This window comes from Armigeres subalbatus, chromosome 1 (assembly GCF_024139115.2).
Source record: "Armigeres subalbatus isolate Guangzhou_Male chromosome 1, GZ_Asu_2, whole genome shotgun sequence".
NCBI classification, from domain to species: domain Eukaryota; kingdom Metazoa; phylum Arthropoda; class Insecta; order Diptera; family Culicidae; genus Armigeres; species Armigeres subalbatus.
The window spans coordinates 126,687,470-126,809,365 of record NC_085139.1 but is presented as its reverse complement, the minus strand read 5'-3'; the positions used below and the strand labels follow the sequence as shown (position 1 = coordinate 126,809,365).

General features: G+C 39.2%; 3 protein-coding genes and 1 long non-coding RNA gene across 7 annotated transcripts; 1 reads left to right on the top strand and 3 right to left on the bottom strand.

Moving 5' to 3' along the window:
- The first annotated feature begins 4,800 nt into the window (after positions 1-4,800).
- LOC134206530 (uncharacterized) lies at positions 4,801-5,577 on the top strand. The gene has a single exon (XM_062682256.1). The coding sequence runs from the start codon at positions 4,801-4,803 to the stop codon at positions 5,575-5,577; it is 777 nt and encodes a 258-aa protein (XP_062538240.1).
- Positions 5,578-15,911: 10,334 nt separating this feature from the next.
- Positions 15,912-69,823, bottom strand: LOC134205099 (protein distal antenna). 4 transcript variants are annotated; one of them, XM_062680023.1, is made up of 3 exons: positions 19,530-20,029; positions 18,530-19,462; positions 15,912-18,466 (listed from the first exon to the last, which is right to left on the bottom strand). In XM_062680023.1, the coding sequence occupies exons 1-3, from the start codon at positions 19,639-19,641 to the stop codon at positions 17,340-17,342; spliced, it is 2,172 nt and encodes a 723-aa protein (XP_062536007.1). In that variant the 5' UTR covers positions 19,642-20,029; the 3' UTR covers positions 15,912-17,339. The 4 variants fall into 4 exon arrangements, with proteins under 4 accessions (XP_062536007.1, XP_062536009.1, XP_062536006.1 ...); XM_062680025.1 differs by lacking the exon at positions 19,530-20,029 and adding an exon at positions 67,759-69,823 and having other exon boundaries at positions 15,912-19,462; XM_062680022.1 differs by having other exon boundaries at positions 15,912-19,462; positions 19,530-20,043.
- On the bottom strand, positions 25,342-29,745 carry LOC134206129 (uncharacterized). The gene is made up of 3 exons (XR_009978246.1): positions 29,687-29,745; positions 26,012-26,132; positions 25,342-25,952 (listed from the first exon to the last, which is right to left on the bottom strand). It is a non-coding gene; the product is annotated as an uncharacterized LOC134206129 (long non-coding RNA).
- A 638-nt stretch (positions 69,824-70,461) lies between the features above and the next one.
- Positions 70,462-71,210, bottom strand: LOC134205101 (uncharacterized). The gene is made up of 2 exons (XM_062680026.1): positions 71,149-71,210; positions 70,462-71,064 (listed from the first exon to the last, which is right to left on the bottom strand). The coding sequence occupies exons 1-2, from the start codon at positions 71,172-71,174 to the stop codon at positions 70,698-70,700; spliced, it is 393 nt and encodes a 130-aa protein (XP_062536010.1). The 5' UTR covers positions 71,175-71,210; the 3' UTR covers positions 70,462-70,697.
- Positions 71,211-121,896: the final 50,686 nt, after the last annotated feature.

The window sequence follows — 121,896 nt, the reverse complement described above, 5'->3', positions numbered from 1 at the left end:
AAAATAATATGTGCATGTGTGTACAGTGTAATTGTTTCTTTTTACCTTTTTCATTACCATCATAATTTATACCCTAAAGTTAGTTGCGGTTGCTTTTTGCTTTACAACAACTTTCTTCTCTTTAGCATACTTCAGCTCAATTACAGTTTCGTTTCTAGTGAAATTTCACATGTGATTTGAGTACTTCTAAAATCTACAAAATAGGAATTTTTTAAATTAATTATTGCTTAAAGCAACGGTAGCATTGAAGTCTCCACTGGCACTAGTGCGAGCTTTCGACTGCACTCCGCTTGAGTAAGAACGAGACAACCAGCTGCTGTTGCTTGCCTATGGGCGTGAAGCGCCATACTGGCACTCACCGTCCGAGCCAGCGCACGCAGCAGTCAGCACTTGATTGCAGCAGAAGAGAACACTACCGTTTTGCTTCGAATTGCCGGACGCTTCGAAAGCCGGACACTTCAATTGTTATTTGACTTTATTTGCCATCTTAACAAGTATTTCTTGGGTTATCAATGCAGGGAACGATTCTTGGACTTGAAACCATTTAACAAATGTAAGTAATCCGTGATCTGTGATAAAAACTTGAAAATTAGAGGTAAATGTAGAAAGCATGTCATAATCAACGGTGAATTTCGTTTTTCTTAGAATACAGCTTAAGACTCAACATTAGAAAAACTAAGCTCATATTTTCTATATTCTATCATTTGCAAGCGGTATTAGTAATTTATTAACATAGTATGATAGCACTCTTTGTCATGAACTAGAGAAATTGCTTGGGAATTCATAGCTTTATAATTTTTATCACATTTTCTTTATGTCCGGATTTCGAGGCAAGTTTTTACAATTGCTTCGATTTCCGGACATGCTGAGATGATGTTAAATAACTGTTTATCAGTTAAGTTAATTGAAATCAAATGATTCGTAATGAGCAATCATAGTAACAATGTCATTAGATTTGAGTTGCTACACTCCAAAAGGAACATTGCTTGCTCTCAGCTTATCGATATATACTTATACATATATTGTAAATGGTATCACTTTATTAATTGTACACAAGTAGCAAAACTTGCCTTCAGTTTCTAGTGAAAGGTTGTCTTCGAATATATTTTTTTAACCATTCACATTTTTGTAAAAAAAAAACAAGTTCGTAAAACTAGCTTTTTCAACAGAATTGTATAAAAAGACACGTTATGAACGACTCCCGTCAAATAAAAAAAACTCAACATTTCTCGGACACGCCCGGATTTATCAATCCGCATGAATTCATTATTTCAATCGCTCCTTTCAATCCTTGATTTCTAAAAGCAAACTGAAACGGTTTAAACGGTCAAAAGACACATGAATACCACTAATTGCAGCTTACCCACGTTGACTTTGAGAGGTAGTATTGAAGAAAATATTTCATTACCCACAGACACGTAAAATGTCAAAATTTCTACCTTGAAAAGAGAGAGGGGGGAGATTGTATGAAATTATTAGATTCCGAATGTTGTATATTGCAGTTAAATCCTCCTGCTTGGTTTCAAATGCTGTTTTTTGGTAGTCCTGGTCAATCTCGGAGCAGAAACGTCGGATGGTACACACAACTGGGGGATGCCAGATTTCCATACAAATGTGTATAGAAACCTTACCTTACAGATTTATATTAATCGAGAAATACGAATGCTATATCCTAGTTGTCTTTGTACAGATTAAATTGGCAATTTGAGAATCAATATAGCCAAACTCGAAGTGTCCGGAAATTCGAAGCAAAATTGTCCGGTATTTGAAGCATCCCTTATACTGTGTCCGGATTTCGAAGCAAGCGATGCTCAATGTTTTCGATTATATTAGCTATTTCGTGCATACAAAATGTCATTTTCAGTACACTACAGCAAATTTGATAATTTAATCTTGACAGGGTGTGTTATCACTTAGTGTCAAGTACTTAATTCCGTTTGAAATATTGAACTGAAAATTCAGCAGTGCTTAGGTGTCCGGACTTCGAGTCAAAACGGTACACGCGCCATACTTTTTTGTTTTCAATCATGAAGGACCATGCGCTCCCATGACTGTGTGGTTCCAATGTTAGCTTAGCGCTTGTTATTAGTTTTTGTTTTGTTTCTTTTTGTTTCTTAATTTCGAATATCTTTTGTCGAAAATTGGATGCAAAATAGATGACAATTTCCCGAAAACCAATTCTCCGAATGTAATTTTCCCAAATAACAGTCCCCCGGGATGTTTTTCTTCGATGCATGTCTCTCCAGTACGTGCAAGCAGATACCCTAATATCGTTTGGATTTTTCGCTGGTTATGATCTTTTACTAACTTATTGCAAGATCAATGATGAGAAACTGCAAACAAGCAAACAATTAGTTTGAAAACTCAGCTGGGCATATGATTAACAGTTAATTAATAAGGATACAGCAGTTTCAACAAGACCTTTCACTTGGTCACCGTCTTGTCAACATGTTGCTTGAAAATAAGCTTCCTGTCGAGGGTCAAGCCAAAGTAGTCGGCCTCATTCGCCCATTACACAGTCGTGCCATTGAGGATGATTTTACAGTCCCCAGGCGGAACATGTTTAGGGGATTTAGCGTTGGGAAAACTGATGACCTGGCATTGATACAGATCTTCCAGCTGGTGAGGTACTCTGTCAGGGCAGCCAGGGCTCGTTGGAGTTTTGACACTAGCGCTCTGATCACTCTACCATTGTAGACTATGGAGATTGGAGGTGTCATCTGCTAACAGACAGTATGCCACCTTCTGGAGGTTCTGGCATGTTGGAGGTGAACAGATTGAATAGCAGGGGTCCGAAGATACTGCCCTGGGGAACGCCTGCGACGATGTTGTGCACATTGGAGCTCGCTCCGCTGATTGAGACCCGGAATGTTCTTGCTGACAGGTAATTGTTGATGATTTTCACCAGGTAGCTGGGAAGATTGTAGCGTTGTAGTTTATCCACCAGGCCATCAATCCATACATAGTCGAATGCCTTCTCGACATCGAGTAAGACCATGGCGGATGTTTTAGAGACAGACTTGTTCCGTCTGAGGACGTTGGTAACTCGGGTCAGTTGGTGTACGGTCAGGGATTGAATCCTAAAGAGAAAGAACAAGTCTCTCACTTATCATCTCTGTATACATATACGATATGTAGCATACCGCGAGAGACTTTTTTCGCAAGCTGTCATGATAGAGAACTGATTCGGAAGGCTATACCCCATGATAAATTTCTTTTAGAAAGCTCCAAATGCGGGGAGCACTGGCTCTGATGATGCATTTCAACTTGTTCTACACAGCTGTGCAGTAACCAAAACGAAAGGAGCAAAAACAAAGCGAGAATCACCATTTTTCTGTGGGGGCTACCTATCCGATTTTGTTTATTCGCACTTGTATACAAGTTTGATAAATTTGTTATGGCTTGTTATGATTGTTGGAACAGTTTTTGCCTCTCTTTTATCGTTGTTCACTAAATATCTATTGAGAGTGATTTCTGCAAACCCTGTGTACGGTTGATCGACCGCATAGAAAACCAAACTGTTCCTCGAGCAAGATGTTGAGATTATCGGCAGACTCAAGTAACCGGTGATGCATAGCTTTTTAAAATAGCTTGGATAACCCTGAGAGAAGGCTGATGAGACGGTAACTTTTGGAGGAGGAATAAGGATCCTTCCCAGGCTTCCGGATGGGGATGACTTTCGCTGACTTCCAGGACGATGGAAAATAGCTGAGCCGGAGACAATGATTAAAGATCAGCGAAAGGTGCTCGAAGAACGGAGCACTCATATGTTTGAGTTCGAGATTCAGGGCCTTAATGTTTTTTGATGATTTGATATAGACCGTCAATTTGGCAGCTGAGATCTTCAACTCCTTCGAGAAGTCGTTGGGAATAATAGAACTATATGTAGATGCATCACCCTCTGGATTAGGGGCAGTCCTCATACAATGGAATGCCGCCGGCAAACCCCGCGTGATTGCCTGTGCGTCCAAATCATTGACTCTAGCTGAACTTTGGGTATCCCCAAACCCAAAAGGAGACACTGGCAGTGGTTGAGGGTGCAGAACGGTTCTCTTTTTATTTGTTGGGACGGACATTTATTATTAGAACGGATTCAGAAGCGAACGAATTAATTTTTAACATTCAACATCGACTAGGGAAACGAGCAGTATCTCGCGCAGAAGCTTGGGCTCTGCGTCTTCAGCCCTTCGACTTTTCGATTCAACGAGTTCCTGGTGAGCAAAATGTAGCTGATGCTTGGTTCCGGCTGATAGACGAAACACAACTAGCTGTTCCATTTTAAGAAGAGAATTCTGGAAATCTTCTTCTTCTTCTTCGTTGGCATTACATGCCCCACTGGGACATTGCCGCCTCGCAGCTTAGTGTTCATTAAGCACTTCTACAGTTATTAACCGCGAGGTTTCTAAGCCAAGTTACCATTTCTGCATTCGTATATCATGAGGCTAGCACGATGATACTTTTATGCCCAGGGAAGTCGAGACAATTTCCAAGCCGAAAATTATCTAGACCGGCACCGGGAATCGAACCCAGCCACCCTCAGCATGGTCTTGCTTTGTAGCCGCTAAGGAGGGCCCCTGGAAATCTATTGTACTCATTGGAGGCGGGCGTGTTAGAGATAACGAAAGATGCCGAGAGGAGTATGTGAGGCCGTGGCAACAGGGATTTGGCCACGATGCTAGAAAAGTTTTGAAGCACAGAAGAAGATTTTTCAAGAACGACCGAGTAATTCTACCAGGTGGTGGATATATTGGCGAAGTGAGTATGAAGAGGATTATGAGGGAGTTCTTTTGGTGGCCGGGAATGGCGAAAGAAGTAGAGAAGTACGTAAAGTCATGTGAAATATGCATTCTGATGTCTCGAAAAGGTCCACCACAACCTCTATCATCTAGAGAACTGCCAGAGAATCTATGGGAAATCTTCCAGATTGATTTCCTCTCTAACCCGGGGTTTGCAACGGGGGAGTTTCTGGTGATTGTTGACATCTACTCACGTTATTTGTCGGTAGTAGAGATGAAGCGACTGGATGCAGACCACACAAATGCGGCCTTATGTGATGTATTCCAGAGATGGGGATTGCCACGTGTGCTTCAAAGCGATAATGGCTTTTCAAAGGCCTTTCAGAGCGCCGTTTTTATTTCCTTCTGGGAAGAGAAGGGAGTAAAGGTTCGAAAGGCAATTCCTATGAGTCCACAAATAAACGGCGCAGTGGAAAGACAGAATCCCGGAATAACCAAAGCTTTAACGGCAGCCAAATTAGAGGGCAAGAATTGGAGGTGGGCACTTAACCAATATGTTCATAACCACAACACCCTTGTGCCCCACTCACGGTTAAAAGTTACGCCGTTTGAATTGCTTGTTGGGTGGAAATTCCGCGGTACGTTCCCCAGCCTATGGCAGCACAAGGAACAAGCGTTGGACCAAATTGACATCCGAGAACGGGATGCGGATACTAAGCTGAATAGCAAGAAACATGCGGATACGAAACGTGGTGCCAAACCATCGGAAGTAAAATTGGGAGATTTGGTACTCATCACACAGCAGAAGAAAACAAAAACTGATCCTAACTTTTCATCGTAGCCATTTACGGTTATTGCAAAAGATGGCGCAAAACTGATAGTTTTGAGCAAAGGCGATGTACAATACACAAGACATATTCAGGACGTCAAAATAGTTCCGACACAGTATGACAAAATGAACAGAGGATCATGACGAGAGACGTACCGACAGATAATGAATCCATGGAAGCTGAAGAACAAGATGGACTATTGCTTCTGCCGTCTGCAAATGGGGTTACGTCAAACGAACGAATTGCTGACCATAAAGTTTTGAGTGTTCGAACAACTTCACACACGTTCAAACAAAGCAGCAACCGAAGCATTTTCTTGGGGGCGGAGTCAATGTTCGTCAAACTGCTTGACTGGTGTGTACGTTGCATAAGACCAGCTAATAATAAATAAATTGAAGAACAAAAAAAATAGTAGTCGTTGGAGAACAGTTGCCGAGTAAACACGTATTTTGAACGTGGTGCGTTTCGAGTGCAAGTAAGTGATTTGAATTGTGGTTTGTTATCAAGATTGGGATTATCATGATCCGCAAAGAGCACGACAATCTGCAGCACGGTTCTCAAGTTCTTCTATACGAAACTTTTTCAACGCGGCATCATCTAGTCGGCGTGTAATGATCTGTCGTTCGACTCTCTCCTTATGACTACGAATCCGCGCAATGAGCACGGGTATTTTGCTGATGACTACCCAATAAACGATTTAAGCCGAATAAGCTAGTTTCATATCTGAAAAAGGCTATTTTTGGCTGTATAAGCGCTTCACCCGTATTTCAATGTTTGTTGGGGAGGTGATATCAGACGCAATATTGTCACAATGTTTTATCTAAACATTCAGATCCAGAAGGTTATGTTTCCATATTCGGCTGATGCAGTTGTAGCCACCACCAGCAAAACCACAATGCATGTAGGCGTAAAGCAATGGAAATGGGGATAGAATAACATGTGGTGAATTTAAAATACAATACTGAATTAATTGTGTTAGGGAGCATCCACAAATTACGTAACGCTTAGAGGGGGAGGGGGGGTAACCGAAGTGTGACAATCCATACAAAAAATTTCAATGATTCATACAAAAAATGTGACATAGGGAGGGGGGGGGTTAAGAATGGTCAATTTTTGCGTTACGTAATTAATGGATCTTCCCACCGAACGCTAACTTTTTAGTAGGAATTGGTGTGGGGTCGTAGGGTTAAATTTCGCCAACCAAGCCACTCGACGCCGTCCCTTGATAGACCAGTCGGCTGCTAACGAGCCACCATCCAAGCCATTTCTTGCCTTCGCCATCCTTGGGCCAACTATCGGCCGCCATTCAGCCGCTTTCTAGCCGTTGCAGACCATCACGCCACCGCCGCATTGCACTACGGCAGTTTTTCCTCACCTAAACCGTCCGTCAACCGTGGGACGTTCATCGACCCCGTCGTTAGGCATCAAGCAAGACCCGGATCACTCACTGTTTGCTTCCCTGAAGCCATTCCATGCCACCAGAAATTTTATAAATAAATCTGACAGTAACTGCTTCCGACGCTGATCTGTTTTCGACGCTGATCGTATCTAAGCAACAATTTTCACATTGTTTATTTATTTCTATAAGGATAGCCACATCTGGAAAATAAGGAAAATTTCATTTTTCGGAAGACACTTTTATGATTTAAAGACAAATATCACAAATTAATAACTAATTTTTATATTTTAGGTTGCAGTGTTGAAGTACAAGTTTTATTCTTTCATCGGTACCATCTTGTCACATCCAGCAATGGGTCCTTCTACCTACTTATAACGCAGCAAACAAAATATGTCTGTGTTTAAATTTCGGCGGAAGGATTTGAGCTTTTCCGATTTCGATGCATGGGCACTTGGGACGCTTATTTTGAGAAGATTTCCACAGGAAATTCATTTGCCATGCCCCATTACTAGGTCGACGAGTGTATAAAAACGCATACTTGCTAGAATCTACAGACATTCCTCTTGTTGGTCCGAAATAAGAGCCCTCGTAAGGGTGGTCCAAAATACATCATTTACTCTAATACAATCTGAAAACCTCGGAAGCTCTTGGATATGAACCTGGTGGCAAAAACTGGCATGTGCTGTTTTGTTGATTGCTAAATGTTCTTCAAAGTATTAATTATAATTAATTGTACCACGCTAATAATTATTATTTGGATCTTGTTTGTCTCTCGATGACACACATTTCGGTATCACTTAGTTTGATTCGGTATGATAATATAACTGCAAAAATACCTCCTGGGACCTTGACAATGGTAACAGTAATGCTTAATGAAGGCAAATAAGAATTTTCGTTATGAGTGATTTTAAATATTCATAATTTTATAATTTTATTCATAATATATGTTGCAAATATTGCTACGAAAAAAATTGCGTGGATCTTAAAACGATTTATTGTAGCACAATCAACTAAAGTGACAATGGCGACAGTACCGTTAGATAATTTCTGACATATGGCATAATTTGTAATTGATGAAAAAAAAATGTAAAGAAATTCTAATTTGCCTTCCTTACTGTTACTGTTACCATTGTCAAGGTTATATTTGTGTAAATTTTGTGTAAATTCAATCCCTTGTCTGAGGTGAGGCGTTTCGGTATAGCGCTAGAGGTTTACTCGTCGACCTGGATCTCCTGAAAATCTTCTTGAAATAAATCTCAACATAATCAAACGTCTATGTATCGGAATCGAAACACCCCGGAAATACTCGAATCCAAGTGCTAAAACTAAAGCACTGACATATTTCGTTTGCTGCATTATAAGAAATAGAGGATCCATGGCGGGTGGTGACAAGATGGTACCGATGCAGGAATAAAACTTGTACTTCAACCTAAAACATAAAAATTAGTTATATCTTGACGTATTCGTCTTTAAATCTTAAAGTTTATTCCGAAAATTGAAATTTTTCATGTTTTCTAGGCGTAACTTTCGTTAGAGAAATAAATAAACAAAGTGAAAATTGTTGCTTAGATACGATCAACGTCGAAAACAGATTAGCGTCGGAAGCAGTTTCTGTCAATTATATTTATGGCAGCCGCCATTATGGCGAGCGTGGAAAGCTGGATATATGGAAAAACAAGCATTTATTATTATTTTTTAACTTTATTAATAAGTTTTTTTTAGCAGAATATGACAAGCAGATAAGTGAACGCACCAAAAAACGAATTTTCAACTCTAACGTGAAATCTATGATGTTATACGCTAGCGATACATGGTGTGTATCAGTGGAGAACACTCAACGGCTGCAGGTGTTCATCAACAGATGCCTGCGGTATGTAATTCGGGCCTGGTGGCCTCACAAATGGATCTCAAACAACGAGCTCCATCGTCGTTGTCGCCAGAGGTCGATATCAACAGAAATTCGGGATCGGAAGTGGGGCTGGGTCGGCCACACTTTACGTAGCGGCGGAAACGAAATCTGTAAACAAGCATTAGACTGGACACCAGCGGGACGTCGCAGAAGAGGCAAACCCAGAGACTCATGGAGGCGAAGCCTCAATAAAGAAATAAAAGAAGTCGACCGAAATCTAGCTTGGCAACAGGTTAAAGCGATATTTCAAGCCGGAGGTGTACAGGACCCATGAGTAAGTAACTTCACAGAAACCAAATAAGGACGCTAACCATTGTAATAGGCGAATCAGGATTTGAAGCTCGCTCGGTATTTGTTTTTTTATGTTTCAATAGTTTCGCCTTAACTGTGCATTTAATTTGTGCAAGTATGGTTAATTACTTTTACGCAGTTAAGCTCCTGTCCATTTGAATATAGCAATGGTTGATTTTTTTGTTTATTGCCGACTGAATGATGAAGATTGCATAGTAGTGCTCGCTCACCATTTAGTTGTGTACATAGTAATTACCTACTTATTTATTTCATTGAGAATATTGTGAAATCGAACATCTCCTTTATGCAAGGCTATCTGATTGATTATAATCCTTTTCCCCCACTCGCATATCAGTCCCATTTGAAAAATCACGATATCGAGAAAATTGCGATTAAACATTGTTACATTAAATTAGGAAAGGAAACAGTAAATTTTAAAGTGGTCGCTCAAAACGCTTGTATTGTAACATAAATATTTCGTTGTAATTGAAAATATACTGAAAACACTTGTTTTTTTATGAGGGACACGTTATGTAAGTCCTCCCTCCATCAAACGAAAAAACACCCGCATACCAGTCCCATCACTCACTCATTTGTTTTGCGCTTCGACAGTTCGAACTTCGCGAGCACGTGTTGTACTTAGAAAATTGCTATTAATTGGTGGTAAAAATGTCTCTCGAGATGATTAAACTGTACGGCAGTGATAGTGAAAGCGTTGAAAGTGTTGACATGGAGGAAGATTTTTGTGGATACGAATCGATTAACACGGATCCGAGAAGTTTCCGGAAGGTATGCGCCGCTCATGGGCAATGTTTTTAAATCGACAACATGTATTAGATAATGTTGCCTCTGGCCAGTTTGATGACGGCAAAGCCGCAAATGCTGATAATCTTCCGGTGGGTCCGGAAGTTTCCCGTCCATCAACATTGTGTTTGAATCGATCGAGTGTGGAAAATGAAGATTTCGTTGATCAGCTCGATGACGGTAAAGTTGATGGTGATTCTCCTGCAGATGATACTGTAAGTATCGCTAGTGATTATAGCATTGATTCGGAAGGAAGCTATTTTGCCTGGCAACGTAGAAAACATAAACAAACCAAAAAGGAACCACGCAAAGCTGTTGTGGCCAAGAAACGTCGTATTTCCCATCCTCCGAAGCTCGTTGTTTGTAACTGCCGTAAAAATTGTTCGAACAACGTATCAATGGAAGATCGCAAAATTATTCATGCCACATTCTGGAAGCTCAATATCTCAGGCCAAGCGGATTTTTTCCGCGAAAGGGTGGACCGGATATCCATAAAAAGAAGAAGCAAAAACCGTCATGACCTCATGGAACCTCGTAGGGTAAGACGGTATAATGCGCCCCACCTGGCCAAAACGCCCCCCTTTGATTTCTAGAAAACTATAACTAACTAAGGGTCAAATTCAGTTGGTACCTATAAATATTTGTAAAACCATCATCTTATGTGAATATGGGAATATTTTTGTATTACCTAATGAAAATATTTGCAAAATACAAAAAGTCACAGTTTTGATGTAACTTTTAATGTTTGTTTGCTGAACATTCTGGAGCGACTCTGGCATACTGTCCGCAAAACTTGCACTGGAACACTCAGTTGGGCAACAAAATTACTTTTCTCAGTGGTTAATATGATATAAAATTGCTTCCATCTTCAAAAATGTAACGATTTTCGAAAACATGTTTCACTGGCCAAAACGCCCCAGTGTAGGCAGGACGATATGCCCTTACCAACTGGACACAAGCGCAGCGAGCCTGCAGCAGTTGCTTCCAAATTGTATGGAAAATATTGAAATGTAATTCATACCTGCTTGGATGGACCTATGTTGGTTTTTTAATGTCAAGCGCATAAGGATTTGTAGCCTTTTTATTATGGGATTGATAAAATACTAATGAAGGGCTATTAAATGATTTTGGTTGAGGTGGGGCGTATTGCCCAGGCACTTTTAAAATTTCATTTTTCCACGACTTTTCAAAAAAGCTTTATTACGTGTTATCTGTAATATTTTTATATGACTACTCACGGGCAATGCATTTGCGACTTCCTGGACTACCAAATAACACAAAGTTTGCATAAATTGCGTTGAAAAGTAAAAAGTTATCAAGGAGTTGCCTTAGGGGGGGCATATTATACCGTCTTACCCTAAATTACATTCTTATCATTTTTCGCTTGTGATGGCTGACAAAGAAGTTGTGCAAGTTTGCCGAAAATTCTTTCTCAACACCTTAGGCTATGGTGAAAAAAAATATATTATATATTATAAAATATATTATAAAAAAAAATCTAATATTTTTTGTTTGTAGAAATATGGTTTACCGGTGCTTTGAATCTGACGCAGACAACGTATCACGCAAACCTAACATGCGTGGAAAATATAAACGAAGCGCTGAGCGTAAGGATGCTGTAAAAGCTCACATCCTGCTATACAACCGAATTTCCCACTATCGCCGCGAACATGCCCCCAACAGGCTTTATTTGCCCACAGATATAACCAGGAAACGCATGTTCGACGAGTACCAAGCGAAGCACCCTAATTTGAAAGTAAGCGGAACTTTCTTCGGCAGAGTAGTTGAGTAGCTGAATATTTCTATTATCAAACTCGGCCATGAGCAATGTGAAACATGCGAGGCGGCCAAACTACACCAAGAACTTTTGGGACATGAGAATGAAGATACAAACCAAGGATGCTCGTGATAGATAAAAAAAAAGCACAAGCGTACTGCAGATATAGCTCGCGTTGCATATCAACTAGATGGTGGGAAAGTTGAATCGGAAGAAATCTCGCTTAACTTTTCAAAAGGACCTAAGTAACATTTTTTTTCATGAATTAATTTGAATAGCGCAATCAACAGAAAAACATGAACGCTTTTGATTGCAGTACTCAAATTAATTCAAGAAAAAATGTTACTTAGGTCCTTTTGAAAAGTTAAGCGAGAAATCGTGTTTTCTGTTGATTTACAGAAGCTATGACTTGATGTTCAAGAAAACATAAGCAGTAAAATAATTTTATTTTTTAATTTTATTTTATTTTATTTTATTGATGTATAAGGGGGCCGGGGGCCAAGTCACCGATGTGAATATGAAATTCACATCGTCCATGATACACCAGGGACTAAAGGATAAGGCTTCACAACATCTTTACCCATGGGGGTTTTAAGTTTTGCGGGATATACTGCTAGTATATCACTGCCTAAGGAGTATGGGCAGGTTGGGGATATTTTTATGGTGAATATTAAAGCTGTGGAGAGATGTTGGTTATAATATTTGATTATATGTATTAATTTTGATTCCAATTATAAATCACAAAGAGCTTCCCTTATATTTAGCCGGTTAAACAAATGTGTTTGTTAATATGTCGTGTTGATATCTGAATTCTTCCAGTTAGAGTTATGACTGATGTTACAAATTTTAGTTGTCCAGCAAGGAAACCCTTACAAATCCTTAGTCCTAAATGATCAGTCTATTCGTTATTACAGTCTGCTGTTAAGGCCTGATCCAAATAGTTCTTATAAAAAGTCTCTTTCAATATTGTTCGGAGTATTCAGTGTGAGTGGTATTGTTTCGAAGTAGTTTTCCCATCAGTAACGTTTAAGTAATGTCCCCATCAAACAAAAGAAACTCAAAAAGTTTGTTCAAAATCTTAATTTTCAATCGCGAGTCAGTGTTAATACAATTATGTTGATGTGTATATAGTATAGGAATTGCGATACATCTAGATAAATTTGATTGCTGACTATACTGCCGTCATACGCATATTTGTTCCATGTTTGCTGGGATTCCCTATATACATGGGACAGTTATGCGTATAACGGCAGTACATTTCAAGTAAACACCTTTAATGAAAACGTATTTTGAAACTAAAATATCGTATTACAATTTGATGAGTGTCAATAATCGTCCAAAGTTTTGAAAATTATCTAGTGAAAGCAGTCAAAACTGAATCGAAAAGCCAAAATGGGCCACAGTTCAGAACCGTTCACCAAACAATCTTAAAAAAATTGAGCCTGCAATTTTAACAACTACATATTTTGAACCTTGTTCCAAGAAAACGCCTAATACTATCTTTGTGGACTTACGACGGCCTTGCATAGCATCATCATCATCTCGGAACTAGATTCAGTAGGTAATGTTTTCAAACCATTTCGTGAGCTTCCATTTGACGATGGGCTTAAAAAGACATTAGTTGATCCTCCTCACGACCTTAGGTGGTCAAACTATTAGTCATGTAGAGAAAAGGATAGTGGATGAAAGCATCATATGGTCTATTCTCATGTACATAGGTGGCTATGGTCTCAGTTAAACGTGACTCTATCTCTTGTTTTACTATCTAGCGCTGATCATGAATTCATTCCCTATCGGTCATTTAATGTGTTATAAGGTTATCTGTCTTTCAGAATACACTTAGTCACGTCTTCTATGTCCTTCAATCTTTCTCTACATTAGAGTATGTCTTATTTTTTCCTAACCCGAAATAAATTAAAAGAGAAACAGGTTTGTTTATATGTTGATCCATGCAATAAAAGTCAGAGTAAGAAAAAAGATTACATAAAAGAAATAACAAATACATTCACCGTATATAATGCAAAATAAGTAAATCTACAGTATCTACTTTTACTACTTACTGTATACAGAACTATGAACTACAATTGGTGCAATGGATGATCGTTTGCTTCCCAGTCTTTTGTGTTAGTATTTTGTTAGTTAAGACTGGTACTAGACCCTGCCGGAACCTCCGCAGCATATACTCAAGCAGATGTTGTTAGATCATGCGACACCTTCTCTAAGTATTTGCATGGAGGTATGATATATCAAGTGTTTAATTATTTTCTATATATTGGCAAAATATTCGACGCGTTTCTGTTAAATTGAAATGTTACCGGGTTTAAAGTACTTACTTCAGTACTGCTTAATAGTGTAACCATACTCGGATGCAATTAAATTCATCTCGTTATCGTCTAACGGTAATGTGTTGGGTACTAATAATACTTCTATACTAACAATGCGTACTATAATAGAACAAATTATTTCACAATTTTAACAATATGCAGACACTTGACTTATCAACGTTGACCCCATCATCCGTGGACAGGGGAAAACATAAGCAGTAAAATAATTCTAGTAAAATAATTTATTCAGGTAATCCAACTGCCTCGTCTAGATGGCTTCAAAACTATCGTCTTTTCACAAAGGCTTTTGGCATTTAATGTTTGTTAAACAAGAATAAATGTATGACACTCTTGTTGATTTTTTATTAAATACATTTGAATTACCAACAATTGTTTTGTTTGCTCACATACGATAGCACAACTGGTTAAAATCACAATACAAAACCGCAAAAGCGAAAATATCCGATGATTTTCATCAATTTTATGTAAAATAGCTAATGGGACTGATATGCGGGTGCTTTTCATATGGGACGCAGATGATTTTGTATTTTTTCACACATTGACATAAAAAAACACAATATTCAGTGTGATTTATGGAAGTACAATAAATAATAATACTATTCATAAGATTAACTCAAAATTGACTAAAAGTCATATGTGACTGTTATGCGAGTGGGGGCAGTTAGTTATTAATTTTTTTAAGAACTCTATTTTGAGCTTTTTAGTGGAATGTCTTCACTTGTCATAAGACGAGTTTGTACCTCCCATTTAATTCCACCACTTGATTGTACCTTGACAGATAAGTGTTTCGACCTTAACAGTAAGGTCGTCTTCAGTGCCTCGTACTTGACTCGAGTCGTCTTATGACAAGTGAACTTTTTTATGAAGTTTGACCATACGATGGAGATTTACGATTATAATTCCTATCACTAGGGACGTTTTTTACGCGTTCGTTTTAGGCCAATTTCTGGGTTTATCAAAACAATGAGTTAATATGTTTTCTATCTACTCTTATTATGATGTCAGAATTCGCTCGGGCAGACTGTCAATCAGGGCTGACAATCGTCATCGTCATAGCACGAAATGCCACAGTAGCGACGAGTTGCATTGTCTTCATTGCTACTCTACACATCTTCAATGACGCGCACGACGTTAGCTTTCGTCGTGTAACCAAATCGTCCTGACGACACCGAAGAACGAAGACTTCATACCGTTATTCTTCAAGCGGCAGCTGCCATGCGAAGATTTTTACTAATTATTTGTAATAATGAATTTGAGGCAACGTATGAAGGCGTTATGAATGTTATCGATACATTTATGTTACCAAATTTCCTACTATTTGTTTATTTGAGACGCAATTATGTTTTTAACCAGTCCGTCTATAATGACGTGCAATCAATTGTGTGAAGAAGTGACGACGAAAATCGTCATAACTTTTGGCTGCGCGACTATCGTCGTGGTACGCATGCGGCGCGAAGAAAACGAATAGGTGTTGCGTCGTGCAATGTTATGACGAAGACTAATCTTTTTTCGTTTTCTTCATACGACGAGAATGACTATTGTCAGCCCTGCTGTCAATGTACTGCGTATGACAGACTTAAAATGCCAGGATCACCGTCTTCGACCAAAGGTCGCACAGACTGAATACTTAACAGTTAAGTTAGGAACCATTAGACAACGGAGCGGAAATCGAACTCACTCGCCACGGAAAGCAAAATATGCTTAAACGACTGACGCCACCAACCGGACGGCCACGAAATTCACAACCCTTTGACCAGATAACATACAGTTGGGCATTATGCATTTCTTTCCTGTTCTACCGAAAAGCGAAATTCAGTTGGTTTTATTTTTTTGATATTGAGAAATCATTTGATAATTTATTTTTCCATTTTAATCTCTAGTTTTTTTTTGTCATCTGTGTGATTCAATAATTTTTCATTATAGTTACCAATAATTAGTATCCATTCGTTTCGTTTATTTTTCTGCTCCTTTCCATTTTATTATATTCAACATTTTATTCACTTTCAATTTTCTTTTAATTTATTCAATAATTCATACATACTTTGACGTTTGCAACATGTGAGCTCAGCGCACGCCGGTCTATACGTTTTATGGGAAATGTTTGACACCGTTTTCCATTTTAATTGGTTTTCTTATATTTCGCATAGCGTTTTCGCGCCACATTAGGAATACAGTTTTATTTAATCACATTTAATTTGTCCCTTCGGTATTCGAATTTATCTCTTTGTTCCAGCCAAAATTGAATTGTTTTTGTCTGATTCTGTCCAAGACTTCCTGACTGATTACGTGGCCCTGGCTGCCAGTAGTAATGCTTCGAGCGTAACTTTTCGAAAGTTGCAATCTCACATTGATTTTAACGGGGGTGAATGCTTTCTGGGTTCTCAAATGCTATCGAGAGGAATGTGTTTGTCTTTTTTTCGTTTACGTACTAAAAATAATCGAAACATTTGTGTGTTGCCTTGACCGAAAAGCTTCCTGCGTTTGGTTGTTCTCTCTTTGGACTGAGTTTTTGAGCAGAATATTGTGTTTTGTTTCTTTTCTGAAAGTAAATACGAGATCTTTGACACGAGACCACTCTCTCACGGTTTTCGTTAACATAGTCTTCTAATTCAGTTTATTTCAGCGATTTATTTTGTTTTTGGACAGTTTGCTTTCAAAGTTACCTTACATTTATAGTTTCATTTTTGTTTATGTAATAGCGATATACGGATTTTCAAAGAGTAATATCTCGATAACTTGTACATTTGGCATGTTGTTTTCTTACTTAGTCAAAGTGTCTTGCGATATCAACTTCTCTTTCTCTAGATAAACAATGAGTATTATTTACACAGTCATAATGATAAATACCGTTCCGAAGGGTCCAGAGAGACGCCTCCGGGTTCCGCAAACGACAACTGGAAAAAAGCGTTGTCTGATAATGACTTCTTTTCGATTTCTCGACCATTTCATATTCTTTGTATAAAATAATGATAGTAAACAAAAATATCGGATTTCATAAAAAATTGAGAAAAATTTAACTACTTATTTCGTTAGGGGTTTGCGCTACTGCTATGTTTTCTCCGATCAGCTTGGCTCTATACCTTCCCTTATTTTGGAATGAGTGGAAGATGAGATTCTATGTAGTGGGCGACCAAGCGAGAGTAGGACTAATGATATCGTGTTCTGTGCTTACTTGCATTCTCTCTTTTGATTTAGACTGGAGTTTTTGGGAAACTATTTACACGGAACTTGGAGGGGGATGAAGGAGTCTACTTCCGCCGTCGCACCCGGGTGCGTTCTTCACCACTAGTGGCAGCGTTCTGGTGTTGCCGCTCGGCACTCAACTTTATGCAGTTGAGCAAATATTTGAACTGCATCACCTGCACGGCTGTCACGTTCGGATCGCTGCACGCTTCCAGCCACTTGAGGAACTTTTCACCATGTTCGACGGCGTCCGCCGAGCTCTTGATGTCCGCTACCAGCATGTGATTCGAATCCTCGGAGATATCACTCTTGTGCTCGTCCTCCGTGATGCCGTTCGTGGTGACCGCCAAGTCGTTGGTTTCCAGTTCAGGGCTGTTGGCATGACGGTTGCTTACAGCGGGACTTACGGAACGGCGCCTCGGGGATGTGTTGGAGCGCATGGACAGGTTGGCTGGACTGTCCCGATCGTTGCTGTTCTGGTTCTGGAACAGGAAGTTGTCCAGCACGTCCTTCACTTTGCCGTTGCACTTCGATTCCGCTGGGGGTTCATCGTCTGCTGGGGCCGGTTGCTCTTCGTCGTCTTCGTGTTTGATCTCAGATTTGGCGGAGGTTGACGGACTGGGGTTGAATCGCTGGACATCCTCGGCGGGAGGCGGAACGGCGGCATTCGACGATGAGTGGTTGTGATTGGAGAGATCCTCGGGTTCAGACTTGAGGTTTTCCGGTGCGTTTGAGCTGTTGATGTTCAGGTTGATGGGTTGAGCATTGTTGTTGAGCGAGTCGGAATTTTGGCCTTTGGTAAGTTGGGAGTAGAGGATGTTCTCGTAAGCAGCTTGCTTGGAGTTGGCATTGGCGTTGATTGTGTTGTTGTTGGACTTATCCCCGGGCATTAAGGATGCGCCGAAGGTTTTGTACCACTGCCAGAACCACGAAGAGTTTTTGGTGTCTTCGGGAGTTAGTGAAGGGGCGGAGGATGGTGGCGTTGGTTGCGGGGTGGATACGATGGGCGGCGTGGGAGTCTGCGTCGATGGGTGATGCTGAACCTGTTGATGCTGCTGCGGTGGAGATGAACTCTGCTGAGGACTCGACGGGCGTGGCATCGATGAATAGAGATTGTTTAGTCCGAGCATAGCTTGTTGCGATTTCAGCCAATACCAGAGAGCTTCGTCGACCGGCGCATTTGTGTCTCGACCTGTGAGAGGAGCAGCAGATGGTTGTTTATATTTTTCCGATAAATTAATACCATGCATCATACCGTTACTGAGATCGCCGGAAGTTTTCTGTTGTAGCTTGGCCAAGTTACGAACTGTTAGCGATGGAGTTTTATCGCCGTTAACTTCCGATAGGCTCGATGTGCGTGGACTCTGACTAGTATTGGCTTTTGGCCGTGCGTTCCGCAGTGATTGGGCTGCAGTGAGCCCACCCAAGTTGGACATTGTGGCCAAGTTGTGATTGTGGTTGTTGTTGAGCTGAGCAAAGAGATTCAGATTTGTGGCTATCTCGTTGAAACTCAACGCCAGGGGACTCTGTGCTAGCCCGGACATTCCGGATAGGTGGCTCAGACTAGTTAGCGGACTGATGGCAGCCATCGAGAGATCGGCCTGCTTCGGATCTCCGTGTTTGCTAAGATCGGCACCATAGCCTTTGAGGTTCAACTCTTTGGATTTGTTCAAAGCGGAGATCTCTGCCGCTGTCTTAGCAAACGAACTGAAGTCCGCACCGTGCAGTCCGTTCATGATGATATCACCTCCGGAAACTCCCAATCCCTTATCGCCGCCACTGAGATCTAGTCCGTTCATCGGTCCTCGGGGGCTTTTGTAGAAGCTATCGTCGTACTTGAGCTTGCCATTACCGAACAGGCCCTGCTCAAGTTTTAATCGCTTCTCTGGAGGTCCGTTGAAGAGTTCTGCAGCAGCTACGGCCGTCAGTGCAGCTGCCGTTGCTTCGTTGGTGAGCTTTTCGGCATTCTCTGCAGACTGTCGGGACATATAGCGCAGTTTCTCCTCGTTTTTGCACCATCCTCGAAGAGTTGACTCCGGGACACCGATATCTCGGGCAACCGATGCCTTGGATTCGCCGTCGTGAATCCGCTGGATGGCATCGATCTTGTCCGTGGCCGTTAGATGCCGCAAGGGGCGTTTTCCTTTCGTTGCCATCATCATCTTGAAGTGCGTCGTCGTGCGTGAGTCTGTGCAAAATAAAGAAAAAGAAAACCTGTTAGCTAATGGGGTCGGGTTCGCATGCCGCGTGCGTACATTTAGAACTGAGTATTACTGCTATGTAAATTGGAAAAAGTGCGTCGGTCCCGGAATGCCCACATTTTATCCAGAGGCACCGTCGCGGTGAGAGGCTACCTCCATAAATCATATGCCCGCAGCCCGTATAGTGAATTGATCCCTCCTTCTTGGTTTTTCTACCTATAACGTGTGAGTTGACGCGTATTTGTTGGATCCAAACCCGGCAAAAATGTTACCCCAACGGGTGGAGAAGAGTGGGGACGAAGATGACCTGTGCAAAAGTGCAGCATGCACCTTTGGACGAGCATCTATGCAAGTGTATGCGTCTCGCCGGTGGCGGATGCGTTGGCGTTTTTCTATGCACATAAGTTTTTTTCCCTTGCAGTTTCAAGACAAAAGAAAAAGTCTCACGTTGGAATCTGTCGCGAGAACGAGAGCTGAGTTACCGCCCACCGCGCAGAAAGGAGCTTTCATCGGTATAGTCATCCCGTTCGTTCGCAGCGGAGCCTCACATCAGCCATCTCGCTCTTGCCAACGAAAATCTCATCTTTTTGGGGAAAAGCACAGCGATGCACTTTGTGCGCATACAAAAAGAAGCAGTGCGTAAAAGTGTGCACCCAGCAGCAAAACATGTGCTTTTTCGCAAACACGCTTTATTTCGATCGCGCGCTTCAGAAGAGAGAACGGAGAGCCGAATGCGCGCGTTCGCTCACGCTCTTTGGCTACCCGAACGTAAAATACGGAAACGAACTCGAGTCCTACCCGAGCGAATTCATTCATAAAAATGCTTGCTATGATCAGTGGCATAGATGTCGAACCCGAATGTGGTGGTGGGTGTTTTGATGTGGTGCTCGGCGGTTCGTGTCCAGCTCGATGCGTTGTTTACAATTTGCACATAAAATCTGAGCCATGTATGTATGGGTGCATCTCATATCGTACAGTGGACAAGACCACCGCTTGCTTTGGTTTTTCATCCCAGTTTTATGTTTCCACACAAAGTCCGAGAAAAGGACACTTTCTTATGTGCGTGTATTGGTGCGGGCAAAAATTTATTGCTTCTTCTCCGTGATTATTTTTCTCCGAAGGTTCAATAGACATAATGCAGCATATCGAGGCAAGATGACCTGCACATGCTGCCGCTGGTCTGATCCTGGTCAGCCGCGCGGCACGGTTTCACCTTCTCCCTTCGGTGCTCGCCCTCGCCCGGGACCGTCAACCGGATTGACATCTTTGATACCACCCTCGGAGTTCGGCGAGGGTTGATTGCCGCTGCATCCATTCTGGTTCTTCCTGTTCGTGCTCTTCCTCCTCCTAGCTTTGATTTTTGCGCTCATGGAGTTTCGGTTTCCCTCGAATATTGTCCCATGGCGTTCGCATCACTGCAAGGGACACATAAAATTCGCAGGGGTCAACTCCCAGATCGCGTCGATCTGTTTTAAGTTTCCAGCTGGTGGCTCACGATTTGGTGTGAATTATTGTTCGGTCTTTTATTCTACGAATTGATACTATGAAGCCCTTTTTTGTTTGTAAAACATAATGAAACGTATAGCTTTGTCTGGTACATTGTTATTATTGAAGTTATTTTTGTCTAATTGAATGAAATATAAAATAATTGAAATATAAAGTATTTAACAAGGAACTTTAGAGTCCAAACGCTCCAATTGTTAAACCAAAATAATACGCTGACATTTTTTAGACTTAGTATTAACTAAGTGCACAGTTAACAACGTTGTCGTCTTGCTACTTATGTATGTTTAGGCCATGAGATGGTACAAATACTATACGCCTCAAGAAGTAGAGAAAATTTCTTAGACCTGGATTCGAACCCAGCCACTTTCAGTATGATAAGCTACGCATCTTCCATCAAGCTACTACAGAACGTTTCAAAACTCCACTGTTTTCTTATTATAACATTTTTTGTATAGATACGCTGCATGGTATTTGATGAAGCCGAGTATCTACAGTACCTCGATACAAAGAGTTTCAAAGCCATTTTTTCTATTTTGTACTTTTTTTTGCAAAACAGGCTAAAAAAATCTGAATTTTCCTCTGGCAGGGAAAGTGAATCCAAGAACACCCAAATGCAGGGCCGATCACCCCACTTCTTCCATAAATTAATTTTTTCGCTTCATTTTTTTTCCTTTCCCAACTGCAGCGTATTTTCTCCTTGTATCTGTCCCCTCATTCCGCCCAAGGGTGACGTTTTGCTGCCTTTCCTTTCCATTCTCCGGGTGTTTTTTTTCCGCTGGTCTTCTATTTTTTGCAATCATCATCAGGCACCGCCGTAGTCGCAGTCGTTGTCGTCGTCCATCCGTTTGGTCATGTATTTTCTATATGTGAGCGGGTTGGTTTGGCGGCAGGATGAGGAGGAGACTCATAGGTATACATGTCTCTATACCGCTTTGCTTCACACACAGAAAAGATCGATTCTGGATGCTGTGCACGTCCCGACGGGACAGGACTCTTGGCCGTCTTGGCTTCCACATCCAGCGGCAACGGAGCGGGACGGATCTGAAGTCTGCTGCCGAACGAGGGAACGTAGACGGGGGCGGGCAGAGAGATGACGTAAGGACTGCTGGCGCTTGTTGGTTGCGAAAGGGGGAGCTTTTTTACTTTTCTCTCCCATATGACTTCGTTTTCTTCTTGTTCGAATGAATCGTATTTTTTTCCTGAAGCTTTATCACTATTCTTTATACCAGCAGTCGCATTAATTTCTAGAACTTTTACTTTCGCTTGTTGTAAATTATTGCCCTAGTTCTGTTCGCATGGTTTTTCTTCCACCTATAGATTTGCCAGTTTTGTGTGCGACCTTCATCATGGAACGGTGTGACGGTGACGGGTTGAGTGGGGTCCAATAAAGTTCGAACTGGACAGAAATGTAGTTGTCCCGTTATGGATGCGATGATGTTTCGATTTCTGGAGAAGGATATTGAACGAAACAATTGATATTGATCTCTCCAACGGAGCGTAGTTGGGCAACTTTCAAGGGTGACCAAAATCGAAGCACGAGGCGAGTTTTTCGGAAATTTCCGTTTGGATCAGAGAATGTTTTTTCATTGGGTTTTTTCCACATTCCCCGTACTTGTGTCAAGCAAGAAATTATGTACCAACTTTATCAAATGGCCGTTGTAGTAAACGGCAGTACTTTCATTCAAAGTTGCCATATTAAAGATAAAGGTATAAAGCTGGCAACAAGAGGTGTGTTAAAAATCACTCCAGTTTTCAAAAATGGAATGCAAATCGTATTGAGAAAATTGTTACCGTTACGTAACTATTGCTAATTTAAATAATAAAAATATAAAAAAAAGTGTTAATTTTGTTAGTTTGTTAATTGTAATATCTATTCTAAATGTTAGTAAAATTATTAGTTAAAATTGTTACGTTAATATTGTTGATATAATTAATTTAAAAATCACTCATAAGCTAAAAAAAAGAACAAAATTTGTTAAACACAATACATTTACACTGAACACAACTAGACGTTACATACAAAAATAATGAGCCAAAGGGAATAAAAGTATTGCCGCACTGGATACGACGACTACGGTATAAGAAAGGAAAAGGGAAAAGGAGGTATGAGCTACTGGGTTGCATTTAGCTAAAGTCTTTTCTGATCTAGAGCGCCAAGTGAGAAGGTAGAAAAGTTTTTGAAAGTTATCCGTTACCCACCAAGCACAGTCTAAAGCTTATAGCTCAAGTATAATCCCATATCGGGGATTTTACCTATTATTCGGAATCAGGTATGCTATAAATTGAGGCCGAAATTAGCAATCAAACCCCAGTAGCCAATTTCATACTTAACCCCTAACCCTACTACCAGGACCCGTTAACGTTCGCCTGAGAAGTACTGGTGAGACCGCTCCCCCCGGAAGGCCTTTTATAATCGTGGATCACCCGAAAGTCCAGGGAAAGAATCCGAGGACATTGTTGGGACCGCACCGTTGATTCCGTCCAGACAATCGACGTCAAAAGGGAACAATCGGGTAATTCACCCGTTTTCGCCGCCTGTAGGGCATTCTGAGCTGCCGTCGAATCATCCATCCGATCGGTGGCCCGTTCCCCTGATAAACCATTCCGGGATCCCGAAGAGCTCCAGCATCGGCCGGCCGCAACTACACGCCACACAGACACACACACACAACCGTAAGTCAAAAAGAATATATATCAAAAAGAACAAGAACGTGTTTTACTTGTGTCCTTGACCAGCCCTGTAAGCCGACCCTAAGAGTCCCATGCCCTGGGCCAGGTCCTTCCGACCCGCTCAGTAAGAATTGACGCCCAACTAAAATAGCTCTGGTCAAGGATTCAAGGAAAAACTCTATCGGAGTGATCAAGAAAACTAGGATATCAAATTAGTGAAATTAACACGTGCAAAAATTAGGTTATCCAATTCACCAAAAATTATATCAATAGTGTAGTTCTATCCGGTATCACCAATTTGTTCTCATCCGTAAAGTGATAAATTTCTAGATAGCATACTACTAGTGCGCGAACACTCTCAAAAGCTTACAGTGTTGCAGTGTTTGCACCAAATAGCGAAAATTAGGAAACGGTATTTTTCAGTATAGCAATTTTGTTAATGGGTCTTGATTCGACTAATTACCCTATACAGTAAATGATTCACGGAAAATAGTTTGCTTGTGTTCAATTAATTACAATCGCACACACAATAGCTTGCTTTCAATCCCGAAATAGCCACCGAGCAGTGGAACAATGATGGATCTACAAATAATGTACGCTTCGATGGATGTCTCCCATCTCTCGATCGATGAAGTTGAATACGAACTACTGATCAGGAACATTTTGTTTCACTTCGATGAACACGAAAGTATCAAGCGAAGAAAACTTAAAGATCGATTGAAAAGCGAGAAAGAGTCGAAAACGTTTGCGTTTTCCCAACCTTGGCGCGATGTCAATGAAGAATTAGTTACTATCAGTGCGAAAATAAAGGTAATAGGAGGCTTGCTCGAAAATCCGAAGACAGATGCTCGACAACGTCAGAAGTTAAAAACGCGATTAGTTCATTATCGAGTTCGAAACTATATCCTGTCCAAAGCTACAGGTGCGGATAGAATCAAGGAAGAAATCTTGAGAGTAGGGAGGTTGACTACCGAACTATTCGTGAAATTCTATCCGGAAGTTAACGAGACGGACAATCATTCAAAAGATACTGAACGACTTGAATCGGATTTGAACAATGTGCTAGAAGAGGTCAGAAGTGAAATAGAAACATTGAATGAAACAACTATGTCAGGTAGAGAGATAGAAGAGCAGTTAGAGCAGGAAGGAGCGACGAATCAAAATGATAGCTTCTAAAAGAAAGGAAATGAATGAGTACGTTAGAAGATCAGAAGAAATTTTGAGAGTGCTGTCTGAGTATGAGGAAGGAAAGAAGGAAAATCCAAAGGAACTCATTGCGGTTTTCAAAAAGTTTGTTCAACAAACCACAGAACAGCAAAAGCACATGCGAGAAATTCAGATTGCCGAAGCGGAAAGAATAATGAGAGAAGCAAAAAATAGTGTAGAACGGAAAAGAGATTGGAGAAAGTGTTGATTAGTTTGAACGATCGGTTGAAAAAGAGCCGGATACGTCTCTGAAGAATGAACCAGAGACGTTTATACAGAGAGGGGAATTTTTAAAGAGGAAGAAGAGGAAAAGAGTTGGATAGCAAGATAGGCTTTGATTTCAATTTGAATAGTTTAAAGCTAGACTCAAAGGGAGATAGCTCCGATAATAGTACTGACATAGGAAGATCGAAATTGAAATCTAAAAAGGATAAAGCTCCATCGAAAATAGGGAAAAAGTCGTCCAAAAGAGAGTCGAAAAAAAGACATCGCAGACAAAGCTTCTCATCTGCATCTGAGGTTACATCAGTAACCGAAAGCTCAGATCACTCTAGTTCGGATAGTAGCTTAGAGTCCAATGTAGGACATAAAAGGGAGAGAGGGAGGAGAGAAGGTAGAAGAAAGAGGGAATTGAAGAGAATTCCGGTAGCTGAATGGAGATTAAAGTATGATGGAAAAGATCAGGGAAGAAAGCTAACTGAGTTCCTAAAGGAAGTTAAAATGAGATGCATCTCTGAGGACATCACAGAGAAAGAGCTATACAGGAGTGCCATTCATCTTTTTGCGGGGCGCGCAAAAGACTGGTTCATTGAGGGAACCGAGAATAGGGATTTTCGGAATTGGCATGAGCTGAAAAAAGAATTAAAACGGGAATTTTTGCCACCCGATTTGGACTTTCAGCTGGAAGTACAAGCAACTGAGAGACGGCAGTCTAGGGGGGAAAAATTTACTGATTATCTTCACGATATGATGAAAATTTTCCATTCGATGACTCGTTCAATCTCGGACCGCAGGAAGTTCAATATCATCTGGCGTAATCTCCGGTTTGATTATAAGAACGCCATGACCGGTGCCGGAGTAAGATCTCTATCCAAACTGAAAAAGTATGGAAGAATTATTGACGAGAACAATTGGACAATGTTCCAAAATCTCACGACAGTGTGGCCCGTGGTAGAAATGCCCAGGTCAATGAAGTTGCTGCAACGGATTTAACGAAGTCCAAAAGCACGTTCCAAAATTCGAATACGGCATCACGCGTATTCACTCGAAGCAAACCTAAAAATGAGTTCACAGAGAAATTCAAACCGTTAAGAGAAACTCAAAAAAGCTTCAGGGACACGAATGAGAATAATAATGTGATGGATCCAGTCGAGGGCTCTGTTAAGAGCACGCTTTCAGCGATGGCTGAAAAATACAGACGACCTCCCTTGGGCGTATGCTACAATTGCAGATTAAGCGGACACCATTACGCAGATTGTACGAAACCGAAAGGCAAATTTTGTAGGATTTGCGGGTTTGGTGATGTCATAACACCAGCTTGTCCCGTGTGTCAAAAAAACGTGGCGGATTCAGCATGAGGAGGCAAGCTGAAATAGGTCGCCGAAATCCTCCAACTAATAAATATGTCACTGAGAAACTTTCAATGAGTGTGTTTGAACCGGTCTCTGATAACGATAATTCCCCCGTGTCCAGCGTGAACGAGCATTTTGTTCGCGTCGATAGAGACACCCGGCCGTTTGTAAAAGTGAGTGTAGAAAAAATCGGCATTTTAGACAGTGGAGCACATTGATCAGTTTTGGGGGACACCCCAAAAGCTCATAAGACTTTTGAAATTGAAAATATTTCCCTCAGACGTGCATGTTGAGACTGCATCAGGATCAACTGTCGAAGTTGAAGGTTTTGTGTATTTGCCCATCACCTTCAATAACGAAAACCGAATAATCAAGACTCTCGTGGCGCCCAAATTAAAAAGAAGATTAATTCTAGGTTTTAATGATTTTTGGAGAGCTTTCCAGATTCAGCCAGTGGTTTTGAGTCGAGAGTCTCGAAGAAGGGAGAAAGAGATGGAAGAAAACTTAAGAATAGAGGAATTAGAATGGGAAGTGAGCGAGGAAGAAGAGGGAAACTTGAGCGAGACACAAAAGCTCAATTAGATAAGGTCAAACTTAAATTTAAAGTTGCCATTGAGGGCAAATATTGGATGTAACATCTCTTGCAACTCATAAGATTGAGCTGAAGGATGAGTTCAAACTTTCGGCCCCATCCGAATAAACCCCTATCCGACATCACCTGAGATGCAAAAACGCATCAATAAGGAACTCGACAAAATGCTACAACAACAAGTCATTGAGCCCAGCAAAAGTGAATGGTCACAAAGCACCGTCCCAGTAATTAAACCAACTGGGGATGTACGCTTGTGTTTAGACGCCAGGCGTCTAAATGAAAGAACCAAACGCGACGCTTATCCTCTCCCACACCAAGACAGAATATTGAGCAGATTGGGTGCAAGCAAGTATTTAACTACGATCGATTTGACGAAAGCGTTCTTACAAATACCGCTGCATCCAGAATCTCGCAAATACACTGCTTTCTCGGTGTTGGGGAGAGGATTGTTCCAGTTCACCAGACTTCCCTTCGGCCTAGTAAACAGTCCAGCCACATTAGCTAGGCTAATGGATGATGTTCTGGGATATGGTGAACTGGAACCGAATGTGTTCGTGTACCTCGACGACATTGTCGTGGTAAACGACACATTCGAAGCCCACATCCAAACATTATCAGAAGTCGCTCGCCGGTTGAAGGCTGCAAATCTGTCAATTAATCTGGACAAGTCCCGCTTTTGTTTGAGAGAATTACCTTATCTAGGTTACATCCTCTCAACCGAAGGACTGAAGCCAAACCCGGACCGTATCGAGGCCATAGTTAATTTCGAGAGACCGTCATCTCTGAAAGCACTACGCCGGTTTCTCGGGATGACAAATTATTATAGACGGTTTATTCCAGGATTTAGTGAGATATCAGCGCCTCTCACTGATCTCCTTAAGAAAAAACCAAAAACTCTCGTCTGGAATCCGAGAGCAGAACAAGCGTTTATGAGCTTGAAGGAAAGCTTAATCGCATCGCCCGTATTAGCCAATCCCAATTTCGACCTTCCCTTTCAAATTCAATCGGACGCAAGCGATAGTGCCATCGCTGCTATCCTGACTCAGCTGCATGGAGAAGGTGAGAAAATAATCGCTTATTTTTCTCAAAAGCTTTCGCCAGCTCAAAAAGCCTACGCAGCTTCAGAAAAAGAAGGGTTGGCCGTTATATGTGCCATTGAGAAATTTCGGCCGTACATAGAAGGGGCTCATTTCACTGTGGTCACGGATGCGTCTGCTCTCACTCACATCATGAGAGGCAAGTGGCGCACATCGTCTAGATTGAATAGATGGAGCATCCAGTTACAGGGTTACGACTTAGAGATACGTCACAGGCGTGTCCTGTCCCTTTCTCTGGAAGTGGCAGAAATTCTTACTAATGGAGACGCATGGTACTCCAAAATGTTCAGACAGGTAGAAAATTCTCCTGAAGGACAGTTGGATTTCAAAATTGAGAATCAACAATTGCTCAAACTAGTCCCAAACAAAACCGAAGTGCTCGACTATCGCCATGAATGGAAGCTCTGTATTCCAGAAAGCAAGAGAGAGCAAATACTTCAACAGGAGCACGATGGGTCTTTACATATCGGATATGAGAAGCTACTCGATAGGCTCAAATCTCGCTATTTCTGGCCTAGAATGGCAGATTATGCTAGAAAATATGTAGCTAAATGCAGAATATGCAAGGAGTGCAAGCCCAGCTCCATCTCACAACACCCAGCCATGGGGAATCAAAGGTTGACAACGAAACCGTTTCAAATTCTTGCGGTGGATTTTATTCAATCTTTACCGCGATCAAAATCTGGAAATATGCACTTATTTGTCATGCTCGATTTATTTTCGAAATGGACCGTGTTGGTCCCGGTCAGAAAAATATCGTCACCACTGATTGTGAAGATTCTCGAGGAACAGTGGTTTAGGCGTTATTCAGTTCCCGAGATCATTATCACTGATAATGCTACCAGTTTCCTAAGCCACGATTTCAAAAATTTTCTGACAAAGTATGGAGGAAACATTGGGCGAATTCACGTCATCACTCACAGGCAAATCCTGTTGAGCGATTAAATCGGAGCATAAATGCGTGTATTCGCACTTATGTGAAATCCGATCAGCGTCAATGGGACACCAAAATATCCGCAATCGAGCACACTATAAACAATACGCTACATTCATCCACGAGTTTCACTCCATATCGGGTCATATTTGGCCATGAAATCGTCACCACTGGCGAAGAGCACAGAAGAGATCCCGATACGTCAGAACTATCTGAAAAAGAACGAGATAAGCAACGATTAAAGGTTGACAATGCAGTTTACGACCTTGTTCGTAAAAATTTGGAGAAGGCTCATGACCGCAGTGCAAGAGCGTACAATCTTCGTTCCCAGAAATCTGCCCCTGTTTACCAGGTAGGCCAGCACGTGTACAAAAGAAATTTTTCACAGTCGTCTGCTGGAGACAACTTTAATGCAAAGCTAGGGCCAGCGTATGTGCCATGCACTATTGTTTCGCGAAGAGGCACCAGCTCGTATGAGCTCTCCGACGAAAACGGCAAGAATCTAGGCATATTCTCTGCCGCAGATATTAAGCCTGGTATATCAGAATAATCAGCACTAATTTGTCCACTCTTTAGTCTTAGATTTTTGGGTTTTGTAGCACTACATTCACGGTTTATGGATAATTTATAGATACCGCATTCTCAGCTTGTCCGCGTCGGTTGATAGTGATAATAGGTAGTGTAGAAGGTCAAGATCAAATAGTATCGTCCATGGAGAGCAAATTAAGTTAGAGAGAGTGCGAAGTTGATGTGAACGAATGTAGATGTTTCTGTCGTCGGTCCGTCTCTTTCCGTAAAAAGTAGAATAACCAATACTCAATACTCGATCACATAAAGCAATAGTCTGTCGTTGTAAGGGATTGTAGCTTGTGAGCGAAGAACAAAACAGACCAGGGAAATATGCCTTTTAGTGACAAATTCTTCATCACAAATTTGCAGATAGTTTTTGGAACCGGTTTAATCTGCACTACAATTCTGATATCGACATCCGCCATACCAATTACCAATCACCCTCCAATGAAACATCGATCAGTTATGAAAAACGGGAAATAAGATCAGCATCAATTCGGTAAATTTGCATCATATTAGTTCGCAAGCAATGTTTTTGTTTTGGTCATCTTCCACGAAACATTACTGTTTTGGTTGACTAGAAGAAGGGAAGGCCATTTAACAGAATCGGAGATTTTGAAGCGGTACAGAAGGCATTCCGTGCATGAAAGGAATGAACTATCTGGTGGTTACTCGCGACAATGTCTGTTTTTGAGAAAGTCTAAAGCATGAAAGTTGCAACTCAAACCTGGTATGCTATTTATTTAGGTAAACTTTATAAAAATTAATTGATAATAAATTATGCAATTAATTTTGGGAGAGATAGAGGGTGGTGTTACCGTTACGTAACTATTGCTAATTTAAATAATAAAAATATAAAAAAGTGTTAATTTTGTTAGTTTGTTAATTGTAATATCTATTCTAAATGTTAGTAAAATTATTAGTTAAAATTGTTACGTTAATATTGTTGATATAATTAATTTAAAAATCACTCATAAGCTAAAAAAAAGAACAAAATTTGTTAAACACAATACATTTACACTGAACACAACTAGACGTTACATATGAAAATAATGAGCCAAAGGGAATAAAAAGTATTGCCGCACTGGATACGACGACTACGGTATAAGAAAGGAAAAGGGAAAGGAGGTATGAGCTACTGGGTTGCATTTAGCTAAAGTCTTTTCTGATCTAGAGCGCCAAGTGAGAAGGTAGAAAAGTTTTTGAAAGTTATCCGTTACCCACCAAGCACAGTCTAAAGCTTATAGCTCAAGTATAATCCCATATCGGGGATTTTACCTATTATTCGGAATCAGGTATGCTATAAATTGAGGCCGAAATTAGCAATCAAACCCCAGTAGCCAATTTCATACTTAACCCCTAACCCTACTACCAGGACCCGTTAACGTTCGCCTGAGAAGTACTGGTGAGACCGCTCCCCCCGGAAGGCCTTTTATAATCGTGGATCACGCGAAAGTCCAGGGAAAGAATCCGAGGACATTGTTGGGACCGCACCGTTGATTCCGTCCAGACAATCGACGTCAAAAGGGAACAATCGGGTAATTCACCCGTTTTCGCCGCCTGTAGGGCATTCTGAGCTGCCGTCGAATCATCCATCCGATCGGTGGCCCGTTCCCCTGATAAACCATTCCGGGATCCCGAAGAGCTCCAGCATCGGCCGGCCGCAACTACACGCCACACAGACACACACACACAACCGTAAGTCAAAAAGAATATATATCAAAAAGAACAAGAACGTGTTTTACTTGTGTCCTTGACCAGCCCTGTAAGCCGACCCTAAGAGTCCCATGCCCTGGGCCAGGTCCTTCCGACCCGCTCAGTAAGAAAATTTTAAAAGTTACATATGTCTATAAATTTGCAATTTATCTAGCAATTATCACAATAATAAAAATAATTCCTGCTACCGTCGGTATTAATCACGATATGACACATAATGAATACATACAAAATTTTCACAAATAACAATATCTTTTGATCTTTTTACTCGTACTAGATATCCGTTGTAGATAGCGCTTTTAAAGTTCACTCGAGCAGAAAAAACAATTTTCAGAAGAATTTACTCGACCAGGCTGGAGACATCTTTCAGATGCTAGTGCAGAATAAGCAGCCAACTCATTTCAATATATTGTTTACTATAGTTTATGGAAAGTCAATTAAGGGAGGTAATGTTTCCAAAATTTTGAAAATCGCTTGAGATGTTTAAATCGTCATTTCGACAAAGAATGTTCCATTGCTTTTAACCTCACTTCTTTATATTTCAGAATAAATCCTCGATGATACTAAGCAAAACTTCTAGAAGGATTCATGGGAAAACTGAACTCCATATTCCTCATAAAAAAGAATTTAGCTTTGAAAGAATTCGTGATGGCTTTGGAGGGAATCCATGATCAATTTTGAATTTCTTGGATATTATAAAGATGTCTCTCTACAAACTTCTGGAACAATTTCTGAGAAACTTACTATGGAATATTCATAACATTTTTTTGGAAAAAATCCTTGAAGGCAATCTTGGTAAAAAAGAACATTAAACCAATTCACGGTGGAACATCAGGATTTGTTCAGGTGTAATTTGTAAACAAAATTCTTGAGAAAACATCATCAAAATTTTTTAATGTTATCTAGACAAATCCACCCTAGAATAATGTTGACTCTGGAAATGGTTTCCTAAAAACTTTGTCAAATGTATTTTAGAAGAATGTGAACTTCTGTTTCCGTCATAAGAAACATTCCTCAACAGCATTTGAGTTTTATAGTTGGTTTTATAGAAGTCCTGAAGAGCAAATCAAGGTTTTAAAGACCGCTATAAAACTTGAATTGTTACTTGGGATGAGGATAATGATTTATAAATGGAAGCTCAGACTTGTAAAAAGTTTATTTTTTATTTAAAACTAAGGATGAATTCTCCAGGGCTGGACTGAAAATTCTTGCAGCACGTTTCTATGAAAAACTACTGAAACGATTCATGGGACAACTCTGGACGAACTCCCTTCCGACGGAATTTGTGTTGGAGTTCGCGATGAATCTTCATTACACCGATTTCGAAAAAAAGCACATTTGATCCATAATGTTCGATGAAAACTAAACAATAGTTTAGTCAATTGATTTCCCATTGAAACCCGTAACCTAAAATAGATTAGATAATGTTTGATAAAATCTGTGTAACCGAGATGTTTAGGAAAGAAGTCGCAATGAAAAAATCGTGGAGAAGAATCTTCCCGATAGGAACGTATGGAACACAAGAGAACTTGTAAGGTAATTTTCATTTGAAATGTTGGAGGGAACATTCGAAAGCACAATGATTTTTTATCTTTATTTGAGATATTTGCAGCCCGAGGTTGGTTTATCTCTGAAAATATCGTTTACTTTCGTTCTTTTAGTCATCAGGTCATCATGTTAATTGAAAATGAGGACAAATCGTGAGAATGAAACTATTTCAAAAGCATGGCTAGGGACATTGTTTTAATATTTCTTGATGAATTATGTACGTTTAAAAAAAAAAAACTATTGGATACATTCACGAAAGACCTTTGGAGGATGGAACTTCATTTAGACGGAATTTTTGCAGCGGTTCTTGGAAAATAAAAGCTTTGATCCGACTAAACAAAAAATACAAATAACAAAAAAACTGAGATATTTTTACTAACGCCCTGGCTCAGGAAGGAACAGCTGGGATTTTTTTTAAGAACCTGTAAGTTAATTTACTGGAGACCGTTTTGAAAAACAGTATAATGGAAACATTTTAAAAACATTCATTCAATGGAAAATTTATGCAGGTCTTAGAAAAAAATCATAAACAAAATCAGGGTTCATAACTATGAAAATGTTGTGCAAGATTAAGAAAAAGATTTTAGAAACTCATGATGGACTTATGCTACAAAATTATGGAAGAAACCCTTGCATTTGATATAGGTACCGGAGGAATTATTAGATGAAAAAAAAACTTCAGTATGTAATCAAAGTGTAAATTTTTGATGAATTTCTTGAGAAACTCATAATCAAATAGAGTAATAAGAATTCCTGAAATGGCTTCTTTGGATGTAACCGATGGAATGGACCAGACAGGTCGATAAAGTGGATGGGAACATTTAATGGAAGTATTATGAAGAACAGAATTGAAAGTTATCGCAAGCAAGTGCTAAGGTTCCTTGTTATAAAGTTGCGCAAATAGAATTTTCTTACACTGATTCTGAATTAGCTCTTGTTATTATGTTGGCAACTTTCATTTTTGTTCAACCCTTGAAGTGACTCCACGGGAGTGTTCACTTCTGAAGCTTTTTAATTCGATAACCAAGTCACCCACCGAGTTCAAACACGTGAGTTTCTTGCCTTGGGGATAGTCCTCGCTGTCCCCTAAAACCCACAATCTTTAACTTATAAATTTCATGGAATAAGTCTCTTTTGTTCGGTCATTTATTCTTTTGTGTAGTAAATTATTTTTGTTTCGGAATTGTGCGATTCTCCACTGGCAATTTCCAGTAAGAATGAAGAGACATCGAATAAGAAGAGCCTTAAACATCTTCACTAATCCTGTTCCTCTTCAGATTGATTCATTTAGAAACACCAAAATTATAAATATAAACAAAACACAGCAAATTTAGCATAGCTGTCTTCGATCACTAACCAGGAAAATATTCATTGGAGGCGCTTTGAATTTTCCAGGATTCAAAATTTTTCTTGCAATGCGTAATAATAATATTTGGGATTGCGTTAGTGAAACTATTCGATAAAAAAATCATTTTACTACGGACAAATATTGGTCACGTGGATAGCCTTCCAAAAACATGGACACTTAGCAATAGATGAACGAACAGTTTATGACCTACAGTACTCCACGAGTTGATATCGAAGAAAATCATCGACTCAAAGGAGGGAGATATGAAACAGAAGTTCTTTAGGAAGCAGCTCGAAGTGGATTCTATCACAAACGTTCGAATGACACTTGCTCGAATATTCCATTAGTCCGAGTGACAAATGCCCGGATTCCGTTCACCCGAATACCAAACTCCCGAAAAGACCATGCGCCGGAAAAGAACACTCGTATGGACCATTCGCACAAAACCATTGATAATTGTTTTGCCTTTCTCGTACAACTAAGTTGTACCGAAAGGCTATCATTTCACTCCAAATTCGAACTTTTGATAAAAGTCCCGGAGACCCATAGTGTTATATACCATTCGACTCAGCTCGAAGAACTGAACAAATGTCTGTCTGTCCGTGTGTGCGTGTGTGTGTGCACAAAATGCCATAAAAAACATTAGCCAAATTTTCACATAGAAACTCTTAACCGATTTTCTTGCAACAAGTTGCATCCGCCAGAGACTAAAACGCTGTTGATAACTATTGAATTTCATAATAATTGCAAATTGCAAAAAATAGATAATATTAAAATAGTGATGAGACATAGTCACATAGAACAATAACGCGTTATGAAAAATGCCTTGCATCTATGAATATTTTTAAAGTTCATCCATGGCTGCTCCCATTAAGAGTTTCATCGTACTATAAAGATGCTCGTGTTGCACGCATTTAGGCGTAAGTATGCTCTTCGTTCAGTTTCATAGTACTATGAAATTGTCCGAAAGTCAAAATTCGAATATAGGAAATTCGAGAAACTTTTGGCAGAGCCATCTGTCGTCTACTAGTGTAAATTTTCTATCATAACATTAGACGGTGTAACTGTTTTGCCTTTCTTGTACATCATCGAGGTGTAAGCGCAAAGGCTACATTTATTACCTGTTTGCGCTATCACCGCTAGGTGGATTATTCTGGGTTTTTTTTTGTTCATGAGCTGACGCCAGGTATTGCCAGCAAGTACAGCAAGGTTATAGTCTACTGAGTTGTGATGGCAACCTAGTTACTGTTGAAATATTGCAGATCCATTAAAAAAAAAATATTTTGCGGATTCCGTAAAGTTCTTCCGCAGCTGTCAAAGTTCTACCGCAAGCCTGAAAATCTTTAATACACTGAAACAAAAATCTGATATTTGGTAGAATGCCATGCCAAACAGCAGAGAGAAAGTATGAAGTGACAGCTGCGGTAGTTTAAAATTGAACCGTAAAGAGGAAAATTTTCTCTGGAACAGCAACATCTGTACGGATATTTTGTAGACACCCCATATTTGTCCGGGAACAAAATAAAATTTCCATGAAGAATTAGAAATATTCCATAAAAAATAGGAAATTGCCAATAAATGAATCAGGGTATGAGCAATAAATAAATAAACATTGTCAACGAATCCGGAGACAAACCAGCCTAGGGCTGAAAGTCTCCTTAATAAAGATACTAAAAAAGTTTACGAATAATGCAAAATTTCCATAAAGAATTGTGAATTTTACCTAAAACAAAAATAAATTAGCTTAGAAGCTTAGCTCACAATAAAGAGCATTAAAAAAATGAAAACATTTATGGACATTTTGTAGTTTTTCCGTGGAACATTTTTATTTATTTATTTATTTAATACAACATAATTACATAAATAACCGCCTAATGGTTTTCAGAGTATATGCTCTTATGTACACCTAACTACTATGCACTACTAATTCAAAACGCATCCAATTTTTCTCTTGAAGCAAATAAGATCTCGTTCGCTCCTGCAATTTCTGGGTAAATCGTTCCAAAGTTTTACAGCACGGTGGCGAAAGGATACTTTTAGATCATTTGAATTACATCTCGGAACGATAAGTGCTGATACTCGTGAGGATCGAACATATTCAAAGAAATTGTTGAGGTATGAAGGAGGGTTATTTATTATTAACGATTTCAGAAATGTTTCTAGGTTCTCCAGATATATATAATTGACAATCATCCGCATATAAATGAAATTTGCAGTGCGATAGAGATAATGGTAAATCATTGATATACAGTGAAAATAGAAGTGGGCCAAGGATGAATCCTTGAGGTACACCATTCAGGAAAGGGATCAGCTGAGATTGTTTGTTGTTGAAATCTACATATTGTTTTCGGTTTAACAAATAAGAGAGTATTAAATTTACTGATAAATGATCTAACATAAAATTATGTTTGAGCTTATTGCACAGTAATCGATGATCAATGGAATTAAATGCCTTACTAAAATCCAGAAGAGCCATAATTGTCATGTTCTTCCTGTCCAGAGCTTCTTTAATATCATTCTCAATTTTGATTAGTGCGGTAACCGTGCTGCATGTTTTCCTATAGCCCAACTGGAATGGGCATAGCAGTTCATTAACGGTGAGATACTCATTCAATTGTTTTGATAGAATCGCTTCAAATTTTTTTGATAGAGCGCAAAGTATAGAAATCGGACGATAATCCTTCTCATTTATAGGGTTTTCAATTTTACCGATAGGAATCACCTTAGCGACTTTCCAGTCGGCGGGAAACACAGTTGTGGAGATACAACTATTGAATATGTCTGTAATATACGGAAGAGTGATAGACAATGATTTTTTCAAAATATTCAATGATTCCTTTATGAAAAATTCTTCTTTTGTAATAGTAATTTTTGCTTATAAAAGTGCTAATCTATTTTTGTTTTGTGGAAAATTCTTAATTGTTATGGAAATTTTGCGTTTTAGGTGAAAATTTTATATTTATTTATATTTATACTCTGATTTCTTTATTGACATTTTTTTATGGAAAATTTCTAATTTTCTAGGGTAAGTTTTTATTTTAGTCATATTTGCCCGAAGCACGCATATACTTGGAAAATGTGAAAGGATTATGTTTCTCCCTTTATTAACTATTTTTTTACATGATTGTATTTCATCAAACAAACATTTATTTGGCAAAATGCTGATTTCTAAAACGGTAAATAGAGAAGGAATATTTCATACTACCCATTTTCTGGTCGAACTCGTGCTTTACAAGTATTCTTTACCACCACTTCACTTACTAATTATTGGAACGAGTAATTGAGATGCGGTTTTCACTGAGTGAAAGCTGTTGAGTATTCCTTTTAGCTATGTAGGTTTTCTTTTAACCTGCGCTTGATGGGGAAGCGTCATGACCAGTATAATGAAAAAATAAATTTCCCCATACTCATTTGCATGCAAACTTGAAACGGTTTGTGCTAAATCAGTTTTAATCCAAATGAGCTCAAATTTTCTGAGGGCACTCAGAACATGATAAAGAATCAGATGAGCACTATGGAGCAAAATCGATTTTTTGAACCACCCTAATATTTATACAGATTTTTAACACATTCGTTTTTTAGTATAACGCAACTAGTTATGATTCCTTCTTTAAACAAAGAGGTCTTTTTTTTTTATTTCTGTGAATTTTGATACAGTGATCAATTCTTTACTTGTCTAGTGGAGCCAAGGCCAGATGGGCACTTGGTGAAAAAGAGGGGCTTGAAACGGAGTCACGATCATATCCAACCTATTATTACCACACACTTAATATTTTTTACCGGGATCTCAGCGAAATGGTCAACTTTTACCGAGATTCGCACAGCCGTGCCCCAGCAAACATGTTTTTTGCCCAGATTTCTGTCAAAATTGCTGAAAATCAGCAAATAATTTGCCGAAAATCAGCTAACAAACATCATTTTTGCCGGAATATCGGTTTTTTGAATTGCTGGTGCACGGCTGTGCGGATTTTTGCCGAGCTGCAGAAATAAAAACTAAGTGTGCAGACTAAGGCCGGATTGGCCTGTGCTAAAACATAAAAGTCTTCTCCATTCATCTCGGTCCATGGCTGCACTTCGCCAACCACGCAGTCTGGGGAGGGTCCGCAAATCGTCCTCCACCTGATCGATCCACCTTGCCCGCTGTGCACCTCGCCTTCTTGTTCCCGTCGGACCGTTGTCGAGAACCATTTTCACCGGATTACTGTCCGACATTCTGGCTACGTGCCCGGCCCACCGCAGTCTTCCGATTTTCGCGGTGTGAACGATGGATGGTTCTCCCAACAGCTGATGCAACTCGTGGTTCATTCGCCTCCTCCACGTACCGTCCGCCATCTGCACCCCACCATATGGTACGTAGCACTTTCCTTTCGAAAACTCCCAGTGCGCGTTGGTCCTCCACGAGCATCGTCCAGGTATCGTGTCCGTAGAGAACTACCGGTCTTATAAGTGTTTTGTAGATAGTCAATTTGGTACGGCGGCGAACTCTATTCGATCGGAGCGTCTTGCGGAGTCCAAAGTACGTACGATTTCCAGCCACTATGCGTCTCCGAATTTCTCTGCTGGTATCGTTATCGGCGGCCACCAGAGAGCCCAAGAACACGAATTCTTCAACCACCTCGATTTCGTCACCACCGATAGAAACTCGTGGTGGGTGGCTTACATTGACCTCTCTTGAACCTCTTCCTATCATGTACTTCGTTTTCGACGTGCTGATGCCTAGTCCAATCCGTTTAGCTTCGCTTTTCAGTCTGATGTAGGCTTCCTTCATCCTCTCAAAGTTACGTGCCATGATATCAATGTCGTCGGCGAAACCAAATAACTGGACGGACTTCGTGAAAATCGTACCACTCGTGTCAATCCCTGCCCTTCGTATTACTCCTTCCAAAGCGATGTTGAATAGCGGACACGAAAGACCATCACCTTGCCGTAACCCTCTACGCGTTTCGAAGGGACTCGAGAATGCCCCTGAAACTCGAACTACGCACATCACCCGATCCATCGTCGCCTTGATCAACCGTATCAGTTTATCCGGAAATCCGTTTTCGTGCATTAGCTGCCATAGCTGGTCCCGATCGATTGTATCATATGCGGCTTTGAAGTCGATAAATAGATGAGGTGTGGGCACGTTGTATTCGCAGCATTTCTGCAGTACCTGACGTATGGCGAACACCTGGTCTGTGGTGGTCCCAACCCTGGGACCATGCAAAGGTGCAAAGTTTATTGTGATATGGAAGCTTTGTTGTGTAAGATTTATTGTAAAATGATACCAGATTCAAAGTAAATAGGACTGGATACTTAAATATCGCAGATCAGATAAAATATTGTTCGGTAATGAAAATGATCGAATGAACACAAGACGCTTCATCAAGTGTAATATGGTTACCATCTATCCGAAAATCATTCCTCATTTCCGAATAAAATCCAATCAGCCTTTTTGTTAAATATCTTGGCTGTGCATATGCACAGCACATGTTTCGAAATGGACAAATTGATATGAAATTTGCGAAAAAGAATCCACGTGTCTTGGAGGGACTCGAACCCTCAACCTCCTACTTTATAGATAGGCGTGATAACCCCTACACAACAAGACCACTTAAAGGTCACGTTTGCGGAAAAGCACATGGTTTTCGTACGACCGAGTTGCCGAATAATATGCAATTAATTACAATCAGCCTGCTAGCGGATGTGTAGCACAGGATCCATCGATAAACGTATGGTGAACGGCCCAAAGCCCTGATTGGTTGAGTTTCTATTCACGAAGTCGAAGCTGCTGTGCATACATACAAACAGGAGTGACATCACTGGAATTTAGCATGGTGAAGTGAAGGAAATTAAATTTAAAATACTTCCAAAAAAATTGTAAAACTTTTTAATTAAAAACTAATTAACTTTTGGTAGTATAAATTTGTTAATCTACTAAATAAGCACTTGTACATAAAAAAAAATCAAATTATTATGTTTATTGAAAACAAAGTCTAATCCAGTATACCAAAAAGTTTTTAACTAAATATTGTTTTGAATTAAAAAAAAAGGCATTTTAAATTTTATTTCATACTAGTCAACCCGGCAGACGTTGTCCTGCATAGTAGGCGAAAATGTGCGTTCTGAACTGCCCAAGCAAAAATCCTAAACAAATCTTAATTTAATCTTTACTTAAGTCGTGATTTTCGTAAGAAGAAATATCATATAAACCTGTCGGAAAGTATAATGAATGTTTCCGCTGAAGAAATGAAGAAAAACCATCCTGCCGTTTTCGAGTTATGCGGATACGAACACAGACCATTTCATTTTTATTATATAGAAGATATGTTCCGTCTTGAATTTTCATCATCGACACTCATACTCTAAACTTTTTGCAGATGTCTCCGGAGGTAAATAAATGTCAATTTAGGTGAGACATATCCTTACCCTATTTTGCTTAAAGCCGTTAGTTGACCATTCAAACATTCTGCACTATGATCCGCACAATAGGGCACATAGGAACAAAACTCGAGAGCATTTTAATGTTTCAAAGAAAAAAATATGTTAAATGCTTACACACTTCATTTTTCAACAGAAATAGCTATATTTATTCATTTTCATGCGATGGGTTCGTCAGTAATCAAGTTTTACAAAGTTTCAGCAAACTTAAATTTAGAAGAGATTTCATCAAAACTAATATTTCAGTTACTGAGCTTCGTACAATATTATGCTAAAAATCGACAGCAACCGACTTTTTTGCCTTTCTCGTATACTAAATATACGCAAAGGCTATATAATTGTTCCAAAAACAAACTTTTTATAGAAGGCTCGGAGACCCATAGTGTTATGTACCGATCGACTCAGTTCGATGAGGTGATGTATGTGTGTGTACGTGTGTGTGTATGCACAGTGTGCATTGCACGCCCACCCAACAAAATGAAGCAAAAGTGTCACTCTTTTTTCACGCACTTATCCTTAACCGATTCGCTTGCATTCAACGCAGAATCCTGTCCCATTGTTTCCTATTGAAAATTGGCCAGATCAGACTATGGGCTTCGAAGTAATGACCAAAATACTCATCTTATCTTCATCTTATTGGCATTACATCCCCCGCTGGGACAGAGCCGCCTCGCAGCTTAGTGTTCGTTAAGTATTTCCACAGTTATTAACTGCGAGGTTTCTAAGCCAAATAACCATTTTTGCATTTGTATATCATGAGGCTAACACGATGATACTTTTATGCCCAGGAAGTCGAGACAATTTCCAAACCGAAAATTGCTCAAAAGTTATGGTTTAAGTTTAAATTTTTATAACACACGAGAAAAGCACCATCACAGCTAGGTTTTTTTTTGCAGAAATTCCGTTTTGAAATTTAGCTATAAGACAGTGCCTAATTTTGCCGAGCACGAAAAAGAAAAAAAAAGTTTTAAGTTATAAAGGAATGCATTTTCGTGCCTATTTTCGAACAAATGCAAATTAAGACGAAGTTTTCATACTCTTTTTAAAATTTTATTCTGTTTGGGTGTTCGATCAATGAATTATTGGCAGTGGCTGATTTTCTACTCGCCGCAGCCACATCTAGACGCTATAGTGCACAAAATAGCCAGCAAGAGTTAACCGCCAGAAATTTGTATGGCGAAAGACATCTAACGCTGGTTTTCTCAAAATTAGGAACTTTTCATAAAAAACTATTTGGTACCGGTTATGAGGGATGGTGTCCGCTACTACGCATACCAAATATTTTTTCGAATAAAGTGCTTAATTTTGAGAAATCGAACCTTAGATGCCTTTCGCCATACTGATTTCAGAAAGTTAACTCCTTGTGTGCCACTGTAAGCACGCTCAAAGCAGTCGATTCATTTAGGCAAATTGAATTCGGACAACTGTTATTTTCTGGCGTCAGTAATTTTGGCGAGTGTCTTTCGGGTGTCGATAGAATTTCGAAGAGACCATCACAGTAACCGAGAAAGTATATTTCAGTATACTGCCGTGAATCGCATATCTGTCCCATCTTTGCTGGGTTTCCTATTCATATGAGACAAATATGCGATTCACGGCAGTATACGACACTGCACTGATAAGCTTTATCTGTTTTTTACTGCACAGAAATTAGAAAACAACAAGACCAGTAACTGTCAAATTTGACATTTACTAGCCTTGGTTTTTCTAATTTTCATGACGAATGAAAAAGAAGGTTTGTGAAGTTCCCTCAGATATAATGCAATATGGGTTTCTATGTTGGCATATTTCGAACGACTGAAATTTTCGAACGAATCGGTTTTACAAAAATAAAAAAATTGATTTTTTTCTAATTTTCAAAAATGTTTGATACGGTTTACCCAATTATTGTCGTATTTTGCATTTTTAGAAAAAAATAATTCGCAAAAGCCTTGAATAAACTCATAGAGAGCTGTATCATGGAAAAGTTCTCAAATAAATTCCTCAACAAAAATCTTTATTGTCCTGCAAACGGACGATGCGGATTATTTTCGGACTCCTTCCGTCAACAGTGGTAAACGCTGCTTGTGCCGAGATGGGCGTGTTCCTTTTTCAGCACAAGTCTGCCGCTAGTTTCTACAAAACCATCGTGATATAAAACCTGATATAAATGCAACCGATCTTCAAGATCAAGCTAAACAAAAATTGGTCGAAGCGAATGATGATTCTTTTTATCGTTTTTCAGCGACGGGTTTGTTTTCCTTTTTATAGCGATAAATTCAAATATCAAAGTCAAACTTAATCTTTATCTGGAGTTTGTTATCCGCCAGTTACACTAAAATGAGTAATATGGCAGTTACTTACAACATTTGTTGATCCAGGATAACCCCGGTTTGTATGAATTGAACACAAATTGTGTAAATCACTTGAGGCTAGTTCAGCATGCTAGACAAAGTTATTTTCTTCAGATATTTGCTGAAAAATCCTTGTTAGTATGGATTTGCAACAATCGGAAAAGAAAGTAAACAAAGAGAGCTTCTTTTTTGGAAATTCTATGTTTTCAAAAATCAGGTAAGACTTCTCGCGTGATTTTTGAAAACGTCGTAAGTCCAAATGAGAGACTCTCTTTCATTACGCTCTCTTTTGCTAATATCTAGGCTAGTCTAAAATTTGTTGCAATATTTTCACCTCAGCACACTAGACAAAGCTATTTTCTTCAGATCGATGCTGGAAAATCCAATGTAAATGTTAGTATGGCTTTGTAATAATCGAAAGAGAAAGTAAACAAAGAGAGCCTCTCTTTTGGACTTACGACGTTTTCAAAAATCAGGTAAGACTTGTCGATCCTTTGCTCAAATTCAATAGTTCTGGTTCATCTCGAAGAAGCAACTATGACTGCACGACTTGCATTCGGCAGGATATGAAGATTTTATATAAAAATTGATTTTAAGATCAATTAATTTCCTCAAAAATTGAAAATCAAGGATTAACTTCGTGGCTTTCAACTTTCTAATCCATTTGTAATTCTATATCACGTATCATCACGCTCAGAACCATATTTCGTTATTAAATTCCTTCATTAAATAGGATTCCACACAATTGAAAAGTTCATTAATTATAATCGAAGTTTGACCCTTCGATGCTCTAATTAAACTATCCCAGTGACACAATGCGGAATACGGTCACAAGTATCAGGGAATAGAACAACTGATCCATACTCACTGATAAATCAATTATGCAACTGATAACAGAACATCATTTCATTCACACCTCTCCTAACCACCATCATCATCATGGGCTGAAGATAAACAATCAGTTATGACGTTGGATTTTTTTTTATTGGGGACTCCCACCTGCCACTATACTAGTTACAATGCATTGGGAGCACAAATTTTCCTTTCATTTGTTTCCTTCCTTGTGCGGGGCAGAACATCCTCCAGCCAGCGCAGGCGGTTGGATGGGGGACCCAGAGGGGAGTTTGGCCACAAAGTAAGAATCAACAACAACCCAACCGACAACGACCGATGACGACGACGACGACGTCGACAAACTCTACGGTGTCAGTGATATAAAAGTTATGTGTATATTTTTACGATTTGATTTATTTGTTTTTTTTTTCCTCTCTCGCTTTTATCCAATCGTTCAAAAGGGCTCGCTTCCGGATGGAGTTTGGATTGAGCAACAAGGATGAATCAGATTGGGGGGAAGGGGGCAGAACGAGGATTCCGATTCTCTAGACTTCGTCGTACCGGGTCCGGGGGTACATTCAACAGGTTGCTAGTTAATTATATTTTTCTGCCATACTTTTCTAACCTCGACCAACTCTCGGAACAGATTGCACAGGAATGAAGTACAAAACGAACACAGACACCGCCAACGACGACGACGACGATGAATGGATGATTTTGGTACTACCAGCAGCAGAGGGAGGATGGGGGGTTTTAGTGGAGTTTATACATTTTTCTTTTATTCTACACAAACAGAATGCATTTGTCTGATGGTGGGCCACAACCTACAATACGATGCAGGGTGGACCGTTTGGGGGAGGTGTAGAGCGAGTTATGTGCGATTACTAACTGTGTGGCTTTGCGTAGATACTAAATTGAGCTGCTACAAAGTGAAGTGGCATAATAATGAGTTCGGTTCGGTGTGGTGCAGAACAACGATGACGAACACCGAATCGGGCGGTGGTTTTGGGGGAGATGCGCAGGAGTGGGAGTTGGATCGGAAAGGGATAATTTGCATAGGCATTTCATGCAGCATTAGAATTTGATTGCATTGTGGCGTGAGAGAGCGTGCGATTGTGGGGATGAGAGGGAGAAATGAAGGTTGCTGTAAGCGAGACTTCCCTTTCGATGGGATAATTTGTTTATGTTTTTGTGGTTTTTTGACATGTGATGATGATCGGTAATCGGCGTTTCGATAGATTCTGACAGGTTGTAATACGAATTAAAATATTTATATTGATGAATTGCCGGAAGATATGTCTGAATGGTCAAGAAATTAATTTTATTCTCGGTTAATTTTGTGATATTTTGTTTGTAGTTATGTTCTGTTTAGTAAATTTCCTAGGAAAACTGCATTTTTATTTAGTCAATAGTGACTGTCTTTCAATTAGATTTATGGTAAAGAAGAAGGTGAATAGTTAGTGGCAATAAGAATATGAACCTTATCAGTAGAATGCTTGAAATTCTTCCAAGAAGACTGTGAAGGGAAATAGAAGAACTGTACCAGAAATGAAATACGGCTACAATTATTGTAGACCAGTCGATGTCCTTCACTTTCTAAAACACTGCAGGCGAAACATCTTTTACGTGACCGGACGCAAAACACAAAGATCGATACGAAGCGCAGCAAAAAGTAGAACCCAAATGTGCCCAGAAATGCAGTCCGCCGTCATCCGCCAACGAAATCCGCTAGATTCCGAGAATCCTTGACGGGGCGACTGTGAACGATGACGACTAAAACGACGACGACGGCTTCATTTGCATCTCTAATGACGCAAAATTAGACGAAAAACCCTGTGCTGGTGCCTCGCGGCCATCCACAGCCCAATACCTAAGACGCGACCTGCCGAAGGAATTCCGCAGACAGCCAATTTTCATACACGCTGCTTCTGCCGAGATGCCGTTTTATTTTGCTGTTGTTATTTTTGACTGCTGTTGCTGCTGCACTGTCCCCATCAATCCACCGACGACGACGATGACGTTCAACCAACCAAAAAAGATCCTTCGACCGAAAGATAGAGAGACAGAACTGCCGCAAGTCGACACGCAACCATCGGGCACCCTAATGAATTATAATTAACCGCTCTCAACCTGTCGAAAACGAAATGAGTCTCTCTCTCGTCGCAATCGGTTGGTCGGTCGGTCGGCCGGCCGGGACTCCCCTCCCCACGTGCGCGCCATGAACGGTGCTGCATCAAAAACGTTAACGAAAAAAAAACGCGCGGCCAACTTCGTTATCCTTGGCAGGTCGCGCCTCCCCCCCTTTCACATGGTGACCATTAGATCCTCGCACCCAAATTCGCCCAAATAACGTCAACCAGCGAAAAAGAAAAAAAAAACCGCTGTCTTGCAGAAATTTCACCCCTCATTCGGCAATATTACGTTTTGGCTGTTGTTGTTGTTATTGCTGCTGATTACTTTTTTTTTTGGTATATCGCGAACTTCCTCAAGCTGCAATTTGCACGCACACCGGCTGACCGTCGTCATCGTTGAGTCGTGGGTCCGCCGGCGTCGAAGTCATCGGTCGTTTTGTTTCTGTTTTTTTTTGTTCGCTCGGGCTGACGAATGTGGTTCCCCAATAATCGGTTCGGACAACCCACGCTTTTAAAGTCCGAAATCTGATTTGACAATAATTTGTTGGGGGCAAATCGGTCCACAGAAAAGCAAAAGTAAAAAACTACGGAAAGAAGGCTCCGGAAAGTGAGTCCAAGGGGCGATTGAAATATGACGTCCACTATTTTTTTGATATTTCTATAACCCCCCCTCCTCCTCTGTCATTCTTTTTTGTATTCCTAGTCTGTGTACTGTCACAAAATCTTAGACCTCCTCCCCCTAAAACCTGTGACATCATTTTTGAACGACCCCCAATGTTATAAGTTCAATGCGAACCAGTACGTTGTGGCATGCAAGACCGAAAGTCATCTAACCGTCAACTAAATTTCTTTTGGACGAATTTTGTTTTTTTAGCTTTATTTCGGTCTTCAGGTTTGGCCGAAAATGTCATTAGGCCGAAAGCGAAATAGGGCCGACAGGGATATACGGTCGAACTGATTATTTGGCCGAATAGGTAATAACGCTTGGCAAAAAAGGGTCATTTGGTCGCACTACCGAAAAGGCCACATGGTCGAAAATTACGTTTGGTTAAACCGGTCATTCGGTCGAAATTTTCATTTGGCAGATAAAGCTATTTGGCTGAACGAATATACGGTATGTAGGTATGTCGATGGACCAAATAGGCTATATGGCCGAAATTTTTATCCACCGAACAGGTCATTTGCTTAGCTTTTAGTTTGTTCAAACATTCTCATCTGGCTAGTTTCAGTGACTCAAACTTTTAAACGATCAATAACGGCGCCGGCCACATCCTTGTAGTCAGCCAGGAAGAGGGAAGGATTATTAGTAGGTGGATTGTATAGTTTGGAGACAGGGTTACCTCAGCGTCTTCACAAAAATAACAGGAAGGACTATTAATTCGTTGGTAGGCTGGGTTGGATCTGGATTCGCGCATGGCCGAGAATGGCTACACAATAATTAAAACGAAATACGGTTTCTGCAAATTCGGATCGCGGGAATCATCACCGTACTGGAGAGAAACATGATCCAGCCCGCACAAATAAATTTACTTTTCATCAGTACAAAGCAGAAACCAATCGGATCGCGTGAACTTTCTATGTACCAAGCAGAAAGCCGATCGAATGAGCACTAATTTATTCACTTTTTTTCCACGCAAACCAAACCCGGATAGCGCGAATTTCCTGTGTACCGAGCAGAAACACGATCAAATGCGTACTAATTTACTTTTCTGCTGCACAAAGCAGAAAAAACGGATCGCTCAAACTTTCTGCGTACCGAACAGAAGCACTATCAAACGCGCACTAATTGATTTAATTTATTGCAGCACAAAGCAGATAAAAATCGGATAGCAAGAAGACGATTGAACGCGCACTAATTAATCTACTTTTCTGCCACACAAAGCAGCAAAAATCGAAACGCCAGAACTTTCTGCGTACCAAGCAAAACACGATCAAATGGGCAGTTATTAATTCTCTTTATGGCACACGAAGTAGATTAAGACCGGCGCTTGTTTTTTGCCTAACGATTAGAAACACGATGAAATGCGCACTAATTAATTTACATTTCCGCCGCAAATCGGATCGAATCGAATTTTTTTTCTCGAATTTTCCTCGTATCGAGCAGAAACACGAATCTCAAATTCTCAAATCAAGCGCGAGTCAAATCCCACCAGACTCATAGCCCAGAGAATCGTTCATGATTCGACTCGCGATTTGGATCAAATATTGGATAATAAAGCCATTATGTAAGCCAAATAGTATGCCTCGATTGAAGTTTGACGCCTCTTAGAGCGAAATAATTTTTCGTTCAATGAGCGTAACGATCCTGCGACCCTGCCCGAAAAACTCAAGCGCGATGCTTTCCCTACGGAAAGCAAGCAAGTTGGCTCGCACATGAGGCCCCGGAATTTGGAAATTTGAGCATGATTCTACCAACACTGATCACGATCAAACGAAGAATAACTAATGCACTTTTTAATGCTTGAACGAATAGGTCATTTGACCGAAAAAGACGTTTGGTCAAAATGATCATTTGGTAGTAAGGCCAATTTGACCGAAAATTTCATTTGCGTCAACTGGTCATACGATTGAAAATGCCGTTTTGTCGAGCAATAGTGAATGTGACAAGAATGAAGATAATAATGATAATTGAGAAGTGAGAAACGAGACGTATCATTGCTGACTTCTCACTTCCCAATCCTTGCTTCTCATTTCTTACTTTTGACTTCTCATTACGAAAAATGAATGTTTAAGAAAGAAGTAGGAAATTAGAAGCGAGGATTGATGATTAGAAAGAAAAAGTGACTCACTCATCATTTCTCACTTTGCATTTTTCGCAATTCTAAGTGAGAAATAAGGAGTGAATAGTGAGTTCTCTCATTTCTGACTTCTCACTCTTCATTGCGCGCTTCTCATGTCTCGCTTCTTACTATTTCTCACTCATTTTTTTACACTGAGCAGTAAGAAATGAGAAAAGAGAAATTACGATCGAAAAAGTGAGAAGTCATTGTAAAAAGTGGGAAGTGCGATGTGAGAAATGCGTACAGAGAGATGAGATGTTTCACTTCTCTCTTCTCATTGCTGATTTTCCGTTTTCACTTTATACATCCAGTTTCAGTTTCAGTTTTATCTTTCATTTTTTTCGATGTTCAAAGAGAAGGGTAGTTTGGCCGAAATCCATTTGACCGAATACCATCTAGCTGCATTCCATTTGATCGAATTGGACGTTTGTTGGCCGACACAGTTATTAGGCGGAATATGGTTTGTCTGAAAGTGTCATTCGCCAAAAGCCACTTAGGGTCGAAAGAGACCTACGATCGAACTGGTCATTTGACCGACTAGGTCGAAAATGTCGCTTAGCTGAACCGGTCACTTGACCGCCAAATACTTTAAGCAAAATAGATCAATGCCGTTCGGCTGAAATTTTCGTTTGGTTGAAAGGACTATTAGCCCGAAAATTAAATTTAGCAGAATATGTCACTATGCCGAAAAAGTCGTTTGGTCGAAAGGGACATTTGACCAAAAATAGAATTTGGGCGTACGAGTCATATGGCAGAAAACATCGTTTGCTAAAAGGATCAAATGGCTAGAAATATCATTTGGCCGAATAATTGTGGAAGTGAAACTATGAAATAAAGAAAAATGGGAAGTGATAAATGAGAAATAATGAGTGAGAAGTGTGACTGCAAAAAGTGAGAAATTTGAAGTAAAAAGTGAGAAATAATTAATTAGAAGTGAAAAGTGAGACGTTCCACTCCTAATTTCTTATTCACCATTGCTCAATTCCCATTTCTCACTTTTCAGCTTGCACTACCCGCTTCACACTCATAATTTTTCAATTTTTTCCTTACTTTTACAGTATGAAATGAGAAATTAAAAGCGAAAAATGAGCATCTGACTTTTCATTCTCACTTTTCATGAAACATCTGACTTTTCATTTATCACTTCCCACTGTAAACAGCAAAAGCTGCGAAGAGAGAAGTGAGAAATGATGAATGGGAAGCGTGTAAAGTGAGTAGGACAAAGTGATAAGTGAGATGTGAAAAATGAAAAGCGATAAGTTAGACATTTAACTTCTCACTTCTCACTCCTCATTTATCAATTCCTTTAATTCACTGCGAAAAGTGTCAAGTAGAGGTGTGCATCGGTTCGGAAATCGCTGTCGGGGTTGTTCGTCGTAATTTTGCTCGGCAATGACGACGATTTCGGCATCACGCCGGAAATTAATTTAGCCGGCAGCGGCGTAAATTGGCGTGGCAATAATCGATTGCAATTTTTTGCCGGAAAATCTTAGGAGAATTTCCCAATATTTAATATTCTGAAATTTATTGAATTATAAAGAAATTTTCAATTTTTAGGAAGATATTCAAAATTTTTACGATTTTTTTTCGGAATTTCTTCGGGATCTCCTCTTGTAAATTTACTTGAGAATCTTTACGCAAATTTACCAAAAAATGTTTTCGGAAAATTTATCGGAGCCGCCTCGAAAAAAAATTGGAATCAATGAGGAAAACTATTCAAAATTTTGGCATGAGATTCTTTGGAATTTCCTCTGAAAACTCTTCGGTAGTTTCCTTGGGAAAATTTTCGGAATTTCATCGGGAAATTCGTCAGAAACTCGTCGGGAAATTCTTCGGCATTCTGTTGGGAAATTCTTCGGAATTTTCTGGGGAAATTCTTTCATCTCATTTTCACTAATTTTCACATTTTCAACATTCGCTATTGTTCGGCCAAACGACATTTTCGGCCATATGACTTGTTCGGCTAAATGACCAATCAAATGACAGATTTTTCAGGCAAATAACCGGTCAAATTACTTTTTCTGTCAAATGGACCCACCAAATGATCATTTCGGTCAAACAGCTTTTTCGGCCAAACGACCACACGACTTTCTCGGTTAAATGATCAGTTCGGTCAAACGTCATTTTCAGCCGTAATTGTTTTTAGTCAGATAAGTTTCAACTTATGGTTCGTTCGGCCGAATGGCATATTCGGTTAAACAACTTTCGGTGTAGTGTCCGTCGACCAGATTTTGTATTATGGAACGCTTGATATCTCGAAAACAACTACAAGATTTGCAGACGGAATGCCAGCTTCGTTTGTAAGCATAGATGGATTAGAGGCCGGATGATGAAGAATTTTCTTTAGATGTAAAAAAAAAGTTTTCTGCTGCAAATACGGCGTTCTACGAATCGAAGCATAGTGAAGAAATCAAATCAATCAGAGATTCGAATTCCCAGCCCCATTTCCGTTTGGGAACCCCCGGCCTGGATATTGATTTTAATTCCGCAGTCCATCGCAGAGTCGCGGTGACGACATCGTCACCACCACCGGTCCCTGCCAGTAGTGCCAGCGAAAAATAAGGAGGAAAAAATAAGCTAACAACCGCCAATACGGGGAAGGGTCCCGCGACTTGGTCGCCTCGCCGAACCGCTCCGCCCGGTCCGTGTCCGTGGTGTCCCTTCACGCTCGAAACGCTAATAAAAGACCACCAGCAGCACCATAGGGTCTCCCGGTCCCGCCGTCCCGCTTGCTTTATGTTGGTCGTCCTCCGCCGTCGTCAAATTTGGTGTATTTCGTGCCACAAAGAAAGTATGTATAGGAGGTATACCGCCTAACATCGATAATAGTATAGGGAGAGAGGACGAGGAAGAACGAGCAAAAAAAAAATTAGCGCGATCCCCTCCGGGGTTTGCAAACGCCGAAAACCGTTATTTGTTGTTGGCGAGGCTTGCAGTTTTTTGGCGGTTCGACTTACATCAACCTTCGGGAAGAAGAAAAAGCAGGGAAATGCAACACTTTTTTTCCCTGGTTGATGCACGATGATATTCTCTGTCTCTCCCTACCGGGTAAGATCGAAACTTTTGCCAAAAGTTTCTAATTCTTGTTTAGCAATTTGAGGCTGTTTAAGCTCGATCATTTTTTGAGACGGTGTAGGGAATAACGGTAGATCGCCGCAAGGTAATATTTGAATATTGATGTTGCGCTCTAAATGCAATAATGTTGACGTTCTGCGAATTATGCAAATTCCTAATTGGACAAAAGTAGATCAAGTCTTTAAGACTGTTATAGAACCTTTAACATCACTCGAGTCAGAGATAAATGCTTATCACTTAAAGGACTGGAAAAATGTCTACCCTTCAGATATATCCCACCCCAAGGCTTTCGACCAAGATTGGAAAGTCCATTCCGTGCGGGGATGGGCCCGCAAATAACCAGCTGCGGCAGAAGTCACCCACTCACACAAAGAGCTCAAAACATCCGAACGTTTCCACTGTGAAACCGGAGTGGCTCAGGTGTTCAGTTAAAGGAAACACACATCCTTCGGACGGACACTGACTGTTCGGAGAAGAAAAAAATCTCACCCACTGCAACCGGGCGCTACCCCTCGTTTGCGATTTCCAGAGGGAGCAGCTTTGCCATCTTCACATACCTGCCTCTCGAACCGGGAGGACTCGCGCGAACTTCGACCACTCTATGCACAGAGATTAAATAACTCATGACAGGTTCTTCTTCCTTTCGTTCTTTCTGCGGGCGTTCTTTGGTCCCTTGCCTGAAAAATCATCCTCATCATCTTCTTGAGCGCGGATTCTCCTTTGGGATGGGTCAGTGGGACTGCTGCAAAAATTTCCACGTCCCTACACACACGTACAGCGGCGGCTACTCACACATGACGGACCACGAGAAAAGGACGACATCGCGTCCAGCAGCAGTGGCAGCGACGACGACGACGACGCTGGCTGGCCATTTACTTCAATTTGAGATTTTTTTTCCTCCGCAGTTTCACTTCCTTTTCTGCGCCCAGGTTCTTTTCGATTTTTGTTGATGCTGCTGTTGTTGGCCCTAATTTCGAATATACCTACACGTAAAAGCACCGCCAGCAAGGGTGAACTGCGGAAAAGGAAACGCTCGTCGTTGTCGAGGACGACGACGCGACCCCGGTCTGCAAGGATAGTGTCCAGTTGGTGTCCAATTTTTCTTTTCTTCATTTTTTTCTCCTAAAGATAGAAACTCCCCGCCCCCAGTTTTTCCTTCCTCGCTCCTATAATGGTAACTGAAGGGTTCTGGCAGGCTGAGTCCGGTAGCCAGCGGGGGGATTGAAGCAATCGGTGCCATGACTCTTCTAGGTATCGGAACTGGAGTGGGGTTTGGGATCGGGGTGTCTGTAGAATGCGACGAGAAGTTCACCCAGTTCTTGGCAGTAGATTGGCGAAAGAATTTATTCAGTGGAACTTTAGGAACCTCCCCAAAGCATTCTTATGTGATTGGAGAAGATCGTGTCAAATTGACATTTTGGAGCTCGCTCCATCGGCGACTGATAAAAACACATCAAACAGCATCACTACGAATTAAGAAAATTGGACTACTGTGATGGGCAGGGCACGTTACAAGAATGTGAACGATTTTTCGAAGAGGCTACAGGACTAATTAGGCGAATTACAATAACTACGTAAGAAATTTTGGGGGATTTCAAAACCACTTTTCTCGTACAGTGTGATTTTTTTTTCAAATTATTCTCCCGCCTAGTATTCAATGTAAAAAGTAACTGATTTGCACCTTCTAAAGGGGCAACGAAATATTGAACCTACTCATGATGAACCCTTCTCCCCCCAGAGACTTATTTTCAAATTCGCGAATCGGTCAACCATTCGACCTTCACCGACCCGAAACCCGAATAACGGACCCCAGGCTCGCCATTTGTAGGCATTCGCCCCCATATGTGGCATTCGATTCCCGGAAATGCTAACCTGTGCCGAAATACAGCGCGCACAAAAAAATAGCCCAAGCACCGGACTCCTCTTTCTTCGCTTTCTGCTCTAACGAACTTGAATCTCGCTTTCCTTCCCAACCCCTCCTGCTCCTTCCTCCCACCGACAATGTGCGCCATTAGACTTTGTCCATCACTTATGCACGCGCGTCCTATGTCGACGACGACGTGGTCCTTCTTCTGCTAGCTCCTGCTGCTAGCCCACACTACCTATGGCGTGCTGGATGGCTTTTAGCCATGGTGAGGGGTGTTCTTCAGCCTTCGCGGTGGTAATTTTTGGGCAAAAAGCGAGAAAAAAAATCCAGCGAACTCGGCGGGCACTGCCGACAAAGGGAGTGAGGAATCCCCTTTTTGGACGGTTTTTACTTGAAGCATCGTCATCATCATCAACAACTACGACGACGACGGCAGTTGACGATGCTGCCCCTGCTGCTACCACCGTTTCTGATGTTTTTGGTACGGCTCCTCTATACACGTAATTTGCGCTGTGAAGGACTTTGGCGATTTTGCGCTGCCGCTGCTGATGTCCTCCTCCGGCTTTCTTGGAAAAAATGACTCACGGGGCGGACGACGACGGATAGACGACCAGCAGCACCACCGTGTCCGCGCGAATAGGTCAATACTTAGGGTTCGGTGAACGACGCTGGACACTGCCAACTGCAGCTGATTTGCCCCGGACCACAGCCCGGCGAGCGACCCTAATTAGGAAAAATACACGGAAACAGAGAACGGACGGACGGAGCGAAATTGCTGCGAAACAGCAGCAGCATCCCACTTGGGTAGAGGTTTGCGAGGGTGAGAAACGGGAGGCAGCCGTAGAAGATGCAGCGCAACGAATGAACGAACGAACGAGGAAAGAGGCGAGGACCGAGTGCGGGGTAGGGACTGTACAATATCGCACTGCGACTCTTTTGTTTTTGTCCAAATTTGTGATTTGGGCGGAATTGCTGGCTAGAGCGCTGCTGCTTGCAGCAGCAGCAGCAGCAGCGGCTCATCTGCAGTAATGTTTGTGTTGGCTTACGGTAGGGTACCTGAGGGTTTATGCACTGAATAGAATGAGAGATCCCACGAATGGGAAGTGAGCGCGACAAAAGAATAGTATGAAAGCGCGATAGGAAGAAGTTGGCAAAGCGTTTCGCATGTGTGCGGAACGATCCCACACAGGTAGCGAGCGAGCGCGCTAAACAGCGTCGATGCTTATGGGTGACAAAAGGGATTAGTTATTAGACCCAGGTAGGTAACCAGGCAGACAGTATTGAACTGGCATTGGGAACATCTTTTTTTTTTTGAAAATTTTTGGCACCGATTGCTGCCTCAAGGCTAGCGAGGTACAGTAATCAATCTTCGAGAGAAAACATGCTGCGTTGGGAGGAATTTCATTTGAAATTTATAACTCTGTGGCCTTCGGGAATATTTGTTATGCGTTTATGACAAACATACATCGACATGAGGTCGTCTGTCACACTGGATTACAAAGCTATGAATTGGTAGATAAAACTCCACTACAACTGTGCATTAATTTCGGCGAGTAGGTACAATTAACTTTTGTTGATCTTAAGATGAATGATTGTGAATGTTAAAAACAAGGAATTTTACCTTCGAATGTAAGTCTATTGGAATCAAAGAGTTCCAAAAAATGTGTCTAAAGAATTTTGTGCGCAAACACACATAGCAGACATCGCCTCAATTCGTCGAGCTAAGTCGAATGGTATATTACACTATGGTTCTCCGAGCCTTTTATCAAAAGTTGGGTTTTGGAGTAATCATATAGCCTTTATGTATACCTACTTAGAACAGCAACAGTTCGCTAACTGGGCCAAAGCTCAGTTAAAAAGCAGTTATCCGTAAAAAAAACAAAAACAACGAGTCGGCTGCGAAAAGATTCTAAAATTATTAACTATCAAAAGTAAGCAAATTAATCTCTAGAGATAGCAGGCAGATTCTTGACAGTTGCACGTCTTAATTCCAAACCAAAAGTCCACGATTTAAACTATAGTTCCTGTCATGATCGTAATGATCATCATAGGTAGTTGAAAATTATTAAACTATACTTGACGACAAAACGGCAATATTTTCGATTCCTTGAAAAAGATCCAATAAGGATCGAAACGTTGGGAGAAGAAAACATAAAGTTGCTGGTCATTCAAAGATCAGACTGAAGCGCCAAATAAATCACAGAAAAGTACATCGAAAACAGTCGACATCATCAGAATTAATTTAGCTTGTCCAAATTAGGATAAGATTTGATTTTGATTGGATTTGGATAGGATTTTAATTGAATTAGGAGAGAATTGGAGGAGAGAAGCATTGGATTTTGACTGGATTTGAATTGGACATGAATTTCTTTTTGGATTGGATTTAGTTCGGACTAAGATTGATTGTAAAATAAATTTCGGATTAGATTAAGATTGAATAGGAAATGTATTCAGACTTAATTTGGATTGGATTTGGATTAAATTCATATTAGATTTTGAATGAATTTGAATTGAATTAGGATAGAATATGGACTAAATTATGGTTGGATTTTGATTGGATTTGAACTGGATTTGGATTTGATTATGATGAGATTTGGAATGAATTGGATTAGGATTGAGTTTGGATTGGATTTATAATGGATTTGGCTTGAATTGGATTTAGATTGCATTTGGGTTTGAACTTTGGATTTAATTTGAATTTAATTTGGATTAGATTTGAATAGAATTTGAATTCTATTGGGATAAGATATAGATTGGATTTGAAGGATGAAGGACTGGATTTGGAGTGGCTTTGTATTGGATGTAAATTTGATCAAGATTGAATTTGAACTGAAAAGAGTTTGTATTTGGAGTGAACAGATATTGGATTTGGAGTGGATTTAAAATGAATTAGGATAGAGTTTGGATTCCATTAGAGTTGTATTTTAATTGGATTTGAATCTGATTTAGATTTGATTGGATTAGGATTCAGTTTGGATTGAATTAATATTGGATTTGATTTAAATAAAATTTGGATTCGGATCAGATGTAGATTGAATATTATTAGGATCAGATTGGGACTGATTTTGGATTAGATTTAAATAGAATAAAATTTGGAATCGAATTGGATTTGGAATGGATTTGGCTTGAATTTAATTTGGATTGCACTTGACTTGAATTTGCATTTGAATTGAATTTGGATTAGATTTGAATTGTTTTCGACATCAATTTGGATTGGCTTTGTATTGGATGTAGATTGGATTAAGAATTATTTTGGATTGAATTTCGATTGAATTTGAATTGAATTTTATAAGAAGTGGAACTAGATTGGGATTGAATTTGGATTGAGTTTTCATAGGATATGAATTGGATTTGAATTGCATTTGAATTGGATATGATTTTAATTGATTTTGGATTAGATTTTGACTGGATTTGTATTGGATGTGTTTTGAAATGATTTTGAAATAGGATTAGATTGAGAAAGAATAAGGAATGGACGAGGACTGAATTCGGATTGCATTTAAATCGAATTAGGATTGAATTTGAATTGGATTTCGATTGTATTTAGATACGGATGAGTATTAGTTTGAACAATGATTGGATTGGGATATAATTTGGATTGGATTTGAATTAAATTTGGATATGATTTGGATTGGATTTGAATAGGATTTGTATGGAATTTGAATAAGGCTTAGATTCGGATTTGAATTAGATTTGACTTGGATTTGGTTTGGATTTGTATTAAATTTGGATTAGATTTAATTGGGTTTAGATTTGAATTGGATTTGAATTGGATCTGAATTTACTTTAGATTTGATTTAGATAGGATTTGGATTGAATTCCTTTTGGATTTGGATTGAATTCTTTTTGGATTTGGATATCATTTGAATTGGATTTGGATTTGATTAGGATGAGATTTGGATTGAAATGGATTAGGATTGAGTTTGGATTTAATTAATATTGGATTTGATTTGAATAAAATTATGGATTCGGATCAGGTTTAGATTGAAAAAGGATTAAATTGGGACTGAGTAAGGATTGGATTGAAATACAATTAAATTTGGATTCGGATTGGATGTGAATTGGATTGGATTTGGATTGCACTTGAGTTGGATTTGGATTTGAGCTGAATTTAGATTTGAATTGGACTTGAATTGCCTTTGAATTGGATATGGTTTCGATTTGGATTCTATTGGGATAAGATTTGGTTTGGATTTGAATTAGACTGGATTATGATTGACTAAGGGTTGGATTAGGATTGGCTTTGTATTGCATGCAAATCTAAATTTAAATCCAATCCTAATCCGATCCAGAGCTAATCTATATCCAATCTAAATCAATTCAAATCCAATCCAAAATCCAATCTTAATCCAATCCAAATACAAACCAAATCCAATCCAAATCCAATTCAAATCCGATCCGCATCCAATCCAAATCCAACTCAAATCCAATCCAACTCCAATTCAAATTCAAATCTAATCCAAATCCTATACAAATCCAATCCAAATTCATTTCAAATCCAATCCAAATCCAATTCAAATCTAATCCAAATCCTATCCAAATCCAATCCAAAATCATTCCAAATCCAATCCAAATCTAATCCATATCCTATCCAAATCCAATCCAAATTTATTCCAAATCCAATCCAAATTCATCCACTTCACAATCCACTTCAAACCCAATCCTAATCCAATCCAAATCAAATCTAAATCCAATCCAAATACAAACCAAATCGAAATCTAACTCAAATCCAATTCAAATTCAATCCAAACCCAATCCAATCAAAATCCAATCCAAATTCATTCCAAATCCAATCCAAATCCAATCCAAATCTAATCCAAATCCTATCCAAATCCATTCCAAATTCATGCCATATCCAATCCAAATCTAATCCACATCCTATCCAAATCCAATCCAAATTCATTCCAAATCCAATCCAAATCCAATCCAAATCCAATCCAAATCCAATCCAAATCCAATCCAAATCCAATCCAAATCCAATCCAAATCCAATCCAAATTCAATCCAAATCCAATTCAAATCCATTCTAAATCCAATCCAAATACAAACCAAATCGAAATCTAACTCAAATCTAATCCAAATTCAATCCAAATCCAATCCAAATCCAATCCAAATCCAATCCAAATCCAATCCAAATCCAATCCAAATCCAATCCAAATCTAATCCAAATCCAATCCAAATCCAATTCAAATTCAATCTAAATACAATCCAAATACAAACCAAATCGAAATCTAACTCAAATTCAATCCAAATCCAATCCAAATCCAATCCAAATTCATTCCAAATCCAATCCAAATTCAATCCAAACCCAATCCACATCCTATCCAAATCCAATCCAAATTCATTCCAAATCCAATCCAAATCTTATCGAAATCCATTTCAAATCCAATCCAAATCCAATCCAAATCTAATCCAAATCTAATCCACATCCTATCCTAATCCAATCCAAATCCAATCCAAATCCAATCCAAATCCAATCCAAATCCAATCCAAATCTAATCAAAATCCAATCCAAATTCAATCCAAATCCAATCCAAATTCATTCAAAATCCAATCCAAACCCAATCCACATCCTATCCAAATTAATTCCAAATCCAATCCAAATCCAAATCCAATTCAAATCCAAATCCAATCCAAATCCAATTTTCAATCTGAATCCAAATCCAATTTTCAATCTGAATCCAAATCCAATTTTTAATCTGAATCCAAATCCAATTTTCAATCTGAATGCAAATCCAATTTTCAATCTGAATCCAAATCCAATTTTCAATCTGAATCCAAATCCAATTTGCAATATGAATCCTATCCAATATAAATTTAATCCAAACTCAGTCCAAATCCTATTCAAATCCAATCCAAATCCATTTCAAACCAAATGTAATACAAATGAATCCAAATCGCATCCAGGATGGAATTTGGATAGGTTTTAAATTGAAATCAGGATGCCAGTTTGTGTTGTTTTGCTAAATCTGGACGGGAAATTCAATCAAAGCAGTACGTAAAAAATCGAAAGCTCTCGCTTCATAATTGAAAGGACCTACAAAATAGATCAATCATTAAACGGACTTCCAAACGTATACAAATGTTTCGGCTATTCGATTCAAATAATTAGAAAAGCGGCTAAACGGCTAAACGGAAACGGCTAAACCACGCACCGCTTTTTTTCTGCCAGATATAATCATTTTAAAACTTCAGAGCCAGTAACCGGACCTTTTCCGAACCACTATCAGTTCGAGCTCGGAAAAGGGAAAAATATCTTTCCCGAAAAGGCCGATTGTATCACGTAAAAACTTCAAAAACTTCAATGTGTCGCATTATGGAAAATGATTTGAGCTCTATCTTGAGCTTGATTGACTGCCCGTAGTTGCTACTTCATTATGACCAGATCAGAATGCAAGTCATTGCAGGGAAGGGGGAGGAAATGATGATGCAATCACTCGCCCACTGCAAGCCGAATATACCTCTGCACTTGCCACGAGTTCACGCGGAATTTTTGGGTTAAGGTTCGAGAGGCAGATGTTTGTCTTGGTTAACGAGTTGCCAATGTGATACATAGAAAAAAGCAACTGATGGAATTTTTTATTGGATGCAGGAAACGAGCTTTTTAACAGCCACTGCTAGAATAGTCAAGTTGAAGGTATAGGATAGAAATGGAAACGGTATGGAAGTCCACTTCCAGTTCTAGGGATTGCTAGAACATGAGAAATATAGAGAAAGATACAAAGTAGGAGAATGGAAGGGACCTGGGATTGAACCCACGATCTCCTGCGTGTGAGGCAGAAGCAGTAGCCATATGGCTACCAATCTCAAGAAATTATGGAAGATGATTTAAATAAAAAAAGCAATGCGACAGACTAGGCTCGATCCATGGTCGCCGAAATCCGGAGATCTGTATGTAAGGCCACACGTCCTATTACGTATATGAAAGAAGAATAGTCAGTCGAAGGTTCATAAAGTACTTATAAATTTCGAAAGTCCAGTCCGCTCCGTGATGCTTATGACTACAAAATAGTACAAAGAGTATATGAATGGCAATTGGTCGGGGTTCTGCGCATCAAACGGCTTTTTCACTGACCTTTGATATTTTGTTCGTGAAATGGAAAGGGAAAAAGATCAATTTATTCGTACATCTCTTGTTGGATATCTTCTAATATAGGCTAGATGGATGTCTAATACGATTTGTGATCAAATTGGACTGCTACACGGATACTTGTGCAATTTTGTATTGGCGCTTGATGCGATTTCGCAGGTCCCGGAATTACTAAACAATGAATTACTCATCAAGAAGGTCTATTATAAAGAAAAACATAATAAGAACAGACGGTGTTCTTTTATCGATTCCAATTGCTGTCAATGCAGTTAAGAATATTGTTACAGAAGATCGTTCCGGGGCAAAAAGGTGTTAGCCAGTGAAATATCGGAGAATCATCCGTGGTTTAGTCCGTTTTGACGGAGATATCAGTTATTACGGTGAGTGAAAAGGAAAAACGATTCAAGTTCCCAGTTCAATGATAACAAACTTCTCATCAGCATTAGCATAGCATTAGCTTTGTTACGGTATAATTCGTAGATCGGACACTAGTGATACTCATGTTTTACTTTTGAAATCCTTATCTAGAATGCTATGAGAAATCAAGAAGGGGAGTGGTCCTTGAATCCAGTCGTAGACAAAAGTAACAAAAGCATGAGCATTACTACTCCTGCCCACGCCCATCTTCACCGTAACTAGGGAGAGGTAGTGTTGATGTGGTACTTACTCAAAGAGAGGCCACCGACTTAGCGACACCTCATAAGTACCACGGAGTTGAATAATGAGGAAGGTATTCGTGGGGTTGGGATTTGCCAGTAGCTGGCAATGTAACTGTGGTAGATCTTACCCCGTAACACACCACGTAAAGGAGTCTACTCAGCGTTACGGGTCAATGATAACAAACTTCTCATCAGTCCCACAAACTGATCATTGCTGGCGCTAACCGTACCCTTAACACGAGGATCCCGAGATGTCATAATTGAAGGTACTATTCTGGTCCTATTGGGCAAACACGAAGACTAACCGAAAACTGCAGCCGTAAATGTTTACCACGACGAATCTTCTTAGATGAGTCTTGATTTGTGCCTAAATAATATGGCAACAAAAGGAAATAAAACATTCACATAACCTCAGATTGTCCGCCAGCCGAAAGTGACAGAGTTCCGATAAATCAGATCCTGTTAAAGCGCGCCAAGGTCGCAGATATGAAACTCGGATCACCAGAGCCTTGGAAGTAAGTAATGATCGTAAGGGATCGAATCGGATTATTGAGAGCTGCATTTGCCTCAGGGCTGTTTTATTCACAGCTCAGTGCCTCGTTAGAAACGACGTAAAAAGAATAACATTTTTGGACCAGGGTTTGCAGAAATCGCTCTCAATAGATAAAGAATAACGATAAAAGAGTGGCAAAAACTGTTCCGAATCATAACAAGCCATGATAACAAATTTATCAAACTTGTATACAAGTGCAAAAAAACAGAATCGGATAGGCAGCCCCCACAGAAAAATTGTGATTCTCGCTTTGTTTTCACTAATTCCGTGTTGGTTACTGCACAACTGTGTAAAACAAGTTGAAATGCATCATCAGAGTCAGCGATCCCCGCATTTGGAGATTTCTAAAAGTTCTCTATCATGACAGCTTGCGAAAAAAGTTTCTCGCGGTATGCTACATATCGTATATGTATACAGAGATGATAAGTGAGAGACTTGCTCTTTCTTTTTAGGATTCAATCCCTGCTTTGGACGTATGATGATGCAGTTTGCTTCATCGCAATAATCAGAGGGATCAGGACCAATTCGATTTGGACACATTGGTAACACTGGACTTGACGTGACGCAATGTTAAGCGAAAGTCTCCGAAAACTAAGCAATGGGGTTTAACACGTCACAAATCCTAGCATGATCAAACCAAGAGACGATTGGAGGGAAAATAAGATCCAGCAACATAGCGCCAGTCAAGGCAGTGGCGAAAGTCGGCACTGTAAGCGATTGGCCAGGTATCCAGGAAGTAAGTGTACCCAGGAGAAATAATACACCAGGAATCTAGGAGCATTAGAAGTAGGACCATAGCCAGCTAGGGTAGTGAGATGTCAGTTGCAAGAAAAACGAAATAAACTTGTACCTTATACTCAGATATTTGTGACCTTTTTGTTGCTCTTTCTTTACGGAGAGGTCTTTTCACAACACTGGCGCCTGCTCTATTGACTGAATATACGATGATTGTGTGCGTTGAAAATTCGCTGCTTAATATAACATTCACCAGAGAAGTAATAATTGAAAATCTGATGTAGTTTTCAGTCTTCGAGGACTCGCACCATTGTAAAAAGTATAACACATTCGAAAGAAAAGCACACTTCTAAGCAATTTCTTCAAAAAGGCATAACTAAATTTGAAATTAATATCTAAGAGAGGGAATCAAAAACAAATAATACTATTTTTATTAAGCATATTTCGTTCGACTAACCAGATAAATCGGGATCCGTTCTTTCTGCTGAGCCTTTAAGTTAATCAAAATAGTTTGAATAAAGTGGCGTTCCAAACATCGGAATCAATATAATGGAAAAAAGTTCCTAGACTTATTGTACACAACAGAGGCGGGATTGCGTGAGTGATCCAGGATTATGCGAGTCTCGAAAGATTAAATGCAATTTTCGTATTTTTTACGATTTGGTTGTTGACTTGGATGAACTGCAATTTGGTAATTTTCCAACACCGCTGAGCTTCTTGAATTTTTAATCAGATGGAGATCCAGTTTTATAAGCAGAAGTTGTAAGTTCAATTCCAAGCTCGTACCTTTCCTAATGTGTATCTCATTCTATCTGTGTTCTATATTTTCCAAACATTTTCTGCTATTTTATGCATCGAACTAACAATTCCAAAAACCACTCGAGGTGATAGAGTTCGCTGCATTTTTCTTCCACAGCATTCGCATAAACGTGACCAAGACAAATCGTTTGTGCCTTACTCTCGGTTTCAAGATAAAACGCAAAATAAATGTGAAAGCAAACAGAAATTGTATTTGATTTTAGACGTTTTTTCAACAAAATATTCGGGTACTCAACAGTAAACAAACTTGGTGGTTTAATGACTACCACTTCTGATATATAAGCAGGAGTCGTGAGTTCAATTCCATGTTCGATCCTTTCCTACTTTATTTATTCTATCTATGTTTCACATTCTAGACATTCTCTGCTGTTTTATCTTGAACTAACATTTCCATAAACATCTCGTAGCTATTTTCAGAGGTCATTTGCAATTTTCTTCTTCAATATTCGTAAGGACGTGGCCAGCACAGATCTCGACTGTTTGGAAATGCATTGCGGCCATATATAATTTGTTTCATCGATGTCGTCTGTGCGAATCTCGGCTTAAGTTCGTTTGCTGAAACATCGGTTTATAGGACGTATGATTACAGTTGAGAATTCAGCAGAATGGCACGAACTGTGCGGCTCTGGGTTCGGTACAGGTCTGGATTGAAAACAAATTGGTGAACTACCGGTTTGTTTTATTTGGTATTCCTATGAAGCAATATTGTTTGTTCTACGCTAGAACAAGCTAGGAAACATTGACTTATAAAAATAAAATTGACTTTTTCCGTTGAAATTTTATCTCGTTTCATTAGCTCAAACAAGTCGATTTTCTCACAGAGCCCTTATTTTAATATCTGTATTTTTTAAACAGAAAATGAGATAAAAACGTTTCAATTTCCTGAAAGCTTACTAACTCAAAATACGTTTCCATCATTTCATCTCAAGAACTAGTATCATGAAATCGAGAAAAATAAATGAAGATCTGCTATATTTCTTTTACCGATTCGTCCATTTGTGTTCTACAACTATGCGCTTGTCAGTTGAATTTTGGGAAATTATTCGCCGAAGCGCTACCGTTAAAGCACCGTATTCCGCGCACCAATGGGCTTACTCTGCGCACTTTTCATAGCTTTTTATAGAAATTTAAATATGGATTGTAGTGCCGAACCGTCTCCATATGTCAACAACAATTGATGAGGATAACAGTTACAGGATTAGGCCGATACAAATATTTAAAATCTATTTTGTTTCCCCCCCTCCCTCGGATTTTTGTGCCATAAAATAACATTTTGAGGGGGCAACAAAATAAAATTCGGATAATTTTGAGGATTTTCAAAACATTCTTTAACAAATCCGAGGAGTTTTTTGATTTTTTTTCATTTTTATATTTATTTTTTATAATCACCCCCCCCCCCCTTGACCTTTCGGAGACCAGTAGAACAAAAAGTAAAATAAATATTTGTAACGGCCTTATTGCATTTTTTGCCCACCATTTTGCTGAAAATGCGCAGACGCGGCACGATACTTTGATTGAGATTTAAAAAGCACAGTCATGACACTTGATTTAGAATTAAAATTGGTCTAATTCAACGTTTATTTTAAGACTGAAAATTTTACATATGTACATTGTAAAATTTTCCTTTCTGACTTTCACAAAAAACCTTAATGTTTGCTAAGGTTTAAATTTGCTAAGTGGCTTAGCTAAGGATTTTGTAAGCATGATGTCGCATTAGAGGATAAACAATTCAACAAAGACCCATGATATTAATCTTTTCAGAATTATATCAATCGTTACTCCAATTCAGTGTCTTTTGTAACTTCACTTTACGCCTATACTACCCATGATTGCACATTTGTAACAATTGCATTTTGGTTGATTTTGATAATTCAATAGTTTGTCAAACCTCCCACAAACTCAATCATTTCCAGCCTACCGCAGATAAGCAATACAGTAAAGCCTATTGCAGCAAGTTAAGCTTTTTGAAAAAATCACAGTACTTGTAGAAAATGAACAAAAATGCGAGTGTTACAAATATGCGATCATGGGCAGTATATTTGACATTAAAAAAGTTTAATTTTAAAATTAATTTATCTTTAGTAATCGCACTTATGAAAATCAAAATAATAATTTTAATTCGTAATATTCGATTTTATTCTCAACAGTGGGAGAACAGTCACATTCATTATTCTTCCATCAACAATTGAAGTATTGTCAATAACGAAAAGCTTATCTTTTAATTTAATAATCCTGAACTTATTTTTTCCGTAAGAATTAAATCGGTCCGTTTTTATCACTTGATAGATGAAGAGACATGATGCCCCAACAGACAGCAGATCTCATGGCCATGGCCTTTTATAGCTTACCAATTGGAGACTGAAATAAGATGTTCCTGGTCTGTGCAATCAAAATTATGTATTATGGCAATCAATGTGAAAATGCAGACATCTTAGTATCGAGCCAATAAGAAGGAATATCGAGTCAGATTCAGATACATAAAATTAAAAATTATGAAGAAACCAACCAGTTAATCTTTCAGGGAAGAATTCATTCTTTTCCACATATTATTTGGAAAGAAGAATCGCATTCTATTGTTCTTACTATAATACTGCGATCAGTCATTTAATTCGAATGCGCATGATCAGTTTATTAATGCGAATTTATTCACCGAACCTTCCGTGTAATTTTCTCCACAGGAGCTTGAATTCGTTTGTAATCTTGATCCTCAATGTGTAAAACCGGATAGAAAGATATAGTTTCCGGGCGCTAAACGCCTGAATTCGCAATATGCAAGAACCGTACTTTTATTACGATTTGACTTACGCATCTTTGCAAAAAAAAATCACTAAGTGGAGGCTGAAAGACCTCTTTTATCACATACCTAGTACCGTCCCGTAATTATTGATTAGTTTTATACAAGAATTTCTCGTAATACAAATACTTAGTCTGCATAATGTTTAAGCCTTTATTGATTCGTAGTGTTGATACTTTAATGTTTTATGTTGTCATTGCAGTCCCGTAAAAACGGAATTTCGTTATTGTTAGTTCCATCGTTTTTTTTAAGTTTGGCGAGAAAAACATTAAGAACATTTTTATGTGCATGCTTATGCATTCGATATTATGGCCGATACAAACATTAAAGCAATTTTGTCTTCCTCCTCAGATCTTTTTTGCACAAAAATAATATTTTGAATGAGCAACAAAAAAAAAATCGGATATTTTAAAGGATTTTCAAAACATTCTTTAACAAATCCGAGGAGTTTTTATTTTCTTTTAATTTTTTTAATTTTAAAATTTATTTTTTAATGTTAACCAACCTCCCTCACCTTGCCATTCGAAGACCAGTAGGACATAATTTAAATTAAATATTTGCAACGGCCTAATTGAAAAATATAAACTGACATGTTTTGCTTGCAATTAAATTGGTAGTTTCTGCGTCATAATTTATTGACATTAGTACCAAAACAATTATAGATAGAAAATGGATAGAATGGATTATGGATAGAAAAAAGTAATGGCTTATATATGCAGGACGATGATGGTTCTGGGTAAATTAGAAGATTGTTAAATTTCTTCGAAGCAAATGAAAAAAAAAAACTTCTAAAGATGGAAGAATTGATTGCCACTCACCGTGATTTCTCATTAAAATAATATAATAATAATATGAAAATGCTGAACTTCCGCGAAAAAAATGTACTGAATTTTGTTTATACGTGTAAACAAATAATTGAAAAGAACATTTGTTGTTTTCATTTTTGTTTAGAATTGGGCACAATTCATTTTTTTTAAAATTAGTACGCTTTTAAAATTAGTACGGTTCCACTTGTTTTTCCAGGGTCACTTAAGTAGACATGTTCGATTAAGTATACATTTTGTCGGTTCGTTCGAGTTACGATAGGAAGAATTTCTCGAGACAAGAAAAGACAAAATAACATCTGCAATATCCCCGCCTACACATTATTCTGATACGGTGAAAGTAATTTGAAGACCCTTAGGATTGAATCTGCCTCTTCATTCAACAACAAAAATCCAACGAGTAAAAGATCCAATTGCAGTATAGTATTTACCCAGGTATTTACACTTCGAAATTTAAAAAATAATCATCAAAACACGCACTTTTCCCACAATGTTAATCATAATCAGTCATGAATCGAACTTCTAAGGCAACAAACAAAAATTATCCACCACACTCCGAATACAACAAAAATATAAACGTAGAAAACGAAGAACTAGGCACTTCCACTTACATAAATTACAATCCCAGCCGGCACGTTGCTGGTGCTGTTGTTGCTGCTGTGGCTGCTGCAGGGCTGCTGGATGATGTAGCCCCTGGTGAGGACTGCTTCTATGGTGAGGATGCGAAGAACCTGCCGGCGCGCGTAGCGGTGGTGGTGGCGGTGGAGGCGGTAGCTGATGTTCTACCACCGGGGATGGCGATGACGGGGACAGCGGTGACGGATGGAAACGGTGTGGATGGTTCCGCTGCTGGTGCTGGAGGAGTTGCAGTTGGTCCACGGTTAGGGCCGGTGGACGCAGGGATCCCCGTCGATTGGGTCCCTGTGGCAGAATACTGCGCGAAAAAAAAATCACACTCGGCGCCCGGCGTACGGGACGACACAACGCAATCTGGTGCACGCGCGAAGGGAGCACTGATGATTGCGAAAGCACCACCAATTTACTTAAGGTGTACTAGGCACGGCGAGAAAAAAGAACACGTCGCGAGTTTGCTTTCCTTTCTTCCGTATACTTTTTTTTGTGCCACTCGCGATGCTTAACTTTGTATGTGGCTCCTTGGTTCGAGGGTTCGCGTTTCTTTTCGCGGATACACACGCCGGACCAACTGACGACCGACCGGCACACTTACTAACCGACTAAAAAAAATCTTGTGTTATTTTTCGCTTCTCCTGAGTTTTCTTTTCCCGTAGCAGCCGTTTCCGGAGACGTTCGGGGGAGGTGGGGGGAAACTCTTCACTAATTTTTTCTTCCTTTACCGCTCTGGGTTAATGCTTGCCTTTGGCCTTTCTGGCTGTTTTGCAGCCTTGTGTGTTGTTACCTCGGATGATATTGCGGCGAAATTTTTCGCTGAATCCTCACGTCCTAGCGTGAACCGACTTGGACGATGGAGAAAAAAAAAACACGTATAAAGGACGACGACGGCGACGATGTAGGACCAAGACGCGGTCCCGGAGCACCGCGGCGACAACGAAACGACGTTGATTTGGGGCGGCAAGAAATCTTCTTGTTTGTTGGCTGCGCCCCCACCGAATTAAACCTCACTAAAGCTTTTCGCTACTGTACTTGTATGCTTTTCACTGCAGTGTATATTCACGATTTTTCCCCGGCCAGGCAGAAAGGATAATCCTTTGGAGACTTTTAAATTTCTGTTCAAACGACTTCACGATGTTTTCGTTAGGCCCAATTTTTTTTTCTTCACAGATGTTCACTTGCGAGTAGTTGGGATTTTGTGCACTGGGCTGATACAGGTACCACTTGCTTCGAGAGTAAATCCAAAACTTTGGCGATCAAAACTTCCTAACAGGTTTTTTGAATATCCAAAACGCGTGTTCTTTCACCCACCGATGCACAACGTTCGCGGAATCGCTCACAGCAAGAACAAAAGGACTCGGCCTAAACCGCCGAAAACCTCACGACCCGCACACAAAACAATCATCGGTCTAATTGTTTCCGTTCTTCTTTTGTTGTCCACCGGAGTCGTCGCTGATTTTTCTGCTGATTGGCTATTCTTGATTCTTCCTTTGGCACTTGTACTCATTAAACGCTTGCAGCTGTCGTCGCAGTCGCTGACCAAGCATCCTTCGCGTCACGTTTCTCGAACACAACTAAGTTGGAAATTTAAATAAGCGTACGAAAATTACGGCGACCAGCGAGAACGCACCAGCGAAACGGGAATAAGCGATGCGTTTTGCACTTTTCTCAAAAACACTCACACCCAAGTGTGTGCCAATGCTCTTCTTCGTGAATACTCGCGTCCGTCCGCCGCGCGCGTGTATGTCTTTCTCTCGTGCGCGCTCCTTACGCTCTGTTTCGCTGTTTCCCTACGCTGCACACCGTCGTTCGTTCGCCAAAATCCTCGCTCACTGGCGATGGCACCTTGGGTCGGTCGGTCTACAGCGCGCGCGAGCGAACGAGAGTCCTTTCGGTGCGGCTTACGTTTTACGTTCTCTCAGCGGCCAACCATCCGTCAGCCAGTCAGTCAGTCAGCGAATACACATGCACGCGCGAAGAAGCGAACACGCGATAACGGTGTATATGCAGAGCAGAATGTTGTTGATTGTCGCCGCACTAAATCGACCGGCGACGGGACCTCGCTCGCTTCGCACTCGTATACCGTTCACTCACGCACAACTACAGCAGGCATCGTTCTGACGAAGGACTTCATTGCGCTGATCATAGATGTTCAAGAGGGATTTGAAATTTTACCTACAAGGAAATTATTGTATCGTTCTGAGTAAATACATCATATTATTGAATTGATGTCAATTTCAAATCAGTAATTCGGAAGATGGTATTAAAACATTCCTTATGCAAGCAACGTTCGAGCAAAAAAAAAAGATTTATGCTATTTGAATTTTTGTAGTTAACAATAATTATCCAAAGCTTTCCATTCAAATTATTTTCAACAACACAGCGAATAAGTTGCCAAAATGACACTTAAAAGATTTATTGATTAAAAAAAACAGCGAGGGAAATTTGATAAAGACGCAGCATGTAAACAAAGAATCTTCCAAATTTATCTAATGTAGTTTAAATAAACCCAAAACAGCAAATCAAATAAACTTAAGTAACTCAATATACGTTCTGGTTGAAAAGATTAGCGTTCGTCGCCTATCACAATTCATCTAAAACACAGAGATGGATAATTAATTTTAACTCTGACTAAAGTGATCCATAAATCATAACACCATTTGAAACAATGGTCCTTCGTCAACCATTCGTACATAGGGATACCTTTGCATATTTCGTACGTTGCTATCCTCACGATCGTCTCCAGAAAACTCTCTCATACACAGGGTAAATAACTCTCTCGGACCTCGCACACCATCAAAAGTACATAACCCAACATTGCTCTCGTCGTCAGGCCTTGCAAAGTGGACGTCAACAGCGATTTAAAAACTACTCTCCCACTACCTCGGCGTACTCGACTCGCTCATTACCCACACCCCCATCAAATCGACCCATAATCAACAATAACAACATTTTTCGCACACATCTCGGCTCGGCTGCTCTGCGATGCGAGGAGACTGCATGCTTGCTGACCACCATCATCTTCGTCATCGTCGTCGTCGTCGTCCTCGACTCGTTGGTGCGGGACGGGCGGGCAGCGCACAGAGGGACACGCATAGACAACGACGACGACGACGACGAGGGCGATGCGAAACGGAATATGGTTTGGCGCGGCTGCGACGGCGGATGCAGGTAAGGAACGTTGGGAGAGCGTTCCCGATAAAACTTGTTGTAGGCGGTAAGCCCATGCTGCTGCTGCTGCGTACTGAACTACCGCCGATGTTGGTGGTGACTCGTTCGCTTTGGATCTTCGGGCACTCAGGTAGAATAACGAGAGCAACAAGTGAATAGTATGTAGTGCTCAAGTACAATAAAAATTACAAAAAACCTACCTCTCTAGAGGTAGGTGGATGTCCATCCATAAAAGTTGAAGAGCGCGATAAGTTTCACAATGACTCCGATGATTTTGTTAATCTAATAAAAGGAGTATCGAAAATTTGACTACATGCATCAAACGCGTCTTGTCCTTTAACAGGGTAAAAACTGGCTTTGCAGATAGAGGCCCATTTCCGACTCAGGCTTACAAATTCAAATTATATAAAAAACAACTTCGGCTCACTAGTCCAATTGAGGATCAGGTTACAAGGAGCTTCGAAGACATTATCAATCAAGAGAATGTTTTTGACCCTTCGTTGGGAACTAATTTGGATGAAGTGAGATCTATTACTAGAAAATTTAAAAATACGAAAGCCCCGGGTGATGATGATATTTTCTACATACTTATCAAAAAACTTCCTGAGAGCTCTTTATCCTTTTTGGTTAATTTATTTAACAAATGTTTTCATTTGGCATACTTCTCAGATAAACGCCAAAGTTGTTCAAATTTGGAAGCCGGACCAAAATCTAGCTGAGGCTTCTAGTTATCGCCCAATCATTTGGCTTTCTCCAATGAGCAAGTTATTTGAGAAGATTATTATAAATAGCATGATGGTTCATTTCATATTAATGACACATCTTTTTTTGCTGATGAGCAATTTGGTTTTCGCCGTGGGCATTCAACCATTCATCAGTTATTAAGAGTTACGAATTTAATTCGACTCAACAAATCTGAAAGATATTCGACTGCAGTTGCTCTTCTTGGTATAGAGAAAGCATTTGACAGTGTTTGACATGAAGGTTTGATTGTAAAAGTGATGAATTTTAATTTTACTCAGTACATTATTAAACTGATCCAAAATGATTTGTCAGATCGCTCACTGCAGGTAAACTATCAGAATTCGAAATCTGATAGATTACTTGTAAGAGCTGGTGTTCCCCAAGGCAGCATACTGGAGCCCATATTGTATAACATTTTTACTTCTGACTTACCTGATTGGTCACCAGGATGTCAAAAATCTTTGTTTGCAGATGACACGGGCATTTCCGCCAAAGGGCGAAACCTTCGTGTCATTTGCAGTAGATGGTTGTATACTATTTCGCCGAAAAACATTTCGCAGAATTTTTTTTCGCGGTACGACATTTCGCGGAATGTATCAACTCTCCGAAACACATTTCGCGGAATGAACCTTTTTTCCGAAAGACATTTCGCGGAATGTACCTTTTCACCGAAAATCATTCCGCGGAATGCCATTTGGCGGAATTCAGTTAGAATAATTATCATTCAAATATTTAACGATTTCTGCTTAATTACATGAAATGCAGGCCATTTTTTTTGATCTTATACAAACCCGAACCCGACCCGTACCCGAGAATTTTTGCATTCGTAAACCCGTACTCGACCCGAACCCAACATAATTTAATTATTTAAGCCCGCACAAAAGTTTTCCCCGGAAAATTCAAACTAGATATTTTCTGGTTGTCTTTAAATTGAAAAAAAAATGTCAGCCCAAACAAAGAACTAACCTCACAATTAACAAAACTGATAATATAATTTTCAGTATTTTATTTTTTAAACCCGTACCGGACCCGAACCCGATATTGTACTAATTTTTCAAACCTGAATCCGACCCAAACAAATCGGGTTCGGGTTCGATTCGGGTTGCGAGTTTAAAAACCTGAAACCCCACCATATCTACTGCCCGGTATAAGGCGAAAGGAGTTGCTAATGTCTTCTTTCAAAGAACACGTCTTCCCGGTATAAGGCGTAGGGAGAAGTAACGCCTTCTTTAAATGGATGCATCTGCCTGGTATAAGGCGAAGGGAGGGGCAATGCCTTCTTTAAATGGATGCATCTGTCTAGTATAAGGCGAAAGGAGTTGATAATGCCTTCTTTAAAAGAACGCGTCTGCCCGGTATAAGGCGAAATGCGGTGTAACGCCTTCTTCAAATTGAAGCATCTGCCCGGTATAATGTGAAAGGAGTTGATAGCGTCTTCTTTAAATGGATGTATCTGCCCGGTATAAGATACAATTGAAATTTTGAAATCTGCTTCTAAGTATTCTGGGAGGCCTTCCTTAGCCGTGCGGGAAGATGCGTGGCTGCCAAGCAAGACTATGCTGAAGGAGGCTTGGTTCAATATCTGGCCCGGTCTAGGAAATTTATCGAAAAATTTGTTTCGGCTTTTTAAGTAGAAAAGATTTAACGTGTTAATCTCGTGTTCAACGAATTAAAAAAAATGATAACCTGGCTTAGAAACCTCGCAAGTAATAATTCTAGGAATGCTGAATGAACAAAGGCTATTATTATTAATATTCCGCGAAATGGTGCATTCCGCGAAATGGTACATTCCGCGAAATGGTACATTCCGCCAAAAGTCATTCGGCGAAAAGGTACAAACCGCCAAATGTCGTACCGCGAAAAGTTACAAACCGCTAAATGTTATTCCGCGAAATGTTCAACCGCGAAACTGAATTCCGCGAAATAGTTTTCGGTGAAATATTATACAATCGCAGTAGATTGCAAAAAAGTTTGGATATTTTCTCCAATTACTTGCAAAAATGGAAAATTTCCCCGAATGCTTCCAAAACTCAGCTTATTATTTTTCCACATAAGCCGAGAGCTTCTTATTTGAAACCTTCTAGCAGATATATTGTCACTATGAATGGGGTTCCAATTAATTGGTCTAGCGAAGCCAAATATTTAGGACTTCTGCTGGATCAAAAATTAAGTTTTGAAAGTCACATTGAAGGCATTCAAGCCAAATGTAGCAAATATATTAAGTGGATATCCACTTATTAGCATTAGCATTAGCATTAGCATTGAGCATTTCGCACAAATTCGTAGGTGGTACAAGCCAAGACTATTGTATGAGAGTAGCATCACTTTCATCCGTTACCACAGATATTGATTTGGGACTAATCACTATCTCTTAGATGGAAGTAATGCACTCTCCAATAGTCGAGATCTGTCCTGGCCACGTCCTTGCGAATGCTGAGGAAGGGGAAGGATAATTAATTGGACACCTACTTGGGGAAGATGCAAAGAACTCTACGAACTCTCATAGGTGCCACGGGCGGTTTTGGGATTGTGTGGAAGGCTATAACAGTAGGAATCGTTTTGGTAGAACGTGAAACACAGAAAGAACTAAGATAGAAATACAAAGTAGGAAAGGGACGAGCCTGGAATTGAACCTACGACCCCCTGCTTATAAGGCAAAAGCGGTAGCCACTAGACCACCGAGCTCGTCAGTATATTAAGTGGATATCCACTTATAAACAGAAAATCAAAACTTTGTCTTAAGAACAAACATTTGATTTACAAACAAATTTTAAGACCAGCCATGTTATATGCTGTGCCAATATGGACCAGTTGCTCCAATACCAGAAAGAAGGCACTTTAGAGGATTCAAAATAAAATTTAGAAAATGATTCTGAAGTTGCCTCCGTGGTATAGTACCAATGAACTTCATAGAATTTCTAATATTGAGACATTGCAACAAATGTCCAACAAAATAAGTTTTTTAGTAGAAAAGCGCTCAATTAATCACTGAGGAAATGCTAATAGAATATTAAGTTGAAAAGCAGGCCAAGTTCCAGTACGAATGTAGAGCCATTAAAGAAGAAGAAGTATGTACTCGGCTTTGCTCGAGACTGAAAAGTACATTATGCAATTAAAATGTCCTATGCTGTAGCGCGAAACCCACAAAGGTTGTTTGTTTTGTTTTAACGGATTTGACGAAAAATCTTACGGGTGAGGTATTGGAATCGCAAATCGTCAAAGTGGAAATGAAGGGAAAGGAAGGGTACAGAAATTTCCTACTTAAAAAATATATGAGTGATTTTAGGAGTTAGGTCATTTTGCCCAGAATCTTGTACGATGGAAATAACTATTTCGATTGTTGCATCAAACAACAAAAAGGGCGATTAGCTGGATTGTAGCAACTACAACGCAATGACATTGCTGAACGTCGCCTACAAGGTACTCTCCCAAATTTTATGCCGTCGATTAGCACCAATACAAGAGAGTTCTTGGGGCAGTACCAGGCGGATTTCATGGGCGAACGCTCCAACACGGAGGTGTTCGCCATTCGCCAAGTATTGCAGAAATGCCGCGAATACAACGTGCCCACACATCATCTATTCATCGACTTCAAAGTCGCATATGATTCAATCGATCGAGACCAGCTATGGCAGCTAATGCACGATCACGGATTTCCGGATAAACTGACACGCGTGATCAAGGTGACGGTGGATCGGGTGATATGCGTAGTTCGAGTTTCAGGGGCATTCTCGAGTCCCTTCGAAACGCGCAAGACGTTCCGATCGAACAGAGCTCGTTGCCGTACCAAACTGACTATCTACAAAACGCTCAATAGACCGGTAGTCCTCTACGGACACGAAACCTGGACGATGCTCGTGGAGGACCAACGCGCAACTTGGAGTTTTCGAAAGAAAAGTGCTACGTATCATCTAAGGTGAGGTGCAGATGGCGGACGGTACGTGGAGGAGGCGAATGAACCACGAGTTGCATTAGCTGCTGGGAAAAACATCCATCGTTCACACCGCGAAAATCGGACGACTACGGTGGGTCGGGCACGTAGCGAGAATGTTGGATAGTAGCCCGGTGAAAATGGTTCTCGACAACGATGCGACGGGCACAATAAATAAGGCGTGGTGCGCAGCGGGCAAGATGGATCGATTAGGTGGAAGATGACTTGCGGACCCTCCGTAGGCTGCGTGATTGGTGACGTGTAGCCATGGACCGAGCTGAATGGAGAAGACTCTTATTTACTGCACAGGCCATATCGGCCTTAGTCTGAACAAATAAATAAATAATCCTACAACGTGGATATTGTTGTTTAAATATTCAAAATTGTTGTTTCAACGATAATTCATTGCTTCCTTTAATTGATTTTTTTTTCATATGAAAAAACTGTAAAAACTGATCAACATAAATCATCCTGCCTGTAAGAAGTAGGCATGGAGCAGAGGTAAGGTGGATGACTCTTACTCCCCATGTAACTAGTTCTGTTACGATCTGTTCGATTCTGTTACTGTCAGATTTTTCTGATTTGTTGATGTCATTGTAAGTGTCAGTAAAGTAATCGAAAACTTATCACCTGTCATTCTATCCGGATAAAAATGTTGGTTTGGATGGTGCACACTTAACTCATTTCACCGTATTCGGAAAAATTTTACCGAAATCTCATCAACAGAACTGTTCGGTAATTTATTTTACAGATTTTTTGTAATTTTTTCCATTTCTCAACTGTCAAAATCACCGAAAATCAGTTAAATTATTTACCGAATAGTTCTGCTGTTGAGATTTCGGTAAAATTTTACCGAATTCGGTGATTTATTTTAAGTGTGTGGATCTGGTAGGGGAAATGACGGCTTCGACAGGTTTTGTTCTTTTATTGCCAGGGGGTTTTTTGGTGACCAAATTTTATGTTATTTATGCACAATATTCTTTGATATGCAAAGAATGTTTAGGCCAAATTTGAGCAAAATTATTTATAGAAAACCTACTGACAATAATAGACCAAAACCTGCCGAAGCCGTTATTTCCTCTAAATAATTTTGGATCAGCTTAATGATGTACAGAGGAAAATTAAAATTAATTATTTCAATAATCAAACTTTGATGCGCACTGTCAAATGCTTGCTTTATCAAGAAGAGAAGTACCAGTCGATTATCCTCCAGATTGGTTAAACCCAGCGCCGTAGCGTGGGGTTGACCGGGTTGGCCCCCGCCAAGGGCGCCAGCCCTCAGGGGGCGCCGGTATCAAGAACTAGAATGGGAAACACAACAAGTTTAGTCGTTACATGGCGAAATAATAACAAACCGAACCGGTCTATGGCGGAGATATTTCAAGAAATCTAATCTTTCTCCTATCTCCAATAAACAAATCGAATGATTTGGTCTTAACTTTGACTGCCATTTTGATTTCTCTGAGCCTTTCGGAACCGGTTATAAGGGGCTAAGAAAAAGTCTAGAAAACTCATATTCATAAAGTTTTTTGAAAATTCACTTGTCATAAGACTTAAGTGATGGAATTAAATGGGATTGTACAAACTCTTCTTATGGCAAGTAAAGATATTTCACTAAAATACATTCATTCACATTCATTTAGTCCGAAAAATTATCATCATGGCCGAATTTGACCTGGCGGCATTACGATAAGCAGTGATAATGTACCTTGTTTAAATGACTACTTTGGTTATCAGCTCTCGTACATTAGCAAAATTTATCTGCAATACATACTACATGTGCCAAGGCATGTGATATCAAAGCATTAAAAGCCTCACTTCACCACATGGCCCTCCTGCTTCCGATTTCGATTCCGACTACTTCAAAGTTGGAAGTTATTGACCCAATGAAGTACCTCCAAACCACTGACAGACCCATTCTTATGCTGTATCTTTTTTGATCCGAAATCCATTAGCGATTTCGATCAGTGACCGATCCACTTCAGAGTTGGATTTTCTTGTTCCAACTATTTGATATTTGAATATGATTTGTCACGATGTTCAAATCTCGTTTCTCTGCGGTGTACTTGCAAGTACGTTACACAGAAAAAAATAATGAAAACTAATCAACGCGTAAATTATAAAGGCGTGGAAAATTACACTATGCTGGGCGCACATGGATCTTTTCCCACAAGTTCGCCCTAAATGTATGCAACTTCTATAGCATTATGTCAATTTCTATAGTATAAATCATATCACAAGTGACATAATGCAATAGAAATCGCATACTTCCAGGCGAAAATATAGTTGAAATTTACGCTCTTTTTGGCATTCCCTTTATGTGCATTACTTTCGTGTAAAGTTCAACAACTTTTTCTATCTGTGTAGTTCCTTCCATTAAGCTATTAATTTCGACTGTAGTTTAATGATTCGGAGATGGCTTTTCAGTCTTGACAAATTCAAAACACTGTTATTTAATCTTGTCCACTTGTCCACAATCTTGGACAAGATTAAATAACCTGTCAAGACTGAAAAGCCATCTCCGAATCCTTCCATTAAGAGCAGGAAACAGCTGTTAGAACACTATGAGAAATTTTAATGATCTTTCAGCCTGTATGTTCCAAGAGATTCCATACGAGGATCCAGAAATGTCCACGACTCTGCTAAGATCCTAACATATCTTACCATATTTTGCAAATTAGTGTAAAAGCTCACAACATTTAAAAACATTCAAGGGACATACCGCCTAATATACTACTTGTTATATGAAGCATCTTCAATCCACTAAACTTTTCAGTCTGACTGTTCAACAAGATGAGCCAACATAGTGAAGAAAATCTCGTTAATAAAAAGTTATAAAACTTTAAGGTGGGATTCAAAATGTTATTGGATTGTAAAATATTGCACATTTTTCCTTAGTAAGAGAGGGGAGCCCAAAAAAGATTTCGCCAAGGGCGCCTGGAGTCTACGCTACGGCTTTGGTTAAACCCAAATAAATTTGCATCTCCTTATAACTGATGAGTGGTTGATTGCCTAGCCTATGTGGGAAGCTCCTATTGCTCATCAGCAAAAATTGAATTTGTATCAATATGAGACCTCATCCTATTCAAAACAATCGTTTCAAACCGTGTGCTTATTGAAAAACTCAAAGGTGCAGCCCAATCGGGTTGTACGCAGGCTTCCAAAAATCTCACGCATACACGAATGAGACCGTGAGCGGTGCGACAGCTCAGCTCATTTATTTTTTGTTTCGGAGAGACGCAACAACAGAGCATACACAAGTTTAGTTATGCGAGTGTGCCCTGTCGCATGCACTTCGTTTTACGATGTGCCACATGAAGTAAAGTCTCATCGCATCTCCAGCTCACCGTACTTGTTTTTTGAGATAGCTGTGAGACAAGCTCATGTGCAACAGCGCATTGAGACAGCTCATGTGCTTTTCTATTTTGCTTTGGCACATCATATTGCTTTACCACATCGACGAATAGGACAATGCTGTTGCAGCAGCAAAATACGGTAGGAGAACCGAGTGAACGCTGCTGTCGTCAGAGAAAAAGTAGAAACACAGATTTAACACGGCTAGGTAAGCAAAAGCAACCGATGGTGTTAAATTTTACAGGTCCCTCGGCACACATTAGGGGGATAATTTTAAAATGCATAATGTTATTGAAATCTCATTGATGTACGATACGGAAAATGTTATTAAGTACGTATTTGGAAGTTCACTTCATTTTTATATATTTTCTGGAATATCATATAGGGTTACTACTTCTGGAATTCATCTTATAGTTCCGATATTCATCCCACGAAAAACGAAGCAATGAAAAGGAATTTGTTTTGTTTCTTCGACCCGAGCAGCACACAGGTTTTAATAACTTGTATACAACCAGATTCAATAATAATCATATTTCTATAACCACATTCACTGGAATTGTGCTGCTTTGGTATTGGCTAATATCACCCGAACAAATTTTGTTGGACATGACAACTCTCTTAACCTTCCGCAACTCGCTTCAGCTTTCATAACACGAGAACTCGCGTGTTGTAGAAAGTACGACAGTCCAAAAATTCGTATAATGAAGCCAATTCAAATGATATCAAGATGTTCTTTGGGAAAATAATGAAGGGGATATATATACTCCCATTGAGGACATTTTTTTAGTCCAATGGATCTCCTGCTGGTCCTCCGGAAGATCCGGAACCAATGGAATACAGATAAAAATAGTCAATTTTCTCAATAAATAAAGCGTTCATGAATTCGTGAACAAACGAGTTCACGGTGTATTTTTTCGGGAACATCAGTCACGGATTCGGGATTACAGTCACGTTTTTTGGAACGTTCTGGAAAACGTGACTGGTGCTCCCGAATACATGAATTATATTACGGTGTATTTTTGCTGGTTCACGAATTCGGGAACCCTTTTTTTTGCGTGTAACAATTCTAAAAACCCTGGTGCAGTGAAAAAAATCATCCATTTTCAATCCCATGCGGCTTATGAGTCAAGAAGAAAATTCATTTGGAATTCTCCCACTTAGCGGCGCTAGTGTACATGAAAATGCCAGTTTGGTTCGATATCTCGGGATCTATGGGATTTAGAAAATTTCCGTCTTACAAAGTTGTTCAAGGACTAGAGACCAATATGTTGAGAAACTGTATAGTTTAGAATTCAGCCGTAAGGCGGCGCTAGTGTATATGAGAGATCAGTTTAGTTTGACATATCGGGATCTCGTTCGTTTCGTAGTTTGGGTAAGATTTAGAAAATTGCCGTCTTGAACTAAGTTGTTCGAAGATTGGAAACCAATATGTAGAGAAACTGAATAATTTAGAATTCATCCGCAAGGAGGTGCTACTTTATATGAGAGATCAGTTCTTCGATATATCGGGATCTGTGGGATTAAGAAAGTTGCCGTTTTCTATAAAGTTGTTCGAGGATTGGAAACCAATATGTCGAGAACCTGTTTAGCTTAGAATTCATCCGCAAGGTGGCGATGCTATATATGAGAGATCAGTTTGATATCTCGGGATCTGTTGGATTTAGAAAGTTGACATCTTCTATAAAGTTGTTCGAGCATTGGACACCAATATGTTGATAAACTGTTTAGTTCACAATTCAGTCGCAAGGCAGCGCTAGTGTATATGAGAAATCAGTTTAGCTTGATATCTCGGGATCTGTGGGATTGAGAAAATTGCCGTCTTCTACAAAGTTGGGGGGATTGGAAACCAATATGTTGAAAAAAATTTAAGTTAAACTCTTTATAAGGCAGTGGCAACTATATTGCCATCAACAAATTAAATGTTTTTCTATTTATCAACAAGAGCTCAACTTATTATTTCCCATTTAGTTACTTTATTTGCTTCCTAGTAACACCCCAGATGAATTTGAGCCATAAAAAATGAAATGTCAATTTGAGAACAGTTTTTTTTACGAACAAATCGTAAGTTTCAAGTGGAAGAAGGATTTTCAGTTATAATTCGTTAAAAAAACGACAAACATATATTTTTTCCTGTTAGTATCAAGAACTTTGAATCTCCTGTGTAAGATTATTACGTGATTAGCGTGAAAAAAGCTTTACCTTCCTGTATATTTGGTTTTTGGATTTTTGACGAAATTGTGTTTTTTCCCAAGGGCCCCCCTTGGGAACAAAAGCGCAAAAAAAATTTCATTTATAATGCGTTTTCCGACTAGGACTCTTCACCAAAAAAAGTAACGTGCCTTGATTTGACTCGTTTTACGTAAAACCTAATTTTTAAAAATCTTTTTTTTATTTCTTTGTTGCCTGTTTTCCCGCTTGCCGGGCAGTGGCGATTATATTGCCACCAATGTTGTCCCGCTTGCCGGGCAGTGGCAACTATATTGCCACCAATTTTTCAATGTTTCTAAACTGTTTAATGTATAGCAAACATACAAACATACAAACTTCCATAGTGATGGAAGACTATTATGAAACGCGTTCTGTGCTATGTGAATGGGATAATTCTCATACAATCACAAGTAGAAGGGTAATAGAGATAGCAAAGGGTGAAGATAGTGGAATTGGCACTATGCTATTCTGCGTCTTTGTCCAGATTTGCCGGAAAGGGCGTCTGGTAGCCACCTGCGGCCATTGCAAAGTAAGAATTGTAAATTAACACTAACATCACCGTCAGAAATGGTTTAACAAAATTGCGCTGCTCTAGGACGAACTTCCCAAAATGACTTTTTTTACGGTCGTTCCGGATTATCCGGAAGGCCATCTAGTGGCCACCTGCGGTCATAGCAGAATAACAACTGTGTATTTACTTCATGGTTGTTGTCAGAAATTATATAGAAGAAAGTGCGCTGCTATAGGACAAACTTTCCAAAATGACCATTTTTACGGACGCTCTGGATTATACGAAAGGCCACCTGCGGGTATAGCTGAGTTAGAACTGTGAAATTTCTCCAAAATCATCGTCAGAAATGGTTTAGAAAAATAGCGCTGCTTTAGGACGAACCTCAAAAATTGACCATTTTTACGGACGTTCCGGGTTATACGGAAGGCCGTCTGGTGGCCAACTACGGTCATAGCAGAGTAAGAGTTGTGTATAACCTAGAAGATCACCGTAAGAAATAGTTCAGAAAAAATAGCGCTGCTCTAAAACAAACTTCCCAAAATGACCATTTTTACGGACGTTCCGGATTATCCCTACTGGTCACTTTTCCCAGTTCACCTCAGCTTTTTATTTATCTATATTCACCCGAGCCTTCTATCGAAACACTTTTATTATCCTCTCAATCTCCATGTTTTAAGCTTATTTTAAATGCGTTAGAAAGTCATGAAAACTTTGTTGTTTCGAATAAGAGATCATTGAAAAGCTAATTTTGTATTTTTTTCTTCTAATCTACACGTTGAAATGGTTCGATACTTTTGGTTATATAGGTGAAAACATCTGAAAAGCTTAAGGTAGCCATTTTGAACCGTTCTCCCCTACTAACGAATACTAGCAAAAAACTACGTCATATCTATAGTAAATCGATCGAAGAGGGTTGGGAAAGCATGAAACGCAACGCACCCAATAAATACAGTATTCTCCGTTTTAAGCAACACATGTTTTCTGGCTCCTTGAAAATCACTGAACAACTTTTTTTGTTACTAATACTTATTGGACCATCTTTGGGGATCCCGATTTGGTTTGATACCATTAGATAAATAAAATGCGGCTTGAAAGTTTTCGACAATCTATAGAAACTAGAAATCAGGTGTTACCAAAACGGGAGAGCACTGTGTTTTAACAACTAACTGACAAACGCAATAACAACCGAACTAGCAACCGTATCTTTGTTTAAAGAAAATCATGAATTACTAGAAATACCACAAAATACTATTGCGGGACAATGAGTAATACTATCGCAAAGTTTAGAGTTAGTCACCCCTTGTTGCAAGATGTCTCAGCTAACTGATTATTCCTTTTGCACTAGCGCCGCCAAGCGGTTGAATTTTAAACTAAACCTGTAAAATTACTTTCACCAACCGAACAACTATGTAGAAGACGACAATTTTCTAATCTAATCTTAAACTTACATATTGCGAGATTTCCCACTATACAAATAATTCCTCATATACTAGTGCCACCAAGCGGATAAATTCCAGGTTAAACATACCTCTATCATGATGATTCTTTCAAGCAGAATGGGTTTGTAGACCGCGGTAACTTTCTAAATCTACCTTCCCGAAGGTTGCTTAAGTAAATTGTCCCGTGGTTACCCAGTTATGGCCAAAAATGACCGGAAATAGTTTTGTTTAAATCATTAAGGAGTACACGTTGGTTTCATGTCAAAACATACCAGCGTGCGTTAGTGTTGATCTTAATCTGAAACTTAAATTAGAATTAAAAGAAAAATTAATGGTGGTGACAAAATAATAGGTGACGTGCTCGAGTGTTAAGAGACCTACAGCTCTAGGCTGGCTCATCTCTAAGGGGTTTTCAACTAAAAATATGGTATGAACTTGTTAATGCAGACAAGTATCTGCTATTATTATCCGAGATGATCATTGCAAGCGCATAGTGGGAGTATTTTTATTTTGTTTATATTTTGATTCATACAAAAAATACGAAGTATAAAAACGAAATGACACAATCCACGCACTTCTACACCAAGGGACCAAAATTTCAAACTAAAAATCAGGATCCAATATCTGTAGGACAGGAAAACATACATATTGAATTACAAGAAAAACATTTTTTCCACTGAAAAATGTTTTCGGAACATTGTTTAATAACCAATCAAAGTAGCAGACTTTTATTATAAAAATAAGACTCCCTAATCATTTTTTTTACAAACGTGCTCTATCGCACCTATTTGGGTGAAAATGTATTGATGAATACGTAATTAAATACAGTTTTTAATGATCTTTTTGTGTGCACATTGTATTGCTTCGAAAATTTTAGTATACATGAAATATTTGTACTTTAAAAACAGTGACATTGAAATGGTGTCGCGTTACGAAAATGGTCAAATAATTGATACTAGACAAAAGGTACAAACATTGGAAAAGTAATATTTCGGATTCTCTTAGTACTCGTCAAGAGCTTTCTTTTCGTGTATTAAGATCCAAAATCGGACCATTTTCCATGAAGTTACACTAGGTACAAACATATGGTGTCGCGTTACGCGAATTGAATGTGCTTCTGTAATAAGGGATAAAATGCTTTCGGTTTATTGATACAGTATCACAATGATTTCTTTCAAGTAATTTAGAGCTTGTACATGAATAGCGTAACAAAATTGGGGGTGTAACGGGGTGTGTCATTTGGTAACTCTCCATACTACAAAAAATAGGTTACCATACAAAAATGTTACGGAGTGGTGGGAAATTACAAATGTTTGGTGTTTGGTGACCCCTTTGGGGTCGTCCGTTAATAAGTCACGTGAAACTGAGTTTTTTTTTTCGAATAAATTGTGAGGCTTTTTTAATTCTCTCTCTTTTCTACGCAATATCACCATGCCACGCATATGAGTAAATGTAACTAACAGTTTGCTGACGAACACGGTTCCCTTCTACCATGTCACGAACCGTCAAACTTGTTTGTGGATGCCAAGTATGATTATATTTTTTCAATGATTCGTTTATTTGAAAGGCTCATCTGACGTGAAGCGTTACGGAGCCGCAGTTATGTTTTTTAATACAAGTTTTATCTTGATTTTTAAACATATTTTTAGCTTTGAGGAACCGAAAGACTCGTGTTTTCTTTTCTCCATTTAATTTGATGTTTTTTTTAAATATTTTAGTTAATTTTCCTTTCGTTCGCTCTCATTAGCTCGGCATTTTTTATTCTTCGACCAAGATTGTTAGAGCCGAGTACGTGAGTGCTCAAAGAAGATGCCGTGAACATACGTCAATTTAGTCGAAGTTTCATCTTAAGAACTTTAGCAGAGATTTTCACAGTCAATATCGGTGAAATAATTTAAGAGTGTTGGTCACCGGTAGTCGAAAATATAATGAATAGCGTCAGGCAAAAAACTTCACCAAACCAATGCAAGAATAAGGGCCTATCGAAAAAGGTTAACAGAGAGTTGCTGAGTGATAAATTGAAAAAAAAAATCCATTTTATGTTAATCGAGATGAACCAGCATTGGGCTGGTTCGTTAATAAAGACATATTATATCAGGCATCCTAATGAACTTCGCTTTGACCTGAATGAATATACAATAATAAGACAATTATTTTACACCAGGATATAAACACTATTTTTAAAATTGAGTATTTATTTTCTGAGTATATTGATGATAGCGTAAAGATTAAAAATGTAGTTAAAAGTAGTGCACTCAGGGCACGACGCAAACGTTCTTGTGACAAACATAGGTTGAGACATGAGACGTATTCCAATCTTTTCGGAAATAAATTAAAAGTTGAAAACAGACAACGTTCCAGTAGAAACGTAGAATAAAAAACGACAGAAATATTCCTCTTCAACATTGCTGAGCTTTTTGGGCCAACATCACCTTTCAAAATGGTTAACGTAGAAAAAAGGCAATATAGAACTTTTCAGTGTAAAAAAACTCACTTCTAGGGGGATCGATCGTCTGACCACGTACTTAAAAACCGATCCGGGTCATACTTGGGTGTGACTAATATAAAAATAGGATAACCCATTACCATTTAATTTGTTTCTAAAACTGAATATGTGATACGAATGGAATTGGTTCAGTTCTATATTTGTGCCGGTTAGTCCCTCAAACTTTAATAACTGAAACTCCAGATCGTAACCACCAACTCGAACCACATTCAACGATAGGTAATATGATAATATTATGTGTCGAATATAACATGTCGCATCGAAATCGGCTGAAATTACGTATTCTATCAACGATAAACACGTTTGCGTAACGCGACACCATTTGCAGGAGACTGTTTGTCGATCAGCGTAACGCGGCGGTGTTCATATCAATTCAGCTATTTTCATTATAATTTCCGTTTTTTCCTGCGATTTTAATTCACAGCCTCATTTCTGTTGATGTATACGAGAAATGCTTAGAATAAATCGAGACTCCAAACCGTATACCAGAGCTGAAAAACGCAATTGCATTTCAAAATGCGAAAAAGTGCAATTCAGCGATGGTGTCGCGTTACGAAATGCAGCGCGCTATATTTATCATATTCAAAGTGAAAAAACTCAAAATGAATATACTATCAGAAAGGAAATTTAGTGAGAATAATTTTACATCTGTTTAATCATATGTCCCCGAGGCTAATTTTCGAATGCAGACCTAATTTCTCGCTGAAAGTCGGCTCCTCATGGTGTCGCGTTATGCTGGAATGTGTCAAATACGAAAAAATCAATTTTTCATATCGATAATTTAGACGATTTCCACTCTTTTCAAGCTACTAAACCAACGTAAGATGGCCAATAAAGGTATTGAAATTTGCGTTCCAATGGATTTTCACGGCATTTTATGCTTGAACTTAGTATTACATAGGTACTGTAGTTAGATCAAACCATGATTTACCGGTTAGTTAAAACAATGCTATGGTGCGAATTACAGTTATATATTTCAGGTTTTTACAATGCGATTAAGCATACCAGAGTAATTACATGATGTTTTAAAGAAGATAATGAACGAAGTGTTCATGTAAAGTAAAGTTTGTTGCTGTAAAATGTTTCTATACATAAAATAATTAGACATACAATCAGAGGCGCATCAGCGTTCCAAGACGTGGGTAGGACAAACATGAGAATTGTCGATTCGGATGACAGTCCTGGTGTTGAAAAATCGATGCTCATTTTACATATCTCGGGTACTTATTCAAAAGGACGTATGTGATTTTGTAAACAAAGATTCAAACGTCGATTTGTCCAATCTGATAGCACTCCCACGCAAACCAACACCACCAACAGATAGCCGAAGACTTCATCTACCTGTCTGTGGTGATAGTTTGCGTGGGAGTGCTATCAGAATGGACAAATCGACGCTTGAATCTTTGTTTACGAAATCACATACGTCCTTTTGAATAAGTACCCGAGATATAAACAATTCTAAATATATAAAAAAATCTGGTCAATGTAGGATATAGAAAGAAAAATTAATTCGTCAATCTTTGCTACAAGAGGAACGGTAATATACAAGATTTTCAATTAGGTCGTTTCTACGTTTTTACGCAACTTTGGTGTACTTCACACGCTCCAACGGCTTGTAAAGAATCTCGTTTTTCGACAGGATTGGCGCGTTCTAGAAGTGTACGACCATGAACTTCACAATCTCGTGATATAGGAAAAAATAACCCACACATTACTCGCTCGGTGGACGCTGCATATTCTCAGTATAATAGTTATAGAACTGCTCATCAAATAAAGAAGGAGAAACTCTGGTCAAACTACATATTTCTTTGAGAATATGTTTCTAAAATTATTGCCGTTTCAGTCATCATGTATATAAAACCAAAGATTTTTTAATTTTATTGTTGTCCTTTCTACCTAAGAAACTTTCAGAAAATTATATGGATCCACTCCCAGGAAATCGAATGATCGTCAAACAATCCTTTGAGGAACAGAACCAAAACCCCTAGTGGACCAGATTTCTTGCGGGCTTGAGGATGTTTGTGATTTTTTAGATTAATCCTTTTAGGTTTCTAAAAAAAATCCCGCGTATTTCTATTAATATATTTAAACGAATACATCGTTGAACTCCCTAAAATTTGATCATATTTTTGTAGAACTAGTATTATTAGACCTACCAGACGCAGACAGTATTGCAACTAAAATTACTTAAATGACATGTTCTCACCAGAATCATGGGTAGGACAATGTCTTGACTGTCCCACCCAGGAAAATTCGTGCGTAGGACATGTCCTACTTGTCCTACCCACTCCCGGCGCCACTGCATACAATAATCAACGACACGCCAAACACCTTCATTTTGGTTCAAACAATCAATGATTCGATACACTACACCCACCCTATTGAGATTCTCACGTCCGAATGTGTGAGTGGCGATAAAAGGAAAACAAACTCTCCTAGATGATGCTACTCAGCAAAGTTTGGGTAAAAACGAGTATATTTCCATATATTTTTTGACTCCTTCGCAACCATTGTGATGACTCGATCAATTTTCAGGTTATGAGCAGAAGGAAAACAAACATGTATTTACACAAGCCGAATTGCACATCAGTGTGCGAGCGTTAAACGTCACTTATCTCTATTCCACTGTGGTATAACGATCTCTCCGGTTCGGCTCTCTTCCGTTTACTACAAAGCGAACTGACAAAGCTGATCAAAACAATACAAAGCTGCTACAGCCGTACAGCTCAAAACAGCACATGTGACCGCCTCATGAGCTGTGTTTCATGATAAGTCACATGTGAAACAGTAGCATGATGCACACTCTTGAACGAATGCGATGCGTTATTTAATCGCATTGCACTCGGAATTGTCATGTACGTGAGAGGCGACAGAGAGAAATACAGAGAGACCGTAAATGTCTCATCTCACCTACACGGACTAACTGTGACCGTGTGACAAATTTTGATGTGGCTCATAATGCGCAATGTGCGCTCTGGAAGCCTGGTTGTACGCAAAGGTGACGTTGAACTACGTAGCTGTATGTAATGTACATTGTACAGGCTTTCGACTTCTCTGTTCGATGAAACCAAAGCAAGCGTTTTTCAAGCCCAGGGTGAATCTGTTTTCGTTATTTATCCTGTGCTCCTGAGATTGAGTAAGCATTACAAACCCTGGTGATGTGTATAATATTTAGACCAACATTTGAAAAGGATGAAAATAAAATTTTTAAATAATCGAGGATGAACAACACTCTCAAGCGATCACATATCCAAATTATCAATTGATAAAAACTCGCTACAGTGTAAGAACAGTTCGATAATAATTGTATCTCGAACTTCATTGTTGGCATTAATTTGGTATTAGTTAGGTTTACATTTAAATGATAATTGATTCCAAAAATTGAAAAGTTATCGCCGAAAACAACTCGCCTTCTTTTATCCATTGACATAAGATACATACTAATGTAAAGCGGGCATACAAAGCTTTCAATTCATAACTAAATAAATGCTAATGGATTACTAAGTTGAAAAGCAGGCCAAGTTCCAATTGGAATGTAGAGCTTGGAAGAAGTAGCTTGTGATGCACTTACGAGATTGACTGATTCACCGAAACCAATTGCTAAAATGTTAGCAAGTTTTCAATAGTAAATAATCTACACACTTAACTCATTTCACCGTATTCGGTAAATTTTACCGAAATCTCAACAGCAGAACTGTTCGGTAATTTATTTTACAGATTTTTTGTAATTTTTTCCATTGCTCAACTGTCAAAATCACCGAAAATCAGTTAAATTATTTACCGAACAGTTCTGCTGTTGAGATTTCGGTAAAATTTTACCGAATTCGGCGATTTATTTTAAGTGTGTATATATATATATATAAATGAAATGGTCTGTGTTCGTATCCGCATAACTCGAAAACGGCTGGATGGATTTTCTTCATTGCTTCAGCTGAAATGTTCATTATAGTTTCCGACGGGTTTATATGATATTTCCCCATGCAAAAACCTTTAGTAGGGTTGTGTATATCGTGAAAAACTAAAATGAGGATTCGTATGGAAAATTAGCTTCGGCAGTTCACAACAGCAATTTCGCCTACTATGCAGGACAACGTCTGCCAGGTCGACTAGTCATACATAAATTGTACCCCAATATAGAAAAGACAGACGTAGTTTTACGTAAAAAACGCGTAAAAACGACTTCAGTGTACATCGAGTATAAAGCGTTGACTCTTCCTTGATCGAATGGTCCAAGAAAATTGAAAATCCATCTAGAAACGGCTGAGATATTAACGATCAAAGTCAATCATATTTTCGTAACGTTTTTCGATTTTTTGCAGTCGTAAAGTGTACCCCAATATAGTTTATTTATTTATTTATTTATTTACTAGTCTTCGATATAAAAGTCGTACAGACAGTTGCCAATATAGAAAAGACAGACGTAGTTCTACGTCAAAAAGCAAACTGATGGGTGATAATTGGAAATCTCAGCTGAATTTTTGTCCGGCTTGAAAATAGGAATAACTTTGAAAGAGAACTTTGGGTTTGATCGAAGCAATCGACTCGTGTTTCTGACATGTCGCTGCAATCAAGTTTTCTATAATCCGGATTTTCCTTGAAGTTCAAAATGTATTTTTCACATGTTGCTATAAATTATCATTCCAAAATATAAGAAAAAAGTTCCAAGTATTTGAAATTAACTGGTGGATAGGAAAAAAAAACCTTTGGTCATCAGTGATTAAAATTAGCTGGACAGTCGTGAGCAAACCTCCAACATCAAAATATGTAGTTATTGATTTGATACTCAATGTGCGGAGGAGGTCCGGTAGGAAATAATCATAAACGCAGCACGCTTGGAATTGCGGTTATTTTAAGTTTGATCAAATTCAAAAATTTATATCGTATTAAGAGGTTCATCGCTTGGTTTGTATACTTGGGATCAGTGTTGTCCTAAGCTCTTCTGCTCTTTGATTTTACTTCATCTAAACGATTTTATAGTCTTAGCTAAGTAGGTTCAACTAATAGAGGTATATTCGAATTTTCTAAATGTCATGTCAAATTGTCAAAAAATGCACGACAGAGCTACAGGAGCGCGTGAAAACACTCCTGTGTATTTTCAGTGTTATAATTAAAACCAAAAAATCGTTTAGATGGAGCAAAATTAAAGAGCAGATTTTTTTGCCCTGAGTGTGGAACAACACTGCTTGGGATAATTTCACAACAATAAGGTACGTAATTTCCTAAATACATACACGTAAAATACGAGGACTTGTGGATATGTGGACTTAAATTCTGGTGATTGAATGACATTTTTCGTTTATATATTTCATTGCTTTCGGTTAGATTGCTTTTGCTTTGACCAATATGCATTCCGAATCCATTATAATTATGTGTCAATCTCATATCCTTTTTTTCCATACTCATATACTGAATTAAGAAATTATTATTCTGAATTATTGAAAATCTGTGGTAGAGACTCTGAAAAATGTACTAATGATTAAGGGTGTTTGACTGATGTTGGTATTTTGGAGCTACTTCTAACAATGTTGCTTTTTGCCGATTTCGTGCGCTTTTACTAACAATTGATGACAAGCACTAGATTTTACAATACAATCTTAATACATTATTACTACGTCTAACATAACAAAAGGCTCAACTTACATAGAATTGGACAAATATCTACACTAGACTGACCCAGATTACTATGGGGAGAAAAAAATATTATCGAATTCCACCGGGCACCCCCCAGAATTGTGTCTTTGGGTGAGAAAATCAATCTCTGAAAATTTCAGCTCAATCGCTTGTTGCATAAGCTGGCGCATTTGATTTGAAGTTTGTATGGGGATTTCAGCCAAAATGTATAGGAAAATACACCTCCGTCACTCATTCGATCTGGAAATTGGTTCTGATTGCTCGATATACCTCAGAATTGCAAAAACGGCAGTTGGTATGCTACAGAACAATTTCACAGAACATTGCATGATGATTTAATGAACTTTTATATAATTTTTAAAAAATATTTGTTAAATATCTTGGCTGTGCATATGCACAGCATATGTTTCGAAATGGACAAATTGATATGAAATTTGCGAAAAAGAATCCACGTGTCTTGGAGGGACTCGAACCCTCAACCTCCTACTCTCTAGATAGGCGTGATAACCCCTACACAACAAGACCACTTAAAGGTCACGTTTGCGGAAAAGCCATCAGAATCCGAGTGCCAACCTCCACCGCGGTTAGCTTTCTTTTTTGCAAATTGAATATCTTTCGGATGCTTGATTTGCCCAATCTCCACATTTGCTTTACTGTTGTATATCCACAGCCAAGCGAGTGCACATTGTTTATTAAACGAGAGGATCGCACTCCATGCCCCCAGCAACGGACTGGGCGGGACGGTATAGAATGCGAATTCAATCGCACTCTGCTGTGCCAAAGGCTTGCTTGGCTAAAGCATTTGATGAGTTTGATTGCCTTTTACGTAAACGGTCGCGTGTACTCAGACGACTAATGACGGTGAAAGACCGACACTTGATTACAATTAATTGCATATTATTCGGCAACTCGGCCGTACGAAAACCATTTTTTTGTTAAATATCTTGGCTGTGCATATGCACAGCATATGTGATGGCTTTTCCGCAAACGTGACCTTTAAGTGGTCTTGTTGTGTAGGGGTTATCACGCCTATCTAGAGAGTAGGAGGTTGAGGGTTCGAGTCCCTCCAAGACACGTGGATTCTTTTTCGCAAATTTCATATCAATTTGTCCATTTCGAAACATATGCTGTGCATATGCACAGCCAAGATATTTAACAAAAAAATGGTTTTCGTACGGCCGAGTTGCCGAATAATATGCAATTAATTAAAAAAAAAATATTTGTAGATGTAGATGTAGATTTCATAGGCCTTTTATCAATGGAAAATGTTGATTTTTGAGTATCTCGAAGGACGACATCTGTTGAAACACGTAGAAGATCTCTTCCGATTATAACACAATGTTCTTCAAAGTTTTCGAGGATAGGTATGGCTTTCATTTAGTTGTTGTTGCAATGAATTGCGTTCATCCCACTCAGAGTTACGATTTTTTTCATGCCAAAAACATTAAATCGATTTGAAGCACACCTAAATTTCAACCAATTGAGCTGGTATTTTCACCAGAAGTCTATCTTAGCATAAGTATTATGAATACCAGTTGACCGGTCGATTTTAAGGAACTTTTTGAAATTTGAACAGATCTACTATACATACACACTTACACGAATATACACATACAGACATCAGCTCAGTTTATCGTGTTGCAATATACTGTTGGCCTATTGGCCACCTATCAAAGGTTAATTTCTATTGTAATCCTATAGTATTTACATAAACATAGTGTACAAGTAGAGTAAAAAGTGGGACATTTGAAATCTATATAACTCACGTATAATTTCGTGTAAACACAAGCTTCAACCGCGAGATAAGAGTAGATATACAGCAGTTTCAGTGTACTAAAAAAATGTGTGCGCCATTTTGCGCCGGAACAAGTTACACGATTCTAAAAAACCCTAGAAAAAACACATTTTCTCAAATAACTTTTCAATTTTAAGAGATAGAGCTTGGCAATGAGAGCCCTCCTTAGCCGTGCGGTGAGACGCGCGGCTACAAAGCAAGACCATGCTGAGGGTGGCTGGGTTCGATTCCCTTGGGCATAAAAGTATCATCGTGTTAGCCTCATGATATACAAATGCAAAAATGGTAACTTGGCTTAGAAACCTCGCAGTTAATAACTGTGGAAGTGCTTAATAAACACTAAGCTGAGAGGCGGCTCTGTCCCAGTGTGGGGATGTAATGCCAAGAAAAAGAAGAAAAAGAAAAAGCTTGGCAATGTTCTACGAAAACGTGTATTTTTGTTAGTTATGCTCAAAAAATTGATTTCAGAGACCTTCCACAGAAAATGTCACATATCTCATACTATATAAGGCATAGGTCTGGGTCTCTTTGGCAAAGTGGCTTGAAATACCATCCGCTACAACTTTTTGAAGACACTAGGCTCATATCTGGTTTCGATGGCTAAGCAAAATTTTTATCTCACTTTTAGGTGGATTAATTATTTTACAGATTTCCTCAAAAAAGGCACTATTCACATCTAATCTCTTTTCCAAACGAAAAAAGCGAAAAAATCAACAGACACGATGCTGTTAAAAAAGCGCACGAAATCGGCAAAAAGCAACACTGTGCAATGTTAGAAGCTACTAACTGCAACGCTGTTACAAGTAGCTCTGAAAAATTTACTTATCGGTTACAAGGAAAATCGTAAGTCCTTCGTCTATAGCATCATCTGCGAAAATGTTCTTATCAAACTAAAGAGTACTATGCTATGGATAAATTTCGAAACTATTCGTTTTTCCGAACTTTCACTTTTCTACGATTTTCATCATTTTAATTGATTATCTTTGAATACAACTTAGATATCGGATAAACCGTTTTTGAGCTACAATTGTAGTATTTACATATTGCTTGAAATGTATGTTGTACAATTATCTCGCTAAACCAGTTCTATTATTCTTAATCTTTTTTTTAACTAGTTTTATTTGCTAATCATCTAATTATCTAATACATGCATTCATCTCTTAGACTAGGTGCTCCGTGTCTTCTTGACACTCCTTATTTGCTATGTTAGATTTTTCCTCTGGTTAATTGAACCATGTAGGAATTCAACTTCAACTGAACTTAACCTAATTTATATTAAGGGTACAAGGAGCTAATCGTTGCAATAGAAGATTGCAACGATTTTTGTCTAAAATTGAAAATTATGTTGTTGGTCATTTGTTGCAATGTCTCAATATTAGAAATTCTATGAAGTTCATTGGTACTATACCAAGGAGGCAACTTCAGAATCATTTTCAAAATTTTATTTTGAATTCTCTGAAGTGCCTTTTTTCTGATATTGCAGCAATTAGTCCATATTGGCACAGCATACAACATGGCAAGGTCTAGAAATTTGTTTGTAAATTAAAAGTTTGTTCGTAAGACAAAGTTTTGATTTTCTGTTTATAAATGGATATAGACACTTAATATATTTGTTAGATTTGGCTTGAAGGCCTTCAATGTGATTTTTAAAAGGTAATTTTTGGTCCAGCAGAAGTCCCAAATATTTGTCTTCGCTAGACCAATTAATTGGAACCCCATTCAGTAACAATATGTCTGCTAGAAGGTTTCAAATAAGAAGCTCTCGGCTTATGTGGGCAAATTATAAGCTGAGGTTTAGAAAATTTTCCATTTTTGCAAGTAAATGGAGAAAATATCCAAACTTGTTTGCAATCTACTACAAATGACACGAAGGCTTCGCCCTTCGGCTGAAAGGCCCGTGTCATCTGCAAACAAAGATTTTTGATACCCTGGTGGTAAATCAGGTAAGTCAGAAGTAAAAATGTTATACAAAATGGGCCCCAGTATGCTGCCTTGGGGAACACCAGCTCTTACAAGTAATCTATCAGATTTAGAATTCTGATAGTTCACCTGCAGTGAGCGATCTTATAAATAATTTTGGATCAGTTTAATAATGTACAGAGGAAAATTAAAATTCATCAATTTAATAATCAAACCGTCATGCCAAACACTGTCAAATGCTTAATCTATATCAAGAAGAGCAACTCCAGCCGAATATCCTTCAGATTTGTTGAGTCGAATTAAATTTGTAACTCTTAATAACTGATGAGTGGTTGAATGCCCATGGGCCATGACGAAAACCAAATTGCTAAACAGAAAAAATAGAATTGTCATTTATATGATCCATCATTCTATTTAAAATAATCTTTTCAAACAGTTTGCTTATTGAAGAAAGCAAACTGATTGGACGATAACTAGAAGCCTCAGCTGGATTTTTGTCCGGCTTCAAAATAGGAACAACTTTGGCGTTTTTCCATTTATCTGGGAAGTATGCCAATTGAAAACATTTGTTAAATAAATTAACCAAAAAGGATAAAGAGCTCTCAGGAAGTTTTTTGATAAGTATGTAGAAAATACCATCATCACCTGGGGCTTTCATATTTTTAAATTTTCTAGTAATACATCTCACTTCATCCGAATTAGTTCCCAATGAAGGGTCAAAAACCTTCTCTTGATTGAGAATGTCTTCGGAGCTCCGTGTAACCTGATCCTCAATTGGACTAGTGAGACCTAGACTAAAATTATGGGCACTCTCGAACTGCTGAGCAAGTTTTTGAGCCTTTTCGCCATTTGTTAATAAAATTTTATTTCCCTCTTTAAGCGCTGGAATTGGCTTTTGAGGTTTTTAAGAATTTTCGTTAATTTCAAAAGGGTTTCGAACTGGGATCTAACTTCGAGACATTATTCTCAAAGTTGGTATTTCTCAGAATAGCGAAACGTTTTTAATTTCATTTTGCAAATCTCGCCAAATAACTTTCAACGCGGGATCGCGAGTTCTTTTGGTATTGCCTTCGCCTCACATTTTTAAGACGGATCAGTAGCTGAAGATCGTCGTCAATAATAATGGAGTTGAATTTAATTTCACATTTAGGAATTGCAATGCCTCTGGCTTCGACAATTACATTTGTCAAAGATACGAGAGCATTATCAATATCACTTTTGGTATCCAAAGGAATATTAACATCAAAATTCCTATTTATATAAATCCCAATCAGCTCTATGATAATTAAAAGTAGAGCTGATTGGATTATAAATGGCTTCTTGTGAGATTTCAAATGTCACAGGAAGGTGATCAGAGTCAAAGTCAGCATGAGTTACCAATTGGCCACACAGCTGACTTGAATCCGTTAAAACTAAATCAATTGTAGAAGGATTTCGACTGGAAGAAAAACAAGTAGGGCCATTGGGATATTGAATAGTATAATATCCCGCAGAACAATCTTCAAATAAAATTTTGCCGTTGGAATTGCTTTGAGCATTATTCCATGAACGGTGTTTGGCATTGAAGTCACCAATTACGAAGAATTTTGATTTGGTGCGAGTCAGAATTTGAAGATCAGCTTTCAACAAATTCTTTTGCTGCCCATTGCATTGAAAAGGCAAATAGGCTGCAATGAAGGAAAATTGTCCAAAATTTGTTTCAACAGAAACTCCCAAGGTTTCAAAAACATTGGTTTCGAACGAAGAAAATAATTTATGTTTGATACGTCTATTAATGACGATGGCGACCGCACCACAGGCACTGTCAAGACGATCATTTCTGTAGATAAAATAATTTGGATCTCTTTTAATGGAGAGTCCTGGTTTGAAATAAGTTTCTGTTATAATGGCAATATGCACATTATGAACTGTTAGGAAGTTGAATAATTCATCTTCCTTACCCTTTAGAGAGTGGGCATTCCAATTTAGAACTTTCACACAATTATTTGGATCCATTGAAACGGAGTCAGATAACATTTTTTTGTGTGTACTTTATACCAACCTGAACAGCTTCAGGAATGGAATTTGCTTTGAACATTGCATCAATCATGTGATGCAATTGTTCGGTTAAAAAATCAAAATCGGAAGCAGTCATGCTACCTGAATCGGCAACATGAACGTTATTTTCCGTTTGGGACATGGGTATAAACCTCATTTTGAGAAGAGAAATTTTGTCTACCAGCAGCGATGTTTGCATACGTAGGTACCGTCAACTGGGGGGAAGATGATCATTTTTAAGACAAAATATGCAATAACAATGTGTGTTTACATTTTAAATCGAAACAAATATTTTCAAAACATGTACTGCTATACGTTGCAATAATCAGCAACTTTAGTTTTCTGAAATGCGTTCGCATTTATTAAAATAAATTAAATTATCACACATTTTTTGAATAATCTGGTTTGGGGTGAAGTTGATCATGACAGCTCTACTAAAATCATTATGACCTAGTAGTCAAAATACACTAGGTTATTTGTATGAATGTTGAATTTACTACGTAAAGAAGTCTAAGAAGTCAATATTTGAAACGAAAACAGCGTCATTTATGACTAACTCTCTCTTTCTTCCACAAAATACATTTTCATGATTATAATTGATAAAGTCGGATTTCTACCTAGCGGTAACATTACTTGAACGGAGAATATTGTTGACTACCGTTTCATAAAAAAAATTTGGCACTTTTGACGGACACATCAAATGATCATCTTCCCCCCAGTTGACGGTACATTGGAAAAATTGGAATTTACTGAAGTGCCTGCTACCCGTTGACGAGCGGCAAAATTTGGTTGTGAATTGTGGTGGGTATGAATTGCTCGACCGGTTACTGGTTTCGAAGTTTGAGCGTTTGAAAAATTTCTACCCGTCGAATCTGGGATCCGATTGGAATTTCCCGTCATCAATTTTGCACGGGAATTCAACACTTTTTCGCATGAAGGGCATTCCCAGAAATTGGATTTATGATTGCCCCACTGCTGGCACATTTAAATTTATTGGAATCTTCTCTCACAGGACAGGCGTCCTTGACGTGAGAGGTTCCACCACAAATCATGCATTTAGCATCCATGTGACAATGTTTGGTTCCATGGCCCTACTTTTAGCACTTACGGCACTGGGTGGGGTTTTGAAATTTCCCCAGGCCTGCGGAAATGTTCCCATGTAACACGGACATGAGACATAATACAGGCCTTTTCCAAACTTTTCATATTATTTAGTTCACTTTTGTTAAAATGAACTAAATAAAATTCTTGAGAAATACCCCTCTGTGAAGTACCAGAGTGGGATTTCTTTTTCATCTTAATTACTTGGACTGGTGAAAATCCAAGTAATTGAGAAATTTCAATTTTAATCTCATCCAGTGATATGTCATCACTGGGGAGACCTTTCAAGACGACTTTGAACAATCGCTCAGTTTTGTCGTCGTATGTGAAGAATTTATGGCGCTTCTCAGTTAAATACTGAAGAAGACGTTTGCGATCGTCAAAACATCCCGGCAAAACGCGGCAGTCACCCTTCCTAGCAATCTGAAATGAAACCTTGATCCCTTGAAGGTTACTCAAAATCTCATTCCGGAAGCCAGAAAACTCGGCAACAGATACCACAATTGGCGGAATCCGTTGTTTCTTCGCATGAATCGAATCACCTGGGCTAAAGGTAGATTCGATTTGCTCAATTTCATCATTAATCAAATCGAACTGATTGCTCAGTTCGATAGGAGAAGAAATAATGTCAACGTTAGATTTAGAAGGAATGTCTGAAGTCTCCAGCTTCCTTCTATTTTTCCGCGCTTGGGCAGGACGGTCTTGAAACCTTGTTTCTTTGAAGGAAGTGGAGAATTCAGAGACTCCCCCTTCCTCTTGTTTTTATTAATGCTCATTGCTGAGCGTGGAGACGTGACCTTCTAAGAGTTTTTTTTCCCAGAACGGTGTCCCTGCAGGATTACCACCGCTTGTCAGAATTTTACTTCCGCAAACGGGTCCAACGTAAAACGAAGGCACGGGTCCTTGCAAAGATCATAACGGGATCAGTGGGTACAAATAGCGCTGAGAAGCACTGTTGAAATTAAAATAGCTTCGGGTAGTATTAAAAACTTCCTTCCGCAAAGAGAGAAAGAACCGCACAGCACGAAAGCACGATGCGGTCTGATTTTCAAAATACCTCATTTTTGTTATTACTCAGTAATGTTGAAATCAATTTGCAACAAAACGTAAGAATGGTTGAAGGTTTAAATTCATGTTTTATGTACTTTTTTATGCACACTATTGATTTTAATTTAAACGCCACGATCCGAAGCATTGTATAAGAATCTAACAATTTTGTAAGCTTTTCTTCCATTTTTTGTATAAGAATCTAACAATTTCGCATATGCCCAGATCTTGTACAGGTTTTGGTAGATTCTTTTACATAATTGTTAGAAAATCTAACAACCGCCGGTTGAGTGTACTGGTTCATCCAATTATTAACATGAGAAGTTCCGAAATTTTACAGCACATCACCATACGAAATTATCACACCCAGTGTTCCAGATGATACACGTCTTGATTATAGTGCTGGTTAAATGATATTCGAAATGCATTGTCCGTGTTCTTTGATTATAATCTTATTGTTATTTAGCAACACTCGTCAACAAGTACATTACAGGGTAAGACGGTATAATATGCCCCCCCCTAAGGCAACTCCTTGATAACTTTTTACTTTTCAACGCAATTTATGCAAACTTTGTGTTATTTGGTAGTCCAGGAAGTCGCAAATGCATTACCCATGAGTAGTCATACAAAAATATTACAGTTAACACGTAATGAATCTTTTTTGAAAAGTCGTGAAAAAATGAATTTCAAGAAGTGCCTGGGCAATACGCCCCACCTTAACCAAAGACGTTTCATAGCCCTTCATTAGTTTTTTATCAAACCCATAATAAAAAGGTTACAAATCCTTATGCGCTTGACATAAAAAATCCAACATAGGTCCATTTAAGCAGGTGTGAATTACATTTCAATATTTTCCATACAATTTGGAAGCAACTGCTGCATGCTCGCTGCGCTTGTGTTCAGTCTACACTGGGGCGTTTTGGCCAGTGAAACATGTTTTCGAAAATTGTTACATTTTTGAAGATGGAAGCAATTTCATATCATATTAACCACTGAGAAAAGTTATTTTGTTGCCCAACTGAGTGTTCCAGTGCAAGTTTTGCGGACAGTATGTTAGAGTCGCTTCAGAATGTTGAGCAAACAAACATGAAAAGTTACATCAAAACTGTAATTTTTTGTATTTCGCTACTATTCTTATTGTGTAATACAAACAATATTTCCAAATTCACATAGTATGATGGGTTTAGAAATACTTATAGGTACCAACTGATTTTGACCCTAAATTAGTTATAGTTTTCTAGAAATCAAAGGGGGGCGTTTTGGCCAGGTGGGGCGCATTATACCGTCTTACCCTATTCGCTTACCTTCTTTGAATAGTTTATTCGAAAACTATTATTAAGGTTGTACTGGAGCAACAGTTTCCACCGTCAATATACAGAAATGGGGAAAACATAAAACATGGTGAAAGTAAACGCTACTTTAAATAACAAGCAGAAAAAAATGCGTTTTTAACATACCCTCGGAAAACCAGGAACATTTCAGATAAAGACAGATAAAGAAGTATTTGTGTCCAATAGTCCCGGTTTTATCATAATCCGATAACTTTGCATAGTTATACTTATTTGAAGAAGCAGATATGATTGAAAACAAGACAACAGCCGATTTAATGTTTATCTGGCTGTTGTTTTGTTTTCCATTAGTTTACTTTTGTACCAAATGTTTTAGGTGGCAAGGATAAGCAAATCTTTATTCACTTTTCGTATGAATACATATTTCTCTTTTTAGAACACAAATTATTACATAAATCAGTACTTCAGAAGAAACATTTCCATTCAGGCGATGCGCAGTGTTTATAATTTGTAACAGAACAAAATAGCCAATTTATGTGTTAAGCACTTTATTTATCTGAAAATCTTTTGCGAAGTTTGAAAATAACAAAACATAAGACAAATCTTGTTGACCTATAGTAGAATAAATAGATTATTTGCACTGTAAACGGAAGAATTTCGCATAGTTATTGCCATTGCTCTTCTTCACGCGGGACATAATTTTCAGAATGTAAAAAACACATTTGGTAATTAACTGTACAATACTTTTTAATAACAAAATCAAACTGCATCTGATTCAGATCCATATGATATCTGAATGACGAAGTTATTTTTCGCTAGACAACCATCTAAAAACAATTAAAATAGCTTCATCGAAAAATGTTGTTCAAATATGTCCCACTTGCCCCATGTATGTTAAAACTCAAGGGCAAATGAAAATTGCAGATTTTGGCTTTAATTAAAATTTTTAAATCGTTTTCGATGTCACACAATTATTTAATTGCTCAAAATATTCACTGCCCACATCAATGATAAATTTAGAAACGACTATTTAGTTGGAAATCCATTGAATTAAAATAAAAGTAATAGATTTTCCCGGTAGTTTAAATTCATGATCAAGCAATAGGATTAGTATGGTACCTCAAATGGTTTTAATTCCAAATATTTTTGTGTCGGGTGAATTCGTTTATAGTTCTGCTTCATCTTCCTAGAACATTGTTACCATTGAAAACGTTACCACTTACCCCGTATTTTCACTTGCCCCGGGGTACCTTATATTATTAAATTGTAGATTTATAACGTGCGTCATAAATTATAATATCCTGCAAAAAAAATTCTTATACTGGATTGATTTTCCGAAAGCTTCTTCCGTAGAAATTTAGTCCCAACTCGTTGGAATGTTCTTTTGCTTTTGGTAACCCTATACCTAAGACTGGTAAACCAATATGGCCATATATTGAACAGCATTTTTTTTTAATTTTTTAAGAATTATATTGCAGTTTCCAGGAGGCGCTTGGAAAATAGAGATCTAAAATCTTCATGTTCACCATAAATTAAAAAGCGCACGACAAAATATACAGATATGCATACATATTACCGATATGATGATTGTAAACATTAGCTTTTCTTCTTATCATAAACTACGGCAGACATTATCTAACATATGATCTATAAGGTTTCAAAGTTGTAACAATCATGCCATCTACAGTAATGTATTTGATTTTAACAATCGTTTTAAATAAGTTATAAAAATGTCCCTGAAATATATCAAATGCAATTTGAAAGAGTTTTATATTGACTCCACCTCTTGCGCTTTTTTCGTTTTATGAGTTATGAAGAAGTGACGTTATCAAATACCAGGCATCCAAATTTGTCATAAATAGATTTGGTAGACTTATCTATGATTAACCGTGTTGCTTGGGATGTTCCCATATAAATATCATTAAAAAACAGAGAATTGAAGTGTAAATTACGTTGTTTCTCATATTTGTATTTTTTTTCAGCAGTTAGCAAGAAAGCAAGAAAGCATTAAAAAATGACACTGATCAGTTGAAAACATCCTGTTCGCTAAAGTTATTGGTATATGAGCAGTGACGGGAAATGCCATTTCGAAGTCATGGAACTAATTTGTTATTAACTTTTTTCATTGCGCTTTTATATAAACACCTTAAAACTTTTTCTAATAGGTCATTTCTCTACTCTGAAATTGACGATGTCATTAGAGCTTGTTATTAATATTGGAATAAATTCCCTATGTGAATAACATCTGTGGTTTGGTTTAGAGGATTTGAAGCATTTTCAACATGTTTGCAATTAATGCTTTTCACACAAACTTACACTTGGATTCTATGTCGCAATTGATAAGTACGTAGTCTTCTAGGAAAGTTTGGATCTTCCGAAGACCTCCAAACATCATATCACAAAGTTTCATATAAAAGACTTTTTTTTAATACATTCGGTCATAGGCAGGGATTGCACAATGAGCTGATATCGGTTTCCGCCCACTGCAACTTTAACGCCACTTGTAGAACCATAGTATAGAACATTAAATACGTTGTAGTTGTATAAAACCCAACCCTTGCAAGCAGAAATTTATTACGAAAATAGAAAATGTGTGCATCAATTATTATCCATTTAATTTAATCATAAATAAATAGGGTTAATCATACTTAGTTGGCTAGAATTGAATGTAGAATGAAGCTAATTTTAATTTTAAATGTTCTTAGATAAATCTTATTTTACTTATCGTCGTAGTCAACACTTTTGTATAGAATTCTATTGGTTGTTACAAAAATAAATGAAAAATATGTATTTGACGAGATGTTATACTCAGAATTCTGTTTTTACACGATTTTGTTTCAATCGTATTTTGAATCTTGTAGCCTCAATTTACAACCAAAATTACACCCATTTTAAATGCGGATTAACTCTGGAGCCAAGTGGCCTATCCTTATCATTTGAATAAATTTAGCTTCGTTTGATAGAAGTTGCGAGAAAAAATGTTCAAAGACAAAAAAGTTACAGCCAGAAAAAGAATTGTCAGATTTGTGACAAATAACGTGTTTTTTGTTTTGCATAAAAAAAGCATTGAATTTGTTTAGACGGGAATCCAAGTTCCATTACTCCTAGAGAAAGCGTTTCGATTGTTAAGGTGATTATACAATAAATCCCGTGATGAATTTCAAATTCACCATTTGTTTTCTACTCCTATTTCCAAACACTCGAATCTGCACCGAAAAAAACAAATCTGACAATTATTATATAGAATCTTGGCATATACAATTCTGTAAGCTTTTTATACAGATATTGTATTAAAATAATACAAATCTGTAAGATTTCAATACAACAATTATATTAAAATCTTCCGAAATTGTATATGCCAAATTATTATACAGTTTCTGAAAGGTTCTTATGCAGATCTGCATTAAAATCTGTCATCCGCTGGTTGGGTGATGGCATAATAATCTTCATTCAGTGCTGAAATTCAAGTCGATTGTTCAGCATAATCTCTTAATGTCAAGGAACTTCAATAGTTTGTTTCGAATTTAGCAAATAGATAACGAACTATTGCAGTTGGGTAGATTTTCCAGAATCCCGCGAAGAAGTCCATAATATTATTGAAGAATCAATAAGAAAGACTTCTGTTTGCTAAATACCTTATAGGATAGAATATTCAGACGTATGGGTAATAGTGCTGTTTAGTGATGAGTCAAAGATCAAAGTCATTGGAAGCGTCGTAATACCCTGAGTGCAATGAACGATTTGAAAATGTTTGGATCTGCGATAATATCAAAAGATTGCCAAGTACGTGGGAAGCAAATGTATGATCTGAGGATGTTTTTCCACTAACAGCCTTATTTTAATAGGCCAAACTGTGGAATTCAGGGGTCAACATACTTAAAAATGTTATAATGTCTTAGCCTGAACGGTATTTGACATTAAATTGGATATTTTAGCAAATGAACGACCCAAAATATATCAGGAAAATCGTTTAACAAGGATTCAGAGTAAAAACCTCTCGGTGATGGAATGGTCATCTCAATCATCTTATCTTAACTCCTACGAGAACCTCTGGGACATAGTGAATCAAAAAATAAATCGTATTAGAGCTAGAAACAAGGATCAGTTATTTGAGCATAACCCAGAAAAATTGTGAAACGTCCTCAACCTGAGGCAGTTTCTTCCACAAAGATACAAGGCAGTTTTTGAATGAAAATATCAAAAAGGAAGCAATTTTCAGTACATTGTATTTGAAATTGTTTTTATTATGAGAACATTGTATTATACAGAAATTATGTGTATTTTAAGTTAGATAAATTTTAATTATGTTGTATATAATTATTCACGTGTATTTTATTGAAATTTATTCGAATTTAGCGTTATTTTGCCCAGATCAATGAATATGCTCGGTTAGTTGCACATGCTTTGTCAAATTCTTCTTCTTCTTCTTCTTCTTCTTCTTCTTGGCATTACATCCCCACACTGGGACAGAGCCGCCTCGCAGCTTAGTGTTCATTAAGCACTTCCACAGTTATTAACTGCGAGGTTTCTAAGCCAAGTTACCATTTTTGCATTCGTATATCATGAGGCTAACACGATGATACTTTTTTATGCCTAAGGAAGTCGAGACAATTTTCAATCCGAAAATTGCCTAGACCGCCACCGGGAATCGAACCCAGCCACCCTCAGCATGGTCTTGCTTTGTAGCCGCGCGTCTTACCGCACGGCTAAGGAGGGCTTTGTCAAATACTGTTCAGAATACAAACAATGTACTTCGATAACCGAACAGAGAATCGTTATCCTTGGATTAGCAATCCACTACTTTTCATCGCAAGGCTTATGGTGACCCTTTGGTCTGCAAATATAATGATTCGTACAATATGTAACATACTAGCTGACCCGGCGAACTTTGTCTCGCCAAAAATTGATGAATTTTCTGAAATATTTGTTTGCGTACACAATTTATTTTTAAATCAAATCGGTTGTTTGAATGATTTTCATTTTTTTACAGGTTTATTATAACATTTTTTTTAATTAATTAAGTAACAAATCAATTTCTAAAATTTAAAAATTCCATGCAGATTGTGCGAAAAACTATTTCATCGAAAAGATTGATTTGTGATTTTCAAAGTATTGCAGTTATATTTTGACATTTTTCCTCGTAAATAGAAGAAGAAAACGAATATGAATTAGCAAAAATTAGGCTGCTCATTTTTGAGTGATGCGCGATCGTACAAATGCCAACTTTGCTTTATTTATATGGAAGATATGCCATTTGCGGCTCACTCTGTATCCCTCTATAGATTTAAAGCATCTCGATAATTACGAATATGTGTTTTAAACGAATCATGGCTTTATATTGCCCAAAAAACTTTCTATGAACTAATTCCTGTGCCGAATCATGCCACTACGAGATCCAAATCCTGGTGTCAATTTATTTTCTCTAACGGCTCAAACCGTGTGTAACAGCTACTTATCTACATCACCCTTCGTCTTCGTAGCACACAAGTTCAACACACACTCGCCTTCCTCACTCCCATCAACACACACCCACAAATGCCACCCACACTTTGGCCACTGTCGCCGGTCAGCAGGCAAGCAGCTTTCCTACTTAGCTCCACTACAATAGCGCAGCGTTTTGTCCATGTGCCATTTGCGGGCGGACGCGAGAACAAAAGAAAAACAAATGACTCACTGCTTAAAACTTTACCCGCGTGCTGGAAAGCGATCACACCAACGCTATTTACCTAAACCGTTGGTTTTGTCTTATCTGGAACTGCCGATAACGGATAAACACTGCGACCGACTGCTGCTGTCGAATTTAACTTACACACTCTTGTTTGGCGTTATCTGTTGGACATCTTCGTTTACACTTGCCAGTAGAACGATCTTCGAAGGAGTCGCGACACGTCTTGCACTCGAGCGTAAGCTACGCAACTACGCACCTAGAAGACTATTTAAAACAACACAACACACGCATGTCCTTACGCTTCCGAGTCAGGCCTGTTTCTGACTTGGCCTTCCTGGAGAGTTTGCCACAGACTTGTGCCGTAGCAACCCCCCACATGCTATCGATAGGAGCACAGCGGGCTGAACTGCTTGCACGAAGCTCCTCATGTATTGTTAAGAAGAAGAAGAAGTAGAAGGGGGGAACGACGGCAGCACATCGAGGACCGGGCCAGCCATCACACATCCCGGTCCGAAAACTGTGGAACATCTCGCTGCTGGCTACCGCAACCACTTCCGCCGCCCGGTAGGTGGCTGCGGCCACTCACTGTCCATCCACCCCATTCGGCCGAGCTGAGTCTTGGCATAATGCACTGGCCTGGCACAGCACGAAGTGCGCGGATTGAAATCCTCTTTCTTCCCGAGCCAAGCCAAGTGTGGGTATAGAGCGTGGAGCACAAATCGCGCTTCTTCGTTCCGGTCCCTCTGGCAGCAGAGTTGGCTGGCGCACATATACCGGAGCCAGCCAGCGAAGTTGTTCGCCGCGACGCGAAGGACCTTTCGCTAGCTGGCTCGGTCCGGTCGGGAGGGATGTGAGTGAGTGTCTCCTGCTTTGTGCATATCCGCATATCCGCGGGTGTCGTCTTCTTGGGGCCCACCGGCTTACGTTCACATGTACCGGTACGTATATTGGAAAATGCGGAAAGTCCACTCTAGTGTCTAGTTTGTGGGGATGCCCATGTCGTTCGTGGGTCAAGATTTTCCGGTGGAGTATTATAAATGTACTTTAAGAAAGCACGCAATTGCCGCGGTAAAATATTCTGAACGAATAATAAAACTAGCTGGTTAAGCAAAATCGATATCAAAAATAAAGTATATTGAAATCATTACCTACAAACAGAGAAAATAAAGTTTCGATAGAGAATCATTAAATTTCAATAATGTCTAGGGAAAATAAGTAAAACGAAAAAAAAATTAATCAACCCTCTAACGCTCAAGACCGCCTTAAAACGGGGTTATTCGATTTTTTTTGTAATTTTTAATTGTTCAAATTTTGAAAAGTTGTTTATGTCGATCAATCATATAAACACATACATTGAGTTCAAATGTGGTTTAATATTCAAAGCTATACACATTTTGAGTAAAAATATTGAGTTTTTTTTTCTTCTGCACAGATAGAAAAAGTTGTTGAAATTTACACGAAAGTAATGCACATAAAGGGAATGCCAAAAAGAGCGTAATTTTAAACGATATTTTCGCTTGGATGTATGCAATTTGTATTGCATTATGCCACTATTTATTCGATTAAGTGGTATAATGCTATACAAATTGCATACATTTAGGGTGAAATTGATGGAAAAGATTCATGTATGCTCAGAATAGTGTAATTTTCCGCGTCTGTATTTTTTACGCGCTGATTAGTTTTCATTATTTTTTTCTGTGTGAGTTTTTGTTCGTATACCTTTGAAAAGTGAAATATTTGTAGTTTGGTAACTAATAACAAAGTTTATTCAATGGGAGGTAATAATATGGTGAATGATACTCTCTTAAATATTTCTCCAGCGGAAATTCGAAGCACGACTCCCTGGAACAACCTACCGAGCCTTAAGGACAAGCAAATTATTTCCCGTCTCTGCACCAGCCACACCATATTCTTGCACAATTTCGATGGGAGGCCCTTTCGAATAGCCTGCGAAATCTGTGCAATCCAAAACTTCGTTGAATACGTGCCGGGTGCCCTCAATTCGAGTTTCTTAGGATAAACTACGGTACATTATCCAGCATTCGTGACGTTTTAGCCGATGATAGTGCTAGTACAGCTGCCCTCATCTGCTTCCTGAAAGAGGGCTGTATCACAGAATCTAGAAGCCAGTTTGGGCCCCCTGGCCCCATACATTGTAGGCCTCCCTGAATTTCCAGGGTTGTAAGATCCCCTGGCTACCCGGGCACCTCAACTTGGGCCATAAGACCTATTTTTATCAACCATATCTACACACGTTCAGTTGGGAGAGGGAGGAGGTTCCTATACCAACTTTGCTTATCATCGCTCCATTCCTTTCGCAACTAATCCACTATATCCTGCTTTGCAGGAACTCGAAAACTACTGCTTTCAGAGTCGCATTGCGTTCTTTGATGAACGATCAGAAAAATGTATTTACTAATAATTTGATACAGAAGCCTTTTACAGAAACCCTCTGCACTGAAAAGGTTTGAAACCCTTTGTTCAAAGTTTTTCCACAGCCAGATTCGGAACGGCTACGGCTAACTAAGAGTATGCACACATTTTTTCCTGGCGAAGTGAAACAAAATTTGACGTATCCTTTTTGGTTCAAAACGAAACGTAACGAAAAATCAATAATTTCCGTGACTTCGAAACAATATGAAATTCAGGTTCCATATAATTAAACATTTTGCGAAATAAAACTATATTTTTATTTTTTTTTACCGCGGAAATTGTGTATCTTATAATCTTGAGTATAGTTTTATGGTTTTGAAATATTGATTAAAATTGATTGCTTGTATCAGCCACTCCCTTAGCCAATGGCTTCCTTGCACTGGCATTATCACTGACAAGTCACGAGCTGAAGATCCATTCAAAATTCATGCAAAGTAAAACGACAGACTACGACCGGTACGCGCATACGTCAGTAAAGTAAAGTACGCGCTAGCAGAAAGTCACCGTCGTATCTGGCACATACTTTTGACCCCGCAAGACAATGCCGTAGCCAGTAAATTGGTGTATGGGGGGATGTGTTGTTACTGAATTGTTTGGTTATAATATTATTATATTGATAACTGGTTATAAATTTTATTCAACTTTGATTCTGGCGGACTTTGCGTCCTGCGTCGCTGATGATCTCTGACACAATCGATATCGATATAATCGAATATTATTGCTGATTTATTAGAATGCTTTGAATCGATCATTTCATATGTTTTGGAGAAAGTTGGTTTAATTGCAAAATCCTCTTGTGGCTACGCCACTGCTGTAAGACGCTCCGATCGCCGCCTTACCAAACTGACTAACTACAAAATACAACAATTCGATCGGAAGTTCTCTACTGACACGAGTCCTGGATGATGCTTGCGGAGGGCCAACACGCACTTGAAGTTTTCGAAAAGAAAGTGCTGCGTAGCATCATTAGGCCGAATGGTCATAAAGCCGAACGGTCATTATATATATGTTTAATACGAACTGCTTATTGAAATTGGTTTATACTTTTGTATGAGTTTGCACCAACTTTTTTCAGAAATCAGACGGATTATGTTCATACAGAGCTTTCCAAACGATAACAGCTATACATTTCTGTAAGACTATACTTAAGGATTTGTATGTTCAATTTATGATGTCTCGTTTTTTGTAGAAATCCCTGAAGAAGATGTAATATAACAACGAAACGCCGGTAAATGGATAATAAGTAGTTGTTTAATTGCATAGAGCCTGTGAAGCCAAAAAAATCCCTATGATTCAGTAACTCAGTCGATAGCTACTCCGTGAAGACGAGATATGTACATCTAAATGAAATCTGTTTCCTATCCATCTTCCGTCCACAGTGAGGTGTCGCATATTATAATATCCTGATAATATCCTCGCTCCCCCTAACACGGAACTAGTCCTGAGTTCTTCGTCACCATAGTTCCTGGTCCAATGGAACACGTGTGAACAATACGGCAACACGTATAAATGGACTTCCATTCGACGTTTGTACAACAACCACTCCAGCGCATGCCACTGTACAAGTGGCCCGACTTCGCTGCTTGCGCAGCTCTCGAATGTGTTGGTCCGAAAATCCTACTGCACTTCTGCTGAACAGCTCCTGAATGTTTGGAAGATCTCCTGAACTCTTACTGATCAGCCGGCAAATCACCCTACTGAACTTTCCAACCTCCCAACGACTTTTGCAGCCAATTCATAATCCCACGGCGCCACGCGACATGTATGGCCGATCTATGAATCCTGTACTGCGATTACATCTGTGTGGTTAATCTATCGACTCCAAGCTGTAGATACGGAACCGTTTCTAGGTCCATAACCTGTTGGAGATAAGGGAGTGCTGCAGTTACTGGTAGAAGTATCAATTATTAGCCCGCCTTGGAGTGAGGGGCTTCTCTTAACTCCAATAGGTTATGGGCCCACTATGCTTCCTCTGCGCATCTTCTTGATATATCATCAGAAAATATTTTGTCTCTAAGTAATAACCCAATTCATGTTATGTGTAGTTTATTCAACCGCTTTTATTGTGTATTTGATTTCTCAATCTCAAGTGAAATGTTTAAAAACCGTGTTTTAAATTCGAATTTGTTGTAACTAGTTCAAAGTTAGTTTAAGTATTCATGTAGACAATTTGGTCAGATGGATTAACAATACAATACAATTAAAGCCCAGCAACTGTACAAATCCTATACATATTCAAAACAATGCAAATATAGTCTTGCTGACTTTGATGGACAGCTAATGCTGCCCTTCGGACTCGAAAAACGTCTGTTTAAAAAAGTGTGCTCTATTTTCCGGTTATAACGTTGTTATTATTTGCTTCTAGCAGTCATATTTCAAAAGAATCGATTCAAATTCAAATTGTTTTTAGCATTAATTGTACATTTGTATTACATGGCTTCTTTTAACATATGAACTTTAGCCCTGAACATTGAATAAAATGTAAAAAAACAGTCCCAGGTTCCCGGGAACTGCCAGAACAAACGAAAAATTTCACCCCAAATGCTAAAACAGCGAAAATAGCCAGGAAATGGAAAATCTGTTTCTAGTGAACTAGTGACATGTACACCCAGGTTTTTTTTACACGGTTTGGTTTTAGTCGTTTAACACCTCCATTATCAATGAAACAATGAGAAGGAAACGAAAAAATAAAATCAAAGAAAATTCAGGAGGTTTTTTAAAAGCTGTGAAAATTCAGGTTTACTGAGAAATTAATGAATTCGAACCGTGTAAGAAAAAACCTGGGTGTACTTGTATGCATAACAGACTGATTAACAACAGTACAGTAGTCACCTGTCATAAGACGAGTTTATACAATCCCATTGAATTCCACCACTTAATTGTATCTTGACAGATACTTAACTTAAAGACTTAAAGTCGAGTCAAGTACGAGACACTGAAGACGGCCTTACTGTTAAGGTCGAAATACGTATCTGTCAAGATACAATTAAGTGGTGGAATTCAATGGGATTATATAAACTCGTCTTATGACAGGTGAAAACATTCCACTAAAAAGCTCAAAATAATTTTCTTATCAGTACAGTAGTGTGAAGTAAATTATAAGCAATTAAAAATAAGACAAATATCAGTTCACTTGTCGCGGTTCACTTGAAATGACAATTTTACAGTGAGATGGATATATGTTCAATTCGCTGGTAATTTTGAACCATTATTTGTTTGTTTGGGGAAAGGAATTGCATCATTTTGTAATTGCATATCAATCGTCGATAGTGAGCAAGCGCGGTTTTGATATTTTTTTTAGCAATGAACTTGAGTTATTATATCGGAGCTACTTCTAACGGCGTTGCAGTCTTGGATAATCAAAACGAATGTTTTAGATTTTTCCTGATGTTTCGACTCTATTTCGAGTCTTCTTCAAGGGGAGACTTAAATGAGGGTGTTTATTTTTGGACCGTATATCATTATGTTTTAGACTTACATTCTACAAAATCGTTTGTCGTATAAAGGTACATATTCTGTTGGTGTCAATTCTTAAATTGTACTTCGGCTGTGGAGAGTGTTTTCAAGGCTGTATGACATATTGGTCAAGCTATGCCGCTTACATATTGAACTAAGTGAAACGGATAGATTTTTGTAATAGTTAATTTCAGTTAGTTGCTCACTTGATTCTCACTAAACTTCTATCTTCCCCGAAGGCGGTAACGGTTAGTTTGAAGATGGTGGATGCATAATTGTATCATCATTTTTGAAATATTTCCCGAATTGATTGTAGTATGGCAGCGTAAGTTGTGTTTAGAGCATAAATATCAGTTCAATTTACTATTCATATTAAAAAATCATGGAATTTACATGTGACTGATCCCAAGATAAACTCAACTATTTAAGACTTAATCCAAAATAAAACTTGAACTTACGTTTGTCTTCAAGTATCTTTCAATGATATGTTTTATCGTAAATTTACATGAATATGAACTGGGAGTAAACATTAGGCAGTCAGTTGTCTGCTCGTTTGGTAGGTGCGCGGTCGTGAAAACTTAATCGATGGCGGTGCTCTGTGGCTTGGTTTAATATGTTTTCGTCAATGTTTCGCGCGTTTTACATTATTTGACGTGTTATTTGAATGTGACGTGATTCATTTTGCAAGAACTTGTGAAGTTGGGAGTTTCAAACCACAATTACAGAGCTTAATTATAAAGTGTTGTAAGCTGCTATTATGAAAAAAAAAAAACCAAACAGTGCGATGGAGGCAAAAACACGCCGGGCGATAGTCAGTTAGATTTTAGTTTAGCATCGAACCTTGTTTTGCCTTTTTTAGAAGATAATCCATCAAGTGTAGAACAAAACAAAAAACGGCAATGCAGCTTATGCTTTAAATTTCATGTGATTCTGGTGCTTATAATAAAAAATAAAATGTTGTGTGACTTGTTGCACCGTTAGTCGTCGTAAACCCTAATTTGATATGTGGCACAAACTATTTTGGTAGGTATTGAGCGGAAATATGAAAATAATGGATTGTGTTGTATTTCGAGATCCTTACTAACCAACTTCCGTGATGCGATAAAACAGAATAACAAAATTGCACGTCATGACGTAGAAGTGAGCTTTAGCTCAGTTGCCCATTTTTATGTCATGACTTATTTTTTTGCCTTTTTGTTGCTATGTAACTTTGAAAGCGGCCAGAAATTTATGTTTGATTGGTCGCTCCTTTTAAGTGCATGTTCAATGACATAATTTTACAAGAATATGTGTGTAGGTGTGTATGACACATTTCAAGGAATTATAAGGTATTAGAGTGATGACTACTATCTAACACTGTGACGTGTTCATCAAGTGAGCAACAAGTGAAATTAACTATTACAAAAATCGCTTCGTTTCACTTAGTTCAGTTTGTAAGTGGCATAGCTTGACCAACATGACATCCAGCCTTGAAAACACTCTCCCTCTGTTCACAGCCGATGTACAATTTAAGAATTGACACCAACAGAATATGTACCTTTATACGACAAACGATTTTGTAGAATAAGTCTTAAACATAATGATATACGGTCCAAAAATAAATACCCCCATTTACAGTCTCCCCTTGAAGAAGACTCGAAATAGAGGCCAAACGTCGGGAAAAATTTAAAACATTCGTTTTGATTATCCAAGACTGCAACGCCGTTAAAATTAGCTCCGATATATTGTCGGGTCGCCACCAAACCGGACTATACACGGAATACCAACATTAGTCGAACCCTCTTCATCATTGAGTTATTATGATGCTGGGTCATTAGGCCGAATGACCCAGGGGAGTGGGAGTGAGAAGTGAGTAGATCGAAGTGGGGAAGAAGTATAACAGAAGAAGAACGAAGAAAAAAAGAAAAAGGAGGAAGAAGTTAGAAGGAACAAGGAAGAAGGAAGAAGGAAGAAGGAAGTAGAAAGAAGGAAACATGAAGAAGATAGAGAGAAGAAGAAAGAAGTGAGAAAAAAGGAAAAGAAGAAGAAAGAAAGTAAAAGGAAGAGGGGAGAAGAAGGAAGGAAGAAATAAGAAGGAAGAAGGAAGAAGGAAGAAGGAAGAAGGGAGAAGAAAGAAGAAAGAAGAAAAAAGGAATAAGAAAGAAAGAAGAAGGAAGAGGAATGAGGGAAGCAGGAATAATGAAGAAGGTAAAAGGAAGAAGGAAGAAAGAAGAAAGAAGAAAGAAAGAAGATGGAATGAGGAAGAAAGAAGAAATAAGGAGGAAAAAGGAAGAAGGCTGAGTGAAGGAGCAAAGAAGAAGAAGAAGAAGAAGGAAGAAAGAAAAAGGAAGAAGAAGGAAGAAATAAAGAAAAAGGAAAAAGGAAGAAGGGAGAAGGAAGAAGGAAGAGGAAAAACTGAAGATGGAAAAAGGATGCAGGAAGGAAAAAGATGGAAGATTTTGCCATACTCTTTAATTAAGCGGACCCGATTTTCTCCACACACCTGGCCACGTCCTTACAAGTGTTTTAATATTGTAATAGTACTGTCATCTTCTTAAGAACAACGGCCAACGGCATAAACTTCGCAGCCTCCCGCGGGATGGTAGTCCGAAGCACCTTCTTTCCCCGCAAAAATATCCACAAAGCCACATGGAGATCACCTAACCAAGAAACGGAAAACCAAATCGACCACGTTCTAATCGACGGTAAATTCTTCTCCGACATCACGAACGTCCGCACTTATCGCAGTGCGAATATTGAATCCGACCACTACCTCGTTGCAGTATGTCTGCGCTCAAAACTCTCGACGGTGTACAACACGCGTCGAAGTTGGACGCCGCGGCTTAACATTGGGCGGCTACAAGACGGTAGACTAGCCCAAGAATACGCGCAGCAGCTGGAAGTGGCACTCCCAACGGAAGAGCAGCTAGGCGCAGCGTCTCTTGAAGATGACTGGAGAGATATTCGATCCGCCATTGGTAGCACCGCAACCGCTGCACTTGGCACGGTGCCCACGGATCAGAGGAACGACTGGTATGACGGCGAATGTGAGCAGCTAGTAGAAGAGAAGAATGCAGCATGGGCGAGATTGCTGCAACACCGCACGAGGGCGAATGAGGCACGATATAAACAGGCGCGGAACAGACAAAACTCAATTTTCAGGAGGAAAAAGCGTCAGCAGGAAGATCGAGACCGTGAAGAGACGGAGCAACTGTACCGCGCTAATAACACACGAAAGTTCTATGAGAAGTTGAACCGTTCACGTAAGGGCCACGTGCCACAGCCCGATATATGTAAGGACATAAACGGGAACCTTCTTACGAACGAGCGTGAGGTGATCCAAAGGTGGCGGCAGCACTACGGAGAGCACCTGAATGGCGATGTAGCAGACGAAGATGGCGGTATGGTGATGGACCTGGGGGAACGCGCGCAGGATATAATTCTACCGGCTCCGGTTCTTCAGGAAATCCAGGAGCAGATTGGCCGGCTGAAGAACAACAAAGCCCCTGGAGTTGACCAACTACCAGGAGAGCTGTTTAAACACGGTGGTGAAGCACTGGCTAGAGCGCTGCACTGGGTGATTACCAAGGTTTGGGAGGATGAGGTTCTGCCGCAGGAGTGGATGGAAGGTGTCGTGTGTCCCATCTACAAAACGGGCGATAAGCTGGATTGTAGCAACTACCGCGCAATCACATTGCTGAACGCCGCCTACAAGGTACTCTCCCAAATTTTATGCCGTCGACTAGCACCAATTGCAAGGGAGTTCGTGGGGCAGTACCAGGCGGGTTTTATGGGCGAACGCTCCACCACGGACCAGGTGTTCGCCATTCGCCAAGTACTGCAGAAATGCCGCGAATACAACGTGCCCACACATCATCTATTCATCGACTTCAAAGCCGCATATGATACAATCGATCGGGACCAGCTATGGCAGCTAATGTACGAACACGGATTTCCGGATAAACTGACACGGTTGATCAAAGCGACGATGGATCGGATGATGTGCGTAGTTCGTGTTTCAGGGGCATTCTCGAGTCCCTTCGAAACCCGCAGAGGGTTACGGCAAGGTGATGGTTTTTCGTATCTTCTATTCAACATCGCTTTGGAAGGGGTAATACGAAGAGCAGGGATTAACACGAGAGGTACAATGTTCAATAAGTCCGTCCAGCTATTTGGCTTCGCCGACGACATAGATATTATGGCACGTAACTTTGAGAAGATGGAGGACGCCTACATCAGACTGAAGAGGGAAGCCAAGCGGATCGGACTAGTCATCAACACGTCGAAGACGAAGTACATGATAGGAAGAGGATCAATAGAAGACAATGTGAGCCACCCACCGCGAGTTTGCATCGGTGGTGACGAAATCGAGGTGGTAGAAGAATTTGTGTACTTGGGCTCACTGGTGACTGCCGAAAATGATACCAGCAGAGAAATTCGGAGACGCATAGTGGCTGGAAATCGTACATACTTTGGATTCCGCAAGACGCTCCGATCAAATAGAGTTCGCCGCCGTACCAAACTGACAATCTACAAAACGCTCATTAGACCGGTAGTCATCTACGGACACGAGACCTGGACGATGCTCGTGGAGGACCAACGCGCACTTGGAGTTTTCGAAAGGAAAGTGCTGCGTACCATCTATGGTGGGGTGCAGATGGCGGACGGTACGTGGAGGAGGCGAATGAACCACGAATTGCATCAGCTGTTGGAAGAACCATCCATCGTTCACACCGCGAAAATCGGACGACTGCGGTGGGCCGGGCACGTAGCCAGAATGTCGGACAGTAACCCGGTGAAAATGGTTCTCGACAACGATCCGTCGGGCACAAGAAGGCGAGGTGCGCAGCGGGCAAGGTGGATCGATCAGGTGGAAGATGACTTGCGGACCCTCCGCAGACTGCGTTGTTGGCGACGTGTAGCTATGGACCGAGCCGAATGGAGAAGACTCTTACATACCGCACAGGCCACTTCGGCCTTAGTCTGAATAAATAATAAAATAATCTACTTAAGAAAACGCTCGGAGCCGAATGCAGGGATCGGGATCTGACGACCAAACTGGCACAACCTCACACAACCCTACTTCATTGAGCACCGTTGCTGATGAAGCAAGTGTGTACACAGAAAAAAATAATGAAAACTAATCAGCGCGTAAAAAATACAGACGCGGAAAATTACACTATTCTGAGCATACATGAATCTTTTCCATCAATTTCACCCTAAATGTATGCAATTTGTATAGCATTATACCACTTAATCGAATAAATAGTGGCATAATGCAATACAAATTGCATACATCCAAGCGAAAATATCGTTTAAAATTACGCTCTTTTTGGCATTCCCTTTATGTGCATTACTTTCGTGTAAATTTCAACAACTTTTTCTATCTGTGTAGGAGCCGGACAATACTAAATACTCATCCTACTTGGTTGGCATGTGTACAAAAAAACATATGAGAGAGTTAGTTCTGAAAATGTATTGCGAGAGATCGGCTGGTACCTGGTGCTGGGAATCTGGTTTCATCAGTACCCGCTAAGCTGCGGTGGACGACGGAGGTCCTTCGTAGCTTAGTAGGGAAAGCACCTGTCTAGCGAACTGGGGTCGTGGGTCAAAGCCCACCGAAGGGGCGGTCACCCTCCAATACCTTTTCCGAACTAAATCTATCACATGTTGTACATATGCATAGTAAAGTTTCAGGCATAGTAATCACAATTCTTATGCTAGAATAAGCCTCCTGTCAAATTTTCAGCTAATTCGGATAAAATATCGAGGTGGCAAACAAATTTGACAGGAGGCTTATTTTAGCATAAGAATTGTGATTCTGGGCTGGCCGTTTGATTTTTTGATACTTTTTGAAATTATTAAGAGGCCTAATAAAGGTACATGCAACATTTTTTGCACATTTCAAGTCGATTTAGTCATTAGTGTTTTTGGGCTACTTCCAATTTTGGAAAAAATAACAAGAGATATAAACGCCAGAAATCATCTCAACAACCTCTAAACGGAAGCTTATGCTGTGATCTACAAGTCTTGCGATTCGTTCCGTTTACGTTTTGACCATGTTGAAGTGATTTTCAAGCTTTTAAGTGCATAAGAACATTAGTTCTCCCAAAAGACGTTGTTCTACAAAATTCTTGGATTTATTATACATCAATTACGAGACGAGCCAGCCTTGAGCTAAAATTCTTGCTAACAAATACAAAAAAAAAATCCTTTTTCCCTAGATATTTCAGTAATGTGATTCTTCAAACAAGTTGGTCGAACAAAGAAGCTTGGATTTCACTTGTTACTACGATGTACTCGATACGCATACAGAAATATGGTGCAATGAGCCAAATTTCGTTTGATGTAAGCATCAAATATTATCGAAAATCAATGCTTTTTTGTTCAAATAACTTGTTTGAAGAAATCCTAACGTGTTAATTTATGACAAATGTTCAGCTTCTGTTTGATAAGAAATTAACGATAATTCACGGTAAATCACATTACTGAAATATCTAGGGAAAAAAAGAGGAATAATAATGTAGTAAATCAGCATCTATTTTTTTTGTCTTTATTAGCGAGAATTTCAGCCCTAGGCTGGCTCGTCTCGTAATTGATTAATAATAAATCCAAGAATCTTGTAGAACAACGACTTTTAGGAGAACCAATTCACAATATTTGTGGAGCACACCAATAGATTCCTTTTAGGGGTTGTTGCGATGAATTTTGGCGTTTACATCTTTTATTTAATCTTCTTCTTCTTATATATAAAAATGAAATGGTCTGTGTTCGTATCCGCATAACTCGAAAACGGCTGGATGGATTTTTTTCATTTCTTCAGCAGAAACATTCGTTATAGTTTCCGACGGGTTTATATGATATTTCCTAATGCGAAAATTACGAGTAAAGTTGAGCAAATCGTAAAAAAACTAAAATTAGGAATCGTAAGGAAATTTCGCATGGGCAGCTAAAAACGCGCATATTCGCCTACTATGCAGGACAACGTCTGCCGGGTCGACTAGTTTTTATTATTTATCGAAATTTTGTCCGAATAAGCTGAAAATTTGACAGGGGGCTTATTTTAGCATAAGAATTGTGATTCTGGGTTGACTGGTTGAATTTTTCATACTTTTTGAAAACATGAAGAGGTCTAATGTTTAACGAGATGGTAAACGGAACAGTTTCTGTACTTATTGCTTCTCTCGAGTACTAAGGCCACGACAAGGCAATATGTTCACTCCAAAAACGATATTTAGATTGGTCTACTCTCATATACTTATCTATACAGCTCAACGAATAAAGGTGTTGTATGTTCTGTCTTTGTATATGCGTGTGTAGTGTATGTAGGTGCAAAAAAAATCTCCGATATTTAATTACTTGTTTTTATCCAATTAACTTACAGGATGCATTTGAAAATGGATCCAATTGGTTTATTGGCTCAAAAGTTAAGGCCAAAATACTAATTTTAAATCGGAGTTTTAGAAAAGTCACCTTTTTTCGGCACTTATGCTTACCCGATTTGCTCGCAGCATGTTGCGTTTGATGCGAATTCTTGCAATGTGAATAAATGAATGTGAATAACAGTACCTATCCACCTCTCAGTGATATTTAAGACTATTCTCATACGCTGTTTCACCTTTCCAACCCTCTAGGGACGCACCATAACCTGTATCAATTCTGTTTTTTTATTTTCGTGGATTTTGGTTACGGTGTCCTGTTACTCTATTTTATATACTATCGCAATTGGTTATACCTCTGACACTAGTGATCGTTCTCCAACACAAATATAAACAAAATGTATTAAAATATCCTGGAAGGACCATCATTTACCTGGCCATCCCCAGTTGGGACAAAACCCGCATACACAGCATCCCTTATCTTTTTCGCCAAGACACACCATCTGAAGAAGGACGCGCCAAACACGAATGGGGTGACCACCCAGTTATTCGCGTTCACATTTCAGTTACCGCCGCCGTTGTCGTCGTCGCGTTTTGGTGAACTTTGCTGATCCACCCCGACGAACACATGAACGGGGATATAATCCGAAGGAGGTCAGGGGAAGAAACCGGGGACTGAAGAATTTCAATTCTACGACAACGGCTGTGACGACGATGACGATGCCAGCAGCAGGACTTGCAGGACGAAGGAGTTCTCCGGAAAGCCAAAACATAGCTATATGTATGCAGTAGCAGCACTCTGTTCATCTCTATGTTTGCTTCTACGAAACTGACCGACCGTCCAACGCGGCGGCTCATACACACACGGGGGGTTCTTTTCTTTGCCGATCCGAACCTGAAGGGTGGCGAAACACACGGTGGGTGGTTGGGAAAGGATTCCGTAAAACCGTGTGTGCTTTGGTGCCACAACGGTGCGGTCCTGATTTTGGCATGGAATTGTCCACTACAAAACAGGAATTTGGCAAAGTAACGTTTGCGTCACTTTACTGATTTGTTTGGTGTGATTAGTGCTTTGTGTTGAATATCCTTATCCTTTACCGAGGAGCAGTCCATTCCGGTGCGCCACTGTATCGCCCAAGCAACCCCTCTTAGCGCGAGTGAATAAGTACAACGCGACGTATCGAGCGACCATCAGTCGTCCGTTCGTTCGATGCCGGCCGGTGGGATGGGGTTGTGTGATTTCTCCCTCTTCTTATATTTCAATCTCGCCGTGCAGAGAAGTCGTCGGTGACCGACCAGGCCAGGCGGGGGTTGAAAAGTCGTGAAGGGGTGGAACACGGCAACGGTGATCCCACTCCGCCTGGCACAGGACGGTGCCGTCGTTGGTCACGCAGAGAAGTAAAATCGCGAAAACCCACTTGGAAGCAAAGATGTGTATTTTCATCTCGTGTGCACGTCCCAAAGCAACCGACCCTTCCGCGTCTCCACTGCGGGAAGTCTTACCTATCTGTGCGAAGGCTTTCCCGTTGTTTATGCCGAACCGATCCAGCGGACGTCAGCGAGGGTCATCGGCGAAACGTGGCTGCTGGTGTCCGCAGCGTGCACGTGTTGGCGTATAAGGAGGCCGTGTGTTGTGTAGGCCCGTAAGCCTTAATAGGGTCAGGGGTCCGGTAGGTGGACTGGACGCGCAAACAAACGGATCGCGCCAAGTCTTCGGCAGGTCCGGCTTTGGAATCGACAAGCAGTCCGAGCGGGAGAGAGCGATTGCTCACCGAATAGTGCTAAAGAGAGAAGGGACTAACGGGGCAACCATCTCGGAGCAGAGAATAAATTATCCTTCCTCTAAAGGACTAAACTCTTGCGTGTACGGTGTGCAGTGTGTTGATACGCGGTCCGTTTGAGATAAGGCGGGAAACGACCGACCGGACGGACGAACGAAAGATATAACTAACACACGAAAAAGGTTGGAAAATGCTTCGGTTTATTTTGCCAGAGACATTTCCACGGCCGTCGCGTTGTTTTCTTCGCGCGAGGAAGGTTACCAACTTTTTCGCTAGAGATTTCACGTGCCGTTCGCACGTGTGTTTGTGTTTTCTTTACACGTGGGTGAACCCCATCGCTAACGCAAGACAACAACATGTGAGCGCGAAGACCTTGAAATGTTTTCTGCGAAGTTGACTTCGTTTCTGTCTATCGCACAATCAACTATCTGAAATGCGAAAACTTTTCCGTGGAGTGGACCGTTTCCATTCGAGGAAACCTCGTTGATATGGAATCCGCCAACGCACCTTTGAACGGATGGGAGCCCTATCGCATACCGAGCCACGCATATTTTGCCAATTTCTCCACATCAGCCTCGATGGTGGCAGAATATTCTTCTTCGCCCTTATCATTGCATCGCATCCGTTGACCTGCTGCAGCGTTTCGTCCGTAATATGTACGCTCTATCGCCGCCGTCGAGTAACACAACACAGTGGCCGATCGGCTAGCGAAGGAAGATGAAAAGTTATTTGAACGTGA

What these genes read in the sequence shown, in the direction of transcription:
- LOC134206530 (XM_062682256.1), top strand. Translation starts at nt 4,801, where the DNA reads ATGGCGAAAGAAGTAGAGAAGTACGTAAAGTCATGTGAAATATGCATT.
- LOC134205099 (XM_062680022.1), bottom strand. Translation starts at nt 19,641, where the DNA reads ATGATTTATGGAGGTAGCCTCTCACCGCGACGGTGCCTCTGGATAAAA. An exon ending in AGTAATACTCAGTTCTAAAT is followed by an intron (nt 19,463 to 19,529) that starts GTACGCACGCGG and finishes TATTTTGCACAG; the next exon opens with ACTCACGCACGACGACGCAC.
- LOC134205101 (XM_062680026.1), bottom strand. Translation starts at nt 71,174, where the DNA reads ATGGACATCCACCTACCTCTAGAGAG. An exon ending in ATCCACCTACCTCTAGAGAG is followed by an intron (nt 71,065 to 71,148) that starts GTAGGTTTTTTG and finishes GAGTGCCCGAAG; the next exon opens with ATCCAAAGCGAACGAGTCAC.